Below are 144,179 nucleotides of genomic sequence, written 5' to 3'. Positions count from 1 at the left end.
GGTAACAAAATCGCGGCATGTCCTATTTCAGTGCGAGCCTGCCGCGTCATCGCTGACACACCGGCTCTGCACCAGCTGGCACATCGCAGAGCAGAGAGAATAGACGCCGGACGGGTAAGCGAGAGGCTGCAGAAGATGCTGCTGCATGGGGTAAAAAGATCATCTGTCTGGGCGGACCTAATGGGGAGCGATAGTCCCAGGCTATATTCAAGTGGTGCCCCTACAAGCTGGTGCTCGGTGCCCGGTGGGACTGCATGGGCTGCACATAACTACGGCTGCTTATAATATCTAGCTCTGCTTCACAACTTTCAGAAGGTTCTTCTCTTATCACTTTCTCTTATATTTTGGCTCTTCTTCATATCTCTGCCCCTGACCCGTCTTCGCCAGGATTTCCCAGCCTTGACGTGTTTTGTCGTTCCCCGCAGCTCTACGTGTTGCACATCTGTATTAGTTCTCTGTCACTGAATAGCGGCAGCAGTGATTGGCGCTCGGTGGCGTTATTGAGTGGCTTTGCCTGCCAACCACTGCGGCATTTAGTGGTGACAAAAAGTAGCTTTTGTTGGATTGTAAAAGGGTTTCGGCTTCCAAGTTTCAGGCAACCTTGGAAGGAGATCAGAGCGCGGGCTGTGTGTATATCATCCAGAAAGACTTCGGCGCTGTTGTCGCTTACTACACAGCGCTGCCAGACACAACAATGTCACTCATTCCTGGCGGGCCGGAGCATTAAAGGGGAAGGCCGGTCCGGGACGCCAGGTCTGTGGGACATGAGACCAGAGAAGAACATCAAATATCTGCTGCCTTCTTATCATGCAAGTGCATCAGTCCAGGCAGTACTTTGGTATTCCAATAGTTTGCTACAATGTATCAGTGAAATCTTAGCTGATAGTCACTGGCCCAGCTAGTGGTTAAATCCGAAGGCCGGTAATTACTTTTCACTGGCCATATTAAAGGGGTCGTACCAAGATTACAAGTTATCACTGCTGAGACCCCCGCCGATCTCCAGAATGGGACTTCCATGTCCCCGTCCTCCTCGCTGCGCAGTTACTGCATTCCCCGTAGTGAGGAGGAGACTGAGTGAAGGAATGGCAACGAGGCTGCAGAGAAATCTGAGCGGCACCGGCTTGGGTACTTCCGTCAGCCCCACTAGAGTCAATTGACCACTAACCGCACATCCCTTGGCAGCGCTCCCTTCATGCTGACGTCACTGCTGGGAGAGAAGAAACTCCCGCAGTGACGGGCAGAACAGGACACAGGAGTCCCGTTCTGGAGATCGGCAGGGGTCTCAGCGGTGAAACCTCCACCCAGGGGCGTAACTATAGGGGATGCAGGGGATGCGGTTGCACCCGGGCCCAGGAGCCTTGGGGGGCCCAGAAGGCCCCTCTTCTCCATATAGGGAGCCCAGTACTATGAATAAAACATTATAGTTGGGGGCCCCATTCCAGGTTTTGCATTGGGGCCCAGGAGCTTCAAGTTATGCCTCTGCCCCCACCGATAAGTAAGTTAGCACCTTTCCTATGGTTAGAGGATAACTTGCAGTCTTGGTACAACCCCTTTAATGGCTGCAAAAAAATAATTGTTAGCTGTGAGCACAGGCGGGCAGCAACCATATCAGGAGGTGCTTTAACTGACTCTCCAGCTACGGTCCGGCCACTGCTGATGTAATCGAAGACTCTGACCCCTAAGCCCTCCACCCAGCGTCTGTGTTCCTGCACTTACTCTATGAAACGCAGACATGGGGGGGAGGAGTCAGGGGCCACCGGAATGGAGCCTGAGAGTGAGTTAAAGTACTTCAAGGTGTGGTTGATGCATGGCTGGAGGTACAGGGGTGGGAAGGGCACTTAAAGGGGGAATATTACTATTGAGGCCACTAATAGGGTCACTATAACTTCTGGGGGCACTATAAATCCTGGGGCCACTAAAGGGGGGGGGCACAATTACTACAGAGGCCAATAAAAGGGGTGCTATTACTACAGCGGCCACTAAAAGGGAACTACTACCATTGGGGCCACTGAGTGGGGGCAATATTATTATGGGAATACCAATAGGGGCTACTATTACTACTGATGCCACTGCAATAAGGCAGTAAAATCATACGTTGTGTTAGGCCACCTTCCCTAACATGCCCAAAGCCATGCCCCCTTTTACTTTCTCCGGTACTTTTTGGTGGCAGCCATAGTAACAACGCATCCGGCATGTGTTTCGGAAAAGCTACTCCATATCTTAAAACTATTTTTTGGTGTTATAGTAAATGACAGAAGAACTGCCCCCATAATCTAACTGCAGGCTCACCAACTGGGTCAAGGAGAAGGTCTGCTAAGGTTGGCTAGAGTGGAATCGGTAAGAAACAGGATCAAACTTTATTGGCCTGAACAGAGACAGTCTCTTATGGAGATAGTTCTTCACTCACGAGTGTCTGGTCTCCCCTTTTCCCAGGTATGGAGTTAGGCCCATGTTGGAGGTAGGGTCCTGCGGCACAAGAGGTGGTGGCGGCTCTTGGTAAATCTGGATCACTTTCTCTGGTGGACTTGTAGGCACTTTGTACACTTACCATGTGTGTCAGTTGTGCCTAAAAGGCTCAGGCGCAACTCATATCAGACATGTGTTGTCCAGTTTACATGGGCAGAGCCAATAGAAATGCATTAGCACATCCTAATGAAAAAGAATAGGACATGTCATGATTTTTTTCACGCAGACCATCGATCCGCATAAAAAAATGATGGTCTGTATAGCACTATAGGCTATAATGGGATAGAGTGCTGTCCGTGACTTAATATGGACTGCATATGCCTTAAAATATGCTTGGGTGCCAAAGGCCACAGTCCATGACTCCACGGCTAGTTCGCAACAGGGAGCGAACACTCAGCTACAACACCGCCTTACTCTTACTGTGCCGCACATCATGGCGCCGCTGCCTTGCTGCTTCAGTTTCCTCAGTAACCCTACCTTCATTTTAATGTAATAGCATACTATTATTACTGGAGCCACAGAATGCAGCTCTATACCTGGCTCCACAGGATGGGGAACTATAACTGGACCCACTATAACTAAGTGGGACCACAGAGGGGACGTTACTTTGTGGGATCACATAAGGGGCTGTAATTCTCTAGGGGGTTACTAAGAGATTCATTGGGGGTAGCGGCAGGATGGAAAGTGTGCTAAGACAAGTTGTGGCTGGTCATGGTAGCGTGGGCCTGGATAGAGAAGAAAAGGCAGAGTGCAGCTGTGTGAGGGGACGAGTCCCAAGTGAGGGATAAGGGCAGAAGATGCAGTAGATGTTCTATTAATTGACTGGGGTTCAGGAGTAAGGAGGGAGGGTTTATTGGAGGAAGGATGGGAAGAATGTGCAGAGACAAGCCGTGGCTGGGAAAGGCCAGGTTCCAAGTGAGGGATGAGGATAGAAGATGCAGTAGATGTTCTAATAATAATAATAATAAACTTTATTTGTATAGCGCCAACATATTCCGCAGCGCTTACATAGACAGGGGATACAGAAAGACAAAATACAAACATTACAGAACCACAGTTACATAGTAATCAGGTGATGGAAACAATAGGGGTGCGGGTCCTGCTCCAACGAGCTTACATACTACAGATAATGGGGTGATACAGAAGGTAAAGGGCTGGAGATGTGCACGGTATGGCGGGGTGGAGAGTGAGGGATGCTATACACATAGACAATGGTCAGACATTTAGCCGTGTGACGGCAGAATCGGTATAACTGCAGGAGCGGTTTATGATGGCTAGCAGGGATTGCGGTCAGTAGGTCAGGGAGCATGTTATCAGGCGGAGTACAAAGGGGTTTGTTTAGGGTATGCGGTATACCTCCCTGAAGAGGTGCGTTTTTAGAGCACGCCTGAAGTTCTGCGAGTCCTGGATTGCTCGGGTAGCCTTTGGTAGTGCGTTCCAGAGGACCGGTGCTGCTCTGGAGAAGTCTTGGAGGCGGGAATGAGAAGTTCGAATTAAAGGGGCGCTCAATCTGGTTTCGTTAGCAGAGCGGAGAGCCCGGGCTGGTTGATGGATTGAGATGAGGGAGGCGATATAGGGAGGCGCTGCGCTGTGGAGGGCTTTGTGGATGAAGGTGGCGAGTTTAAATTGAATTCTGTATTTAACAGGCAGCCAGCGCAGTGACCGGCACAGGGCAGAGGCGTCCGAGTAGCGGCTGGACAGGAAGATGAGCCTGGCTGCCGCATTCAGGATGGATTGGAGAGGGTAGAGTCTGGTGCAAGGGAGGCTGATCAGCAACGAGTTGCAATAATCGAGCCGGGAGTGGATGAGGGCGACAATAAGCGTTTTTAACGTCTCCACAGTGAGAAAAGAGCGGATTCTTGCGATGTTCTTGAAGTGCAGCTGACAAGTTCGGGCCAGAGATTGGATGTAGGGGGTAAAAGAGAGATCAGAATCAAATATGACCCCAAGGCAGCGGGCGTGCTGGGAGTTATGGTGCCACACACTGAGATGGAGATGTCAGGAGGAGGTCGGTTAGTGGAGGGTGGAAATACCAGCAGGTCAGTTTTAGAGAGGTTTAGTTTTAGGTAGAGAGAGGACATGGTGTTAGAGACAGCGGACAGACAGTTAGTGATGTTTTGGAGGAAAGGTGCAGAGATGTCACGGGCAGAGGTGTATAGCTGGGTGTCGTCAGCATACAGGTGGTATTGGAGGCCAAATCTCCTGATGGTTTGTCCAATAGGGGCTGTGTAGATAGAGAAAAGAAGGGGGCCGAGGACAGAGCCCTGGGGGACCCCAACAGCAAGGGGAAGAGGAGGGGAGGTAGAGCCAGCAAAGGAGACACTGAAAGAGCGGTCAGATAGGTAGGAAGAGAACCAGGAGAGAGCAGTGTCCTTTAGGCCAATGGAGCGAAGCATACTGAGGAGGAGTTTGTGGTCAACAGTGTCAAATGCTGCGGAGAGGTCGAGGAGGATCAGTAGGGAGTAATCGCCCCTCGATTTGGCTGTCAGTAGGTCATTGGATACCCTTGTAAGGGCAGTTTCTGTCGAGTGTTGAGGTCGAAAGCCAGACTGTAGGGGGTCTAGGAGAGAGTGCTCTGATAGATGGCTTATAAGGCGGGAGTAAACCAGCCGTTCTAGTAGTTTGGAGATGAAGGGGAGGTTTGAGATGGGTCGGTAGTTGGCAGCATCAGTCGCGTCCAGAGTCGGCTTCTTTAGCAATGGGGATATGATGGCGTGTTTGAAAGAAGAGGGAAAGATGCCAGAGGTCAGAGAGAGGTTGAATATAGTGGTGAGATGGGAGATGACCACTGGGGAGAGGGAACCGAGGAGGTGTGAGGGGAGGGGGTCGCTAGCGCAGGTGGTGGGGTGATGTTCTATTAATTGACTGGGGTTCAGGAGTGGAGAGGGGGTTCATTAGGGGTAGCAGCAGGATAGAAAGAATGTGCAGAGACAAGACGTGGCTGGTCATGGCAGTCTGGGTCTGGATAGAGAAGAAAAAGCAGATGTCACCAATTAGAGAAGACATCACCTCTGACCACTGGAGGTAACCGCACTGTAATCACTATCGATGTATAGAGCTGATATACTTTATTTAGAGGTATACTAGTACTGTGAGAGAGTCACAAACAGCACTGTTACTGTGAAGAGATAGAAAGCGTGTGGCTTAACGTAAAAGGAGCATGGCCTATACTGGCTTACCTCTCTGCAGTCTTTAGTAATCTTACTCATCCGGCAGAACTTGTGTTTGCACAGGAAACAGCGATAACAGGGATAATTCCACGATGCTGGCTATGATTGCACTTAGACAGGTCCTCTCAGCAATGTCCTATTTATCAATCAGCAGCACGCTCCCAGGGGCACCAGCTCAGCTCCTCTGCATCTTTCGCATGTCCCATCCTCGTCACAACTCATGTCCTACATAGGACCCCCTACTTAAGGCTCCTCTTAGCATTACACGGCCATTCCCTGTGACCGTGACAGACAAGTCCTGCAGACAAGCCCAACAAGACGCGCCGTTCCAGGCAACATACAAAGGCCAAGCACCAATAGGAAGTCAATCTGCTGCGCAGACCCCAGCAGCGGTGACCTCTGTCTCGATTGTTCCACGGTCGTCTTGTACTATTACATCGCGGTCCTCCCTGGTGATGCAGACTGGAGATCCGCTCACGCATTTTAATACCTTTAAACTGCACAATGTAAATCAGGGGCTGAAATTCTGAAATAAATCACAAGTATTGGAGGTTTTCATAGAAGAACAAAAACCGCTGATTACGGACTAAGCTCCAGAGATCGCCTCAGCCGTAAATCTGCGCGGTACCAGAGCCAGCGGGTTAGTGCTCAGCTTTAAGGAGACCAGACTTTCCTTTCCTTACAATACATTGTCTCATCCGGAGATTGTGTGATTCGAGGCTCTTATAAAATACGGCAGGAAAACTGGTGCCCGGCATGAAGGTCTATAAATGTGCTGGTATTTTAAGGCAATCTATACTTTTTTTTAAGGTGGCATAAATGGTGGCACCGGGGACCAAAAAAAGCTCAATTCTGGTATTGTACATTTTTATTCTGATGACATTCGCTGCGCGCAATACTTGGATGGATTCGGTGATACCAATTCTTTTTTTTTTGCTTTGAATTTTTATTATCAATATGAGAAAAAAAAGCAAAGGAGCAAGGGTGACTCTTTAGTGTCCATTTTTATTTACAATATTAAAAAGTTTTTTTTCATTTATTTGTACTTTTTTTAGTCCTCTAAGGAGAGTTGAACTTGTGATTCTTTGATCACTTATCCCATATATTGCAATACTGCAGTATTGTACTATATGGTATTTCTGCCAGCTTCGTATTAAGACATGCCACAGGCATGTTTTACATAGGCAGAAATACTTGGCAGCTCTGAGGGCTTCCAGAAAGCCTCCTTGTGCCATGACACCCGGTAGGCATCTCGCAATCTCATCATGTGAGGGCGCGTTCGGGACCACCACTTGCAAATTGAGAGATTAAAACGCAGCTATCAGAATTGTCAGCAGTATTAACCCCTACCCTCCCCATGATGTAAGGGTACGTCATGGGAGCGGGCTACTTCCCACAAAATGAGGTACCCTTACATCATAGGGATAACGCGAGATCATGACAGATCTCGTGCTATCCCTCAGTGGGAGCCAGCTGTCAGTCATAGACAGCCTCCCGCTGCAACAGCGCGGGGCATCAGGGATGCACCCCCCGCTGTTAACCCCTTCCCTGCCGCGATCTAAGTAGATCACGGCATGGGAAGGGTTCACAGAGGGTGCGCGCTCTAACATAGGGGTGCAAAAGTCAGGTGAAATGCACACCTGTTTCATTTTTATAAATGTCAGGTGATCAACATTGTCTGGACAGGCGGTTGTGTCTGTCAGTTATCGCACCCCCAGCTGTGCTGAACACTCTTTCTGATAGCACGCTGACAGCAGGGCAGGCAAGCACCTATAAAGCATATTGTGCAAGCTATGGCCACTCGTCCAGCTTAGATACCCAGATGTCAAAGGGGCCAATATCATGTCTCAGTACATCCACACTGGAGCTGACATAGCCTTGGACCATCATGGATAAGTACTGCTTGTGACTATCAGTCCTACCCTGTGCATTTACTGCAGGCTGTGATGGGCTGAGAAAACAATTCCCCACTTCTGTTAGACTTAATACTTCTGTATTTTGAGTACCATCTCCACTGCCAGAATAAGATTTTAATTTTGACCTTGTAGCATGAATCAAGGAGGGTGGAAATTCAGTAATAATCTGTTGTTTTGAAGTGGGCTATGTGACTGACCTTCTGCAAGCCCTGCAGCATAAAAGCACTCATATGTCTTAAAGTGCCTAAGAGTGATGGTCCACATTCATTGGGGTCAGTCCTAAGAATGTCCTTAGACATATCTGGGGTTAGCAATGGATGGAAGGAACATTGCGTAGCTCACTCCCTTGCCTCTGGTCCTATATTATCTCTTTCTTCTTCTTCCTCCTTTATACTTCTTTCATGGGTGGAGAAATGTGTTGAAGAAGACTCCCCCGTTCTTGCCCAAGGTCATCCTCGCTACGGTGTTGAGTAATGGCAGACTGACCAGACAGTTGGGAGATTGGTAATACCTCTTCCCGTGGTGACAATACATCATTGCCCCTGAGGCTCTGTTGCATCTGATCCAGCAGGCAGACAACAGGGATGGTCATACTGATCATCATGAGTGATAATAATAATAATAAACTTTATTTGTATAGCGCCAACATATTCCGCAGCGCTTACATAGACAGGGGGATACAGAAAGACAAAAGTACAAACATTACAGAACCACGGTTACATAGTAATCAGCTGATGAAAACAATAGGGGTGAGGGTCCTTCTCGAACGAGCTTACATACTACAAGTAATGGGGGGATACAGAAGGTAAAGGGGCTGGAGATGTGCACGGTATGACGAGGGGGAGAGTGAGGGATGCTATACACAGACAATGGTCAGACATTTAGCCATGTGACGGCAGGAATGGTATGACTGCAGGAGCGGTTTATGATGGCTAGCAGGGATTGCAGTCAGTAGGTCAGGGAGCATGTTATCAGGCACAGAGGGGTTTGTTTAGGGAATGCGGTATGCCTTCCTGAAGAGGTGCGTTTTTAGAGCACGCCTGAAGTTCTGCGAGTCCTGGATTGCTCGGGTAGCCTTTGGTAGTGCGTTCCAGAGGACCAGTGCTGCTCTGGAGAAGTCTTGGAGGCGGGAATGAGAAGTTCGAATTAAAGGGGCGCTCAGTCTGGTTTTCGTTAGCAGAGCAGAGAGCCTGGGCTGGGTGATGGATTGAGATAAGGGAGGCAATATACGGGGGCGCTGTGCTGTGGAGGGCTTTGTGGATGAGGGATACAATATAGGGGGGCGCTGCGCTGTGGTGGGCTTTGTGGATGAAGCTAGTAAGTTTAAATTGAATTCTGTATTTAACGGGCAGCCAGTGCAGTGACCGGCACAGGGCAGAGGCGTCCGAGTAGCGGCTGGACATGAAGATGAGCCTGGCTGCTGCATTCAGGATGGATTGGAGAGGGTAGAGTCTGGTGCAGGGGAGGCCGATCAGCAACGAGTTGTAATAATCGAGCCGGGAGTGGATGAGGGCAACAGTAAGCGTTTTTTTTAACGTGTCCACAGTGAGAAAAGAGTGGAGTCTTGTGATGTTCTTGAGGTGCAGTTCACATGTTCGGGCCAGAGATTGGATGTAGGGGCAAAAATGAGAGATCGGAGTTGAATATGACCCCAAGGCAGCGGGCGTGCTGTCTGGGAGTTATGGTGGTGCCACACACTTCATATCAGATACACACAGATCATATGCAACTTCCTTAAAGTAGGCTAAAGCGGCACACACAGCAGTAGAGTTGCTCATTATGATCCGCCAAGCAATATAATCCAACCCAATTTTTAGCAAAAATCAGCTTTTTTGTGTGCGGAGACTTCCATGCATGCAGCTCTGTGGTTAGTACTGTTGCCTTGCAGAAATGAGGTCCTAAGCGCAAATACCATCTGCATGGACTTTGAAATGCTCCATACAGATGTTGCTCTTGGTTAAGTTTGAACTTAGGATCCCAATGATGCAAGGCAACAATGCTAACAACTCAGCCACCATGCTTGTTATTGAGCATTCAGAGTAGGAGAAGAAGGAGTAAAATAAACACAAAAATAACATTAACTCAATGCAGATGTTGTCCTTAGCCAGGTTAGAACCTAGAACTCCAGGGCTGCAACACAGCAATGCTAACAACTGAGCCACCATTCTTTCTTCTCCAGCAGAGTAGAAAAAGCAGAACAATAAACACAAAGAGAACGTAAAAACTCCATACAGATGTTGCTGTAACACCCCAATAAACTTACTGTATGTATGGCTGGAGGCCTAGTCCTTGTCATGGTGAAGCCACACTGTAATTAGACACTCCGGATGAGATGCCGCAGAAATAATGGAGACGAGTCCAGTTAAGTTTAGCAATCTGAGAGTGAGCAGATTTACTAACTTTGGTATATGTAACAACAGGTTAACTTCACAATTCTCTGTAGACATATTTATCAGGTATACAAGGGTGCAGTATTAAGCAGGCAAGATACAAGAGTATTGACTTGATGATACTCTGACTTCAACGCTCTCTCTCGTATTTTCCTGAAGATTGACTTACCAGACAATTTCCCCTTTAGTGAACTTTGATGAAACTATTTAGTTAGATTTGACTGTAGGATTCTATGCAGCACAGGGACAAGTGGCTGTGTGGCTAATCCTGGCTTTGATTTCACCGGGTAGCGATAACTTACTGTTAGATGAAGATGAACCTCTTAAGGGATCTTCTGTTTTCTCTGCTGCGGGATGCCAAGGGAGTGGGTTGATCATCACACTCTACCTTGGGAAACGATAAATCGCTGAACTACTCCTCCTCTCTGACCACAGAACTGCAACCTCTGCTTACTCATACCTGGCTGAGTCCGATTAACTGCTCTGCGTCACTTTCATTTATAACCTCTCTCCCCCACACTCTTACATAGGGACTTGTATATTTGCTTCCAACCCTTGGGGCTCTGCACCAGTAAGATTAAATCTGACTGTCAGCCAATGGGAGACCAGCTGACATCAGAGTTGAGCTCTAGCTTCAAGCAGAAGGGGAGACACAGGGTCTCTCCCACAGACGGCACCTTTTGTATCCATGGCCGGCATACAGACAGGTGAGTCAGGACAAGTGTACGTGATTGTTCTGTAGGACCTGCTGGGCCACTGCATTGCTCTTGGTCAGATTTGAGCATAGGACCCCAGCACTGCGAGACAACGGTGCTGGGGTCCATAGTAGCTAACCACTAAGCCATCGCACACATTTTTTTGTGTCCATAGGAGGAAGAGAAGAAGGAGAAGAATGAACACAAAGAGAGCATAAAAACTCTATATAGATGTTGCCCTTGGTCAAATTTGAACCTAGGAGTCCAATGTTGTAAGGCAACAGTGCTAACCTCTGAGCCGCATTTATTGAAGAGGCATCACTAGCCTTCTGAAGGCCAAATTAGTGAACCTGATCTTTACTCCCATTGAGTTTAATAGGAATCGGCGTTGGTTTGTCCCAATTATATTTCCAACCTGTTCATTCCAATAATCGTTCATCACTACTTGACGAGGTGCAAACTGTACGAGACCATCAATAAATGGACAGGATGGCATCTCTTACGGGATCAGCCAGTAACTAGGAGAACAGCGGTGTAAATACATATTTAGGCCGCTTCATTCTGTCTCTTCTATTCACTTTTTCCCCAGCTGTCAAGTTGCATCCAGCAATCTGCAGCAATATTTATCATCATACGTATGAAGAGAATTCGAGCCCTGCCAGGGAACACCGTGAAACAGGAAGTCTGCTGGACTCGAGCAGCTGCCATTTGGCTGCCATCTTGCACTCATAGCAAAAAATAATCTGCCTGAGAAACCCAAAATGTGAACTTCATAACGTGTCGGCTGGGGTGGGAATGTCAGTATCAGCACAGCTCCAGACATTCTGCAGTGCCACCTGACCATCAGCATTACATATACAGGGGGTGGACAAAAATATGGAAACACCGTACGAAATGCATGCCTTAAAATACATGGGATTATAAATCATATTTCAGTAAGACATGTAGACACCAGTTTTAAGTGGAGGTAATATGACACAGATGCTGAGGGGCAGAAGGGAACATCTGCCCAAGCGACAAGGTTCTATTAGTCAGAGGTTTGAGCCACTCAGCTGCTGTTACCAGCCACATCCCAAAGCCACCCAGCGCAGGGCAAGAGGTGAAGTAAACACAAATTTGGCAGGAAAGCTCTCAGCCAAGCAGGGGTCCAAAGGGCAGCTCAGTGCTAATGACTAATATCACATGCATTTTGTATGGTGTTTCCATATTTGTGTCCACCCTATGTAGTAATGACGGTTCTTATTGAACTCCACAGTGGAGAAATAAACCATAATAATACCACTAAAACTATTCTGTATGTTATAATAGTTTATTCTCTTTCCATACCTGTGAGGGGGCTGGTCCTTCTGGGTGTGATGTAAGAACTTAGCTATGTGCTCTCAACCAGTCAGATGCTACCCTAACTCTGCTCCTCCTTCCCTCTCACAGCATACACTGAAAGAGAGAAAAGCTGCAGAAGCATCCCCCTCCTCTCCCCTTCTCACTGGCTTCTAATAGCTCATGATGAACTTTTGGGGACTGGGAGGAATATGAAGCTTTGCAGAAAGCTTGAAGACAAGGAAATTGCTGTCTGCCAGATGATCCCTCCTCTTCCCCAACTTTGAAAGGAGTTGTACCACAATTGCAAGTTATTCCCTATCCAAATAATCTCAAGAAAGTTCTCCCATGTCCAACTCTCCTGTCACTGTGGGGGTTGCTTCTCCCCTTCAGTGATGTCACTGTAAATAGATTGTTGGCTGAGCATGTGCGGTCAGCGCTCCATTCATTTCAATGGGGATGATGGAAATAGCCAGGCATCTGCTTGGCTATGTTAGCAGTCCAACTGAAAGTAAATGGAGTGCTATTGCGATTGCATGACCAGCTGTCCATTGAGTCTCCTTACTGCACAGGGTGCAATAACCCTACAGTGGAGTCCTGATCTCAAGAGCGGCAGGGGACTTAGTAGTGAGGATCAGCGTGTTAGCCTCTATCCAGTAAAGATTCCTCCTTAGTACTCTCACACAAAAATAGTGCTTTTCTCTTTTCTCTCTCTCTCTCTCTCTCTCTCTTTCCTCCAGACTGTTAGCTTCTTATTTCTATCTTTTTCTCCACCCAACCACTCTCTTATTGTCTCTCTGTACTTCCAACATGGGCAAGATTTTGGTACTCACATTTTTCTTTTTCTCCTTCCTACCGCACTGGCTTTCACCTGATATTCCTTCATCTTTCTCTCCTCTCCTGAAGTCTTTTCCTTCTTCTCTCTCTTTCTTTTTAACTCTTAGTTCCACCCTCCCTCTACTTTTATATAACCACTATAGCTTAACCCGCGCGGAGGATGTAACCTCCAATCCCAGGTTCTCTTTCTTATCGCCTGCTTTCTCTACTCTGCTGCTAGATGATGGGAGACCCAATGGGGAGGGAGACCTGAAAGCGAACAAAATACAGTGGTGAATAAATGGACAACCATAAGTGCAAAAAACACATTTTAACATTTACAATGAATGAACACATATACACCCAGAAGTGACCATAAAAGGTGCTGTAGAGACCCTAATTCAGGTCACTACAAGGACATACTATAACTCTTGCCTCCTGGGATGGTGGAACAGCCCTCAAAATCTGGGACCACCCCACTGCATCAAGGACAGATAAGAAACATGAGATGGTGATTGACTACAGTGGTCACATGTCTGTGGTGTCCATGGCTTCATCAATGCAGCAAGTGGAGAACAGCTGGAGACTGAGCACCAGTGGAACGGGAGTGGGGGGGGATCGAGTGGGGTGAATATGGAGTTTTTCATTTTTTGTTGCAACTTTGAGCTGATTTCAAATAATTTTCTACCTGGATCCCCTTTTTACTGTAATTCAATGGTTTTTGTAGGATTGGGCGTCCACACAGCTGACAATCTGACAAAGCAGTGTAAAATATGGAGGAGAGATAAAACAGCAGACTGACCCTCTAATGGTGGACATCAAACCTATATCTAAAAAATACATATTTAAGACCATAACTGGACTTCGGTTTTCGTATTTTCATCCACTAATACTTCTTCCGTACTGAATACATTCTATCAAAGACCCCCTGGAAATGTACCCACTGTGTTCCCTAATGAAAAAAAGACAACATCACTTATCATCTATGTTCACACAGGATCCAGGATTCTTCCTTCTGACCTAGAATATTCCGCTACTATATTAAGCTGCTAATTACGCTGACTACATAATGCCGAACTAATTATAGACATAATGGCTTACCATTAATGACTTAACCCATTAAAAGTTGCTCGGCCCTGAGAGCGGAATCCCTTAACATGAAAGGACAAGAACCACATTTTTGTATGGAAAATTTTCACAGTTAACACCCATATATTGGAGGCGAATAACTAAAATAGAGTGCATGACGGTAGACATATTTATGATGTGCCTCTGATATTTTTGTCTACTTTTTTGGAAAGAAGCGAGACCAAGACGAGTTCAAATTCTGGTCCAAAAAATAGTAGGCAGTATTATAGTAGTTATATTCTTGTACATAGGGGGCAGTATTATAGTAGTTATATTCTTGTACATAGGGGGCAGTATTATAGTAGTTATATTATTGTACATAGGGGGCAGTATTACAGTAGTTATATTATTGTACATAGGGAGCAGTATTATAATAGTTATATTCTTGTACATAGGGGGCAGTATTACAGTAGTTATATTATTGTACATAGGGGGCAGTATTATAGTAGTTATATTCTTGTGGATGGGAGGCAGTATTATAGTAGTTATATTCTTGTACATAGGAGGCAGTATTATAGTAGTTATATTCTTGTACATAGGGGGCAGTATTATAGTAGTTATATTCTTGTACATAGGGACAGTATTATAGTAGTTATAGTCTTGTACATAGGGGGCAGTATTATAGTAGTTATATTCTTGTACATAGGAGGCAGTATTATAGTAGTTATATTCTTGTACATAGGGGGCAGTATTATAGTAGTTATATTCTTGTACATAGGGGGCAGTATTATAGTAGTTATAGTCTTGTACATAGGGGGCAGTATTATAGTAGTTATATTCTTGTACATAGGGGGCAGTATTATAGTAGTTATATTCTTGTACATAGGGGGCAGTATTATAGTAGTTATAGTCTTGTACATAGGGGGCAGTATTATAGTAGTTATATTCTTGTACATAGGAGGCAGTATTATAGTAGTTATATTCTTGTACATAGGGGGCAGTATTACAGTAGTTATATTCTTGTACATAGGAGGCAGTATTATAGTAGTTATATTCTTGTATATAGAAACAGTATTCTAGTAGTTATATTCTTGTACATAGGGGGCAGTATTATAGTAGTTATATTCTTGTACATAGGGGGCGGTATTATAGTAGTTATATTCTTGTACATAGGAGGCAGTATTATAGCAGTTATATTCTTGTACATTGGGGGCGGTATTATAGTAGTTATATTCTTGTACATAGTGGGCAGTATTATAGTAGTTATATTCTTGTACATAGGAGGCAGTATTATAGTAGTTATATTCTTGTTTATAGGAGCAGTATTATAGTAGTTATATTCTTGTACATAGGGGGCAGTATTATAGTAGTTATATTCTTGTACATAGGGAGCAGTATTATAGTAGTTATATTCTTGTATATAGAAACAGTATTCTAGTAGTTATATTCTTGTACATAGGGGGCAGTATTATAGTAGTTATATTCTTGTACATAGGGGGCGGTATTATAGTAGTTATATTCTTGTACATAGGAGGCAGTATTATAGCAGTTATATTCTTGTACATTGGGGGCGGTATTATAGTAGTTATATTCTTGTACATATGGGGCAGTATTATAGTAGTTATATTCTTGTACATAGGAGGCAGTATTATAGTAGTTATATTCTTGTACATAGGAGGCAGTATTATAGTAGTTATATTCTTGTACATAGGGGGCGGTATTATAGTAGTTATATTCTTGTACAGAGTGGGCAATATTATAGTAGTTATATTCTTGTACATATGGGGCAGTATTATAGTAGTTATATTCTTGTACATAGGAGGCAGTATTATAGTAGTTATATTCTTGTACATAGGAGGCAGTATTATAGTAGTTATATTCTTGTACATAGGGGGCGGTATTATAGTAGTTATATTCTTGTACATAGGGGGCAGTATTATAGTAGTTATATTCTTGTACATAGGAGGCAGTATTATAGTAGTTATATTCTTGTACATAGGAGGCAGTATTATAGTAGTTATATTCTTGTACATAGGGGGCAGTATTATAGTAGTTATATTATTGTACATAGGGGGCAGTATTATAGTAGTTATATTATTGTACATAGGGAGGCAGTATTATAGTAGTTATATTCTTGTACATAGGGGGCAGTATTATAGTAGTTATATTATTGAACATAGGGGGCAGTATTACAGTAGTTATATTATTGTACATAGGGAGCAGTATTATAGTAGTTATATTCTTGTACATAGGGGGCAGTATTACAGTAGTTATATTATTGTACATAGGGGGCAGTATTATAGTAGTTATATTCTTGTGGATGGGAGGCAGTATTATAGTAGTTATATTCTTGTACATAGGAGGCAGTATTATAGTAGTTATATTCTTGTACATAGGAGCAGTATTATAGTAGTTATAGTCTTGTACATAGGGGGCAGTATTATAGTAGTTATATTCTTGTACATAGGGGGCAGTATTATAGTAGTTATATTCTTGTACATAGGAGCAGTATTATAGTAGTTATAGTCTTGTACATAGGGGGCAGTATTATAGTAGTTATATTCTTGTACATAGGGGGCAGTATTATAGTAGTTATAGTCTTGTACATAGGGGGCAGTATTATAGTAGTTATATTCTTGTACATAGGAGGCAGTATTATAGTAGTTATATTCTTGTACATAGGGGGCAGTATTATAGTAGTTATATTCTTGTACATAGGAGGCAGTATTATAGTAGTTATATTCTTGTACATAGGGGGCAGTATTACAGTAGTTATATTCTTGTACATAGGAGGCAGTATTATAGTAGTTATATTCTTGTATATAGAAACAGTATTCTAGTAGTTATATTCTTGTACATAGGGGGCAGTATTATAGTAGTTATATTCTTGTACATAGGGGGCGGTATTATAGTAGTTATATTCTTGTACATAGGAGGCAGTATTATAGCAGTTATATTCTTGTACATTGGGGGCGGTATTATAGTAGTTATATTCTTGTACATTGTGGGCAGTATTATAGTAGTTATATTCTTGTACATAGGAGGCAGTATTATAGTAGTTATATTCTTGTTTATAGGAGCAGTATTATAGTAGTTATATTCTTGTACATAGGGGGCAGTATTATAGTAGTTATATTCTTGTACATAGGGAGCAGTATTATAGTAGTTATATTCTTGTATATAGAAACAGTATTCTAGTAGTTATATTCTTGTACATAGGGGGCAGTATTATAGTAGTTATATTCTTGTACATAGGGGGCGGTATTATTGTAGTTATATTCTTGTACATAGGAGGCAGTATTATAGCAGTTATATTCTTGTACATTGGGGGCGGTATTATAGTAGTTATATTCTTGTACATAGGGGGCAGTATTATAGTAGTTATATTCTTGTACATAGTGGGCAATATTATAGTAGTTATATTCTTGTACAAATGGGGCAGTATTATAGTAGTTATATTCTTGTACATAGGAGGCAGTATTATAGTAGTTATATTCTTGTACATAGGAGGCAGTATTATAGTAGTTATATTCTTGTACATAGGGGGCGGTATTATAGTAGTTATATTCTTGTACATAGGGGGCAGTATTATAGTAGTTATATTCTTGTACATAGGAGGAAGTATTATAGTAGTTATATTCTTGTACATAGGGGCAGTATTATAGTAGTTATATTCTTGTACATAGGAGGCAGTATTATAGTAGTTATATTCTTGTATATAGAAACAGTATTCTAGTAGTTATATTCTTGTACATAGTGGGCAGTATTATAGTAGTTATATTCTTGTGCATAGGGGGCAGTATTATAGTAGTTATATTCTTGTACATAGGGGGCGGTATTATAGTAGTTATATTCTTGTACATAGTGGCAGTATTATAGTAGTTATATTCTTGTACATAGGGGGGCAGTATTATAGTAGTTATATTCTTGTACATAGGGGGCGGTATTATAGTAGTTATATTCTTGTACATATTGGCAGTATTATAGTAGTTATATTCTTGTACATAGGGGCAGTATTATAGTAGCTATATTCTTGTACATAGGAGCAGTATTATAGCAGTTATATTCTTGTACATAGAGGACAGTATTATAGTAGTTATATTCTTGTACATAGGAGGCAGTATTATAGTAGTTATATTCTTGTATATGGAGAGCAGTATTATAGTAGTTATATTCTTGTACATAGGGGACAGTATTATAGTAGTTATATTCTTGTACATAGGAGCAGTATTATAGTAGTTATATTCTTATACATAGGGGGTAGTATTATAGTAGTTATATTCTTGTACATAGGAGCAGTATTATAGTAGTTATATTCTTGTACATAGGGGCAGTATTATAGTAGTTATATTCTTGTATATAGGGAGCGGTATTATAGTAGTAATATTCTTGTACATAGGAGGCAGTATTATAGTAGTTATATTCTTGTACATAGGAGCAGTATTATAGTAGTTATAGTCTTGTACATAGGGGGCAGTATTATAGTAGTTATATTCTTGTACATAGGGGGCAGTATTATAGTAGTTATAGTCTTGTACATAGGGGGCAGTATTATAGTAGTTATATTCTATTACATAGGAGGCAGTATTATAGTAGTTATATTCTTGTACATAGGGGGCAGTATTATAGTAGTTATATTCTTGTACATAGGGGGCAGTATTATAGTAGTTATATTCCTGTACATAGAGGGCAGTATTATATTAGTTATATTCTTGTACATAGTGGCAGTATTATAGTAGTTATATTCTTGTACATAGGGGCAGTATTATAGTAGTTATATTCTTGTACATAGGGGGCAGTATTATAGTAGTTATATTCCTGTACATAGAGGGCAGTATTATATTAGTTATATTCTTGTACATAGTGGCAGTATTATAGTAGTTATATTCTTGTACATAGGGGCAGTATTATAGTAGTTATATTCTTGTACATATGGAGCAGTATTATAGTACTTATATTCTTGTACATAGGGGGCAGTATTATAGTAGTTATATTCCTGTACATAGAGGGCAGTATTATATTAGTTATATTCTTGTACATAGTGGCAGTATTATAGTACTTATATTCTTGTACATAGGAGGCAGTATTATAGCAGTTATATTCTTGTACATAGGGGGCAGTATTATAGTAGTTATATTCTTGTACATAGGCAGCAGTATTATAGTAGTTATAGTCTTGTACATAGGAGCAGTATTATAGTAGTTATATTCTTGTACATAGTGGCAGTATTATAGTAGTTATATTCTTGTACATAGGAGGCAGTATTATAGTAGTTATATTCTTGTACATAGGGGGCAGTATTATAGTAGTTATATTCTTGTACATAGGCAGCAGTATTATAGTAGTTATATTCTTGTACATAGGAGCAGTATTATAGTAGTTATATTCTTGTACATAGGAGCAGTATTATAGTAGTTATATTCTTGTACAGAGGAGCCGTATTATAGTAGTTATATTCTTGTACATAGGAGCAGTATTATAGTAGTTATATTCTTGTACATAGGAGGCAGTATTATAGTAGTTATATTATTGTACATAGGAGGCAGTATTATACTAGTTATATTCTTGTACATAGGAGGCAGTATTATAGTAGTTATATTCTTGTACATAGGGGGCGGTATTATAGTAGTTATATTCTTGTACATAGGGGGCAGTATTATAGTAGTTATATTCTTGTACATAGGAGGCAGTATTATAGTAGTTATATTCTTGTACATATGGGGCAGTATTATAGTAGTTATATTCTTGTACATAGGAGGCAGTATTATAGTAGTTATATTCTTGTACATAGGAGCAGTATTATAGTAGTTATATTCTTGTACATAGGGGGCAGTATTATAGTAGTTATATTCTTGTACATAGGGAGCAGTATTATAGTAGTTATATTCTTGTATATAGAAACAGTATTCTAGTAGTTATATTCTTGTACATAGGGGGCAGTATTATAGTTGTTATATTCTTGTACATAGGAGGCAGTATTATAGCAGTTATATTCTTGTACATTGGGGGCGGTATTATAGTAGTTATATTCTTGTACATAGGGGGCAGTATTATAGTAGTTATATTCTTATACATAGCGGGCAGTATTATAGTAGTTATATTCTTGTACATATGGGGCAGTATTATAGTAGTTATATTCTTGTACATAGGGGTCAGTATTATAGTAGTTATATTCTTGTACATAGGGGGCAGTATTATAGTAGTTATATTCTTGTACATAGGGGGCAGTATTATAGTAGTTATATTCTTGTACATAGGGGGCAGTATTATAGTAGTTATATTCTTGTACATAGGAGGCAGTATTATAGTAGTTATATTCTTGTACATAGGGGGCGGTATTATAGTAGTTATATTCTTGTACATAGGGGGCAGTATTATAGTAGTTATATTCTTGTACATAGGAGGCAGTATTATAGTAGTTATATTCTTGTACATAGGGGGCAGTATTACAGTAGTTATATTCTTGTACATAGGAGGTAGTATTATAGTAGTTATATTCTTGTATATAGAAACAGTATTCTAGTAGTTATATTCTTGTACATAGGGGGCAGTATTATAGTAGTTATATTCTTGTACATAGGGGGCGGTATTATAGTAGTTATATTCTTGTACATAGGAGGCAGTATTATAGCAGTTATATTCTTGTACATTGGGGGCGGTATTATAGTAGTTATATTCTTGTACATAGTGGGCAGTATTATAGTAGTTATATTCTTGTACATAGGAGGCAGTATTATAGTAGTTATATTCTTGTTTATAGGAGCAGTATTATACTAGTTATAGTCTTGTACATAGGGGGCAGTATTATAGTAGTTATATTCTTGTACATAGGGAGCAGTATTATAGTAGTTATATTCTTGTATATAGAAACAGTATTCTAGTAGTTATATTCTTGTACATAGGGGGCAGTATTATAGTAGTTATATTCTTGTACATAGGGGGCGGTATTATAGTAGTTATATTCTTGTACATAGGGGGCAGTATTATAGTAGTTATATTCTTGTACATAGGGGGCAGTATTATAGTAGTTATATTCCTGTACATAGAGGGCAGTATTATATTAGTTATATTCTTGTACATAGTGGCAGTATTATAGTAGTTATATTCTTGTACATAGGGGCAGTATTATAGTAGTTATATTCTTGTACATAGGGGGCAGTATTATAGTAGTTATATTCCTGTACATAGAGGGCAGTATTATATAAGTTATATTCTTGTACATAGTGGCAGTATTATAGTAGTTATATTCTTGTACATAGGGGCAGTATTATAGTAGTTATATTCTTGTACATATGGAGCAGTATTATAGTAGTTATATTCTTGTACATAGGGGGCAGTATTATAGTAGTTATATTCCTGTACATAGAGGGCAGTATTATATTAGTTATATTCTTGTACATAGTGGCAGTATTATAGTACTTATATTCTTGTACATAGGAGGCAGTATTATAGCAGTTATATTCTTGTACATAGGGGGCAGTATTATAGTAGTTATATTCTTGTACATAGGCAGCAGTATTATAGTAGTTATAGTCTTGTACATAGGAGCAGTATTATAGTAGTTATATTCTTGTACATAGTGGCAGTATTATAGTAGTTATATTCTTGTACATAGGAGGCAGTATTATAGTAGTTATATTCTTGTACATAGGGGGCAGTATTATAGTAGTTATATTCTTGTACATAGGCAGCAGTATTATAGTAGTTATATTCTTGTACATAGGAGCAGTATTATAGTAGTTATATTCTTGTACATAGGAGCAGTATTATAGTAGTTATATTCTTGTACAGAGGAGCCGTATTATAGTAGTTATATTCTTGTACATAGGAGCAGTATTATAGTAGTTATATTCTTGTACATAGGAGGCAGTATTATAGTAGTTATATTATTGTACATAGGAGGCAGTATTATACTAGTTATATTCTTGTACATAGGAGGCAGTATTATAGTAGTTATATTCTTGTACATAGGGGGCGGTATTATAGTAGTTATATTCTTGTACATAGGGGGCAGTATTATAGTAGTTATATTCTTGTACATAGGAGGCAGTATTATAGTAGTTATATTCTTGTACATATGGGGCAGTATTATAGTAGTTATATTCTTGTACATAGGAGGCAGTATTATAGTAGTTATATTCTTGTACATAGGAGCAGTATTATAGTAGTTATATTCTTGTACATAGGGGGCAGTATTATAGTAGTTATATTCTTGTACATAGGGAGCAGTATTATAGTAGTTATATTCTTGTATATAGAAACAGTATTCTAGTAGTTATATTCTTGTACATAGGGGGCAGTATTATAGTTGTTATATTCTTGTACATAGGAGGCAGTATTATAGCAGTTATATTCTTGTACATTGGGGGCGGTATTATAGTAGTTATATTCTTGTACATAGGGGGCAGTATTATAGTAGTTATATTCTTATACATAGCGGGCAGTATTATAGTAGTTATATTCTTGTACATATGGGGCAGTATTATAGTAGTTATATTCTTGTACATAGGGGTCAGTATTATAGTAGTTATATTCTTGTACATAGGGGGCAGTATTATAGTAGTTATATTCTTGTACATAGGGGGCAGTATTATAGTAGTTATATTCTTGTACATAGGGGGCAGTATTATAGTAGTTATATTCTTGTACATAGGAGGCAGTATTATAGTAGTTATATTCTTGTACATAGGGGGCGGTATTATAGTAGTTATATTCTTGTACATAGGGGGCAGTATTATAGTAGTTATATTCTTGTACATAGGAGGCAGTATTATAGTAGTTATATTCTTGTACATAGGGGGCAGTATTACAGTAGTTATATTCTTGTACATAGGAGGTAGTATTATAGTAGTTATATTCTTGTATATAGAAACAGTATTCTAGTAGTTATATTCTTGTACATAGGGGGCAGTATTATAGTAGTTATATTCTTGTACATAGGGGGCGGTATTATAGTAGTTATATTCTTGTACATAGGAGGCAGTATTATAGCAGTTATATTCTTGTACATTGGGGGCGGTATTATAGTAGTTATATTCTTGTACATAGTGGGCAGTATTATAGTAGTTATATTCTTGTACATAGGAGGCAGTATTATAGTAGTTATATTCTTGTTTATAGGAGCAGTATTATAGTAGTTATAGTCTTGTACATAGGGGGCAGTATTATAGTAGTTATATTCTTGTACATAGGGAGCAGTATTATAGTAGTTATATTCTTGTATATAGAAACAGTATTCTAGTAGTTATATTCTTGTACATAGGGGGCAGTATTATAGTAGTTATATTCTTGTACATAGGGGGCGGTATTATAGTAGTTATATTCTTGTACATAGGAGGCAGTATTATAGCAGTTATATTCTTGTACATTGGGGGCGGTATTTTAGTAGTTATATTCTTGTACATAGGGGGCAGTATTATAGTAGTTATATTCTTGTACATAGTGGGCAATATTATAGTAGTTATATTCTTGTACATATGGGGCAGTATTATAGTAGTTATATTCTTGTACATAGGAGGCAGTATTATAGTAGTTATATTCTTGTACATAGGAGGCAGTATTATAGTAGTTATATTCTTGTACATAGGGGGCGGTATTATAGTAGTTATATTCTTGTACATAGGGGGCAGTATTATAGTAGTTATATTCTTGTACATAGGAGGCAGTATTATAGTAGTTATATTCTTGTACATAGGGGGCGGTATTATAGTAGTTATATTCTTGTACATAGGGGGCGGTATTATAGTAGTTATATTCTTGTACATAGGGGGCAGTATTATAGTAGTTATAGTCTTGTACATAGGGGGCAGTATTATAGTAGTTATATTCTTGTACATAGGGGGCAGTATTATAGTAGTTATATTCTTGTACATAGGAGGCAGTATTATAGTAGTTATATTCTTGTACATAGGGGGCGGTATTATAGTAGTTATATTCTTGTACATAGGGGGCAGTATTATAGTAGTTATATTCTTGTACATAGGGGCAGTATTATAGTAGTCATATTCTTGTACATAGGGGGCAGTATTATAGTAGTTATATTCTTGTACATAGGGGGCAGTATTATAGTAGTTGTATTATTGTACATAGGAGGCAGTATTATAGTAGTTTTATTCTTGTACATAGGGAGCAGTATTATAGTAGTTATATTCTTGTACACAGGAGGCAGTATTATAGTAATTATTGTCTTGTACATAGGGGAGCAATATTATACTAGTTGTATTCCTGGACAAGAGCCAGTTAAATCTTAGTTAACCGGTCACTGGGTTCCAATGGCCATTTGCCCAGGATCCACTGAACCACTCTTGGGGCCTGCTTCCCCCGAGGTTCCCATCCTCTTGATCTTCTTGCCTTACTCCAACTAACTTTTTTTAGTGCCTTTTTTTCCTCCTCCCATTCTGCTGTCTAATCTCTCCCCAACTTGACCCCTCAACCAATCCTAATTCAGCTAGGGAGTGACAGACCGAAACCCTGCATAGGTTAGTGTAGCGGACACACTACAAACACCAGACAATGATCGACACACACAGACAACCCACATGAAACAAGACACACAGAGACAGCCCACATGAAACAAGACACACAGAGACAGCCCACATGAAACAAGACACACAGACGCCATTACAGTGAGGTCCACTGATTGTTCACCAGCACTCAGGGAGAACGCAAGCTCCGCGTAACATTAATAAACTAGGTGAATCGGATGATGGGTGCGAGCTCCTTTCCAGTAGTGAGTCCAAGTCTAGAGGCGGAAAGGAGATCCGTTTGGTAACAGCAGGAGACACAACAGTCTATGAGAGGCCGATCTTGGCTGATGATGGAGATGCAAGATACCCCTGGAGCAGAGGCGTAACTTGAAGCTCCTGGGCCCCAATGCAAAACCTGTAACAGGGCCCCCAGCTATAATGCCTTATTCATAGTACTGGGCTCCTTATATGGAGAAGAGGGGCCTTATCGGCCCCCTAAGGCTCCTGGGCCTGGGTGCACCCGCATCCCCTGCACCCTGTATAGTTACGCCGCTGTCCTGGAGGACCTAGGCTGCAGGTAGGCCCCACAACTCCCATTAGCCAGTCCCCGTCCTTGACAGTCAGACACTCCACCGGCCATTGGTAAGCTGAGAAAGCTGTGCTATATAATGGTTTTACATGGTTGGCCAGTGGCGCTCAGTGCTAGAGGTTACAAGCACAGGAGCTGTGAGCAGTGTCTAGGGGGAGGGGCTTCACACATAGCCTCCACAGCTAATCTGCATAGCAGAATACATAGACACGCCCCTCAGATCCAGAGCATAAACTATAACAAAGGGCTCTCTGGGATCACAGCATCCAGGAACAATGATTTTTTTTCACTTCAATGGGCTCATCATTTGTGCTGCGGTGTGGGGCATGTTTGGGCTAGCTTTTTTTTTAACTCAGAAAACCCCTTTAATCATCATAATATGGAAAGTTCAGTAGCTTTGTAGTATACTTCGGTCTCACACGGCATATGTTGTGCATGTATGACGCACACATTTTTCACAAGCATAATATGTGGTGCTAAAAGCACATTGATTTCTATTGGGCCACTTCTTTTCTTTTTTGGAGCTTATCTGGGCTTCTTCAGATGACCACATTTGTGCACAAAATATTTGCGCCTCATTATTTGCGCTCAGCCATTGAATGACAGCTGAGCGCTGCCTGTGATTGCCTGAGCACTCAGCCAATGAGACCAGCGCTTTCTGGGGGTGGGGATTTTTCCATCCCCGGCCTCCAGAACACAGAGGACGACTGCTGTGCCGGGCTGATTTTCAGGGAAGGGCTTATATTTCAAGCCTTTCCTCGCAAGAAACAATATCACTAGTGGGTAGGCACCCTTAAGATGTTTTTTAGAGGGGCTTGAATTCAACGGGAGCTGCCATTGCAGTACCAACCCGGGCCACAGTGCTATGTTCAGCGCTTTCTGCTTCCTGCACTGTCCATAGTGATTGGCGGTGATCTTGAGCAGCAGATCCCTACCGATCCTCTATAGAGGATAGATCACCAATAGTATAAAGTGAGAAAACCCCTTTAATGACCACACGGTTCTGCAGGTAAAACTGCTGTTCACCTGCAAAACCAAACAGGAATTAACCCCTTAGTGATTTTAGACTTTACGACTCTTATATCCTGTGGTGGGAAAAGGTTAATGCTGGAGCCTCTAGAGTCATAGGCTGTGGAAGTGAGCATCCCAGATGGTCCCATACATGTTCTGTCGACCAGACAGCCACAGAAGTGTGAAAATGTTGTGGGGACATTCCTTTGACCCATGTAGTGGCCCAGAGGGTCCTCCAGAATAGCCACACATTGTCCTGTCACACCTGCCTATGTGCTTCAAGAAGGCATAGGAGGCACCTTACATCAGAGAAGCCCGGTTTCTCCCCTTCTTAAAGGGGTTGTCTCGCGCCGAAACGTTTTTTTTTTTTTCAATAGGCCCCCCATTCGGCGCGAGACAAACCCAAGGGATGGGTTAAAAAAATATATATATATTACTTACCCGAATCCCCGCTCTGCGACGACTTCTTTCTTCCTTCTCCAAGATGGCCACCGGGATCTTCACCCACAATGCACCGCGGGTCTTCTCCCATGGTGCACCGTGGGCTCTGTGCGGTCCATTGCCGATTCCAGCCTCCTGATTGGCTGGAATCGGCACACGTGACGAGGCGGAGCTACGATGACGACGCGGGACCAGCTCTCCGGCACGAGTGGCCCCATTCACCAGGCAGAAGACCGGACTGCGCAAGCGCGTCTAAAAACGCCAGAAGACAGCGAATTTAGATGGATCCATGGCGACGGGGACGCTAGCAACGGAGCAGGTAAGTGAATAACTTCTGTATGGCTCATATTTAATGCACGATGTATATTACAAAGTGCATTAATATGGCCATACAGAAGTGTATAACCCCATTTGCTGCCGCGAGACAACCCCTTTAAGCTAAAAGCTTGACAACAGCTGGCTGCTGTTTGGCTGTATGTCATGCCCCCACTGATTGGTCAGGGGGTGTGGTTAGAGTCTAGAGCGGGAAACTAGACAGTGAGCCTCTATGCTGAGGGGGAGGAGTGGAGAGAAAGTGCGGGAACAAAGCAGGAAGGAAAGGAGGAGTCGGAGCAGTCTTCAGTAGTCAGTCTGCAAAGGGAGTCATCGGAGGAGGTCGTGCAGGGAGGAGGTCTGCATTGCGAGCAGCTGAACCAAGTGTTTCTCTCCAGGGAAGCCAGGATTCACCAGCTCCCTAGTCTTACCAGCAGTGTGGAGGAGTGAGATTGAAGCCGTTCCACTAAAAAAGTGAGCTACACAAAACCCGGTGAATTCAAAGCCAAGGATAGTAAAGCGGCCATCTTAACTCTAATTTCAACACCTGCTTAATCTACAGTAGCCCAACAGATAACTAGGCCTGTGGGAATTCATACTGAGTAACCTCTCAAGTTCCAAATAGAGAGAGAGCGTTGAAGAGGAAATTGTGTTCACAAATGAATCAACTGTTCTGCATAACCGTCTGTTCTGCTATCATTTTACAAGACTGAAATTGTGAACTGTACCGTGTTTCAACTACTTTAAAATACTTAAGTAAACTGTGCACTTCGGGTTTGCTGACAAAAGAGTTACCAGGACTCGTGTCGAATTTTTTCCTGCCATTGACTACTGCAGTCACGGATAAAGTGCTGGTGTCACGTGACAAACCACCATTCATCTTAATAAGAAATGTATCTGTATTTTGTGCTACTGTGCTGCAACCGGGTGGGACACCTTTGCGGCCATTGTTGGGAGAGATTGCAGAGCCACCTGTGACATCCATTTTGTGATCCCTGCGCTCTCCTCCACAATGGCGCGTTTTGCTCGATGAGCATTATCCTGCTGGAAGCCGCCATGAGAGGAACACATGTGGCTACAGGATGTCCTGAACATATCACTGAGCTGTCATTGTCCCTTGTACCACTACTAGGGGGACTGACTGTCATATGTGATGGCCCCCCAGACCATCACACCACTCCTAGGTCTCCAGACACCACTGTAAATGGAGGCGATGGTGAGTGTCAAAGGCCGTACATGAAATGTGTCTCTGGATGGTGGACAACAAAATAGTTGGAGCTGCTGGTGCTTTTCGGGCAATCAGACGGTCCTCTCCACTAGTGGTCTGTTGAGGGTGTCCTGAGCCTGGTCCCCTTTTGTGCCCCCATCCACTGGCCCCAACACCTCCTAACAGTCCGGTCAGATGCTCCTCTCTACTGGTGGTCTGTAGGGGGTGTCCTGAGCCTGGTCCCCTTTTGTACCCCCATCCACTGGTCCCAGCGTCTCCTAACAGTCTGGTCAGACGCTCCTCTCTATTGGTGGTCTGTAGGGGGCGTCCTGAGCCCGGTCACCTTGTGTGCCCCCATCCACTGGTCCCAACACCTCCTAACAGTCCGGTCAGATGCTCCTCTCTACTGGTGGTCTGTAGGGTGTCCTGAGCCTGGTCCCCTTTTGTACCCCCATCCACTGGTCGCAACACCTCCTCACAGTCTGGTCAGACGCTCCTCTCTACTGGTGGTCTGTAGGGGGCGTCCTGAGCCCGGTCACCTTGTGTGCCCCCATCCACTGGTCCCAACACCTCCTAACAGTCTGGTCAGACGCTCCTCTCTACTGGTGGTCTGTAGGGGGCGTCCTGAGCCCGGTCACCTTGTGTGCCCTCACACATCCACTGGTCCCAACACCTCCTAACAGGCTGGTCAGACGCTCCTCTCTACTGGTGGTCTGTAGGGGGCGTCCTGAGCCCGGTCACCTTGTGTGCCCTCACACATCCTCTAGTCCCAACACCTCCTAACAGTCTGGTCAGAATGGCCGGTGGGGGATAATTCATCGATACGACCATCCAGCTTCTCACATCCCAATAATGCGCCCCTCTCAGACTCTGGTAACGGGGTGACAGCTCTTCTCTGTGTCGTAGAGACGTCTAGTGGTCAACAAGCTCTGCACAAGCGGAAGAAGAGGTCACTACACACAAGGAGCCTCCGAGAGCCTTTTATAGACCAAGGGGCGAACCACTGTTAGGGCCTCCAGCAACAAGACCGTTCATCTAATCACCACAACTCTCATCATTTACAGATCTGCCTGAGATGGAGCCTCCGGACGGGTCTGCAGCAAAATGACAACTTGATATTTTATGACAAGGAGTGTAAGAATGTTTCTGTTCACTGACAAGCAGAGATGGACATCTGACACACATGGGGCGTCTGATATTTAGCAGTGGGTGTATGATTTTGGAGGCTGGGGATGCTGAGGTTAGCCATTTCATACCAAACACGCAGAGGAATGATATCTGGTTATCCTGCAACCAGTTCACGAGAAACGATTAACCTTTGCTTCCCACATCCCCGACCAGAAATTGCGAACTCATCCTTGTTTTGCACCGCAGTCTAGTCTTCCTAAAGTGACCTCATTAGTTATTGTGTAGGGAAAAGTTTCACAGCTTTTTAATGTATTTTGTGTTTCAGTTCCTCTCCATTTTAAGTATTTCTGTTTGCTGTCAGTGAATGGAAACATTTACAAAATCCATGCAGACCTAATACTTCTCGTAGCTGGGAGTTTGCTACAATTACATCCAATCTGGTAACCCTCTGTAAGGGCTCACACCCACTTGCGTTTTCTTTTAACATGATTAGCAGTGGGACTTTCTAATGTTGAATTAAGCCTCGCACCAACTTGTGATGCACTATTAGTATTAGAAAGTCCCATTGAAAATCGCGTTAAAAAAAAACGCAAGTGGGTGGGAGCCCTAAGACCAACATCTAATACATAGGTCTGAATATTATGCCCATCGACACGCGATGAGCCTAGTATACGAAGAGGCGCACACATACCTTTTCAGAGTTTAGGCGCGTCTTGGCTCCTCCCCACACAGAAAACAGATTTCTGGTATAATTTCCTCAAGTTTCTGTTGTAAATTTTACATAAATGTGTTGGTTCACGCCCCTTCACAACAAGCCACACCCCTTTTCAAGAAAGTGTTGTAGAGTGGTGTACCTGTCCAAAGGTCACAAACATTTGGTATATGCAGTGTATGGTTATGTCAGAAAACCTTGGATAAATCCCCAAAATATATAAGACAGTCACTGACCTTTTGAATGTATCATAACGGTGAGTATATCTCTGCAACCGGTTTTATTGATAAAATGTATTTCAAAAGTCTGTTATTTGGGCAGTTTATTCCCGATCGCTCCTGATCCTCTGCCTGTGGAGGGGGCATAGCTATAGTGGGCGCAGAGGACGCAGTCACGCCGGGCCCATAAGCTTTCTCTTCCCTATGTAAAGACACCAGGGAGCTCTGGTGCAGATTTAGCATTGGGGCCATGCAGCTTTACGTTAGGCCTCTGCGCCCCTATGAGGTTTAGCCGATCACCCAACTACCTGGAAGATGTCCGTTTGTTGGCTGATGGCAACTATTAGGAGGCACCAAAAATCGTTGCTGTCAGCAGCACAATAATGAAACTGTATGGGGGATGAAGAATAGCATGACTGATGGTTGGTCTGCAATACAATCTATAACTCACAGTTATAACTCTCACTCTATAACTACTGGGGCCACTAAGAGGAGAACTAGAACCGCTGGAGGGCGCTAACAGGAGCACTATAACTACTGGGGCCGCTAACAGGGGCACTATAACTACTGGGGCGGCTAACAGGGGCACTATAACTACTGGGGCCGCTAACAGGGGCACTATAACTACTGGGGCCGCTAACAGGGGCACAATAACTACTGGGGCCGCTAACAAGAGCACTATTACTACTGGGGCCGCTAACAGGGGCACTATAACTACTGGGGCCGCTAACAGGGGCACTATAACTACTGGGGCCGCTAACAGGGGCACTATAACTACTGGGGCCGCTAACAGGGGCAATATAACTACTGGGGGCGCTAACAGGGGGACTATAACTACTGGGGCCGCTAACAGGGGCACTATAACTACTGGGGCCGCTAACAGGGGCAATATAACTACTGGGGGCGCTAACAGGAGCACTATAACTACTGGGGCCGCTAACAGGGGCACTATAACTACTGGGGCCGCTAACAGGAGCACTATAACTACTGGGGCCGCTAACAGGGGCACTATAACTATTGGGGCCGGTAACAAGAGCACTATAACTACTGGGGCCGCTAACAGGGGCACTATAACTACTGGGGGTGCTAACAGGGGCACTATAACTACTGGGGCCGCTAACAGGGGCACTATAACTACTGGGGCCGGTAACAGGAGCACTATAACTACTGGGGCCGGTAACACGGGCACTATAACTACTGGGGCCGCTAACAGGGGCACTATAACTACTGGGGCCGCTAACAGGGGCACTATAACTACTGGGGCCGCTAACAGGGGCACTATAACTACTGGGGGCGCTAACAGGGGCACTAAAACTACTGGGGCCAGTAACAGGGGCACTATAACTATTGGGGCCGCTAACAAGAGCACTATAACTACTGGGGGTGCTAACAGGGGCACTATAACTACTGGGGGTGCTAACAAGAGCACTATAACTACTGGGGGTGCTAACAGGGGCACTATAACTACTGGGGCCGCTAACAGGGACAATATAACTACTGGGGGCGCTAACAGGGGCACTATAACTACTGGGGCCGCTAACAGGGGCACTATAACTACTGGGGCTGCTAACAAGGGCATTTTAACTACTGGGGCCAGTCACAGGAGCACTGTAACCACTGGACCCACTAACTAAGGCACTATAACTACTGGGGCCCGTAACAGGAGCACTACAACTACTGGGGCTGGTAACTGGGGCCACTAACAGGAGCACTATAACTACTGGGCCCGCTAACATGAGCACTATAACTACTGGGGCCACTAACAGGAGCACTATAACTACTTGGCCCGCTAACAGGGGCAATATAACTACTGGTGCCGGTAACAGGGGCACTATAACTACTGTGGCCGTGAATAATGGGAACTATTACTGCTGTGGCTGGTAACAGGGGCACTATAACTACTGGGGCCGCTAACAGGGGCACTATAACTACTGGGGCCGCTAACAGGAGCACTATAACTACTGGTGCCGGTAACAGGGGCACTATAACTACTGGTGCCGGTAACAGGGGCACTATAACTACTGGTGCCGGTAACAGGGGCACTATAACTACTGGGGCCGTGAATAATGGGAACTATTACTGCTGTGGCTGGTAACAGGGGCACTATAACTACCGGGGCCGCTAACAGGGGCACTATAACTACTGGGGCCACTAACAGGACCACTATAACTACTGGGGCCACTAACAGGACCACTATAACTACTGGGGGTGCTAACAGGGGCACTATAACTACTGGGGCCGCTAACAGGAGCACTATAACTACTGGGGCTGGTAACAGGGGCACTATAACTACTGGGGCCACTAACAGGAGCACTATAACCACTGGGGCCGCTAACAGGGACACTATAACTACTGGGGCCACTAACAGGACCACTATAACTACTGGGCCCGCTAACAGGAGCACTATAACTACTGGTGCCGGTAACAGGGGCACTATAACTACTGGGGCCACTAACAGGACCACTATAACTACTGGGGCCGCTAACAGGAGCACTATAACTACTGGGGCTGGTAACAGGGGCACTATAACTACTGGGGCCACTAACAGGAGCACTATAACTACTGGGCCCGCTAACAGGGGCACTATAACTACTGGGGCTGGTAACAGGGGCACTATAACTACTGGGGCCACTAACAGGAGCACTATAACCACTGGGGCCGCTAACAGGAGCAGTATAACTACTGGTGCCGGTAACAGGGGCACTATAACTACTGGGGCCACTAACAGGGGCACTATAACTACTGGTGCCGGTAACAGGGGCACTATAACTACTGGGGGCGCTAACAGGGGCACTATAACTACTGGGGCCGTGAATAATGGGAACTATTACTGCTGGGGCTGGTAACAGGAGCACTATAACTACTGGGGCTGCTAACAGGGGCACTATAACTACTGGGGCCACTAACAGGAGCACTATAACTACTGGGGCCGCTAACAGGAGCACTATAACTACTGGGGCTGGTAACAGGGGCACTATAACTACTGGGGCCACTAACAGGACCACTATAACTACTGGGGCCGCTAACAGGAGCACTATAACCACTGGGGCCGCTAACAGGAGCATTATAACTACTGGTGCCGGTAACAGGGGCACTATAACTACTGGGGCCGCTAACAGGGGCACTATAACTACTGGGGCCGCTAACAGGGGCACTATAACTACTGGGGCCACTAACAGGACCACTATAACTACTGGGGCCGCTAACAGGGGCACTATAACTACTGGGCCCGCTAACAGGAGCACTATAACTACTGGGGCCACTAACAGGACCACTATAACTACAGGGGCTGCTAACAGGAGCACTATAACTACTGGGGGCGCTAACAGGGGCACTATAACTACTGGGGCCGCTAACAAGGGCATTATAACTACTGGGGCCAGAAACAGGAGCATTTTACCTACTGGGGCCTCTAACAGGAGCACTATAAATACTGGGGCTGGTAACAGGAGAACTATAACTACTGGGGCCACTAAGAGGGGCACTATAACTACTGGGGCCGCTAACAGGAGAACTATAACTACTGGGGCCACTAATAGGAGCACTATAACTACTGGGGCCGCTAACAGGAGAACTATAACTACTGGGGCCACTAAGAGGGGCACTATAACTACTGGGGCCGCTAACAGGAGCACTATAACCACTGGGCCCGCTAACAGGAGCACTATAACTACTGGAGGCGCTAACAGGGGCACTATAACTACTGAGACCGCTAACAGGGGCACTATAACTACTGGGGTCGCTAACAGGAGCACTATAACTACTAGGGGCGCTAACAGGGGCACTATAACTACTGGGGCCGCTAACAGAAGCACTATAACCACTGGGGCCGCTAACAGGAACACTATAACTACTAGGGGCGCTAAAAGGGGCACTATAACCACTGGGCTCGCTAACAGGAACACTATAACTACTAGGGGCACTAACAGGGCACTATAACTACTGGGGCCGCTAACAGAAGCACTATAACTACTGGGGCCACTAACAGGAGCACTATAACTACTGGGGCCGCTAACAGGAGCAGTATAACCACTGGGCTCGCTAACAGGAACACTATAACTACTAGGGGCGCTAACAGGGGCACTATAACTACTGGGGCCGCTAACAGAAGCACTATAACTACTGGGGCCATGAACAGGGGCACTATAACTACTGGGGCCACTAACAGGGGCACTATAACTACTGGGGCCGCTAACAGGGGCACTATAACTACTGGGGCCGCTAACAGGGGCACTATAACTACTGGGGCCGCTAACAGGAGCACTATAACCACTGGGGCCGGTAACAGGAGCACTATAACTACTGGGGCCGGTAACAGGAACACTATAACTACTGGGGCTGGTAACAGGAGCACTATAACTACTGGGGCTGGTAACAGGGGCACTATAACTACTGGGGCCACTAACAGGAGCACTATAACTACTGGGCCCGCTAACAGGAGCACTATAACCACTGGGGCCGGTAACAGGAGCACTATAACTACTGGGGCCGGTGACAGGGACACTATAACTACTGGGGCCGGTAACAGGAGCACTATAACTACTGGGGCTGGTAACAGGGGCACTATAACTACTGGGGCCACTAACAGGAGCACTATAACTACTGGGCCCGCTAACAGGGGCACTATAACTACTGGGGTTGGTAACAGGGGCACTATAACTACTGGGGCCACTAACAGGAGCACTATAACCACTGGGGCCGCTAACAGGAGCACTATAACTACTGGTGCCGGTAACAGGGGCCCTATAACTACTGGGGCCACTAACAGGGGCACTATAACTACTGGTGCCGGTAACAGGGGCACTATAACTACTGGGGGCGCTAACAGGAGCACTATAACTACTGGGGCCACTAACAGGGGCACTATAACTACTGGTGCCGGTAACAGGAGCACTATAACCACTGGGGCCGCTAACAGGGGCACTATAACTACTGGGGCCGCTAACAGGGGCACTATAACTACTGGGGCCACTAACAGGACCACTATAACTACTGGGGCCGCTAACAGGAGCACTATAACTACTGGGGCTGGTAACAGGGGCATTATAACTACTGGTGCCGGTAACAGGGGCACTATAACTACTGGGGCCGCTAACAGGAGCACTATAACTACTAGGGTCGCTAACAGGGGCACTATAACTACTGGGGCCACTAACAGGAGGACTATAACTACTGGGGCCGCTAACAGAAGCACTATAACCACTGGGGCCGCTAACAGGAGCATTATAACTACTGGTGCCGGTAACAGGGGCACTATAACTACTGGGGCCGCTAACAGGGGCACTATAACTACTTGGGCCGCTAACAGGGGCACTATAACTACTGGGGCCACTAACAGGACCACTATAACTACTGGGGCCGCTAACAGGGGCACTATAACTACTAGGCCCGCTAACAGGAGCACTATAACTACTGGGGCCACTAACAGGACCACTATAACTACAGGGGTTGCTAACACGAGCACTATAACTACTGGGGGCGCTAACAGGGGCACTATAACTACTGGGGCCGCTAACAAGGGCATTATAACTACTGGGGCCAGAAACAGGAGCATTATACCTACTGGGGCCTCTAACAGGAGCACTATAAATACTGGTGCCGGTAACAGGAGAACTATAACTACTGGGGCCACTAAGAGGGGCACTATAACTACTGGGGCCGCTAACAGGAGAACTATAACTACTGGGGCCACTAATAGGAGCACTATAACTACTGGGGCCGCTAACAGGAGAACTATAACTACTGGGGCCACTAAGAGGGGCACTATAACTACTGGGGCCGCTAACAGGAGCACTATAACCACTGGGCCCGCTAACAGGAGCACTATAACTACTGGGGGCGCTAACAGGGGCACTATAACTACTGGGGCCGCTAACAGGGGCACTATAACTACTGGGGCCGCTAACAGGAGCACTATAACCACTGGGGCCGGTAACAGGAGCACTATAACTACTGGGGCCGGTAACAGGAGCACTATAACTACTGGGGCCGGTAACAGGAGCACTATAACTACTGGGGCCGGTAACAGGAGCACTATAACTACTGGGGCCGGTAACAGGAGCACTATAACTACTGGGGTCGCTAATAGGGGCACTATAACTACTGGGGGCGCTAACAGGGGCACTATAACTACTGGGGCCGCTAACAGGGGCACTATAACTACTGGGGCCACTAACAGGGGCACTATAACTACTGGTGCCGGTAACAGGGGCACTATAACTACTGGGGGCGCTAACAGGGGCACTATAACTACTGGGGCCGTGAATAATGGGAACTATTACTGCTGGGGCTGGTAACAGGAGCACTATAACTACTGGGGCCACTAACAGGACCACTATAACTACTGGGGCCGCTAACAGGAGCACTATAACTACTGGGGCTGGTAACAGGGGCACTATAACTACTGGGGCCACTAACAGGACCACTATAACTACTGGGGCCGCTAACAGGAGCACTATAACCACTGGGGCCGCTAACAGGAGCATTATAACTACTGGTGCCGGTAACAGGGGCACTATAACTACTGGGGCCGCTAACAGGGGCACTATAACTGCTGGGGCCGCTAACAGGGGCACTATAACTACTGGGGCCACTAACAGGACCACTATAACTACTGGGGCCGCTAACAGGGGCACTATAACTACTGGGCCCGCTAACAGGAGCATTATAACTACTGGGGCCAGAAACAGGAGCATTATACCTACTGGGGCCTCTAACAGGAGCACTATAAATACTGGGGCTTGTAACAGGAGAACTATAACTACTGGGGCCACTAAGAGGGGCACTATAACTACTGGGGCCGCTAACAGGAGAACTATAACTACTGGGGCCACTAATAGGAGCACTATAACTACTGGGGCCGCTAACAGGAGAACTATAACTACTGGGGCCACTAAGAGGGTCACTATAACTACTGGGGCCGCTAACAGGAGCACTATAACCACTGGGCCCGCTAACAGGAGCACTATAACTACTGGGGGCGCTAACAGGGGCACTATAACTACTGAGACCGCTAACAGGGGCACTATAACTACTGGGGTCGCTAACAGGAGCACTATAACTACTAGGGGCGCTAACAGGAACACTATAACTACTGGGGCCGCTAACAGAAGCACTATAACCACTGGGGCCGCTAACAGGAACACTATAACTACTAGGGGCGCTAACAGGGGCACTATAACCACTGGGCTCGCTAACAGGAACACTATAACTACTAGGGGCACTAACAGGGGCACTATAACTACTGGGGCCGCTAACAGAAGCACTATAACTACTGGGGCCACTAACAGGAGCACTATGACTACTGGGGCCGCTAACAGGAGCAGTATAACCACTGGGCTCGCTAACAGGAGCACTATAACTACTAGGGGCGCTAACAGGGGCACTATAACTACTGGGGCCGCTAACAGAAGCACTATAACTACTGGGGCCATTAACAGGGGCACTATAACTACTGGGGCCACTAACAGGGGCACTATAACTACTGGGGCCACTAACAGGGGCACTATAACTACTGGGGCCGCTAACAGGGGCACTATAACTACTGGGGCCGCTAACAGGAGCACTATAACCACTGGGGCCGGTAACAGGAGCACTATAACTACTGGGGCCGGTAACAGGAACACTATAACTACTGGGGCCGGTAACAGGAGCACTATAACTACTGGGGCTGGTAACAGGGGCACTATAACTACTGGGGCCACTAACAGGAGCACTATAACTACTGGGCCCGCTAACAGGAGCACTATAACCACTGGGGCCGGTAACAGGAGCACTATAACTACTGGGGCCGGTAACAGGGACACTATAACTACTGGGGCCGCTAACAGGAGCACTATAACCACTGGGCCCGCAAACAGGAACACTATAACCACTGGGGCCGGTAACAGGAGCACTATAACTACTGGGGCTGGTAACAGGGGCACTATAACTACTGGGACCACTAACAGGAGCACTATAACTACTGGGCCCGCTAACAGGGGCACTATAACTACTGGGGCTGGTAACAGGGGCACTATAACTACTGGGGCCACTAACAGGAGCACTATAACCACTGGGGCCGCTAACAGGAGCACTATAACTACTGGTGCCGGTAACAGGGGCACTATAACTACTGGGGCCACTAACAGGGGCACTATAACTACTGGTGCCGGTAACAGGGGCACTATAACTACTGGGGGCGCTAACAGGAGCACTATAACTACTGGGGCCACTAACAGGGGCACTATAACTACTGGTGCCGGTAACAGGAGCACTATAACCACTGGGGCCGCTAACAGGGGCACTATAACTACTGGGGCCGCTAACAGGGGCACTATAACTACTGGGGCCACTAACAGGACCACTATAACTACTGGGGCCGCTAACAGGAGCACTATAACTACTGGGGCTGGTAACAGGGGCATTATAACTACTGGTGCCGGTAACAGGGGCACTATAACTACTGGGGCCGCTAACAGGAGCACTATAACTACTGGGGTCGCTAACAGGGGCACTATAACTACTGGGGCCACTAACAGGACCACTATAACTACTGGGGCCGCTAACAGGAGCACTATAACCACTGGGGCCGCTAACAGGAGCATTATAACTACTGGTGCCGGTAACAGGGGCACTATAACTACTGGGGCCGCTAACAGGGGCACTATAACTACTGGGGCCGCTAACAGGGGCACTATAACTACTGGGCCCACTAACAGGAGCACTATAACTACTGGGGCCACTAACAGGACCACTATAACTACAGGGGCCGCTAACAGGAGCACTATAACTACTGGGGGCGCTAACAGGGGCACTATAACTACTGGGGCCGCTAACAAGGGCATTATAACTACTGGGGCCAGAAACAGGAGCATTATACCTACTGGGGCCTCTAACAGGAGCACTATAACTACTGGGGCCGCTAACAGGGGCACTATAACTACTGGGGCCGCTAACAGGGGCACTATAACTACTGGGCCCACTAACAGGAGAACTATAACTACTGGGGCCACTAAGAGGGGCACTATAACTACTGGGGCCGCTAACAGGAGAACTATAACTACTGGGGCCACTAATAGGAGCACTATAACTACTGGGGCCGCTAACAGGAGAACTATAACTACTGGGGCCACTAAGAGGGGCACTATAACTACTGGGGCCGCTAACAGGAGCACTATAACCACTGGGCCCGCTAACAGGAGCACTATAACTACTGGGGGCGCTAACAGGGGCACTATAACTACTGAGACCGCTAACAGGGGCACTATAACTACTGGGGTCGCTAACAGGAGCACTATAACTACTAGGGGCGCTAACAGGGGCACTATAACTACTGGGGCCGGTAACAGGGGCACTATAACTACTGGGGCCGCTAACAGGGGCACTATAACTACTGGGGCCGCTAACAGGAGCACTATAACCACTGGGCCCGCTAACAGGAGCACTATAACTACTGGGGGCGCTAACAGGGGCACTATAACTACTGAGACCGCTAACAGGGGCACTATAACTACTGGGGTCGCTAACAGGAGCACTATAACTACTAGGGGCGCTAACAGGGGCACTATAACTACTGGGGCCGCTAACAGAAGCACTATAACCACTGGGGCCGCTAACAGGAACACTATAACTACTAGGGGCGCTAACAGGGGCACTATAGCTACTGAGACCGCTAACAGGGGCACTATAACCACTGGGCTCGCTAACAGGAACACTATAACTACTAGGGGCACTAACAGGGGCACTATAACTACTGGGGCCGCTAACAGAAGCACTATAACTACTGGGGCCACTAACAGGAGCACTATAACTACTGGGGCCGCTATCAGGAGCAGTATAACCACTGGGCTCGCTAACAGGAACACTATAACTACTAGGGGCGCTAACAGGGGCACTATAACTACTGGGGCCGCTAACAGAAGCACTATAACTACTGGGGCCATTAACAGGGGCACTATAACTATATGGGGCCGCTAACAGGGGCACTATAACTACTGGGGCCGCTAACAGGGGCACTATAACTACTGGGGCCGCTAACAGGGGCACTATAACTACTGGGGCCGCTAACAGGAGCACTATAACCACTGGGGCCGGTAACAGGAGCACTATAACTACTGGGGCCGGTAACAGGAACACTATAACTACTGGGGCCGGTAACAGGAGCACTATAACTACTGGGGCCGGTAACAGGAGCACTATAACTACTGGGGCCGGTAACAGGAGCACTATAACTACTGGGGCCGCTAACAGGGGCACTATAACTACTGGGGCCGGTAACAGGAGCACTATAACTACTGGGGCCGGTAACAGGAGCACTATAACTACTGGGGCCGGTAACAGGAGCACTATAACTACTGGGGTCGCTAATAGGGGCACTATAACTACTGGGGCCGCTAACAGGGGCACTATAACTACTGGGGCCGCTAACAGAAGCACTATAACTACTTGGGCCGCTAACAGAAGCACTATAACTACTGGGGCCACTAACAGGAGCACTATAACTACTGGGGCCATGAACAATGGGAACTATTACTGCTGGGGCCGCTAACAGGGGCACTATAACTACTGGGGCCACTAACAGGACCACTATAACTACTGGGGCCGGTAACAGGAGCACTATAACTACTGGGGCTGCTAACAGGAGCACTATAACTACTGGGGCTGCTAACAGGAGCACTATAACTACTGGGGCCGGTAACAGGAGCACTATAACTACTGGGGCCGGTAACAGGAGCACTATAACTACTGGGGTCGCTAATAGGGGCACTATAACTACTGGGGCCGCTAAGAGGGGCACTATTACTACTGGGGCCACTAACAGAAGCACTATAACTACTGGGGCCGCTAACAGGAGCACTATAACCACTGGGGCCACTAACAGGAGCACTATAACTACTGGGGCCACTAACAGGAGCACTATAACTACTGTGGCCATGAACAATGGGAACTGTAACTGCTGGGGCTGGTAACAGGAGCAGTATAACTACTGGGGCTGCTAATAGGAGCACTCTTTCCTAACTGTCGCGTATCCCTTCTCCCCTGCAGTGGAACTTCTCCATCCCCGCTTCGGGTGGAATCCTTTTTTCTCCTTTCCAGGGGAACCCCTTTATCTCCACTGCAAGGGAATCCCTTCTTCTCCTCTGCAGGGGAATTCCTCCATACTCGCTGCGGGAGAATCCTTTCTTCTCCTCTGCATGGGAATCGCCAGGGAGATGAAGGGAAGCCCTGGCAGGGATGAAGGGAGTCCCCATCACAGGTTCCCTTCATCACTATCAGGGACTTTCTTCATTCCCATCAGGACTAACAGGGGCTTACAGCGGGACATTTAAAAAATGCAAACTTGCAGTTCAGAGGGAGTTTGGAGCTGCTGCCCTGATCTCTCTCTCATATCCGAACTCCCAATTAGTAGTGCATTTGTTCCGTTGCTCATCGGCGTTGTTTCAATGCTGATACAGCTCGGGACATCAGAGCGGAAAAATCGTCTATTCATGTGATTTATGCGCAATTTTTCTACGATTTTTTGCATTGTGATTTTTTGTGTGATTTTGACGCCCGTGTGACTGAGCCCTCAGGGTGGCTGCACACCCCAGAGCCACCATCAAAAATTGGGACCATCTGGAGCATTGAATTCTAATGCATGTATTTAGATGACCGTTGTGGCGGAAAAGATAGAACATCGGCGACAGAATACGATGGCGGATTTTATCTACGGACGGAAAAGATACGGCCCTATCATTCAGCCAATATAGGTGGAGAAAACATGAATGTCTGAATGAAGCCACTGAAATTGAAGGCGTTGCTCGGTTGCGTTCTACTTGTGACTTTTTACTGCGCGGAAATATCACCGCAAATACCATCATGTGAAATTAGCCTAAGGGCGACCGCAGACGTCCGTAGACGCAACGACGCTCGCCAATATGGAGCCTAGTTGTGCCTCAGCGAGGGAAATTTCATCCCCTTCACCGGTCGTTTAAACTCCATGCCATAGCGCCGGAGGGTGAAAGAAAACGCGGGAAGATAGGTCTTGTTTAAACACACAGGCGCACGAGCCAGTGAAACGTCTTTTTTTGGTAACCATTCAAACTTGCAAGAAGAAAAAAAGCCGAAGGATAGCGCAAGTCCTATCTTTTCTCGCACATAGTAACACCCCACGAGAATCACGCTAATGAAAACCTTTGAATTCAATGAAGTCTGCAACAGCGAAGCCCGGGATTGCAGCGCGGATTTCCTTCATCCAGCCAGAGTCTCAGTTTGCTGCCCTGGCCCAACATCTAATTACCATGGCCAAGGCAAAGTGGCATGTTGGCTACCCACCCTTGGCACATATCCGCCAGGCCCCACCCTTAGGTTCACCACTGAATACATATCCTCAAAGTCGTCCTTTTCTGTCAAATGTCCCTCCCTGGGTTTTTGGAAAGCTGGTTGCCAACCCATATGGTCGCTATTACACTCCGCTAGATTCTTTCCATCGGTGTTGTGTTGCTAAGCAGATTTGCCGCTCAGGAGCCTGGAAAAGCTGAGTGAGTGCCGGTGACTCCTATGATGCATGTGGTGTATTTGCAGTCAGTGCTTGCTGCTGTCCCGCTGCAGCCCCTGTGTGCTGCCTGCAGACTGCTGGTCCTGTAATATCACAGAATGGGAGGAGATGAGCGACTGACTGGGGTGGAGGGAGGGGAGGAACTCACAGCAAGCAAGGATGGCAGCAAAGCAAAAAGGGATCAAGCCTTAGACAGCTCCACACCAGGGCCGGGGATTGTCCTGTCTGGAGGCGCTGACACGTGGGGCTCTATGTGACTGTCACCCCCCAGCCTCCTTATATCCCCCCTTATCATTGCCTGTGTCTGACAGATCCCTGAGATCTCCTGCATCCAGACTGGGATCCTCTGCAAATGCAAGAAGCAGCAGCACTGTCAATCAGGTGAGTCCCTTATTACCTGGGGATGCAGAATAACTTGTCATTGCCATATGGACACCCACCTCCTCAATTACCACCTGGGCATCGGTTTCTTTCTTGCAGCACGTAAGCGGTTAACTGCTTGCATTTGATCTTCCCATGTACCCCCTCCCCAAAAAGGCTGGGAGTCTTCCATCTATAAACAAGGTTTTCCTGTGTCCCCTCCGCTTGCACAAGCGAATGCTATTGACGTTTACAAGGATGATGCTAAAAATGTGTCTGAGCCAATGCCCTTAATACGACGGCATGTGACAGGCGGGCATCACGCGGGCACCACAAGTGTCAGCAGTGCTACATGCAGATTATTGCGGGTGACACATTGTATCGCTCAGAGGCTCGGATCGCACTGATACAACCTCGTCTGATGTAGGAGGAGGGAAATCTCAGAGACGTCTGGAGGGATCCCCTGATTACTAATGCAAAAAGGAAACCAAAGCAGTAAAGGGAAATGTATTCTGAACTGATACATTGTAACGAAGGACTGGAAATTGGTTATTTATTGTATTATCCTGGTTTGACCTCTTCTCACAGGAACTAGCTGAAGTTGTCGATCCAATCTTGCCTTAAAAGTATCAATGCAACTGCTTTTACTGAGATAGATAGATAGATAGATAGATAGATAGATAGATAGATAGATAGATAGATATGAGATAGATAGACATGAGATAGATAGATAGATAGATAGGAGATAGATAGATAGGAGATAGATAGATAGATAGATAGATAGATAGATAGGAGATAGGAGATAGATAGATAGGAGATAGATAGATAGGAGATAGATAGATATAGATAGATAGATAGGAAATAGATAGGAGATAGATAGGAGATAGATAGGAGATAGATAGATAGATATGAGATAGATAGATAGATAGATAGATAGATAGGAGATAGATAGATAGATAGATAGATAGATATAGATAGATAGATGATAGATAGATAGATAGATATAGATAGATAGATAGATAGATAGATAGATAGATAGATAGATAGATAGATGATAGATAGATAGATATGAGATAGATAGATATGTGATAGATAGATAGATAGATAGATAGATAGATAGATAGATAGATAGATAGATAGATAGATAGATAGGAGATAGATAGATAGATAGATAGATATGAGATAGATAGATATGGGATAGATAGATAGATAGGAGATAGATAGATAGATAGGAGATAGATAGATAGGAGATAGATAGATAGGAGAGAGATAGATAGATGATAGATATGAGATAGATAGATAGATAGATAGATAGATAGATAGATAGATAGATAGATAGGAGATAGATAGATAGGAGATAGATAGATAGATGATAGATATGAGATAGATAGATATGTGATAGATAGATAGATAGATAGATAGATAGATAGATAGATAGATAGATATGAGATAGATAGATAGATATGTGATAGATAGATAGATAGATAGATAGATATGAGATAGATAGATAGATAGATAGATATGAGATAGATAGATATGAGATAGATAGATAGATATGTGATAGATAGATAGATAGATAGATAGATAGGAGATAGATAGATATGTGATAGATAGGAGATAGATAGATAGATATGAGATAGATAGATAGATAGATAGATAGATAGATAGATAGATAGATAGGAGATAGATAGGAGATAGATAGATAGGAGATAGATAGATAGATATGTGATAGATAGATAGATAGATATGTGATAGATAGATAGATAGATAGATAGATAGATAGATAGATAGATATGTGATAGATAGATAGATATGTGATAGATAGATAGATAGATAGATAGATAGGAGATAGATAGATAGATAGATAGATAGATAGATAGGAGATAGATAGGAGATAGATAGATAGGAGATAGATAGATAGATATGTGATAGATAGATAGATATGTGATAGATAGATAGATAGATAGATATGTGATAGATAGATAGATATGTGATAGATAGATAGATAGATAGATAGATAGATAGATAGATATGAGATAGATAGATAGATAGATAGGAGATAGATAGATATGAGATAGATAGATATGAGATAGATAGATAGATAGATATGTGATAGATAGATAGATAGATAGATAGATAGATAGATAGATAGATAGATAGATAGGTAGATATGAGGTAGATAGATAGTTATAAGATGGATACATAGATATTAGATAGATATGAGATGAATAGATAGATATGAGATAGATAGGAGATAGATAGATAGATATGAGATAGATATGAGATAGATAGATAGATAGATAGATAGAGAGATAGATAGATATGAGATAGATATGAGAGAGATAGATAGATAGATAGATAGATAGATATGAGATAGATAGATAGAGAGATAGATAGATAGATAGATAGATAGATAGATATGAGATAGATAGATAGATAGATAGATAGATAGATAGATAGATAGATAGATAGATAGATAGCTGGGGCAATCGGCCGTAAGTCTAGTGTACTGGACATGCGTGAGAACAGCTAGTCTCGGGAGGATCGCGCGTCATAGAATGACGTGTGTAGGCCGATTGCCCCAGCTATTGCTGTGGGATCCGCCGTTTGTGGACATGCGCCGAACGCCCTCTTAATGTGAATAGGCCCCCCAATTTGACTTCAGACATGCGCATTTCCATCCCCTTGGCTCCACTGTTGGCGGTCTCTCCTTGATGGGAGGTAAAGGCCCATGACAGGTCACACACCTGTATGTATTTGTTAATTACTATCTTCACAGTGATTGGAGGGGGATTATATATATCGCACCATGTTTAATGTTGTAGGCTTCACAAAGACCCGGTTACTTTTGGGTCGAAACGTCCCAAAAGTATGAGGTGTGCATAAGATATGCTTATGCATTAAAGTCTTTCAGCAGCTAATTTGCTGCCTGATGCTGTTTTTCTTTGGATTACACTCATTGGGATTTTTGGATTCAGTCCCTATTTCAGGCGTGCAGCTAATGTTTCTTGAAGGGATCCCGCTATATGGTTGGTGGTGAGTAGAGATGAGCGAATATACTCGTTTCGAGTAATTACTCAATCGAGCACCGCGATTTACGAGTACTTCCGTACTCGAGTGAAAAGATTCAGGGGGCACCGGGGGGCGGGGGGAGGCGTGGCGGAGCGGGGGATAGCAGCGGGGAACAGGGGGGAGCCCTCTCTCTCTCCCTCTCCTCCCCGCTGCAACCCCCCACTCACCCACGGCGCCTCCTGAATCTTTTCGCCCGAGTACGGAAGTACTCGAAAATCGCGGCGCTCGGGCGAAAAAGGGGCGTGGCTGAGTAGGTTTGCTCATCTCTAGTGGTGAGAGCTGCTGTGGTCCTTTTTTTCTACGTTCATCATGGAGCTGACCATGTAATAGTGGTATATAGTGCGGAGCCATCATCATGGAGGTGACCATGTAGTAGTGGTATATAGTGCAGAGCCATCATCATGGAGGTGACCATGTAGTAGTGGTATACAGTGCAGAGCCGTCATAATAGAGGTGACCATGTAGTAGTAGTAGTATATAGTGCAGAGCCTTCATCATGGAGCTGACCATGTAGTAGTGGTATATAGTGCAGAGCCGTCATCATGGAGGTGACCATGTAGTAGTGGTATATAGTGCGGAGCCGTCATCATTGAGGTGACCATGTAGTAGTGGTATATAGTGCAGAGCCATCATCATTGAGGTGACCATGAGGTAGTATTATATAGTGCGGAGCCGTCATCATTGAGGCGACCATGTGGTAGTAGTATATAGTGCAGAGCCTTCATCATTGAGGCGACCATGTGGTAGTAGTATATAGTGCAGAGCCGTCATCATTGAGGCGACCATGTGGTAGTAGTATATAGTGCAGAGCCTTCATCATTGAGGCGACCATGTAGTAGGGGTATATAGTGCGGAGCCGTCATCATTAAGGCGACCATGTAGTAGTAGTATATAGTGCAGAGCCGTCATCATTGAGGTGACCATGTAGTAGTAGTATATAGTGCGGAGCCGTCTTCATGGACGGGACCATGTAGTAGTGGTATATAGTGCAGAGCCTTAATCATTGAGGTGACCATGTAGTAGTAGTATATAGTGCAGAGCCGTCATAATTGAGGTGACCATGTAGTAGTGGTATATAGTGCAGAGCCGTCATAATTGAGGTGACCATGTAGTAGTGGTATATAGTGCGGAGCCGTCATCATTAAGGCGACCATGTAGTAGTAGTATATAGTGCAGAGCCGTCATCATTGAGGCGACCATGTAGTAGGGGTATATAGTGCGGAGCCGTCATCATTAAGGCGACCATGTAGTAGTAGTATATAGTGCAGAGCCGTCATCATTGAGGCGACCATGTAGTAGTGGTATATAGTGCAGAGCCGTCATCATTGAGGCGACCATGTAGTAGTAGTATATAGTGCAGAGCCGTCATCATTGAGGTGACCATGTAGTAGTGGTATATAGTGCGGAGCCGTCATCATTGAGGTGACCATGTAGTAGGGGTATATAGTGCGGAGCCGTCATCATTAAGGCGACCATGTAGTAGTAGTATATAGTGCAGAGCCGTCATCATTGAGGTGACCATGTGGTAGTAGTATATAGTGCGGAGCCGTCATCATTGAAGCGATCATGTAGTAGTGGTATATAGTGCAGAGCCGTCATCATTGAGGCGACCATGTAGTAGGGGTATATAGTGCGGAGCCGTCATCATTAAGGCGACCATGTAGTAGTAGTATATAGTGCAGAGCCGTCATCATTGAGGCGACCATGTAGTAGTGGTATATAGTGCAGAGCCGTTATCATTGAGGCGACCATGTAGTAGTAGTATATAGTGCAGAGCCATCATCATTGAGGTGACCATGTAGTAGTGGTATATAGTGCAGAGCCGTCATCATTGAGGTCACCATGTGGTAGTAGTATATAGTGCGGAGCCGTCTTCATGGAGGTAACCATGTAGTAGTGGTATATAGTGCGGAGCCGTCATCATTGAGGCGACCATGTAGTAGTAGTATATAGTGCAGAGCCATAATCATTGAGGAGACCATGTAGTAGTGGTATATAGTGCAGAGCCGTCATCATTGAGGCGACCATGTAGTAGTAGTATATAGTGCAGAGCCGTTATCATTGAGGAGATGATGTAGTAGTGGTATATAGTGCAGAGCCATCATCATTGAGGAGACCATGTAGTAGTGGTATATAGTGCGGAGCCGTCATCATTGAGGAGACCATGTAGTAGTAGTATATAGTGCAGAGCCGTCATCATTGAGGTGACCATGTAGCAGTGGTATATAGTGCAGAGCCTTCATCATTGAGGAGACCATGTAGTAGTAGTATATAGTGCGGAGCCGTTATCATTGAGGAGACCATGTAGTAGTGGTATATAGTGCGGAGCCTTCATCATTGAGGAGACCATGTAGCAGTGGTATATAGTGCGGAGCCGTCATTATTAAGGCGACGATGTAGTAGTAGTATATAGTACAGAGCCGTCATCATTGAGGCGACCATGTAGTAGGGGTGTATAGTGCGGAGCCGTCATCATTAAGGCGACCATGTAGTAGTAGTATATAGTGCAGAGCCGTCATCATTGAGGCGACCATGTAGTAGTGGTATATAGTGCAGAGCCGTCATCATTGAGGCGACCATGTAGTAGTGGTATATAGTGCGGAGCCGTCATCATTGAGGTGACCATGTAGTAGGGGTATATAGTGCGGAGCCGTCATCAATAAGGCTACCATGTAGTAGTAGTATATAGTGCAGAGCCGTCATCAGTGAGGTGACCATGTAGTAGTAGTATATAGTGCAGAGCCGTCATCATTGAGGTGACCATGTAGTAGTGGTATATAGTGCGGAGCCGTCATCATTGAGGTGACCATGTAGTAGGGGTATATAGTGCGGAGCCGTCATCATTAAGGCGACCATGTAGTAGTAGTATATAGTGCAGAGCCGTCATCATTGAGGCGACCATGTAGTAGTAGTATATAGTGCAGAGCCGTCATCATTGAGGCGACCATGTAGTAGGGGTATATAGTGCGGAGCCGTCATCATTAAGGCGACCATGTAGTAGTAGTATATAGTGCAGAGCCGTCATCATTGAGGCGACCATGTAGTAGTGGTATATAGTGCAGAGCCGTTATCATTGAGGCGACCATGTAGTAGTAGTATATAGTGCAGAGCCGTCATCATTGAGGTGACCATGTAGTAGTAGTATATAGTGCGGAGCCTTCATCATTGAGGTCACCATGTGGTAGTAGTATATAGTGCGGAGCCGTCTTCATGGACGGGACCATGTAGTAGTGGTATATAGTGCGGAGCCGTCATTATTGAGGCGACCATGTAGTAGTAGTATATAGTGCAGAGCCGTCATCATTGAGGCGACCATGTAGTAGTGGTATATAGTGCAGAGCCATAATCATTGAGGAGACCATGTAGTAGTGGTATATAGTGCGGAGCCTTAATCATTGAGGAGACCATGTGGTAGTAGTATATAGTGCAGAGCCGTCATCATTGAGGCGACCATGTAGTAGTGGTATATAGTGCAGAGCCATAATCATTGAGGAGACCATGTAGTAGTAGTATATAGTGCAGAGCCGTCATCATTGAGGCGACCATGTAGTAGTAGTATATAGTGCAGAGCCGTTATCATTGAGGAGACCATGTAGTAGTAGTATATAGTGCAGAGCCGTCATCATTGAGGCGACCATGTAGTAGTCGTATATAGTGCAGAGCCGTAATCATTTAGGAGACGATGTAGTAGTGGTATATAGTGCAGAGCCATCATCATTGAGGTGACCATGTAGTAGTGGTATATAGTGCGGAGCCGTCATCATTGAGGAGACCATGTAGTAGTAGTATATAGTGCAGAGCCGTCATCATTGAGGAGACCATGTAGTAGTGGTATATAGTGCGGAGCCTTAATCATTGAGGTGACCATGTAGTAGTAGTATATAGTGCAGAGCCGTCATCATTGAGGAGACCATGTAGTAGTGGTATATAGTGCAGAGCCGTTATCATTGAGGTGACCATGTAGTAGTAGTATATAGTGCAGAGCCGTCATCATTGGGGAGACCATGTAGTAGTAGTATATAGTGCAGAGCCGTTATCATTGAGGTGACCATGTAGTAGTGGTATATAGTGCAGAGCCGTCATCATTGAGGTGACCATGTAGTAGTAGTATATAGTGCAGAGCTGTCATCATTGAGGAGACCATGTAGTAGTGGTATATAGTGCGGAGCCTTCATCGTTGAGGTGACCATGTAGTAGTGGTATATAGTGCGGAGCCGTCATCATTGAGGAGACCATGTAGTAGTGGTATATAATGCAGAGCCTTCATCAGTGAGGAGACCATGTAGTAGTAGTATATAGTGCAGAGCCTTCATCATTGAGGCGACCATGTAGTAGTGGTATATAGTGCGGAGCCGTCATCATTGAGAAGACCATGTAGTAGTAGTATATAGTGCGGAGCCTTCATCATTGAGGAGACCATGTAGCAGTGGTATATAGTGCGGAGCCTTAATCATTGAGGTGACCATGTAGTAGTAGTATATAGTGCAGAGCCGTCATCATTGGGGAGACCATGTAGTAGTGGTATATAGTGCAGAGCCGTCATCATTGAGGTGACCATGTAGTAGTAGTATATAGTGCAGAGCTGTCATCATTGAGGAGACCATGTAGTAGTGGTATATAGTGCGGAGCCTTCATCGTTGAGGTGACCATGTAGTAGTGGTATATAGTGCGGAGCCGTCATCATTGAGGAGACCATGTAGTAGTGGTATATAGTGCAGAGCCTTCATCAGTGAGGAGACCATGTAGTAGTAGTATATAGTGCAGAGCCTTCATCATTGAGGCGACCATGTAGTAGTGGTATATAGTGCGGAGCCGTCATCATTGAGAAGACCATGTAGTAGTAGTATATAGTGCAGAGCCATAATCATTGAGGAGACCATGTAGTAGTGGTATATAGTGCGGAGCCTTAATCATTGAGGCGACCATGTAGTAGGGGTTTATAGTGCGGAGCCGTCATCATTGAGGAGACCATGTAGTAGTAGTATGTAGTGCAGAGCCGTCATCATGGTGGTGACCATGTAGTAGTAGTATATAGTGCAGAGCCGTCATCATTGAGCAGACCATGTAGTAGTAGTATATAGTGCAGAGCCGTCATCATTGAGGTGACCATGTAGTAGTGGTATATATTGCGGAGCCGTCATCATGGAGGTGACCATGTAGTAGTAGTATATAGTGCAGAGCCGTCATCATGGAGGTGACCATGTAGTAGTGGTATATAGTGCAGAGCCTTCATCATTGAGGTGACCATGTAGTAGTAGTATATAGTGCGGAGCCGTCATCATTGAGGTGACCATGTAGTAGTAGTATATAGTGCAGAGCCGTCATCATTGAGGCGACCATGTAGTAGTGGTATATAGTGCAGAGCCGTCATCATTGAGGCGACCATGTAGTAGTAGTATATAGTGCAGGGCCTTCATCATTGAGGTGACCATGTAGTAGTAGTATATAGTGCGGAGCCGTCATCATTGAGGTCACCATGTAGTAGTGGTATATAGTGCAGAGCCGTCATCATTGAGGTGACCATGTAGCAGTGGTATATAGTGCGGAGCCGTCATCATGGAGCTGACCATGTAGTAGTGGTATATAGTGCGGAGCCGTCATCATGGAGCTGACCATGTAGTAGTGGTATATAGTGCAGAGCCTTCATCATGGAGGTGACCATGTGGTAGTGGTATATAGTGCAGAGCCGTCATCATTGAGGTGACCATGTAGTAGTGGTATATAGTGCAGAGCCTTCATCATTGAGGTGACCATGTGGTAGTGGTATATAGTGCAGAGCCGTCATCATTGAGGTGACCATGTAGTAGTGGTATATAGTGCGGAGCCTTCATCATTGAGGTGACCATGTAGTAGTGGTATATAGTGCGGAGCCGTCATCATTGAGGTGACCATGTAGTAGTGGTATATAGTGCAGAGCCGTTATCATTGAGGCGACCATGTAGTAGTGGTATATAGTGCAGAGCCGTCATCATGGAGCTGACCATGTAGTAGTGGTATATAGTGCGGAGCTGTGATCATGGAGGTGACCATGTAGTAGTAGTATATAGTGCAGAGCCGTCATAATAGAGGTGACCATGTAGTAGTGGTATATAGTGCGGAGCCGTCATCATGGAGCTGACCATGTAGTAGTAGTATATAGTGCGGAGCCATCATCATGGAGGTGACCATGTAGTAGTGGTATATAGTGCGGAGCTGTGATCATGGAGGTGACCATGTAGTAGTAGTATATAGTGCAGAGCCGTCATCATTGAGGTGACCATGTAGTAGTAGTATATAGTGCAGAGCCTTCATCATTGAGGCGACCATGTAGTAGTAGTATATAGTGCAGAGCCGTCATCATTGAGGAGACCATGTAGTAGTGGTATATAGTGCAGAGACGTCATCATTGAGGAGACCATGTAGTAGTGGTATATAGTGCGGAGCCGTCATCATGGAGCTGACCATGTAGTAGTAGTATATAGTGCGGAGCCATCATCATGGAGGTGACCATGTAGTAGTGGTATATAGTGCGGAGCCGTCATCATGGAGGTGACCATGTAGTAGTGGTATATAGTGCGGAGCCGTCATCATGGAGCTGACCATGTAGTAGTAGTATATAGTGCAGAGCCGTCATCATGGAGCTGACCATGTAGTAGTGGTATATAGTGCAGAGCCGTCATCATGGAGCTGACCATGTAGTAGTGGTATATAGTGCAGAGCCGTCATCATTGAGGTGACCATGTAGTAGTGGTATATAGTGCAGAGCCGTCATCATTGAGGCGACCATGTAGTAGTAGTATATAGTGCAGAGCCGTCATCATGGAGCTGACCATGTAGTAGTAGTATATAGTGCGGAGCCATCATCATGGAGGTGACCATGTAGTAGTGGTATATAGTGCGGAGCCGTCATCATGGAGGTGACCATGTAGTAGTGGTATATAGTGCGGAGCCGTCATCATGGAGCTGACCATGTAGTAGTAGTATATAGTGCAGAGCCGTCATCATGGAGCTGACCATGTAGTAGTGGTATATAGTGCAGAGCCGTCATCATGGAGCTGACCATGTAGTAGTGGTATATAGTGCAGAGCCGTCATCATTGAGGTGACCATGTAGTAGTGGTATATAGTGCAGAGCCGTCATCATTGAGGTGACCATGTAGTAGTGGTATATAGTGCAGAGCCTTCATCATTGAGGTGACCATGTAGTAGTGGTATATAGTGCGGAGCCGTCATCATTGAGGAGACCATGTAGTAGTAGTATATAGTGCAGAGCCGTCATCATGGAGGTGACCATGTAGTGGTGGTATATAGTGCGGAGCCGTCATCATGGAGGTGACCATGTAGTGGTGGTATATAGTGCGGAGCCGTCATCATTGAGGAGACCATGTAGTAGTGATATATAGTGCAGAGCCGTCATCATTGAGGAGACCATGTAGTAGTGATATATAGTGCGGAGCCGTCATCATGGAGCTGACCATGTAGTAGTGGTATATAGTGCAGAGCCGTCATCATTGAGGTGACCATGTTGTAGTGATATATAGTGCAGAGCTGTCATCATGGAGGGGACCATGTAGTTGTAGTATATAGTGCAGAGCCGTCATCATGGAGGGGACCATGTAGTTGTAGTATATAGTGCAGAGCTGTCATCATGGAGGTGACCATGTAGTAGTAGTATATAGTGCAGAGCCGTCATCATGGAGGTGACCATGTAGTAGTGGTATATAGTGCAGAGCCGTCATCATGGAGGTGACCATGTAGTAGTGATATATAGTGCAGAGCCGTCATCATTGAGGTGACCATGTAGTAGTAGTATATAGTGCAGAGCTGTCATCATGGAGGGGACCATGCAGTAGTGGTATATAGTGCAGAGCCGTCATCATGGAGGTGACCATGTAGTGGTGGTATATAGTGCGGAGCTGTCATCATTGAGGAGACCATGTAGTAGTGATATATAGTGCAGAGCCGTCATCATGGAGGTGACCATGTAGTAGTAGTATATAGTGCGGAGCTGTCATCATTGAGGAGACCATGTAGTAGTGATATATAGTGCAGAGCCGTCATCATTGAGGTGACCATGTAGTAGTGATATATAGTGCAGAGCCGTCATCATGGAGCTGACCATGTAGCAGTGGTAAGCCTTCAATCTGTCACTGACCTCCCGCTCTCCGGGGTATTGCAGATATTACTGGATTTATGACATCCGATGGACAGCTGGTGGCGCTCCACCTATTGTTGAGGCGCTTCCTGCCAGTGTGGCCCTATGGGAAGGAGCCTATTGATTTATGTGGCTTACGGTTAACATGCAGAAGAGAATGTGCATTATTTCTCCAGACTGCAAAGGAGGAGGATGGGATGAAAATTAAATTGGGACAATGTGTTCCCAGGGGTGAGCACGGCCGGAATCACACTCACAAGGAGCTACTGGAATTGATTTTCATGAACTACATCACTGAGGTCCTTAACGAGGCCCAAGAATAATCCGGTCTGTTTATATAGGATCAAATTCTGGACTTACCGTTGGCAGATGTGTTAGGAAATTACATGAACAAGAGGTAAGTGATAAAAGCTAGCTGCATTCAGACACCACTAGAAGGCGCTCAGGAGCTAATTGCATATTGAGTTAAGAGCTCCCCCTAGTGGTGGCTGCAGGCAGTCAGTATTTTCTCATTTAAGGGGCCACTCCAGTGATTTTTTTTAATGTATTCCTGATGTTGCTATCCCCCATTATATCCAAGGGCTCGTTCACATCAAGGTTCAGGAGTTCCATTTTCCTGCTCCGTTTAGGGAACAGATAAATGGCCGCCCCTAGCCGAGCCCTAATCTGACTTATGTTACCTCGGTCAGTTATTCCTTTCTCTCTCAAACTTCTGGCCTTTTTCTCCTCAGATGGTCATGTGATCTCAATTCTGCCCAGCTTATATTTACCTGAATTTGTGTATTCAGTTTTTAGTCAATTTCTTAGCCTGTGTGATGCTATTACATGGATCTACCACTCCAACTGCCTACAGGAGGACACAGAGACTCCTATCACAATTACTGATGATGATCACAGAGCTCCTGCCACACAGGCATAATAGAGGAGATCACAGCTCATCCTCCTGTCTGTATACTTGTGGTTTGTAGCTCCTATAGGTGAATATAGAAGGTAATGATAAATGAACTGTATGTACTCCCAGCAGGCAGAAATGGTATATAGCTGACTAGCTAATTGTCACGTTGTGCTCCTAGGACCTGTAGTTCTATGGGTTTCCAGGAGCACACTTCCACAGGTGTGGGATGATTGAGCTGGCTGGATGTGTATTGCTCCAGTCAGCTAATCACCACCGATCTGCTGCACACAAATGCCAGCCCCTCTTGACAGAGAGTGATGGTCATTTATATTACTCTCCAGAACCTCGGTGTTCGGAGTCTTGTATGTTTGGTGTTCCTGCATGCATGAGGTTGTGGGTAGGATTTCCTTATCTGCTGGTGTGAACGGTGTCCTGTTCTGCTTGCATGCTGTTTACCATCTAGGGAGAGCCAGGCACCTAGGTTCCAGCCTGGGGTCGTCCCTATTGGGATGATCGCCCTGCTGGCAGGCAGGATAAGCCTTACCCTGGGGCAAGTTGTCTTGTTAGAGTATGGACCCACGAGACAACGAGGAGCCTTGTCGTGGCCTCATGAGCTTAAGTGTCTTGGCTAAAATATGAACCAATACCTCGTACGTACTTTAGCTATTCCATCTGCTTAGGCGTGTTCGTGATCTAGGTAAGTGTTTTGCTGTTTGTCAGTCGTTGCTGGATGTCTGCTCATAAGTCCCATTTGCAGTTCACTTTGTTATGGTGTTCAGAGTGTATGCACGTTCCCCTGTCCCAATCCTTTCCCTCCAGCCTCTTTTGCGTTCGTCCTGGGCATGGTGTGCATTACGCTCAGGGCGAACGTGACACTAATGCTATGCTGATGCATCATAGGATTGATGTGAAAGTAAAATTTTCACCATTAAGAAGGTGCCTAATAAGTAACAGACGGGGGGCCGCACTGCATGGAAGTGACTGCAATATACAGTGGAGGCCTTTAGAGTGTGACAGGCTTTCAGGTAAGGGAGACAGGGGTGGATGGGGTATTCTTCTGGCAGTATTACTTATTTGGAGCACTCTGTTGGGAATATTATTTATTAGAGGGTAGTCTGCTGGCAGTATTATTTATGTGTAGCACTCTGTTGGCAGTATCATTTAGGAGGAGATACTCTTTTGGCAGTATTATGAGGGAGCATTCCATTGGCTGTATTATTTATGAGGGGGAACTCGGCTGGCAGTATTGTATATTGGGAGCACTCGGTTTGCAGTATTATTTATGAGGGGGCACACTGTTGGCAGTATTATTCATGAGGTGACCCTCTGTTCAGAGTATTATTTATGAGGGGACACTCTGTTGGCAGTATTATTTATGAGGGGAGCACACTGTTGGCAGTATTATTTATGAGGGGAGCACACTGTTGGCAGTATTATTTATCAGGGGAGCACACTGTTGGCAGTATTATTTATCAGGGGAGCACACTGTTGGCAGTATTATTTATCAGGGGAGCACACTGTTGGCAGTATTATTTATCAGGGGAGCACACTGTTGGCAGTATTATTCATGAGATGACCCTGTGTTCAGAGTATTATTTATGAGGGGGGCACACTGTTGGCAGTGTTATTTATGAGGGGAGCACTCTATTGACAGTGTTATTGATAAAGGGGTACACTATTCTCATGAGACCAGAATGGGAAAGGGGGTCAATATGCAGCCCTGGAGTTTTGGGCAGTTTCTAGATGGCAGATGGTTTTCAGTTTCGGAGGGTTGTATATAGACAGCTGGCTGGCACCTGTGGTTGCAGCGCTAGTTACATGTAGAATATGGCATTTTCTTCATCCACCATTATAGTTATCCTTGATCTCCTCGGTTTCCTGTCCGTTGTGTTCAGCACATTATACACTGTTGCTGCGGCACGTTTTGCAGTTTGGTGCAGTCGTCCATCACCTGTGGGGGCTGCCGGTGATTGACAGCTCTGCATCTTACGTCCCGCTGAAGCTTCGGGCACAGCACTAATATAAAGGGATCCTTTAAGGCATTGTTGCTGCGTCTGAATAGCAGGATAGTAAATGATTTACTTCACCAGACTCGCGGCTTCTGTGTCCTCAATAACCAGTGCAGCTGCAAGGCGGGCGCAGAATACTTGGCTGTACATGCAGGCGGTATCAGGGCGCGCGGGCATTCATGGACCTTCAATGGATCTCATGTTTGACTTTGACTTAATAGATTCCTTTTTATATGACTAATAGGGGGACATTAACCAATAGCAAAGGGTCTCTGATCCAGAGCCCCCCATAGCTGCATCCATAAAAGTCTTATAGTGGGGTGCCCAGCAATTGTTAGAATGGGGGTACCCTAATCCCCGTTCCTCAAGGAGAGGTGCTGAGATGTGTAAGTCAGGGTTCACTAACGCTACTATAAAGCGTTTGCATTGCTATTGCTGGGGTGAACGTGGACTGTCATGTGGGCGTCCCTAGTCCACGGTAGGAGTGCCTTTTCCTTGTGGGAGGAGACAATAGCAGAGCAGTATCTGAGAACGTTTCTCCTTGTGGAGAGCACCAGGAAGTCTTATTGGCCTTGCAATGCTCCCTGGGAAAGAGCAATGCAAATGAGTGATGGAATAATCCTCCACAGCGCCACCTATTGGTACTTTATGAGCCTAAGCATTTAACAGGCCTTGTTAACTGTAACTGGAGACATAAGCCAAGCCAGAACATTCAGGTACCGGCAGCCGTTTCATTGCTTCTTGCTCCTCATCAATACCCAGCAGAGTTCTGATTGGCTAGGTGTAAGGCCATCAATGCGAGTCTTGGGGGTAATGTTTCTCCTTGTGGAGAGTGCTACAGAAGAGAGTACTATGTGAGTGTAGGAACTCTTATAGGTCATGCAAGGCTACCTGGGAAAAAAACTATGCAAATGAGCAGTGGAATATTAGGAAGAGCAGCTCTGGAACACAAAATGCTTCTCTAACAAGTGAGATTCTGTGCAGGATAACAGAGCAGGAATATTCTGAGCCCATGTATATAGGGGGCAGGGGTGCAAGTACAGGGACTGTAAACTACTGGACTACTGATACTGGTCTGTCCGCAGGACGGGTGATCAATAGATCAGTGGTGATCTGCCACTTGTTCACTAGGCTTGTTAACTGAGCTGTTTTCTGCAGACAGCTCCATTGATCTTGTATATCTGGACTTCTCTAAAGCATTTGACACCGTGCCGCATAATAGGCTGATATATAAAATGAGAAGCTCGGATTGGGTGAAAACATGTGTATTTGGGTAAAGAACCGGCTCAGAGATAGAAGGCAGAGGGTGGTAATAAATGGTTCATACTCAGATTGGGCCACCGTCACTAGTGGGGGCCACAGGGTTCAGTATTGGGCCCCATTCTGTTCAATATATTTATTAACGACCTGATAGAGGGGCTGCACAGCAAAATATCAATATTTGCAGATGATACAAAATTATACAATATAATTAATGCAACGGAGGACAATGTGCGGCTACAAAGGACCGAGATAAGCCGGGGGATCGGGGGGGGGGGGGGGGGGGAAATGGAGGTCAATGTGGAAAATGTAAGGTTCTGCACATGGGCAGGAGAAACGGATGTCACCAATATACACTAAATGGGGTACAGCTAGGGAAAAGACCTGGGGGTACTAGTGGGCTGTAGACTAAACTGGAGTAACCAATGCCAGTCAGCTGCTGCAAAGGCTAATAGAGTCTTGGGGTGCAGTAAAAGAGGTATAGGGGCGAGGGGCGAGAACATTATCCTCCCACTATATAGGGCACTTGTCAGGCCCCACATGGAATACTGCGTACAGTTCTGGACCCCGGTGCTCAGGAAAGATGTCACAGTGCTTGAGGGGATTCAAAGAAGGGCAACTAAACTAATACATGGAATGACGGGACTGGAATACCCCGAGAGGCACCAAAACTGGGATTATTCACCCCGGAAAACAGACGGCTAAGGGGCGACCAAATAACTGTGTATGAATCCATGAGGGGACGATACAAGGATCTCTCCCATGATCTGTTTATACCCAGGACTGCGACGGGAACAAGAGGGCATCCGCTACGTCTAGAGGAAAGCAGGTTTCATCACCAACACAGAAGGGGGTTCTTTACTGTAAGAGCAGTGAGACTGTGGAACTCTGTGCCTGAAGACGTGGTGATGGCAGGATCCATTGAGGAGTTTAAGAGGGACTGGATGTCCTTCTAGAGCGGAAGGATATTACAGGATATAGATATTAGGTGACCAGCAGGGTTGTAGTTCCGGGTCTTATATTTAGGTAGGTACTATCAGAGGTTGTTCCAGAGATTATTCTGACTGCCATTATGGAGTCGGGAAGGATTTTTTTTATCCCTGAATGGGCTAATTGGCTTCTGCCTTTTGGGGGTTTTTTTTTGCCTTCCTCTGGTTCACCTAGGGGGATATTGAAACAGACTGAACTGATGGGCATTGTCTTCATTCAGCCCACCATGCTGTCACTGCAATGGCCAGTCTTGGTATTGTAGGCAGTGGAGTGAATGGGAAATTAGCCTGAAATACCGAGCCTGGCCACTGCAGTGAGAATGGACAAACCCTTTAAATACAGTCTGCTGTTCCCTTTTATCAGCTAGTTTGGGCGAGGTAGAGATGGGCAGGAAGTGTGAGACCCTTAATATTATGGTGACTATGATCTTGGAGAACATCTGGTCTGATGGGAGGTATGAGGTCTCCGCCATGTGTACATACGATCGCTCCATTCTCATCATCCCAGCGATTGTAAACGAGGACGTTATTAGCTTTTAAAGAAATATGGCAGAGATGTTGACCTTCCGCCCGGCTGCCCGCCGCTCACCGGGTGTTTTTCCTGGATTCTTGACCTACAGGAGGACAGAGCTAAAATGTCAGGGAGCGGCGCTTCCATCAGAGCTCCAGCCGTTACCTCATAAAGTCACAATTAACTTTGTGCCCGGCCAAACAGCGCTGTAAGGAGGTGAACCGGCGGGCCTTCACTTCACTCATCAGGAGATTCACACTCATTTTGGCCCATAAACTTTTTTACAAAACATTTTTGATAAATTTGTTTTAAAAAACTACAAAAAAAGTAACATTTTTTTTAAATATATATTTTCAATAACATTTTTACACAAAAAATTATACTTTTTTCAAAAAGCGTTTTTACAAAAAATTTTCCGAATCATTTTTCTAAAAAATCTAATATTTTTTGTAAGGCAAACACTTTAATTATGTAATTACCCTTTAAGGGCCCTTTTACACGGCCCGATGCTTGTCTGTTGTTAACAAACACGGAGCAAAAAGTACGTGCCGATCCACATGCTACTTTTTGGTAGTAGCATGTGGATCGGCACGTACTTTTTGCTCGGACAGATGATTGCAGCTCTGGGGTTGGCATGATCTTTCGTTAGTTACTGAGTAGCACATCTTCATTGGAGGGGGGAGGGGGCTGATGAGCGGCCATGTTTATGCCAGCATGAAAAATTCAATCAGTCTCGGAATGATCATCAGCCTATAAAAGGGTCTTACATAGAATGTAAATGGAAAGGGAGTCGATTGGCCATAAAGTATAGGTAAGGGCTCATGCTCGGGGCCCATGCTGCTCCTTTGCGGGCCTCCAATTTTTGGAGTTTATATAGAAAAGAGGTGATCACATGACTAATGATGCAATGTCCGGGATTTCAATGACAGGAGAGAGTTTCTGAGGCTGATTATACCTGGCAGGTCTACTCCACACATAACATGGGGTTCAGTATTGGCCTAGCGGGGCATCTGTCAAGGTAGTGATTGCTACATCTGTAAATAGAACTGCTATGGGGTAAAATATATATAATAAGCAAAAATTAACAAGATCATTTTAGAAGATACATATAAAACATGGGGAAAAGGCTAATAAGTAAAAGGAAAATGACCTAATTAACCAAAATGACTAGTATCACATGGCCCGCTTTGGGTTAGAGGAGTCTCCTCATGAGAAGTTGATTATAAAGGGCCCGACTGCTGGGAACCCCAGTGATTAGCTGTAATCTGTGGAGGAATTAGCAACCAACGCTCAATTTCTCTGCAGCTCCCCCACAGGAGAAGCGAAGCATTACACAGTTCTCATTTAAATCAATGCGTTGCTTGTGATAATGAACATGCTGAGTTCTCCAATACAAGAGATGTTCTTTGTAGCTGCTCATAGGTGAGGGTCCTAAATCCATACGCCCGATAATGGGGCTTCTAAATCTCTGTTCACACTTGCATTGTGGTTTTCATTTCCAATCACACAGTGGATAATAGCAGCCCCCATAGACCCCAGAAGGGTCCAGCATTGTTCTGTCTATTCTGTTCTCTATGCATGACTATAAGGCCGCCATCTAAGATGCAGCCAAAGCGACCCTCCAGTTCAACCAGAGGTGATATTACCTTTATTCCCATACAGCTGTCAGTCTGCAGTGCTTGCGGCCCGATCGGCTGATCCATGATGGTCACTATATCCCAGGTGCCCCCCGACCTGCACCCCTATTATTCTGTCAGGTCTGTTGGTTAATATTCAGTCCACAATGGCCGCCCCCTGGTCGGGTCCTATACAAGTTGGGTGAGGTAATTATCTTTAGTAATCGACAGGAAGTTGTTACCTTTATGAGATCCGCAGGTTTCTTCTCAGTTTATACCCGGATAGATAAAGTCCCCCATAATAATGACCTCATTGGGATTCGCTGCTTCATCTATATGCTTCAGTAAGGCTGGGTTCTCACAGGGCGGATTCTCGGCGGAAATGCTGCAGTTTGGCCGCAGCGGAAAAACGCGAGATTTCCAACGGGAGAACCGCTGCAGCAAAACCGCGGCGGCTTTGAAGCGGCCCGGCCGCTCGCTCTTCCGCTGCGGCCAGCGCTCCCATAGAGGAGAGTGCAGCCGCAGCAGAAAAAAAACATGAACATGCTGCGGCCGGCAAATCCGCGCCACTGCGGCGGCTTCTGCTGGCTCAGCCGCAGCAGATTTGCCATCCCGTGTAGACGAGATTTCTGAGAAATCTCGTCCACATGGCTGGCTAATCCCGGGATTAGCGGCTGCATGCGGATTTGCCGCGGCAAAAATCCGCATGGAATTTCCACGGCAAATCCGCCCCATGTGAACCCAGCCTGATAGATTTTCAGGAGCTTCTATTATATTTGGTATCTATCATAAACCCCCTATGAGGATTTTATTGTTGCTTTACCCTTCATGTATTTCTACTCATAGAGACTCCACATGTTCATCTCCCTCACATATATCTTTTCATAGACAGCCCCTCCCCATTTCCGGTTTTTACAATTCCTTCTGAACAGACTATAACCCTGTAAGTTAACTCCCAGTCACTGCTTTCATCCAGCCAGGTCTCAGTTATTCCCACTATGTCGCAGTTTTCCTCAGACATTATTATTACTTCTTGTTTGCCTACTTTATTGGTCCGACTTCCAGCATTAGTCACCATACAGTTTAGAAGGTTTTGGTTATTTTTTATATTACGTGTTTTCCTACTAACTGTTCTGCCAGTTCTAACTGTATTAACCCCTCCTCCTGCTCCACCCCATTCCCATTACTTGGTCCCTATTGAATGACATCTGAGAGCTGCCTCTGATTGGTCACAGTGCTTAACCAATCAGAGGCAGCATTCACCCATTCATGAATTCATTTTAAATCCCCGCTTGCTGAATACTACTCAAAGCAGTTCAGGAGAAGAGCCGGTTGGACACGACTGAGCCCCGGAAGCTGCAGAGAGGTGAGTATAGATTTTTTTTTTTACACTTTTTTAGGATGGTTTTCAGGTAAGGGCTTATATTTGAAGCCTTTCCCCGAAAATTCATACAGCGCTTGCCGGCAGCCCATTGCTTTCAATGGAGCTGGCTGTTTTGCCGGCTCCATTGAATTCAATGGGAGAACGATCTTTAGTATATGTTCTCAATGGGGTCGGCGCTGCTGCTGCCGGCCCCATTGAGCGCCCATACACAGAACACAATGATTTGTCGCAGAATGCAGTTACATGCGTTCTGCTAATCGTTGTGTCCTATAATTTTCGACGCATGCATTTGTGCGCATGAAAAAGTCGCACATGTGACCGCTCCCATTGCAAAGCATTGGGTCTATATAGATGCGGAGCGCAAACGCAGCTGTAAATCGTGCGAAAAAACGCCCGTGTGACTGAGCCCTAACACCAGAAGCCGGAATTATACAGTAGGTCATTTTTCTGAAGACACGTCCCCTTTCAAGGGCCATTCCACTGAAAACATATTTTTCCATTGCTGCACCTCTCAACTAATTGCCTGTCACACTCTAAAGGTCTCCTCAGTGTATTGCTGCCACTTCCCTGCAGTGCAGCCCCCTGTCTGATGCTTATCAGCCACCATCTTGAGAGTGAGATTTTTTTACTTTTACTTTCAATCAATCCCATGATGCATCAGCACAGCATTAGCTAGAGGGGTGGGGGGTGGGCTATACCATTTCTGCCTGTTGGGTGAACAGTTTAATGATCATTACATTCTATAGTCACCTAAATAAGCTACAACCCATAGCTGTACAGAAGGATGAGCTGTGATCTCCTCTATTATAACTGTGTGATCATCATCAATAACTGTGACAGGAGTCTCTGTGTCCCCCTGTAAACCGTTTTGTGGTAGAATTCATGCAGCATCACATAGACTGAGCCCCTGACTAGAAGGTTCACACATAGCCCCAAGTAGATCTGAGGTGGTCAGATCTGAGATCACATGACCATCTGAGGAGGAAGAGGCCGGTGGATACAGACAGGAGTAACTCCCCAAGGTCCCACCAGCCCACTTATATATACCGGGGGATAGTGGATGAATATAATAGGCAGCGGAGGGGCCCTTTAATGTAGTCTCTGATGTATTTGCTTAGCTCAGACCACCATTTAGCCGCCTCTTTACACCCGAGCCCTGGGAATGATGACCGGCGGTGACCGAATTAAATGAAGACTGCGGTGAGAGGCTGAGCCGCTGTCATGCTGTAAGCCTCAGACCTCATTACGGCCGCTGGCTTCCTTCCCGTAGGGTTCTCGGTTTTTGAAGAGGGCTTGGATTAGAAAGGACGCAGCTAGCATGAACCTGCTGCAAGTATCAGTATCATGAAGTGACTGTGAGCCAGCTTGTAGGGGGCCGGGGGGAGCCGGGGGGCCGCGTAGATCATGTTTAGCTGCGTGCCATCTTTCTTTTAACTCTCTCTTTATAGATTTACAGTTTGCTTGGAGTCGGCTCTCCTACTAGTAGCAAATACCCGAGCGTCCCATGAAATAGGCATCCTTTATTAGTACACTCTATTGTGCCATTCCTCTGTTATTCCTCCTGGAACTGTATAAATAAATCGGCAATTAGGTGTTATTGTTCCAATTAGGTGTTATTGTTCCGCTGGACATTGCATTTAAAATTAGGCTTGGACTACACAGCACATTTGGCCACCACACATGCTGGCCTTCTGTTATTCCTCCTGGAACTGTATGAGTAAATTGGCAAGTGGGCGTTGCTATTCTGCTTGACATAGTTTAACACTTTCCTGTTGGTATTTACAATTAAACTAGGGCTACTCAGCAAATTTGGCTACAACTCATGTTGTTCCTCAGTTATTCCTCTGGGAATTGTATGAATGTATTGGCAACTAGGCGTTTCCATTTTGCATGACATCGTCTGACACTGTCCAGTCAGCATTTACAATGAGGCTAGGGCTGCACAGCATATTTGGCCATAACAAGTGCTGTTCCTCTATTATTCTTCCTGGAACTGTATGAATAAATTGGCAAGTGGGCATTGCTATTCTGTTTGGCATAGTCTGGCACTTCCCATTCAATATATACAATTAGGCTAAAGCTACACAGCAAATTTGGCAGCGACAGTAGTCATGTGGTCAAAGACCACAGTATAGCCCTGCAATCTAATTGAAGTCAATGTGATTATGTTACAACTGGTAAGTAGCTGTGCCTCTCAGGTTGCAAAAAATCCATTGTTTTTGCATTTCTCGTGATCAGTGGGCCGTGGTTGTAACAACATGCTAGTTAGGTGAGTGAGGAGACCATACATGCTCCTCTGGGTAATATGCAAATAAGGGAGATGGAAGATTACCTCCCCAGCGCCACCTATTTGAAGGCAGCATTCCTGCAAGTCAGTGTTAGACTCTTTATACAAGCCTTGTAACGATAGTTGATTTCTATAAGATTGTGAGGTCACAGGGCTGCACAACCTGTTTCCTGGCCCTAGTCTTACACTGTATGTGGACTAACCCCATTGGCAAAGGATTAAAGAATGCCTAGTTGTCAATTTATTCATTCATTTCCAATAGGAATAATAGAGGGACAGCACAAGAACAGAAGCTCCAGTATGTCATGTGGAATGCTAGTGTTTAGGGCAGGGGTCCATCGCTTGGCATCCTCGCCGATCAGTTGATACCCAACCAGGGCATCAGTTGATACTCATTAGGCCAACCAGGGCGCCAGCACCTAGCGGTACCGCTGGAGGGATTTTTTGGGGGGGGGGATTTCTTGCAGGGTGCGGCAAAGTAAAAAAAATCATATCCTCCGGCGCCGCCTTTAGCCACATCAGAGGATCGGCAAGTGTAAAACATTGAAAACAAGGAACACGCAAAGATGGGCGACCTGATGTGGTGCGGGAAGAGAACTGTCTGGAGTGTGACTGCACTTAGATGGACGGGGTTCGTATTCGTGCGAGATTTGTGTCTCCTGCGACACCCAGATCTGGCGCGGTTTTCTAGGCTGTGTGAAAGCGGCCATAGGCAGTGCCCTTCTCTATACCCCACTAGGGCCCACGGCACGTGGCACAGAGGGGCGCTACTACCACAGAAATGTCACCAGTTTAGACTTTTTAAAAATATTTATTCTCATTTTTTATAATTGTGAACACGCATGAGAAATATTCTCTAATCCTAAAAATGAAATCAAGGAAATCTTTTAAAATCTACATTTCAAAAAAGTCAAAACAATTGAGAAAGTTAATAAAATAAATATTTTTTAAAACCCTTTTTAAAAACTAAAAAAAAATTCTAAAATTAAAAACCTTGGGTTCATTCGCATTTCCGTATTTTGCGCGTGCATTCCGATCGTGTAAAAGGGAAAATAGAACGTGCTCTATTTTTCTGCAAATTTGCGCAACAAAGCTTCCCATAGAAGTCAATGGGGCGGTTGCACAAATGCGCGTGGAGATGCGCGATACGCTGCGGAATTCTGCTGGAAAAAGAACACGTCCGGAACTAATTAGCTATTTCAAGTGATGCGTTTGTTTGCAGTGCGCAAATGAAGATTATGCTGCGGGGGAGAGACGTACCAGAACCAATGATACGCGTGTAAGTCTCATTCAGCGTGGCGTTGTGGCGTGCACAATTGCGCCTCTGCTCATGTGATGCCGGCCGAAGGCTCCAGTCACATCTGCGCCCGCGGCTCTGTTCACAAAATAAAGGGCAAACAAAAAACTTTTTCCAAACTTTTTTCTGTCTTGTTACATCGTTTCACTTTTGTCCCATCTGATTTGAACCTTTTGCTTTTGCTGCGGTTTTACACGTTTCTGTTTTTAGGATTTCCCCCCTTTTTAGCGGCGCGGTGACACATCTGCTCCGCCGCTTGTAGATGAAGCAGCTCTCTGGTCTCAAAGTGGAAATGTTTTTTCTTTAACTCTTGGTGTGAAGGTTCAGCGGGTTTTTGATGGACTGGTTTAATGTTTGGCGAGGATGGGATGAGCGGCGGCCGCCCACGTGCTGGAAACAGGCAGCGCAGAGGAAGCTCAATGTCACGGTGAAACACGCGCCGTCACCTTGTAAACCGCTATTTATGTGATATTTATGGCCGCGCTCCTTTTATATTATTGCAGGTATGGAGTGGAACGTTCTGACCGCTCACCACATCCCGCGGCGCGGAGAAGACACTCTACACGGCTGCTGCTATTAGTGTGACTCAAACCCTGTGGGCTCGGTGAATGGGGGTCAGAGTCAGCTGTACAACTCAGGCCAGAACCCATTGGATGACCTCACGGCGGCGGGCGCTGCGCCAGCAGGACTTATTTTTACACTGCTTTACACTGAGGCCGGATTTTAAAAAATACTCTTAAAAAGTCCTTTAATCTGGCATCTGATAACCCAGAAAGCCTGATGATTCAGACTCTGCGTACTCCTTCATTTCTCAGGCTGCTGAGTTAAGATGAAAGCTGCGCTGTGATTGGTTGTGATGGATAACAAGGACCGCCTTACAACGCAGTCAGAAGGGAGCGGCGACTACAGGACTGAAGCGCTGACCCTACAAGTGGTGACGATAGTCGAGGGCAGAGTAAAAACTGCCTTACATTGCTGCAGGACATAGTGCGACTCTGTGCATAGCCTGACCTCGCCCCCCGTCTCCTGCTCTTTGGCACTGGTACTGGGAGCAGGAGACTGGAAGGAGCCGGGCTATGCTGTACACAGAGCTTGAAGTATCCTGCAGTAGTGTAAGAAACTTTAGCTTCTGTCAGCCTAATTTTTGGGGCATGGGGGGAAGTTGTGGACTGCAGGGAGCACAGATTTGCACTACTATTTTAGGGGGCTCAGAGTGGCACTGTTACTTTGAGGGGGCACAGAGGGGCATTATTACTTTAAGAAGCCATAGAGTGGCACTACTACTTTGAAGGGGTACAGAGAGGCATTATTATTTTAAGAAAGTCACAGAGTGGCACTATTACTCTGAGGGGGCACATAGAGGCATTATAACTTTGAGAGGTCACAGAGTGGCACTATTACTCTGAGGGGGCACAGAGAGGCATTGTTAGTTTGGCAGGCCACAGGGAGACACTATTACTTTGTAGGGGCACAGAGGGGGCACTATTACAATAATTTGAGGGAGTGCATAAGGAAATTATTACTTTGAGGGGGCACAGACCTGCAGTATCACACAGAATGGCACATTTTGAGAGGTCACAGAGTGGCACTAGTACTTTAGAAACGCTGTTTTCTCCTTAGGGAGAGCAACTATATACTATAAACTGGCTTTGCTTTTGATTCCCAGTCATTGTAAGAAGACTTGTATAAAAAGTCCCACTTTGACTCGAAGGAATGCTGCCTTTCAATAGGTGGCACTGTGGAGGATTTATTCCATCTCCCTTATTCACTAGTACTTTAAGGACAGCAAAAAGGGGCATCATTATTTTGATAGACTCAGAGTGGCACTATTACTTGGAGGGGCATCGGGGGGGGGGGGGGGGACTATTACTTTGTAGGGGCACTATTACAGTACCTTGAGGGGGCACCTAGGGGCATTATTACTTTGAGGAGGCATAGAATGGTACTATAGCACAGAAGGCCACTATTACTTTGAGGGGCATTGAGGGGGCACTATTACAATAATTTGAGGGAGTGCATAGGGAAATTATTACTTTGAGGGGGCACAGACCTGCAGTATCACACAGAGTGGCACATTTTGATAGGCTCAGAGTGGCACTATTACTTTGAGGGGCAGTATTACAGTACCTTGAGGGGGCACCTAGGGGCATTATTACGTTGAGGAGGCATATACTGGTACTATAGCACAGAGGGCAACTATTACTTTGAGGGTCATTGAGGGCCACTATTACTTTGAGAGGTACATAGAAACACTATTACTTTGTAGAGGTTCAGAGGGGGCACTATTACAGTAACTTGAGGGGGCACATATGGGCATTATTACTTTGGAGGAGCATAAAATTAGACTGTAGCACAGAGGGCCACTATTATTTTGAGGGGACATGGAGGCACGGGTTCAAAGGTGTGACTTCATGTAAATTTGCCTCATACACAGGGATTGGTCCCTCTGTTCATCCTTTCAATGTTGGGAGGTCTGAGCCTGAGGAAGTTTGTATGTATCTTATTTGGGACATTCTGAAAGTTTTGTTTCAGATACTTTTTTATCACCGTTGAATAATCCGGAGCATTTGATAATTTGGCGCTGGATATTTTTAGAGCTTTCGCTTATTATTGAGACGATCCCCAGAAAACCAAGATAATGTTTGTATCAGGCACGCTGATGGGCGCCCAGCGCTGACGTGATCAGAGGTTCCCAGAGACGTTTGTCTTTTTGCGTTTCTTTCATAATTCATACGGTTTCGCAGAGTAGATGAAACACTGACGGCCCGGCGGAGAGTCGGCCGGCAGCAAACATCACGTAATGAACGACTCGCGTCTCTTACCTTCCTGATGGATGAACAAAGTGCGGGCTGCACCCGCGAGCAGCGGGACGGGAAGTGCTCATCTAACACCAGGGAAGGCTTAGAGATGTCCTCAGAAGTCTACAAAACGGGTACTTTAACGACTGTCGGATCGGCTTAATGGCCGAAGCGAAATGTATTATGTTTATTGAAACCATGAGAGAAGAAACAATGACAGCTCATGCCGGGCCGTCCCAGCGGCTGAACAGTGGCATGTCCGAATTAAAGTATTATTCCCAAAATTAATCTATATCACCTCTCCATAGGATATGTGATAAAAGTCCGATCGGTGGGAGTCTCACTTCTGAGTATCCCGAGGGTCCCGGGTCCAATGCCCCGCCTTCTACCTCAGTGCTTGCAATGAGGAGCAGTTGAATGGTGCGGCGGTACATGTGCGGTGCTGCTGCATTCATTTCATTGGGACTGACTAGTTCAAGTGCTCAGCTATCTCTAGTGGTTCTATTGAAGATGAATGAAGCAGCACCACATCTGCTTAACCGCCGCTTCATTCAGTCTCCTCCTCTCTGTGGGTGAGTGCAGTGAAGCCAAAGTGAGGAAAGGGAGACATAGGACCCCCGTTCTCGTTGAAACCCAAATTGATCAAACTTTTATTATCTACCCTACATATAGACTATAAAGTTCAATTTTGGGACTACCCCTTTAAAGCAATTATCGGTTTTAGGCTATTTTGGATTTACCACAGTTTTAGAACTTTTAGGCGGCACGCGCAGAAAGCGAGGCAATATTTTTTTCATATATGCCCCACCCATTTACATAGAGCACGCTCCAAACCAAGGCATTTAAATCACAAGTAGTGCATATGGCCTCCCAAATAAACACAGACCCCAGACCATTTGTCAAAAAACAGATCCCAAATTAATAAAAGTAGGCTAAATAAATACAGACCCCAGACCAGATCCTCTAAACAAACCGAGACCCCAGACCAGATCCTCTAAACAAACCGAGATCCCAGACCAGATCCTCTAAACAAACCGAGATCCCTGACCAGATCCTCTAAACAAACCGAGATCCCAGACCAGATCCTCTAAACAAACCGAGATCCCTGACCAGATCCTCTAAACAAACTGCCCTTCACAGATATAGACAAAATTAAAATAGATAACTTTTATTAATAACTTGTTTAAAATTAGGGCCACATAAATCATATAACAAACACTGACACACGTGGACTGACAACATGGATCGTGCTGAGTGACTCAGTGACCGGATGGAGTAAGGGTCTCAATTCCCCTTAGGTATCCAGTCAGGTTAACCCCTATTGACAGAATTAGGGGACTGGGTCACTGGTTTATAGCGGTACGTCACAATAAGAAGGTTTCCGATTTAGCGTGGCTGGTTCACAGCTGGAAACCCCTTGACCATTATTATCGCTATTTTCAATAAGGATCATATGGTTGATCAAAAGATCTATGTTACACCATACTGGATACGTCGTCACTCATGGTTCGTATATTTATACGTTAATCATGGGGGAAATTAAACCCCTCAGTGGATGAACACTCAGATATTAATGTGGATGTTCCAACGTCAGTAACTGAGTAGTCGCTCAGTGCTCACTCAAGCATTCTTTTCATGTCTTGAGGATGAGATAATTACTCAGCAGGTAGGTGACTACTAGGGTGTCTTTCAGTGTTTCAGCACTTGTTAACGTATTAATTCAGAGTTGTGTATTGATTTCACACAGTGAGTGACTGTTCCAGTATTTAGTGTACGTATTTCGAATAGTCACTGTAGTGGTCACTCAAACGTTCATCAGTTTGGAGCAACGGAATAATTGCTCCAGAAGTACGTGATCACTTCCGTGGCTATTCGTTCAGACATTAGCTCTATTTCAAAATTAATTTCCTTTAGGGATAGGACATTAGCTCGACGCGTTTCTCCGTCCCTGTCTGGGGCGGTTCTTCAGGAGCAGGGCCGAAAATTGCCCTAAATTCTATGTGATAATCCCTATGAATCCTATTTTAGTGAATAAGACCCTTGTTGGTAGTCCTTGTTTTTATAGAAGGAAATAAAACAAAGGTTCTCCTCCTATTAATTCCCTAGGCTCAGAGACTAAGTGTGAAGGGTCGCTTTGCTAGATGATGATAGCAAACGGACCGATGAAAGCCTACAGGTATATTGCTAGCGACTTTACTAATTGCAGTGAGACCGGTTGTATTATATGAGTCTCCCGGCAAGTAGGAAAAAGTTGCATATCTCGACTCCCCGTTCACGGAAGGAATCTCCAGGGACGATTCCCTCAGAGACACCATCAGAGCCGCAGGCACTATATCTCTCCTTTCTTTCTCCTGTAGCTTAACTCCCCTTACTAGTAGGGCTACGCAGTCCTGTCCGGCATTTGGGGCAGCACTACTTATCTATTTTTGGCGCATTGGATGATCGATCCAACCCTATTAGACTACTTCTTACAGGCCACAGGCTGTAATTGGGCACCGATCCAGTACCTATAGACTTGGATATACAGGTCTATGTGACTAGCCCTTTATTACTTTTTGAGGCACGACTCTGGTCTATATCTGTGAAGGGCAATTCTAAGGCTATATAGATTTGGAATACCACTGTGATTTTTTTTTTTTTTTTTTTTTTCTCTAAACAAACTGAGATCCCAGACCAGATCCTCTAAACAAACCGAGATCCCTGACCAGATCCCCTAAACAAACCGAGATCCCTGACCAGATCCTCTAAACAAACACAGACCCCAGATCAGATCCTCTAATCAAATACAGAACCCAGACCAGATGCTCTAAACAAACCTAGATCCCAGACTAGATCCTCTAAACAAACCGGGATCCCAGACCAGATCCTCTAAACAAACACAGACCCCAGATCAGATCCTCTAAACAAATACAGACCCCAGACTAGATCCTCTAAACAAATACAGAACCCAGACCAGATGCGCTAAACAAACAGATCCCAGACCAGATCCTCTAAACAAACAGAGATCCCAGACCAGATCCTCGAAACAAACACAGACCCCAGACCAGATCTCCTAAACAAACATAGATCCAGACCAGATCCTCTAAAGAAACAGAGATCCCATACCAGATCCTCTGAACAAACAGAGATCCCAGACCAGATCCCCTAAACAAACAGAGATCCCAGACCAGATCCTCTAAACAAACAGAGATCCCAGACCAGATCCTCTAAACAAACCAAGATCCCAGACCAGATCATCTTAACAAATACAGACCCCACACCAGACCCTTTGAAAAACACAGACTTCAGACAAGGACTTTAAATAAGTGCTATTCCCCCTAAACTAATAGAGACTCCAGGAAAGACTCCTAAATAAATACACACCCTGGATTGAACCTTCTATACAAATAAAGACCCCAGACCAGATCACTGGACAAATGCAGCCCCTTAAACTAACACAGACCCCAGACCAAACCCTTTGAACAAATAGAGACCCCCTAAATAAATCCATACTCCAGACCAGACCCTGCAGGTACACCCCTCAGTCTGCTCATACGCCGGGCTCCCTGCTCCCCTGGCAAGGGCATCGTTTATTCTGCTCCTTGGATTAGACCGCGGCGCCGTATATAACGACTCTTGTACTAATATCTCTTATCTTTACTGGCTGTAATAACAACACTCCTTTCTAACAGCCACTTGACATTATCTGATCTCTGTGGAGGAGACGCTCTCCACATTTACTTCTCTCTTGCAAGAGTCACAAGATATAAGATTATCACCCAGAGACCCCTGGCCTCCATGTAACAGCAGCCCACAGCCCTTCACCTGGCCATGTTGGCGCCTTCGCCCCTGCTAGGGGAGTGTCCATATAGCGAGCGCATCGCTGTACGTCAACAGGGACACAACTAAATCCTTCTCAGGCGCCTTCTAGTTTACAGGGGATGTTGCAATAAGGAAAGGCCAGGTATGCCTTAGTATATAGTTGGATCTTGGGCCAGAGGGGGCGGGGCTTAGCGGGGGCATCAGCGGCATATCCCAGTGGCTGCATGCCGCGGCGCTGTGTAAGGGGGAGCGTGGCAGCGCTTGCCCTTTATATTAGCATGGATGAGATGCAACAGCAGACGCCCAGTTCTTGCAACATTGTATCTAAGAGAAACAGAAAGGTGAGCGCAAAACTTGTATCACTGAGCAGCGGAAAAAACATTGCCTGCCCATGGATTAAGATTGATGGGGGGAGGTCAGAATTTGGCGCAAGCAGCATGAATTGATGAATTCATTGTTATGTTATTTCGTATCTCTACTCTAGTTGCATCCAAAGCTGCATTCAGGATTCTGCTTTTGGGACATATGGCGTTTTTTTCAGCATTATTTTTTTTTCAGAGATACACTTTACCGTTATTGTAATTTATTGGAGATCATGTGACCTGTTGGGCATCAATGTGAACATCACAAAGTCTGAGCTGAAAAGGTTAGGATGGGTGTAGCTGTAGTTTTCTATAGTAACACCCAGAATGAGCTGTAGTACTGGGGGGCGGTGGGTGGTCACAGATGTGCCGGTGGGGTCCTGATATACAACATATGACAATGAAAGGGCAGATGGGAGGATGCTGCAGAGGGGATCCAGAAGAAAAAGGGTTAATTGTGCATCATAAAGGACTTTTGCAGCATAGGGGTGATCAAGCTGCATTTAGAAATCTGTTGGGGAATCCTTCAGCAAGACTTTGATTTCCCTGCAACGCCCCCACAGGGCAAGTGAAGCATTACACAGTTCTCATTGAAACCAATGGGCTGTTCATGTAATGCATGGACATGTTCGGTCCTCCAGAGAGAGACACTCTTTGTAGCTATTCTTTGCTCTGGCAGTTGGATTGGGGTCTTGGATGAGGGACTCCCCTCTATTGGTAGGAGTGGGTTTTCTGAACCAGACAAACTCTTTAAAAGAAAAGGACTAAGTTTAAAGGGGTTGCCTAAAAGTTATAAAATGTCTGCCACTAAGAGATACTCATTCTAAAGTGGATGGATTACATGCAGCTCTATTAGCAGTAGGGGAATGGCATGGCACCAGAGATGGGGCGGAGCCTGCCAACACATTTACATCAATACCAATGAACAGTGTGCTGTCGGGCTCCACCCATTACTCCACCCCATCCAGTTTCCAATGGCCACACCCCTCCAGTCTAGAGCTGCATCCACATTCAGCCCATTCTACCAGCAGTTACCCTCTAGGAAGGGTTTCTCATAGGCCAAAACGAAGAGAGGTACCAGCTCACCGCTCAGTCAGAATAGTAACGCCCAAGCGTTGATGCCAGCCAGGTGATCAGGAAACATACAGGAAATAGTTTGTCCGTCACACAAAGACTTCCCTGCAGATAATCCTTTATTCAAGGCAAATCTTACATTTTTTTTACACTTTTAATATCCTTTATTCTTCTCAATAATGATTTTTTTTTCTTAGTCCCCATAGGAGACTCGAACTTGCAGTTTCTTGATCTTTTTTACCATATATAGTGCCACAGGCTTAGTAGGCAGAAATATATGGCAGCCCTGGGGCACCTCATGATCACATCACGGGGGTTTGGGTGGGGTAGATTTGGGATCCCCAAATGCCGATTGGGGCATTTAAATGTCTTTGTCAGAATTGACTGCAACATTTAAAGGGATGACAGGTAATCAACATGAGTGCTAATCGCACCTGTTGTGGGCAGGTGACAGCTGTCTTGGGCACCCTCCTTGCAAACCCCATTACTGGAGGGTATACATATTGTGGCAAGTCAGGGTTACTGTCCTGCGGATCGCTGACCTCTTGGACTGGATTGGACACTACACGTGTATATAGATGCTCCATATACAGGATTACTTTAAAATCGGCCGCCTGACAGTTTTATTCCACAACACACAACACAGCATAACAGCATATCACACAATACTTATGGTTCATTACCCAGAGGGTTGTCTAGAGGATGTCCTCCTCTTTTAGACTAGCGACAGGCCCAGAACTGGTCCGCATGGACCTCAGGCTCCCAGCAGACAGCTTTCTTACCCTGAGTGTGTCCGGAACTGACACTTTTATCTTCAGTTTCTGCCACACCCACAGATGTTAATCCTCTCTCAGGTTCCAGAATGCCTGTCCGTAGTCCTCTGCAGGCCATCCTGTGTATTACTCTCCTACAATATATGCCCTTTAGGGTCAAGGGATTGAAGACATTTCTGTTGTCTGAAAATCATAAGAGTTTTGTAAGAAGTACCAGAAATTGTAATATTTGCCTGTAATAAAGGATTACTTGTGAGTAAGCCTTTATGTGCCAGAAAAACTATTTCCTCTATGTTTCACGCAGGCTGCATGGATTGTGCCATTTTGTTCAGCTGTTAGACAACACCTTTAAGGGGCTACTTCTTTCCAAAAACAGTGCCACCCCTGTTTATAGGTTGTGTGTGGTATTGCAGTCCATTAACTTCAATGAAGCTGAGCTGCAATACTGAGTACAACTCATGAGCAGCGCTGTTTCTTGAAGACAGTGACAATGTTTTTCACGTCCTGTTCGACCCCTTTAAGTGCTGCTTTTTAGCGCGGTATATACCGTATATCTACAATAGTGGCTGAATACTCTGCACTCAGCATAACATTTCTTGAGGTCATCTGTGCTCGGGCTCGGATGCGTTTCATCAGTCTCCTCCTGTGACTTTCTCCGGGTCTTGATTTGAGAACATAAACAATAAGCAGCTGATAGACTCCACGATCTTGTTCTCGCAGCTCGCTGGCCCCTTACTGGTATTGACTGTAAACTGATTTTATTGTATAGTAAACATGAACATAAGGAGACGTTTAAAGAGGGAAAAGTGAGTCGACTGCTTAATTATATTGTTTTACAGATGTGGAAAACAGCCAAAAGGAAAATCACAAAGTGGGCGGTTGTCATCCTGCAAGTGCCTTAAAGGGAATGTGTCATTAGAAATGACCTCTTGTATAAATCACATTTTTATATTCAACACACTAGCTGATACACCGGCCTCGCCCCAGGTCAGTTGCTACAGGTGTTTATGTGTTGTTTGCATGGAAACATTTAGGAAGTCAAGGGTACTTAGAGGAACCTAGGAATAAAGTATGTATACACAGTGTTAAATTCTCCTCGGGCTGCATGTACCGATGTCCCTCTGCAGAATGTGCCACCCCTCTCCTCATTTAGGACATAAAGAATGATCCTGCCAAATTTCATGTTCGTGCGACACCGGAAAGTTAGAGAATTAGTGGCGAGTCAGTCAGTGAGGGCTTTCACACATAGATAGATAGATAGATAGGAGATAGATAGATAGATAGATAGGAGATAGATAGATAGATAGGAGATAGATAGATGGGAGATAGATATGGGATAGATAGATAGGAGATAGATAGATAGATAGATAGATAGATAGATAGATAGATAGATAGATAGATAGATAGATATGATGAGATAGATAGATAGATGAAGAGAGATTTTTAAAGAATTGTTGATTTTTTATCTAATTTTGGATGGCATGATCTACAGTATATTAAAAAAATCTTGAAATCTTGCAGTTCTCACTCTGACCATTAAGTCTAACAACAGTCTGTCACTTCCTGTATCCTCAGGATAGGTCATCAATAGTTAATCCCCGGGGATTCACCACTCGAGATCCCCAGCGCTACGCTGACCGCCTGCCCACTGTCAGTGCAAACTATAGTGCAACCACCAGGACTGTCTCATTACTGACAGTTCTTCTTAATGGCGCTATGTATGTGCAGGTCGCTCTACCTGCAGAGCCCCCGTGCCAGTTAATGGACTTCTAAGTAATCCATCCATTGCTGTCACTTCTTCTGCATGCCTGCGGTGTTCTCGTTGTCGCTCTGTTACATACACGCGGGATTAAGGTGCAGCTATTTAAAATGTCAAGAAAGGCATGAAAGTTTCCGGAGCGTGACCAAAGCATTATTAATACTTGTCCATGAACGTGACTCGGTATACTAACACCTCCTCTAATAAGAGAGTACCTAAAGGAGCACAGCTTGGATACAGGAGGGCATGGAGGCTCCAATACCCTGTTGCACCGCCACTAGCCTAGATACAAGATGTGATACAGGTGCCATGGAGGCTCCAATACCCTGTTGTACCACCTCTAGCTTGGATACAAGATGTGATACGGCCGGCAGGGAGGCATACAGGTTCCATATGGTCTCTGGGGCCTATCAGTCTATATTGTGTTATCTGTAACTGGGCCTGTAGGTCGTGCAGACTCGTAAGCTGTGACAGTTGGCGTCCCAGATTTTCCCATACATGAAATACTGCTGATAAACCGGGCAGCCACAGCGTTTCAGAATAAAGCACACTTGGTTGACGTATCCATACGTGTCCCCGCGTCATGCTATCCGTGGTTGGAGCAGCGCCGGACGACAGGTACCCTGATCTGCTATTTTGGTTTCTACACCAGACCGCCCCTTTAATCATTGTAGAAACTAAATGCAGGACCTCTCACAGCGCCCCCTACTGGCCATGTGTTCCTAATACTGCATTGCTATTATTATCTCCTCCACCTTAGTAGGGGCTTTTTTTGGGGACTTTTGCTTAATAGACAAGTATTAATTAATATCTCTTTGTTGGTAAGCTTGTGTGTACGACTAACGGGTCATTAATGGCATGACTACTGAGGATGGGACTAACCCCACACTGTCACATCTTTTAATTTCCCTCCTAATTGTGGTTTCAAACTTCCTCTCCAAGTTTAATCTTTGCGGATCGCCGTCTGGCAGGACTAGACGTCGGGGCGGTCGGCGGCGCTGCAGCTGTTCCTCGTCGGGGCGGTCAGTGGCGCTGCAGCTGTTCCTCGTCGGGGCGGTCGGCGGCGCTGCAGCTGTTCCTCGTCGGGGCGGTCGGCGGCGCTGCAGCTGTTCCTCGTCGGGGCGGTCGGCGGCGCTGCAGCTGTTCCTCGTCGGGGCTGTCGGCCGCGCTGCAGCTGTTCCTCGTCGGGGCGGTCGGCCGCGCTGCAGCTGTTCCTCGTCGGGGCGGTCGGCGGCGCTGCAGCTGTTCCTCGGCGGGGCGGTCGGCCGCGCTGCAGCTGTTCCTCGTCGGGGCGGTCGGCGGCGCTGCAGCTGTTCCTCGTCGGGGCGGTCGGCGGCGCGGCAGCTGTTCCTCGTCGGGGCTGTCGGCCGCGCTGCAGCTGTTCCTCGTCGGGGCTGTCGGCCGCGCTGCAGCTGTTCCTCGTCGGGGCTGTCGGCCGCGCTGCAGCTGTTCCTCGTCGGGGCGGTCGGCGGCGCTGCAGCTGTTCCTCGGGCTTCTTGCTGTACTATTATTAGTCTTTCGCATTTACAAACCCGACTCGCATCCTTCCGGCTAATTCTGTTATATCTCACATCTAAACCCTTCAAGACGTTTGAGTCATTTTTGCTTTTCAGGTGGAGCGCTATCAATATTGACATCAGGGTTGGGGAAAAATGTTAATTATTATAGCGGGAGAAAGGAAATTAGTCAGTAGAAGCTTAGTCATTGTTTATAAAAAACATCCATCTTATTAATGGAAAATTCCACCTTAACTTTTAAGGTGGAATTTTCTTTTAATTTAGCTACAAAGGTTTTGTCTTCTATAGAGCCGATGAAGTCTGCAGTACGGATGAAGAATAGATTAACCACATCAGTCCTTCTCATATGTCATAGAAAATGATTAATTGGCAATCCTTTGACTTTTTAGAAGTATGCAAATGAGCAATGGAGTAATTTCCTCACAGCGCAACCTAAAGGCAGCTACTTTATGAGTCAAATTTGACCTCCTAATCTAATGGGCCTTGCAACATTACTAGGAATGAAAGCCAAATTGGAATACTCTTGTGCAGACAGCTGTTTGGGGCTCTTGCCCCTTGTCAATTTACAGTAGAGAGGCCATCAGTGTGAAGGGGTTAATGTTTCTCCTTGTGGAGAATACCACTGGGGTGTTGAAAGTCTTATAGGCCTCACAATGCATCTTGGGAAAAAGCTATGCAAATGATGATGAAATAATCATACACAGCGCCACCTAGTGGAAGGTATGGTCAGCTGTTTTAGGGTGTTTGCCCCTCATCAATCTAATTAGGGTTCTTGTTGGCTAGGTGAGAGGCATCAATATGAGTTGAAGGGAATTCTGTTTTCTTCGTCTGGAGACCACCGCATGGGTGTAGGGAGTCCTATGGGCCACGCAATGCTCCCTGGGAAAAAGCTATGCAAATGAGTGATGGAATAATCCTCCATGGTGCCACCTGTTGGAAGGTGGTCAATATCCAACCTTGTAGCATAACTAGGGATGTAAGTCACACCGCAGTACCCATGTATAGACAACTGATTCTGGCTTCTTGCCCATCATCAGCGCTCAGTTGAGGTGAGAAGCCATCATGGTGAGCCTAGAGGGCAATGTTTCTCCTTGGGCACAGCAGCACAGTGGGCGCTCACCTAACCAACTAGGACCCTACTGGCCCTGATAAAGGGCAAGAACCCCAAAATAGCTGTTTGTACCTAGTTACTATGGCTTGGCGTATATCCCTAGTCATGTTTCAATGTTGGAATCTTTCACTGCTATACCCTGCAGTGCCCACAAGGAGAAACATTACCTTGGCCTGAACTCATATTGATGGCCTCTCACCTAGCCAACTACAACCCGACTGTGCACAGTAGACAAACCCCTTTCTGTAGATGGGTACTGTGCTTTGATTTGCATCCCTATTCATGTTAAAAGGTTAGACATTGATTCTTTGGGTAGCTACCTTCCAATAGGTGGCGCTGTGGAGCATTATTTCACCACTCATTTGCATAGCTTTCTCCCAGGGAGCATTGCATGGCCTATAATGCTCCCTACGCCCTTGTGGGGCTCGCCACAAGGTGAAACATCACTTCCCCAAACTTTTTTCCATAAAGCCATACTCTTTGGCCCCCCCTGTTGTTGTAATGAGTGAATGGCGTACAGTTGGCATTAGATCAGTGCGTTGGGCTTTCTCTCGGCCTCTTGGATTTATTACGTTTAATCATTAGCCTGTTGTTTTGCATCCTGTTGGGACTTTCAGCGATTATTTATTGTCCCTGGGACGCTGCGGGTTCACGATCCGTGAATGTGAAGGATTGATTCCGGAGCGCTACAAGATAGAAGATTATTACCGTTATTGATCATAAATGAGAGTGAAGGCGCGTTTAACGAGTGATTAGTAATCGCCTTGTATTTATCCTTCTTGTCCGACCTCTGACAGAACTAGTCGCAGCGGCCGTAGATTTATGGGATGTGGATAGCGCTAATGAAAACACCTTATTACTCATCGCTCCGCGGTACATTAGTCTATTTACTATAAGAGACCCGCGGGCAGGAAATAACACCTCGGCCACCCTGGGTCCACTAAACGGAAACCAGAGGGCACAGATGGCAGAGCGGTCACACCTCGGTCTTGGCCACCCTGCCACCACTGATCCCAAGGGCAGACCAGCAATTTTTTAGTCCTGGTAAACCCCAAGACCTAAAAACCAAACAATATGGTGCACGGCACAAGTGATTCTTCTCCCTCCAGGCAGCAGTGTCTTGAATCATCCTACGTGAATCATCCTCCTCCTGGCTCTGGCTCCTTACCTCTGATGTTCCAAGACATCGCTGTTGGCCCATTGGCGCCTCCTCCACACAGTTGCTGAGCTTGGTTCCATGGCTACATTTACATTAGCAGCTTGGTTCTGATGCTGTATTTATGCTATGACTTTGGTTCCGTGGCTGTATCTACAAATAGATAAAGAATTAGTGGGATCGCGCCTTGTGTAAATGATGAAACGGGGAAAATAGAATATATAGGGCGCAGCAATAAAAGAGGAGGACTCACCTGACATGGATGGCCAACCCAAGGAACGGCTGCCGCCACACCTTGAGTGGGTATATACAATTCTTATGCACTCAGGCATCCAATGGAGATGAGCGTCAGGTTGGTGTCCGAAATGGCAAGTTTCGGAAAGCAAACAAAATATATGTAAATAGAAAAAGATACCCGCGCTCAGAAGACAAGTGTATGTATTTACATTATGAGCTTGGTTCTGGCGCTGTATTTATGGTTCTGATACTGTATTTATGCAATAAGCTTGGTTCTGTGGCTGTATGTTTGTTATGAGTTTGGTTATGGTGCTGCATTTAGGTTAGGCGCTTGATTCTGGTGCTGTATTTATGTATCGAGCTTGGTTCTAAAACAGTATTAATGTTATGAGCTTGGTTATGGTACTGTATTTATGTTATGTGCTTGATTCTGGTGCTGTATTTATGTACCAAGCTTGGTTCTAGACCTGTATTTATGTGATAAGCCAGGCTCTGGTGCTGTATTTATGTACTGAGGTTGGTTCTGATACTGTTTTTATGTAATTAACTTGCTTCTGGTACAGTATTTATGCACTGAGCTGTTCTGTTGTGGGTACAATACTCTCTTGCTTTCTGCACAAGCAGAATTCTGGCAGAATGCCTATCAGGGCAATATAGATCATGTTTTTCTTATGGGGGCGGGGCACCAAAAAGAATCCACACAGGGTGCCACCTGACCTTATGCCGCCATTTACTAAAAATAAATTCTAGTCTTGAGCAAGAGATCTACAGATGTAGAGTTGTGCAGTACTGACACCGTACAGATGGTGGAGCTGTTGGCATTCATTTATTAGATGCACGCGCTTTTGGAAAGTTTTTGCTAGTTCTGTACTAGTTAGAACCTTGACAAAAACAATAAGTTCTGCACTTCTGACCACAGGACATTATTCTGTAGTGACTATCAATAGGTTCTGGGTATTGCTGAAATGTTTTGATCAATCGGACATGTATGACGTCTTCAACATGCAGAAAAACATTCTCAGAACTGCAGACAGCTGTGGATCTACGCCCCTTTAAGGAGCAGCACCCCAATATGAAGGCATTGGGATTACATGAAGGACGATCTATAGACTCTATGCTTTATCTTCACATTACGTGTCAGCTATAGGTGCCCTCTTAATGTGTCAGCTACAGGTGCCCCCATAATAATGTGTCAGCTACAGGTGCCCCCATAATAATGTGTCAGCTACAGGTGCCCCCATAATAATGTGTCAGCTACAGGTGCCCCCTTAATGTGTTAGCTATAGGTGCCCCCATAATAATGTGTCAGCTACAGGTGCCCCCTTAATGTGTCAGCTACAGGTGCCCCCTTAATGTGTCAGCTACAGGTGCCCCCATAATGTGTCAGCTATAGGTGCCCCCTTAATGTGTCAGCTACAGGTGCCCCCTTAATGTGTCAGCTACAGGTGCCCCCTTAATGTGTCAGCTATAGGTGCCCCCATAATAATGTGTCAGCTACAGGTGCCCCCATAATAATGTGTCAGCTACAGGTGCCCCCTTAATGTGTCTGCTACAGGTGCCCCCATAATGTGTCAGCTATAGGTGCCCCCATAATAATGTGTCAGCTACAGGTGCCCCCTTAATGTGTCAGCTACAGGTGCCCCCTTAATGTGTTAGCTATAGGTGCCCCCATAATAATGTGTCAGCTACAGGTGCCCCCTTAATGTGTCAGCTACAGGTGTCCCCTTAATGTGTCAGCTACAGGTGCCCCTTAATGTGTCAGCTATAGGTGCCCCCATAATGTGTCAGCTATAGGTGCCCCCTTAATGTGTCAGCTACAGGTGCCCCCTTAATGTGTCAGCTACAGGTGCCCCCTTAATGTGTCAGCTATAGGTGCCCCCATAATAATGTGTCAGCTACAGGTGCCCCCATAATAATGTGTCAGCTACAGGTGCCCCCTTAATGTGTCTGCTACAGGTGCCCCCATAATGTGTCAGCTATAGGTGCCCCCATAATAATGTGTCAGCTACAGGTGCCCCCTTAATGTGTCAGCTATAGGTGCCCCCTTAATGTGTCAGCTACAGGTGCCCCCATAATGTGTCAGCTATAGGTGCCCCCTTAATGTGTCAGCTATAGGTGCCCCCTTAATGTGTCAGCTATAGGTGCCCCCTTAATGTGTCAGCTATAGGTGCCCCCTTAATGTGTCAGCTACAGGTGCCCCCATAATAATGTGTCAGCTACAGGTGCCCCCTTAATGTGTCAGCTACAGGTGCCCCCATAATGTGTCAGCTATAGGTGCCCCCTTAATGTGTCAGCTATAGGTGCCCCCTTAATGTGTCAGCTATAGGTGCCCCCTTAATGTGTCAGCTACAGGTGCCCCCATAATGTGTCAGCTATAGGTGCCCCCTTAATGTGTCAGCTACAGGTGCCCCCATAATAATGTGTCAGCTACAGGTGCCCCCTTAATGTGTCAGCTATAGGTGCCCCCTTAATGTGTCAGCTACAGGTGCCCCCATAATGTGTCAGCTATAGGTGCCCCCTTAATGTGTCAGCTATAGGTGCCCCCTTAATGTGTCAGCTATAGTGCCCCCATAATGTGTCAGCGCCAGGTGCCCCTATAATAATGTGTCAGCTATAGGTGCCCCCTTAGTGTGTCAGCTATAGGTGCCCCCTTAGTGTGTCAGCTATAGGTGCCCCCATAATAATGTGTCAGCTACAGGTGCCCCCTTAATGTGTCTGCTATAGGTGCCCCTATAATGTGTCAGCTATAGGTGCCCCCTTAATGTGTCAGCTATAGGTGCCCCCTTAATGTGTCAGCTACAGGTGCCCCCTTAATGTGTCAGCTACAGGTGCCCCCATAATGTGTCAGCTATAGGTGCCCCCATAATAATGTGTCAGCTACAGGTGCCCCCTTAATGTGTCAGCTACAGGTGCCCCATAATGTGTCAGCTATAGGTGCCCCCATAATAATGTGTCAGCTACAGGTGCCCCCATAGTGTGTCAGCTATAGGTGCCCCCTTAATGTGTCAGCTATAGGTGCCCCCTTAGTGTGTTAGCTACAGGTGCCCCCATAATGTGTCAGCTACAGGTGCCCCCTTAATGTGTCAGCTACAGGTGCCCCTTAATGTGTCAGCCATAGGTGCCCCCATAATGTGTCAGCTATAGGTGCCCCCTTAGTGTGTTAGCTACAGGTGCCCCCTTAGTGTGTCAGCTACAGGTGCCCCCATAATGTGTCAGCTATAGGTGCCCCCTTAATGTGTCAGCTACAGGTGCCCCCTTAATGTGTCAGCTCCAGGTGCCCCCATAATAATGTGTCAGCTACAGGTGCTGCCTTAATGTCTCAGCTATAGGTGCCGCCTTAATGTGTCAGCTATAGGTGCCGCCTTAATGTGTCAGCTACAGGTGCCCCCTTAATGTGTCAGATATAGGTGCCGCCTTAATGTGTCAGCTATAGGTGCCGCCTTAATGTGTCAGCTACAGGTGCCCCCTTAATGTGTCAGATATAGGTGCCCCCTTAATGTGTCAGCTATAGGTGCCCCCTTAATGTGTCAGCTACAGGTGCCCCCATAATGTGTCAGCTACAAGTACCCCCATAATGTGTCAGCTACAGGTGCCCCCATAATGTGTCAGCTACAAGTACCCCCATAATGTGTCAGCTACAGGTGCCCCCATAATGTGTCAGCTACAAGTACCCCCACAATGTGTCAGCTATAGGTGCCCCCTCAATGTGTCAGCTACAGGTGCCCCCTTAATGTGTCAGCTACAGGTGTCCCCATAATGTGTCAGCTATAGGTGCCCCCTTAATGTGTCAGCTACAGGTGTCCCCATAATGTGTCAGCTATAGGTGCCCCTTTAATGTGTCAGCTATAGGTGCCCCCATAATGTGTCAGCTATAGGTGCCCCCATAATGTGTCAGCTGGAGGTGCCCCCTTAATGTGTCAGCTACAGGTGCCCCCTTAATAATGTGTTGTACACAATGCTCCAATAGCAGACGTGTCGGTCTGTTCTGTGGATATGACAAAAGTCTACAGTCAGAATACCTATTTGCACGCCTTCCTTAAAGGGGCGGTCTAGGGAGAAAAAAAACTGAATTGGAATATGCTAAGCATTGTATAACACCATGAAGCCCCCCGCAGCTCCTGTTCCGATGGTGTCCGGTCCCCACTGCACTCTTCTACCAGCTCCAGCAATGACAGCCGTCACATGTGACCTCTGCTGCCCCCCATCCGATAAGTGCCCGCACATGACCCTGTGATGGGACACGTTGCTGCCCCTGGAGGCCGGGCACTGTCAGAACAGCAGTCTGGGGTGAAGTCAGGAGGACTTTTTTCCATTTTTATGCAACACTGAGCAAATTTCAATTATTTTTTTCTCCCATACCACCCCTTTAAGATGCCCTCTTTAATTGCCTACTAACGATGGCTCCTACCCATTTCTTGCCACATGTACCCCCTTATATTTATATCTATTGTCCTCCACAGGTGCCCCCTCATAGTACCAGCCCGAACAGCAGCCATACTTTGGCCTCATTATGGTTGGTGGTATTCCCTCTGGGCGCAACCAAAAAATTGGGACTCTGGGAACTCTCTTAAAGGGCTTCGGTGCTCATTAAAGGGGTTGACCAGTTATAAACTATTCATGGGCTTTGCTCTAAATCAGTAATTCATAATAGAGTTGTGTAGATCCGTGGCCAGGGACTCATCAGCTGTTTGTTGGGCCACTGTACTTGTGCATTGAGCGGATTTCTGCAGGAAGCAGACAGCTCCATTCTTACTGCAGTGGTGAGGATCGGTATTGCAGACGAAGTTCAAATAAATGTCAATGGTAACTTTGCCTGTAATACCAAGCTAGGCCACTGTAGTAGGAATGGAGCTGTCTGCTTCCCACAGAAACCATCTCAATTTACGAGCACAGCAGAGTGCCAAACAGCTGAATGGCACGGGTTCCATGTTACAGATCCCTGTCAATCTCTTTCTGACAACCTATCCTAGGGATAGGACATCGATAGTTTGCAACTGGACAACCCTGTCAAGTAAATCTACAATAGGCTACATTTCCAAAAAACGCTACATATGAGGGGGACAGTCCCTGATGTTTATTGGCGTTTGCTTATCTATCTTCATATGTCTTCACAGATCGGGTGTAATCTGCGGTTCCTGGTTGCCTTCACACCTTCAGATCCACAAGCCTAAGTGACCTGATTTGCCTTCCTGGTGATATCAGAAGGTCAGTATGCTATAAACTGAGCCCACAAATATACCATCTATATACACCTTTCACTACTGTCTCAGGAGGGATAATGACAAGGGAAGGTTTATTGTAGAGACTCGTCTGTATTTTATATCCCCTTATGGTTGTGTGAGTTCAATGTGCGAACATGGAAAAGTAGGCAATACTATTACTGCCTATATCAATTATAAGGAGGTAGTAGTACTATCTGTGCCTACATCATTTATAGGAAGGGACAGGGAGGCAGTACTAACTGTGCCTACATCATTTATAGGAAGAGACAGGGAGGAAGTACTAACTGTGCCTACATCATTTATAGGAAGAGACAGGGAGAAAGTACTAACTGTACTTACATCATTTATAGGGAGAGACAGGGAGAAAGTACTAACTGTACTTACATCATATATAGGGAGAGACAGGGAGAAAGTACTAACTGTGCCTACATCATTTATAGAGAGAAACAGGGAGAAAGTACTAATTGTGCCTACATCATTTATAGAGAGAAACAGGGAGAAAGTACTAACTGTACTTACATCATTTATAGGGAGAGACAGGGAGAAAGTACTAACTGTACTTACATCATTTATAGAGGGAAACAGAGAGAAAGTACTAACTGTGCCTACAGCATTTATAGACAGAAACAGGGAGGCAGTACTAATTGTGCCTACATCATTTTTAGAGAGAAACAGGGAGAAAGTACTAACTGTGCCTACATCATTTATAGACAGAAACAGGGAGAAAGTACTAACTGTGCCTACAGCATTTATAGACAGAAACAGGGAGGCAGTACTAACTGTACTTACATCATTTATAGGAAGAGACAGGGGGGCAGTACTAACTGTGCATACATCATTTATAGAGAGAAACAGGGAGAAAGTACTAACTGTGCCTATGTCATTTATAGGGAGAGTCAGGGAGGCAGTAGCATCTGACCAGAGTGTTAGGGGGTGTTGGGACCAGTGGATGGGGGCACACAAGGTGACCGGGCTCAGGACGCCCCCTACAGACCACCAGTAGAGAGGAGCGTCTGACCAGAGTGTTAGGGGGCGTTGGGACCAGTGGATGGCAGCACACAAGGTGACCGGGCTCAGGACGCCCCCTACAGACCACCAGAAGAGATGATCGTCTGATAGTCCGACAAGGACAAGCAGGTCTAGCTGTCAGATTGATTTTTAGGCGCTTGGCTGAAGGCTATTTGGTATCACGGCCCCCATTACATGTTCGGGTTCTGACCCCCACGTCACCTCCGGAGTGGAAACGGGTTCTCTTCAGTGATGAATCCAGGTTTAGTTTGGGCGCTGATGACGGCCGCGTTCGTGTCCGGAGACCTTGTTGTGAGCAACTCCATCCTGCCTTTGCTGTGGAGCGGCACACTGCCCCCTACTGATGTGATGGTCTGGGGGCCATCGCATATGACAGTCGGTTCCCCCTAGTGGTGGTACGAGGGACAATGACAGCTCAGCGATATGTTCAGGACATCCTGCAGCCACATGTGTTCTTCCAGCAGGATAATGCTCGGCCGCACACACAAGGGGGTCCCAGGAGCCCCCACAACATTGTCACACTTCTGTGGCTGCCCGGTCACCAGATTTATCACCAGTAGAACATGTATGGGACCATCTGAGACAACAAGTTTAACAGCCAATGAGTTTACATGATCTGGAGGCCCAGTTACGGCAAATGTAGAGCGATACCGTAGGATACCATACAGAACCTGTATGCCTCCATGCCCGCCCATATCACATCTAGTATCCAAGCTAGAGGTGGTACAACAGGGTACTAGAGCCTCCATGCCCGTCTGTATCACATCTTACATCCAAACTAGATGTTGTTCAACAAGGTCCTCCAGCAGCTGTATATTACGAAGTTCTGCAGCAGCTGAGGTCTATATTATTAGGTTCTGCAGCTGCAGGTGTGTATTCAGGTGTTCTGCAGAGGCTGACATGAATATTACACTGTTCTGCAGCATCTGAGGGGTGTATTATGATGTTCTACAGCAGCTCAGGAGAGTAATTTGCGGTTCTGCAGCAGCTGAGGTGTGTATTATGAGGTTCTGCAGCATCTGAGGGGTGTATTATGAGGTTCTGCAGAAGCTGATATGTGTAGTCTGAGGTTCTGCAGCAGCTGAGGCGTGTACAATGATGTTCTGCAGCAGCTGAGGGGTGTACAATGATGTTCTGCAGCATCTGAGGGGTGTATTATGAGGTTCTGCAGCATCTGAGGGGTGTATTATGATGTTCTACAGCAGCTCAGGAGAGTAATTTGCGGTTCTGCAGCAGCTGAGGTGTGTATTATGAGGTTCTGCAGAAGCTGATATGTGTAGTCTGAGGTTCTGCAGCAGCTGAGGCGTGTACAATGATGTTCTGCAGCAGCTGAGGGGTGTACAATGATGTTCTGCAGCATCTGAGGGGTGTATTATGATGTTCTATAGCAGCTCAGGAGAGTAATTTGTGGTTCTGCAGCAGCTGAGGGGTGTATTGTGAGGTTCTGCAGCAGCTGAGGTATATATTATAGTGTATTGCAGCAGCTGAGGGGTGTATTGTGAGGTTCTGCAGCAGCTGAGGTATATATTATAGTGTATTGCAGCAGCTGAGGGGTGTATTGCGAGGTTCTGCAGCAGCTGAGGTATATATTTTAGTGTATTGCAGCAGCTGAGGGGTGTATTATGAGGTTCTGCAGCAGCTGAGGTATATATTTTAGTGTATTGCAGCAGCTGAGGGGTGTATTATGATGTTCTACAGCAGCTCAGGAGAGTAATTTGCGGTTCTGCAGCAGCTGAGGTATATATTATAGTGTATTGCAGCAGCTGAGGGGTGTATTGCAAGGTTCTGCAGCAGCTGAGGTATATATTTTAGTGTATTGCAGCAGCTGAGGGGTGTATTATGAGGTTCTGCAGCAGCTGGGACACTGAACTGTATAATCCGCACTGCAGTTTCTTACAGAGACAGGCAGCGTCTCTGTGAGGTCAGTCGGTGATTGGAGGGACTTGGTTACCTGTGACGGACCCCTGCAGGGCGGGATAAGCAGTGCCTACATGGCGCCGCTCATCTCTGTAGTCTGCAGCCTCTGATATTGCGATAGCGGTATAATCCCGTACGGACGCGGTCTAGGAACGCACTGATGGCGCGCGGCTAGGTGTGTCCGCACGGACCGCACCTCGGGGCCCACCTATTAATGCCCTCTCATCTTCGGATTCTACGCCTCTCGTCCGCCTTCAGCCTCCTGCAGGACTATTGGAGGAAGACTCCCGGGTCACTGAGAAAGTCCTTCTTTAACCCCTTAGTCACACGGACTATTCTGGCCGTAAAATCGCAACAATTTTTGGGGATTTTCATCGGCACCTATAGGAGCCAGCGCTACCTGGAGGCGGGATTATTGAGCCCTGGCTGAAGACTACAAACAAGTGTCGGAGAACTGCCGGAAGAGAAGAGCGCCGGAGCGGACAGCGCCCGATAGTGCGGGCCGCTTTCACACGGGCTACAGAATCGCACGATTTTCTGGCGATGCGACGGCGCTGCGAATCTCATGTATGTGCAGCCCGTGCGTTCCAGTGGGTTCCTTCACATCAGGCATGTTTTCCCTAATGCTATGTTGCTAGAAAACAAATGGCGCTGCGCTCCGTACTGCCGCGGTTGTGATGTTTTGTAGCCCATGTTTCCCCAAGAAGCCTCCTTATTTATCGCATCGCACAAACTTGCGATTTTCGTCGTAGAAAGTCCTATCATTTTCTCGTGATAAAATCGTGCAAGAAAATCGCGGGTAGCGGCGGCGCCAGATTTCTTCACAAAAAAAAGCATCACCGACGCTACAAAATCGCGTTTAAAAAGCTGTGATATTGCAGCGATTCTGTAGTGCCGCCATCGCCGTCGCCCGTGTGAAAAAGGCCCAACACACTCACCGCTGCGGAGCGTATTAGCGCAGGAAACGGTTATTTTTTTTTACTTTTCAAACCCTGTGCGAGTTTGAAAAAGAAGCGGGAAGATACATCTGGCGCCGTCTTACTTGCACGTAGTTTTATTGCGCGAGAATCCCGATAGTCAAAGCAAAACCGCTGAAAGGACTGCAAGGGTGTGTACTTTCCTGCTTGCGCAAATGTGCACGATTTGCACGCACACGAGGTACAGTAAAGCGTGCAGACGCAAATACCATTGCACAAATGCGTGCGTGAATGAGTTGATGCCCAGGTAACACAAACCTCAGACCGGCTTCACACGGGCAAGATTCTCGTGAGGCGCAGATATCTCGCACGTATAGGACCGCTATTCTTTTGAATGGGCTCATACCCCACTGCACCTCCACAATCACAAGTAGAACGTTTCAGCCGATGTGACGGATACATAATGCTGGAGATCCACCATAACAGTTTCAGATATCATAACCCATAAAGGTGCCATTCAAGTAGCCGTCATAAATAATGCCAGCCAAGGTACCTCCATCTTTGTACCAGAGACTACCATAAAAAGTGGCGACTGGAGTGCCCCCATAACAGTGCCGGCCATGATACGTGATAATGTGACCCATAAGTAATACCAGAATTCCCCAATGACAATATCAACCATAGTCCCCCAAAGCTCCTACATAAATAATGCCAGCCAAAGTACCCCCATAATGCTGGCAGAACCCCCATACATAATAGCAGCCATAGCTCTAGTGCTTGACATATACCTCCAGCCAATACCTAATGTACAGTTCCCCCATAAGAATGCCAGCCATAGTCCCCCCATAAATAATAAAGGTCCCCCTATAACAGTTCCATAATCCCCCATAAATAGTGGCAGTTGGAATTCCCCCATAACGGTGCCTGCCTGAGTGCTTGACACCTAGTGCCAGCGGTGAGCAAAACTAAGCTGCACAGATGGCCGTACCGCTCGTCATATCGCTTCGTATCAGAAAACCGGACGCCGACCCCTAAAAAGGTCAATTAGGAAATTAATCAGCACAGAATTTTGAACCTATTTAGATTAAAGGAACAAAAGGCTTCGGACTTCCCCTTTAAGAGAAGACGATGCAAAACGATCTATTTGCTGGTGAGTTTTGCTCTCCTCGGATAGAAGAGGTTACATGACTCTCCTTCCTTGCAGGGTTTCCCTATTCACCAGGGCTGCGGTACTCCATACGGACCACTTCCTCCCCCCCATTGCAGCTTCCCGCCTTCTTCTCCCTCTTCTCGGTGTATTGTCCTGACCTCCTGTTCCTTCTTATCTGATGGCCGCAGAGAGAACAGGTTCTGCCGAGTTCTCAGCCCCCTGAAGGCGTCCCACATCTGCGCTCCTTCCCTTCTAGTCGGGGAAACTTTTTTTTTTCTTCTTCTTCTCTCACTTCCGTCACTTTAAAAAAAAAAAAAAAAAAAAAGTTGCAAAGAGTCAGGAACTCGTCGCCTGTGAGCGAAGAAGAAGCAGTTCCGACCTGGGCGCTACTATAGGGGGCGCAGAGGTCGCAGAGCCTCGGTGACACTAAGGGTGCCACTTGTTTTTTGGTCCAAGGAGTCCCCAATGCTGGAGAGGAGTCCTTGGGATGTATGATGATGCGTGACTGCGCTCCGCTCCTGCCCTGGTTGGCTGGGCTGCTTTAAGACGTCTTGCCTCCTTTTTTTCCCTCCTTGATGTAAAGCGTGAGGCTCTTGGATAATCTGTCGGTAGCTAATGCTTAGACTTACGTTGACCATGAGGACTCTCCGCAGGTCGAAATTCATGAGTTCGCCCAGCCTCAGTGACCTGGGCAAGAGAGAGCAGGCAGCCTTGGATGAGCGAGGGACGCAGCAGAAGCGAGCCGGGTCCAACGCCACCTGGAACAGGTAACGTCTATCCATACCTTACTTCTTCATACGTGTTGCCTAAATAGCGATTCCCCAATATGAATGGCGCAAGTCCTTCCTGCAGCTGCCAAAGTGATGCACGTCTATACGTGAGGGCGGCGCGGGGTCCGCAGCTAACGGAAGAGTGGGCAGATCAGCCATACTGCGGTGTTACCTCTGCGCTTGCCGGAAGCGAATGGATGATACATTGCGGAATTGTTACAATTGTCTTACGGATTCTATGATGTCACTCAGAGAAATGCGCCGTGACGGCGTTATATTATGGCTGTAATGTTATACAGTTTGGGCCACAGGAAAAAACATCTGTCTGAGGCGACAACATTGGCGCTTTCACAAACATTAAAGACGTGTAAAAGCGCGTGCACTTTAATCCTACGCTTACGATTTTATAAGCGTATGCGCGGTAGACGTTTATATAGGATGAATATACGCGCTTCTAATAAAGTTCTGCTGTTCAAAATTTCCCTCCCCCAAAGACAAAAAACGTATGCGTTAAGCATGCGGGAACACGCGGCCGTACGGTTTTCATTGACTGCAATGTTTTTTCATATTTTTGTGGGGCAGAAAAATCTAGTAAGTTACGTTTTTCAGTTACACAGAAAAAAACCCACACGCACAGAAAGGCGCGCCGGGCTAAGCGTAGTAAAACGTATGCATGGCTTGGCTACATTTAGGCCATTATAGTGTATGGATCAGGGAAATGCTGCGTATGTGTTTCATGGATGAACATGTGACAGTGTGAACAGTCCCTGAAGGAAAATCTGTCCTTGTTGCCCCTAGCAACCAATCACAGCACAGCTTTCTGATATTGCTGATGTAAAATGAAAGCTGCCCTGTGATTGGTTGCTATGTGGAAGACACAAATTCTCTTTTAGACAGCCTTCATGAGAGCGCAGAGCCGGCCTACTTGTCCGCGGCCCGCCCTGTATGGTATCTGGATTTATCGTGTATGCTGGGTGTAGATATCTATTCTCAGTAAGAGAAACCAAATAATCTTGTAGATATGAGACCTTTTATCGGCTAACAAAAACACATGATGTTACAGCGAGCTTTCTGACCTCTCAGGGTCCTTCATCAGGCATAATGAAATAGATTTGAAGAGGCATGCATACATATACACACATACTTCTGACAAGGCACAGGCATGGATGGGATTCATTTGCACTTAAAAGAATATTACAACAGAAATACAAACATAGATGTGAAGGTTTTATGATCTCTGAATTAGTGTTGGGGGGTCACCAGGCCAGCAGTGTTATCTGTGCTATAGATTTCTCATACTTCCCAATCACGCATGAATCCTCATGAAGAATTTAGCCCTCTGTTAAAAGTGTCAAAAGTTTTCATAAACTTGTACTCCCAAATTCTTCTATCACTTTGTGACTTTCAATGCCTTTCAATATAATAACTTTCATGTTTTCCAAGTTGTGTCCGTGACTAGAGAAGTGCTCGGCCGCAGGGGATTCTGTCTTTCTCTGTTTAATCATGTGGCGGTGTGATCTCATCCGCGCTCTCAGTTTTTGTCCTGTTTCCCCGATATTAAAGCCCCCAACAGGACATTTACTGCCCCGGATCAGGTACACAACATCAGACGTGGAACAGATGACCGTACCCCGGGATCTTATAGTCCTGCTGTGTGTTGGGGATCCGTATCTATTCATATATGCCAGATTTCTTTCGCAGGTTTAGGCTGAGCCCAGCTAAATTTGGAAATGTAGGCCTAATTAAATGCCCCTTCTTATATTCAGATATGAGATAGATAGATAGATAGATAGATAGATAGATAGATAGGAGATAGATAGATAGATAGATAGATAGATAGATAGGAGATAGATAGATAGATAGATAGATAGATAGATAGATAGATAGATAGATAGGAGATAGATAGATAGATAGATAGATAGATAGATAGATAGATAGATAGATAGATAGGAGATAGATAGATAGATAGATAGGAGATAGATAGGAGATAGATAGATAGATAGATAGGAGATAGATAGATAGATAGATAGATATGAGATAGATAGATAGGAGATAGATAGATATGAGATAGATAGATAGATAGATAGATAGATATGAGATAGATAGATATGAGATAGATAGAGAGATAGATAGATAGATATGAGATAGATAGAGAGATAGATAGATAGATAGGAGATAGAGAGATAGATAGGAGATAGATAGATAGATAGATAGGAGATAGATAGGAGATAGATAGGAGATAGATAGATAGATAGATAGATAGATAGATAGATAGATAGGAGATAGATAGATAGATAGATATGAGATAGATAGATAGGAGATAGATAGATATGAGATAGATAGATAGATATGAGATAGATAGATATGAGATAGATAGAGAGATAGATAGATAGATATGAGATAGATAGAGAGATAGATAGATAGATAGGAGATAGAGAGATAGATAGGAGATAGATAGATAGATAGATAGATAGATAGATAGATAGATAGATAGATAGATAGGAGATAGATAGGAGATAGATAGGAGATAGATAGGAGATAGATAGATAGATAGATAGATAGATAGATAGATAGATAGATAGATAGATAGATAGATAGATAGATAGATAGATAGATAGATAGGAGATAGATAGGAGATAGATAGGAGATAGATAGATAGATAGATAGATAGATAGATAGATAGGAGATAGATAGATAGATAGATATGAGATAGATAGATAGGAGATAGATAGATATGAGATAGATAGATAGATAGATAGATATGAGATAGATAGATATGAGATAGATAGAGAGATAGATAGATAGATATGAGATAGATAGAGAGATAGATAGATAGATAGGAGATAGAGAGATAGATAGGAGATAGATAGATAGATAGATAGATAGATAGATAGATAGATAGATAGATAGATAGGAGATAGATAGGAGATAGATAGGAGATAGATAGATAGATAGATAGATAGATAGATAGGAGATAGATAGATAGATATGAGATAGGAGATAGATAGGAGATAGATAGATAGATATGGGATAGATAGATAGATAGATAGATAGATAGATAGATAGATAGATAGATAGGAGATAGATAGATAGATAGATAGATAGATAGATAGATAGATATGAGATAGATAGATAGATAGATAGAGATAGGAGATAGATATGAGATAGATAGATAGGAGATAGATAGGAGATAGATAGATAGATAGATAGATAGATAGATAGATAGATAGATAGATAGATAGATAGATATGAGATAGATAGATATGAGATAGATAGATAGGAGATAGATAGATAGGAGATAGATAGATAGGAGATAGATAGATAGATAGGAGATAGATAGGAGATAGATAGATAGGAGATAGATGGATAGATAGATAGATAGATAGATAGATAGATAGATAGATAGGAGATAGATAGGAGATAGATAGGAGATAGATAGGAGATAGATAGATAGATAGATAGATAGATAGATAGATAGATAGATAGATAGATAGATAGATAGATAGATAGATAGATAGATAGGAGATAGATAGGAGATAGATAGATAGATAGGAGATAGATAGGAGATAGATAGGAGATAGATAGGAGATAGATAGATAGATAGATAGATAGATAGATAGATAGATAGATAGATAGGAGATAGATAGATAGATAGATAGGAGATAGATAGATAGATAGATAGATAGATAGATAGATAGATAGATAGATAGGAGATAGATAGATAGATAGATAGATAGATAGATAGGAGATAGATAGATAGATAGATAGATAGATAGGAGATAGATAGATAGATAGATATGAGATAGATAGATATGAGATAGATAGGAGATAGATAGATAGATAGATAGATAGATAGATAGGAGATAGATAGATAGATAGATAGATAGATATGAGATAGATAGGAGATAGATAGATAGATAGATATGGGATAGATAGATAGGAGATACGAAATACGGAAGGAGATGCCTAACATGCTGCAGAATTCCGCTGGGAAAAGAACCCCTTTGGAACGTGTCAGCTGTTTCAGCGATGCGTCTTTGTTTTCTGCTCGTAAATGAACAAGCTCTGCGGGAAGAAGTACAGTAAAATTCGTAGCGCTGCCGTGTGCGTTTCGCTTCCGCTCAAGTGAAGCCGCCGTAATACGCAAACAACATGCGCCAATGTGAGTGAACCATAAATGGGCTCTCCATTATAGTAGTGCAGCCTCACCCCTTAAAACTAACAGTGTCAGGACCGGAAAGATCAAAGAGTCATATTTGTGTCTCATGCGCCAAAATTGTGACTTTTGTACCAACAATACTGGATACGCCCCACAGTGCCTCGGGTTCACATATTTACTTGAGCCTTCCCAGGATCAGAGTTCAGCTCCACTTAATCTTAAAGCACAAAGTAGTGCTGATAAGTAAGAGTCGTAAACGCGATTCTCACGGTGACCAATATGGAGCAAAGTGCAACTTAAGCTTCTATTTGCTCTTCCTTATCGATGGAACCTTCCCTTTCACATCCAAGCAGACTAAGAAAACGAGCCTCATACTAGAGACCAATGGATGCAGCAGAGCTGAATTTGTCGTATTACTCATTAGATGCCGCGTCAGGTTGGGCACATGACACACTCGTCTCTGCTACTCATTAGATGCCGCGTCAGGTTCGGCACATGACACACTCGTCTCTGCTACTCATTAGATGCCGCTCAGGTTGGGCACATGACACACTCGTCTCTGCTACTCATTAGATGCCGCTCAGGTTGGGCACATGACACACTCGTCTCTGCTACTCATTAGATGCCGCTCAGGTTGGGCACATGACACACTCGTCTCTGCTACTCATTAGATGCCGCTCAGGTTGGGCACATGACACACTCGTCTCTGCTACTCATTAGATGCCGCTCAGGTTGGGCACATGACACACTCGTCTCTGCTACTCATTAGATGCCGCGTCAGGTTGGGCACATGACACACTCGTCTCTGCTACTCATTAGATGCCGCTCAGGTTGGGCACATGACACACTCGTCTCTGCTACTCATTAGATGCCGCTCAGGTTGGGCACATGACACACTCGTCTCTGCTACTCATTAGATGCCGCGTCAGGTTGGGCACATGACACACTCGTTTCTGCTACTCATTAGATGCCGCGTCAGGTTGGGCACATGACACACTCGTCTCTGGTACTCATTAGATGCCGCTCAGGTTGGGCACATGACACACTCGTCTCTGCTACTCATTAGATGCCGCTCAGGTTGGGCACATGACACACTCGTCTCTGCTACTCATTAGATGCCGCTCAGGTTGGGCACATGACACACTCGTCTCTGCTACTCAGTAGATGCCGCTCAGGTTGGGCACATGACACACTCGTCTCTGCGCGGCCGGCGCTCGCCTCTCCATCTGGTTTTGTGTATACACTGCAGTATTTTATTTACCAGTAACCTCATGCAGGGAATAAATGACTCCCGTAATAGGATGCCAGTTAGACTTGGCAGCGACCCGCAGCTACCGCCGCCCCTTGGCACTGTCAGCGCCGCAGACACATCTGAATCATGTCCATGCCGCGCCGTCTGGGAGGCTGGAGGGCTGCTCTGCATTCAGATGTTTGCTCTATAGTAATATCGCTTTGCGTCGGCTGAATTCGCACTGCGTTTGCCGCGTCCGTTCGCTGGGAAGGCGGCTGGCACATACATCAGCCCCCGTACGCCCGATGGAAGCCAGGAGTCTCCTCGCCGCCTCCACACTCATCTGGATGAAATATGTTTAATACAAAAGTTTTGCAACTTTCTAATAAACTTTTTTAAGATCTCTGCTTGTGATCAGGCAATGGAAACCGTTTTCATCCCGCAGCGGAAACATACCAAATGCTTCTCACAGCTGAGGGTTTGCCACAATTGTATCCAGTCTGGACAACTCTCCATGTACTCCTGGCCAGAGGCGTAACTTGAAGCTTCTGGGCCCCAATGCATAACCTCTAACGGGGCCCCCAACTATAATGCTTTATTTGTAGTACTGGGCCCCCTATATGGAGAAGAGAGGCCTTATGGGCCCCCTAAGGCTCCTGGCCCGGGAGCAGCCGCATCCCTGCCCATATGAGAGGCTCCGCATACAGATGACCGGACAGGGCCGCGGTGGGTGAGCAGCTGCCGGACTCACTATACAGCCCCTCGTTATATGAGCCGGCCACATTTGTTGCAGCTGATACAACTGTTGCATCTTATTGTATGGAGCTCATAAACCGAGACGACTTATGTCCCTCCTGTAGGATAATAGCTGATGGTCCTTCTACGCAGGGCAGTTATTACACAGAAGGCTCATTGGCCCCACGATCGGGTCGTGTGAAGGGACCGGCGATCGGCCGATGAATGAGCGAGCGCTTGTTTGTCACCTGATTGGTTCATTTATGTGAGTAAACATGCTGGCTGTTCAGCTGGCCCGCCGGGATGAACAGTTGTTTTCCTTCGTCCCCATAAGTTCATTAGGCCTGCCACCTGGCTTGTTGCTCACCGGCCCGACCGATAATTAAATCCAAGGGCCAGTGCCAGGATTATTACCAGCCATATTAATGGCAGCATAATTGTCAGCTGAGATCCGGATCGGGCAGCAACACCCCAGCATCCAGTATGTCAGCCACCCTCTCTTTAGCCCCGTTTGGCCGCTGTAATCAGAGCTGTGACCCCTGACTTCTCCTCCCGACGTTTGCGTCCTGCACATCCTGTACACATCGCAGACACCGGGAGGAGAGGTCAAGGGTCATAGCTCTGACTACAGCGGCCAAACAGGAGCTAAAGAGAGAGAGATGCTGTGCGGTTGTTACCCGGCTGCAGGTTCAGGGTATGGCAGGTCTTATTACTAATGAGACCACTAACAGAGTTACTATTACTACTGGGATCACAAATGAGGGTATTATTACTACTGAGGGTATTGTTAGGGCCACTACAGGGGGCATTATTACTATTTGGGCCACTACAGGGGGCATTATTGCTATTGGGGCCACTACTGGGGGCATTATTACTATTGGGGCCACTACTGGGGGCATTATTACTATTGGGGCCACTAATGGTGGCATTATTACTATTGGGACCACTACAGGGGGCATTATTACTATTGGGGCCACTACTGGGGACATTATTACTGTTGGGGCCACTACAGGGGGCATTATTACTATTGGAGCCACTACTGGGGGCATTATTACTGTTGGGGCCACTATAGGGGGCATTATTACTATTGGGGCCACTATGGAGGGCATTATTGCTATTGGGGCCACTACTGGGGGCATTATTACTATTGGGGCCACTATGGAGGGCATCATTACTATTGGGGCCACTACTGGGGGCATGATTACTACCGTGATTCCCCGAAAATTAGACAGTGTCTTATATTAATTTTTGTTCAAAGCGGTTTAACTTTTGTACATGTACAGCTGCCTGGACACTATTTAAATTGACTTTTTATTTAACTGTTAGCAGGGCTTAATTTTTAGAGTAGGGCTTATATTTCAAGCATCCTCAAAAAGCCTGAAAAATCATTTTGCATCCCCCAAAATTCTGGAAAATCATGCTATGTCTTATTTTCAGGGAAACAGGGTATTGGTGCCACTACTGGGGGCATTATTACTATTGGGACCACTACTGGGGGCATTATTACTATTGGGGCCACTACTGGGGGCATTATTACTATTGGGACCACTACTGGGGGCATTATTATTATTGGGACCACTACAGGGGGCATTATTACTATTGGGGCCACTATGGAGGGCATTATTACTATTGGGGCCCCTATGGAGGGCATTATTACTATTAGGGCCACTACTGGGGGCATTATTACTATTGGGGCCACTATGGAGGGCATTATTACTATTGGGGCCACTATGGAGGGCATTATTACTATTGGTGCCACTACTGGGGGCATTATTACTATTAGGGCCACTACTGGGGGCATTATTACTATTGGGACCACTACTGGGGGCATTATTACTATTGGGGCCACTATGGAGGGCATTATTACTATTGGTGCCACTACTGGGGGCATTATTACTATTGGGACCACTACTGGGGGCATTATTATTATTGGGACCACTACAGGGGGCATTATTACTATTGGGGCCACTATGGAGGGCATTATTACTATTGGGGCCCCTATGGAGGGCATTATTACTATTAGGGCCACTACTGGGGGCATTATTACTATTGGGGCCACTATGGAGGGCATTATTACTATTGGGGCCACTATGGAGGGCATTATTACTATTGGTGCCACTACTGGGGGCATTATTACTATTAGGGCCACTACTGGGGGCATTATTACTATTGGGACCACTACTGGGGGCATTATTACTATTGGTGCCACTATGGAGGGCATTATTACTATTGGTGCCACTACTGGGGGCATTATTACTATTAGGGCCACTACTGGGGGCATTATTACTATTGGGACCACTACTGGGGGCATTATTACTATTGGGGCCACTATGGAGGGCATTATTACTATTGGGACCACTACTGGGGGCATTATTACTATTGGGGCCACTATGGAGGGCATTATTACTATTGGTGCCACTACTGGGGGCATTATTACTATTGGGACCACTACTGGAGGCATTATTATTATTGGGACCACTACAGGGGGCATTATTACTATTGGGGCCACTATGGAGGGCATTATTACTATTGGGGCCCCTATGGAGGGCATTATTACTATTAGGGCCACTACTGGGGGCATTATTACTATTGGGGCCACTATGGAGGGCATTATTACTATTGGGGCCACTATGGAGGGCATTATTACTATTGGTGCCACTACTGGGGGCATTATTACTATTAGGGCCACTACTGGGGGCATTATTACTATTGGGACCACTACTGGGGGCATTATTACTATTGGGGCCACTATGGAGGGCATTATTACTATTGGTGCCACTACTGGGGGCATTATTACTATTAGGGCCACTACTGGGGGCATTATTACTATTGGGACCACTACTGGGGGCATTATTACTATTGGGGCCACTATGGAGGGCATTATTACTATTGGGACCACTACTGGGGGCATTATTACTATTGGGGCCACTATGGAGGGCATTATTACTATTGGGGCCACTATGGAGGGCATTATTACTATTAGGGCCACTACTGGGGGCATTATTACTATTAGGGCCACTACTGGGGGCATTATTACTATAGGGGCCACTATGGAGGGCATTATTACTATTGGGGCCACTATGGAGGGCATTATTACTATTAGGGCCACTACTGGGGGCATTATTACTATTGGGGCCACTATGGAGGGCATTATTACTATTGGGGCCACTATGGAGGGCATTATTACTATTGGTGCCACTACTGGGGGCATTATTACTATTAGGGCCACTACTGGGGGCATTATTACTATTAGGGCCACTACTGGGGGCATTATTACTATAGGGGCCACTATGGAGGGCATTATTACTATTGGGGCCACTATGGAGGGCATTATTAGTATTGGGGCCACTATGGAGGGCATTATTAGTATTGGGGCCACTATGGAGGGCATTATTACTATTAGGGCCACTACTGGGGGCATTATTACTATTGGGGACACTACTGGGGGCATTATTACTATTAGGGCCACTACTGGGGGCATTATTACTATTGGGGCCACTATGGAGGGCATTATTACTATTGGGGCCACTATGGAGGGCATTATTACTATTGGGGCCACTATGGAGGGCATTATTACTATTGGGACCACTACTGGGGGCATTATTACTGTTGGGGCCACTACTGGGGGCATTATTACTATTGGGGCCACTATGAAGGGCATTATTACTATTGGGACCACTACTGGGGGCATTATTACTATTGGGGCCACTATGGAGGGCATTATTACTATTGGGGCCACTACAGGGGGCATTATTACTATTGGGGCCACTACTGGGGGCATTATTACTGTTGGGGCCACTACTGGGGGCATTATTACTATTGGGGCCACTACTGGGGGCATTATTACTGTTGGGGCCACTACTGGGGGCATTATTACTATTTTCTGGCATGCCGTTGAGTCCCCGACCCTCACTAGAATGAGAAACCCCTTTTGGCTCCTAGATCTCCATACATGCCAGATATATCGCCGGTGTCTCCATTGAGGTTAGTGGAGCTCTTCCACCTACATCAGGGGTCTTTAACCTATGGCGGTCCGGCTTTGAAAAACTACAGTTCCTAGCATGCCCTGATGCTAATGCTGGGAGTAGTAGTTGTGCAGCAGCTGGAGAACCAAAGGCTGCAGATCACTGCCTTACATGATATTGGAAGTGATCCGGTGCCCTTATGTAGGGCTGGCGGTCACCGGGGGGTCTTCAAACTGGACTTCAAGGGGCTGGGATTCCGATGAATTTGCATTAAATGGCTTCTTCTTACTACTTCTGAATGTCCAAGGACTTGAGATGTGGCTCTCAGACAGACAGCCATGGACAATGCTTCTACGGATCTCCTGCTACAAGGAGGCAGTCTGGGATACACCAGGAGACGTCTACAGAATAAACTGCCCCTTTAATAAGAGGGGCTTGTAGCAGGGCTCACGCCGTCCGTTTCGTTCTCCATGGTAGCGGTCCTTCTCACGGTTGAGGTGATCTCCTGGTATGCAAAACGCTGTAATCCTGCAAAATGTAATTAGTTTTCGGTTGATGGAGGGACTCTGAGGTGGAGGGGAGCATTCTGCAGGATTCCTGACTTTCATCATTAGTCTGGAGGATTTCAGGGCAGTCAGCTGCCTTATCGCTGGGAGACAGTTGTTAAAAGTCATTTACCCCCCTTGTTACGGAGACAAGTGGCTTCGGCGCCCGCTGGAACAATGCTCATCTCATGCCGTACCTTAATGTCACATTCTGCAAACTCAGAGGGGAAGACGTCTCAACCCCTGGTCCTAGAAAATCCCCCCTGATGCAAATAAGACCCCTAAAGGGGCTGTTCCGCCAATAGATGTTATCCCTCATACCTTATACACAGGATAGGGTATAACTTGCTGATCTTTGGGGATCGGACTGCCGGGACCCCCACTAATCTGAGAGTTGGGGTCTGGAGCGTCTGCAGCGGTGATTGCACAATGCATGCTGCCGCTCCATTCATTCCAATGGGACTTGACTTCCAGCGCTTGGCTTTATCGCGCAGCCCCATTGAAATGAATGGAGCACGCAGATGTGATTACCGCTGCATTCTTTCCTGGATGCTCCGAACCCCCATTCCCGGAATCAGTGGGAATACCAGCAGTCAGACCACAAATCAGCTGCCTGCTGTGGGTAGGGGATACCTTGTAATTGGGGTGCAACCCCTTTAAACATAGGATATTTCCAATGGTTGGTGTCATGATTTAGGCTTCCATGGCCCCTGTCACCTCCCTGCAGCACCATGAAGTAAGCTAAGCTAATAAGTTGGATACTGGGACTTCGTTTGTTGGGACAGCGACCCCAAGGCTGATGGTCCACAGCAGCCAACCCCTCTCCACCATGTGCCGTACGGGTGTCTGTGTATGGAGTGGGTCTGGGAGCCACGAGCTCCATAGACGGTTGATGTCGTCCTTGCTTGACAGCTGATGGGGTATGTATGAAGAGAGATAAGCTGCGCAGCTCAAATCTGAAAGCGGCATTTAAATCCCCCGAACAGTGTTCAGGCGTCCTGTACAGCCTTCCCCCCACCGTGCGATGAGATCACAGAGAGCCATGCGGGGTGTCATGGCAGCCGGGGGCCTTCTGTCATGGCAGAATGCCTAAAAGTAAAAAAAAAAAACTTTTGCCATATTTATAATAAAAGAATCTAAATACAAAACTATGTATTTAGTATCTGTAACAGTCTGATCTACCCAAATATCGCGTTATTTACCCCACACGGTGAACGTCAGCAGGAAAAAAAAAACGCCAGAAATGCGCTTTTTTTGTCACCCGGTCTCCAAGAAAAAAAGCAATCAAAAAGTTGTATCTATTCCAAAATGGTACCAGAGCAAACTGTGTCGACGGAAAAATGAAAAAGTTATGGCGCTCAGAAGATGGAGGCAAAAAAAAAAAAAGTTGTCACTGCGTCCATAAGAGTTCAGATTATTAAAATCTCACATTATTCATCCCACGGGGGGGGGGGGGGGGGGGGACGCTGTCAGAAAAATATATATGCAACGCTGAACTGGTGTTTTTTGGTCACCCTGTATCCAAGAAAAAAAAGAGAACCGTGAATGCATAAACTGGGCCTGTCCCTTTAAATGACCGGAATAGAAGATGTCTTTGATGTGGCTGTTACAGCAGAAGTATCAATCCCAGTGTGAGATCGCAGCGCTGAGTATTCATGCACCCCTGACCTTTTAATGGCTCCTCTGCTTATTCCGTACATCAGTCCGCTCCGTTTGTCACTTACCAATTTTACCACTTTTGCCCAATTTACAAATGTCTGAAGAAACCTGTTGGTACGATTGCAGAAGGAGCAGCCCCCCCCCCCCCCCACCCCCCTTCATCCCTCCTGCAAACAGAGCAACAGCTAATTCATTTATAGCCCGGCTTATATCCGCCGCGCTCCTCGCTGGCTGGGAGGAAAGTCAGATTCAGCTCTGCAGACTTGATTAAAGAGCTGAACTGATTGGCTCTATGGGTTCGTTCTTACGTGCAGAGGAGACGTTTTCTTAAGATTGTGAACCAGCTTGATACGGCAAGAACTTCTTCGCTTCCAAGATTGTAACCCAGTCATAGCTGAGACATGGGGGAGAGAAGAAGCTCAACAGGTGAAGAGCTAAGAGGGAGAACAACCATTATGTCCAAGGTCTAAAATATACATCTTACATCCCAAGGATCCTTCTGGTTATTCTTATAGGTAGACGTTGCTTCTTACAATATTTAAGGAGCAGCCAAGGATGGAAGGAGCCCAGGCAATGAAATTCAGGGGCAACGCCAGTGATGGTCTTATGTTAGATGGCTAACGGTGTGGAATTGTTTTGCCCCTCCTCCTGCTGAAAAACACATATATTACAAAGCTAGTCAGTCTGCCTGTAACCTGCATGTGCGAAAAACAGCAAGATAGCAGCATAAACAAACCAAAACTGTTCAGGGAATAAGTACTGCACCAGAACCAAGCTCATAACATTAATACAGCACCAGAACAAAGCCCATAACATAAATACAGCACCAGAACAAAGCCCATAACATAAATACAGCACCAGAACAAAGCCCATAACATAAATACAGCACCAGAACAAAGCCCATAACATAAATACAGCACCAGAACAAAGCCCATAACATTAATACAGCACCAGAACCAAGCTCATAACATTAATACAGCACCAGAACCAAGCTCATAACATTAATACAGCACCAGAACCAAGTTCCTAGCATAAATACAGCACCAGAACAAAGCCCATAACATAAATACAGCACCAGCACCAAGCTAGGTAGATAAATACAGCATTTCTCCTGTCGTGACACTGCTTTCAGATTCCCCCACTGATAACACATCAATTTATTGTCAGGAGACTCTTAACAGAAAAATGGATATTTCCCTTTAATATGGTTCCTAGTTTTGGATATGTCAGAAGCTGTCATCAGTGGGGGTCCTAGACTGGGACCCCTCACACGATTGAAGCTCTTCATTTGTTGTATCCTTGACCTCTCCCGGTTCCACAGGGGTGTAACTCTGCACCAAAGACCCTCTGACCCTCCTAATGTTGTTGCCCCAGGTCTCTGAGGAGTGGCAAGGGTTAAAGGCAGGCGACTGCTGATGATTCAGTACTCCGTGTATCACAGAGGTTGCCAGGAATGTCATCCGCTCTCCGATGCACTAACATCGCCGCCGATCATTGCGCCATTAGAACGGCTGGTACTAATTATGTGATTGCGTAGCAGGAAAATGATTCATTTGGAAGATGCAAACACGGGCGTCAGCGGTCAGAACCGAAGGAAACACCCAGCGCTGCGAGCCGCGAGGGGATCCAGGGGACGGTCATACACAATATATGTCCAAAGAACTCCATTCCGATATGAAACCTCTAATTCTTGTTCTGATCCCTGCTCTTGTCCACAGGGGGCAGTATTTTAGTGTCCGGTGCCGGATTAGTAAGCCTATCAAATCACAATATTGCAGACCCGGATCTAGAAGTGTCAACCATTTCTTGTAGTCACTTTCCTTACTCAGCAGGGGGCGACAATGAGCTCAGGAAAAATAATTTCTAATCTGAGCTCCATCCAGGTGGGAAGGAAGTATGAAGCCTCCATGGATGCAGTCATTCTGGTTGTTTTTGCAGCGCGCCCTGCTCATGTCTGGGTAGTACAATGTGTGAGCCCTGGTCCATCCTCAGCATTGGCACTTCTGAGGCCAGTGATTGGCCCCAGCAATAATATGCTAGGCGGCTAGACACCACATGAGTCTTTGGAAAGTTCGGAGGTATGGTAACTTACGTCTTAAAGGGGCGGTCTGTGATCTTTTCCACTGATGGCCTATTCTCTGCCTAGGCTATCAGTAGTTGATGGACGGGGGATCCCCCATTTAGGAACCCTGTGCATCGGCGTATTGTTCAGTGCAGGGGTCGGAGGTTGTCAACAGCAGATGGGGAGGAAGTGGGGGCCCCGGCTTTACTCCCATTAAAATCAAGGGGAGCGCCGGGCTGCTATTTCACTTCCTGTCCAAACAGGATGTCAGTAACAGGAAGTAGAATAGCAGTGTGGCGCTCCCATTGATTTAATTGAGAGTGAATGCGGTGCTCCCACTTCCTCCCCTTTCTGCTGATGTCAATGTCCAGACGAGTCTCGGGACAGCAAGTCCGATGATCAGCTGATGGTCCTAGGTGGAGGACTCCTGTCCATCAACTACTGATGGTCTGTCTAGAGGAGGCCATTAGTTGAGAAGAGCCCGGCCAACCCCTTTAAGGACACAGATACAGTTGAGAGTGGCATTCTCCCAGAGATCCTGGACACCAGGCCCAGAGTTCGGTGCCTGCTACCCTAGTAGTTATGCCAATGATGGGGCCCACAGTCCATCCTTTGGTCCCTACAGACGCCAAGGCTTCCACAAGTGAACCCTTACCTGAAGCTCTCAGTGGAGCCAATAGCTTTTCAACCTGCTGCACCTCTATAGTAACCCCACTAATTCTGTCCCCGAAGCCCAGCGGCGCACCACCGGCCACCGGCCTCTTCAGCGCAATCGGTTTCTCACTCCCATTGGTTTGCAGGAAGCTACAATGTTACCTTCTCAGATCCTAATCCAATTGTCCCAAGGAAACAAACTCTGAACACAAAGCCGAGTTTTCATTCTTCCAGCCTCTCGCCGGGGATTATGGGATTCCATCAGTATAAACTAATCATTTCTTGGATGGAGGAAGAGATGGTGTAAGATTTCAAAGGTTAAACTCTGCATTATTCACTTCGGATGTCGCATTCCGTGAATTAACCTTTTCTACTAGATACCTTCCTAGGTAAACGGTATGTAAAAAGATAGCACTGTATATACAATCTGGGGTCAGTCTTGTTTAAAGGAATGGCTTTCATCTTCTTGGTTTCTTAAAGGGGTTGTATCAAAAATGACTTTTACCCTGTTTCCCTGAAAGTAAGACTTACCCTGAAAATAAGCCCTAGCATGATTTTTTAAAGATTTTTGAAGATGGAGTATGATTTTTCAGGATTTTTGAGGACGCTTGAACTATAAGCCCTACTCCAAAAATAAGCCCTAGTTATAGGTAATACAAAAAGTCAATTTAAATAGTGTCCAGGCAGCTATATATGAAAAAAGTAAAAACTTTTGGAGCCTAAATTAATATAAGACACTGTCTTATTTTCGGGGAAACAGGATATCATCTATCCATAGGTTAGATGATAAAAGTCTCATCAGTGGGGGTCACACTGCTCAGACCCCCACTCACTGAAGGAGGAGATTGAATGGAGTTTCGGTTGTGCATGCGCTTAGCAGTCCCATTGAAAATGAATGGAGCGGCGCTGCGCATGCGCGACCACCACTGCATTCTGTCTCCTTCTCGCTACAGTGAGCCCACAGTGAAGAGGAGATTGACAGGAGAGGCGGCCGCACATGTGCGGTGCACTCCATTCATTTTCATTGGGATTGTTGGAGATAGCTAAGCGCCTGCACTTCCATCAGTCCCACTGAAATGAATGAGCGGCACCGCGCATGTGCGACCGCTGCGCCACTCAATTTGCCGTCATTGTGGGTGGGTACAACGAACCCAGAGTGAGGAGACCAGGGGGACATGGAACCCCATTCTTGGGATCAGTGGTTGTCCAAGCAGTGAGACCTTTCTGACGTTTATCAATAAAGTCCATTGTGGTGCCGCCCCCCTAAGTGTAACGAAGTATCAGAGGAGGTTTATTCTACATACACCAAACAATCGTTTATTCTTTCGATCAACTCTAGTTACAAAGTTACTTTTCGTTTAATTTCGGATGCCTTTGAACAATGAATAGAAACTGTGGACTTTCCCTTTAAATGCCGTATGATGAAAAGTTCTGCAACTTTCTAATATACTTTGGGGGTGGAGAATCCACTTAGAGCGGCATCGAAGTCTAAAATGCACTGGAGATCAAAGTGCCAAAAAGTCAGATCTATGAGCTGGTGTAGATTTGTGCCATGATTGACACCAGTCTCTTGGATGGCCCACCCCTCCCTCTAAGCCCCACCCACTTGTTCCTTTGTTGCACTTTTTGTGCTAGTACACTGGGTGCAAAAATGTGCAACTTTTCTGCGCCTGAATTCTGGTGAATTTCCCTTATTAATCCCCCTTTGTGTTTTGATGCTTCAGCAGTTTCAGGATCTTTGTTTGCTGTCAGTGAATGGGAATATAGTTTTTACATGATTCTTGCGTCATCCAGAGCGCTTTCATTAAGGGGTTAAACACCATTCCAGGTAATTGCTCGCATTCCCTTTTCCAGATTATTATGTCAAATATGCCTGAACTTGACAAAATCCCTTTTTTTAAACTTTTTTTTACATACTAAAATCCAAGTAATAAAAAAAAAAATGGAGCTTTACTGCGTAGGCGTCCGTACTGGGTGATCGCCTGTGGGCGGAGCTGCCTGGGCATCGTGTTGTACCAATGATTGCCTGGGTTCACCAAAACTGAATTGTATAATGCCAAATAATTGTACCATTAAAGCTTGTGCATTAGGCCGCCTTCACACGGGCGACACGCTGTCACCGCCAGAAAATAGCACTGATATCGCATTGGTGGTCCTTGTGATATCGCTGTGGTTTCTCATGGCGATACCATGATTTTGTGGTGCTACAAAGTCACGTGACTTTGTAGCACCACTTGCAGGAATTTTCGGAGGGGGCTTGGAATATAAAACCTACCCTGAAAATAAGTCCTAGCTGCACAAAAAAAAGAATACATCACTTAAGAAGTGCTGTCCGGCTCCGGCTCATCTTCTTCATGGTCCTGAGCAGTTGTCTTCAGCATCTCTTCTGGTCGAGAATTGGAAAATCCCCGCCTCCAGGAAACGCTGCCTCTGATTTGCAAAGTACTGTGATGCTCAGCCAATTAGAGCCAGCTCTCGATGAACCAATCACAGCCATTCATTGTCTGTGATTCATTTATCGTGCGCTGGCTCTGATTGGCTGAGTCGCGGCCCTCAGCCAATAAGAGGCAGCACTTCCTGGAGGCGGAGATTTTCCAATGCCTGGCCAGAAAAGATGCTAAAGACCAGTGCCGGGGAGCGGGGAGAAGATGGGCCGGAGCCAGACAGCGCGGGAAAAGTGATGTATGTTTAGTTTTTTTTTTTCTTCCTGCAGTTAGGGCTTTGACAATTGGATTTCCTACTGTCAAAGTTGCATTGCGCCGCACAAAAACCACGTTTTCACGTGATGCAACAGAGAGGAGGACTCCATAGGGAAACATGGGCTACAAAACATGGCAGGTCATGTGCATACTGGGCTTTGACTCCCAATGCCGCATGCTGCAAAACATCACAAATGTGAAGGAACCCATAGAAGAGCATGGGCTTCACATACATGCGATTTGTAGCACCGTCACATCGCGAGAAAATGTGTGAATGTCACCCGTGTGATTGAGGCTTTACTAGCCATATAGCGCCATACTGTGAATACAGAAGTATCCAAATAACAGTACTATGTAGGGCTTAGATAATAATGCTGAAGTTCTCAAATAATACCACAACTGGGATGGCGAGTAAAGCTGACAGATTAGATTAATGTCACTCAAACCCCCGTTTCCGGCACAATCAGCCCACTATCTAATGTGTGTGGGAGCCTCGGCCTCCCAACTTTTCCTCCATGACAGATGTCAGGGGTTAGAATGATTGGGGCGGTTGGATTTCAACATGCCCAATTCTGTTGTTCTCAAGGGAGATAAGCCACCGCCATTTAATGCCAAATAACATACGATTGAAAGCCTATGCTTTACCACCATATAGTGTCATATAGTGAACACAGAACTATATAGCAATACTGTGTGGTAATGATACACAGTTACTAAGTAATTCCTCAATTGGGATCATGGTGTGTAAAGCTGGCCATACACATTAAATGACTGTTGGACAAAACCAAAAGTTTCTGCTTTGCCCAATCCTTTTGTTCCCAAGGGAGATAAGCCATAGGAGACTGGCAGCAACCCATTTCCTTCCTCCTCATTAAGAACCAGATCAGGCATTCATGTGCAAGGGGATTTGGATAGCTATTGTTCAGCCTAAATCTAGACTAGAGGGCCTTTTACATGACCCAATCATCTGGCAAGAATGTTAATTTTTTTGCAAGATTATTGGGCCATCTAAATGGAATGCCAATCACCTGACCAATGAGCAAACGCTAGTTAGGCGTGTGATTAGGCAGTGTAATTAGGGGTATGATTTCTACAATGATAGACCATTGCCGATCTCGTTGATTCATGCTGCGTTACTGGAACATTTGCCCTCTATAAGAGCCTGAACAGCCTGTGTAAAGGCCTGGTGGACCAGCATCGATCTCATTGACTGTTGCTCAGCTACCGGATCATTTGATCCCTAATGAAGCCTGAATTGGCCCGTGTAAAGGCCTGGTAGGCCAGTATCGATCCCGTTGGTCAACGTGCAGCAACCACATCGCTTGTCTCTTAATAGAGACTGAATTGGCCTGTGTAAAGGCCTGGTGGACCAGTGTCGATCTCATTGATTGATGCTCATCTACTGGAGCAAATTAATGCCTGTAAAAGGATACCACGGTGGGATAAGGTGGTGGATGCCTTCACTTGGTGGAGCCCTGCCCTCAGCTGTGAGAAGTATAAGGTCCATACAGCCTTTCTGTAGGTTGGCCCCCATTCACCAACAGTAAGTTGAGGTCTTGAGAGAAAAGTATAATAGAAATGTGTAGCCTGCTTCATTGTACAATAGAACATTATTAATGATAGGAACATACAAGATACGATCATTAAGGAAAGCACCAGCTACATGGGCCAGGCTATAATAATCCACGGCCATCCTATTCTGTCCATCATCATCATCGTCATCACCGTCTTCCACTGGAACTTTTCAAGAAATGCCATTTTAAGGAGATTACCAAAGTGAATCTGTTTTTCCTTAGGCTAATGCTTATTAAATAGTCCCAAACTAAGATGTGGTTATAAGTTTGAGAAGATGGATAATGAAAGAAAGCAGAAGTATAAGGCCCGAGCTGCCCAACGACTCCTGCCACGCGTCTGTGACTGGTAGGAGCCTTCATGCAATCATCACAGCTCATTGCAACGTATTCACCGGCATGGGGGCCCTAACTTCATGGTTCCAAAATTTAGGCCATGATGCTTTGCAGCCGGGTTTCTCATTCGAACAATCATGTCATAGTCTGCTAGTTGTGTGGGGAACTGGAGGTGGACACAACCAAAACCCTTAGGTCCTTAAAGCCGTTGTCTCCTTTGTAGCCCCTCCAGTTTCTTCTCTAATGGTCCTTTATTGGGAAGATGCTGAAATATGGGGAGATGTTTTTGAGGGTCCTTACAGCGGAGACCTGGCAACTATCAGTAATTTGCTGCTCTGTAGCATCTTATTACTTCTCTTTTAGGCTCAGTATCCATAGCGGGGATGATGATGGGACTCAGTAAATGAAGTGTCATGTTCCATATGTCTATCACGCCTTTAACGTCTTCAGTTCCCAGTCTCGCTCTGTTGTGTTGCATTATTATCATCCGGCTTCGCATTGCGTTGTTTTATTGAAGAAGACATCTCTGCTCACTCTGGAAGCCTCAGTTTATATGCAGTACAAGTTCTACCAGAGATGTCGCCTCCTCTCAGTCATGTGGGAAAATGTTTAGCTTTGGCCACCAGAAATACAACCTTGTCTCCATTCAGTGGTCCACAATCAGGCCAGTATGATGCCTCCAAAAATATAACCATGGTTAGTAGTAGTCTTCAACCTGTGGCTTTCCACCTGTTGTGAACCTACAGCCACCAGCGTGGCCTGACAACCTTTACTTACACTGGGAGTTGTAGGTTTGCAACAGGTGAAGAGCCACCAGTTGAGGATAACTGCTATAGTCACTAGAAATGGTCAACTACATATGTCCCTTTCTGAAAAGTTGTAAAAATAGCAACATTTGGTGACAACCAAAATGCCTACCATTGCAGATACCTACCATTCTACATGAGTTATCACCTGACTTTCAAGACTAGTGAATTTCAAGTCTGACCAGTTCTTTCTTATTGGTAATTAAAGGGGTATTTCCATCGTAGACTTTTTTGGCATATCCTGTGCATGCAGTCACCATTTAATAGTCAGACACTAGTTATACACAGTGATAGTGATTACAGGGCAGTTACCTCCAGTGATCACAAGATCATAATTGACATCTTCTCTGATTGGGGTTGCCTAATCTTTTTTCTTCTCCATCCAGCCCAGATTGCCATAAAGGTTTCTTAAAGCTTTGACTCATTCTTGCACACTCTCTCCTACTGCTATCCTCAATGCCCCTCACAGTGTCTTCCACAGTAAAAGTGCCCCCTCTTCTGCCCCACAAACAGTAACATTTCCCCGTAGTGACCACCACAAGAAATAGTCCTACGTTTGTACCTCATACTCTAATAACTCCCCTTTATGGCCCACAAAGTAATAACACCACTCTATGCTTACTCTCCATGTATACTGTGACCTTGCTGCTTGACCAGATGGGGGGACAATGTTAGTGGTGATGGGGACCTCTGGGCTCCTCTATCTTAGGGGCCCATTTGTAATTGTGATCCCTGTGACTACTATTGCTACACCACTGACTATGTCAAGAATAGGGTCCAACCAACTCCAGGATGGCTATGTGTGGTGGTCGGGAGTTACTACAGAAAGCACAGCACAACACACTTTTCAGTTTCTACTAGCCACCCTAGCTGTGGCATATAGAGCCATGATGGACCAAGATGGGAATACCCCTTTAAAAACAGACTTAAATAGTTGATAACATGGCTGCTATATCCAAAAACATCTCCACACTCAATGAAGCTGAGCTGCAATACCAGAGACAACCCATGGACAGGTGTGGAGCAGTTTCTTGAAAAAGGCAGCTATGCTTTCCTTTAATCTTGAAATACATGTTGGCAACTCCTTTTGGAACTGAAATGACAGCCGTAGTAGATTTCACCTCCTTCTCGAACCACTTGACCAAAAAGAGGTTTTCCATTTTTTTCCATTAGATTTACTTTCAATCCATCTGTTTTCTTCCCCAGCATTCATTGTGTTTAATTGTTCAGAGCTCTAAAATCCCCATCAGGTCTAAGGTTCTTCTCTACATTGCAGCATCCAGAATGGAGTAATATCAGTCTTCCAGAAGAAGGGGCTGCAGGATCATGAACTCTACAATCTGAATGAAGGAGTCCGGTAAGTAGGTGTAGACTCTGTTGTTAAGAATGGTTAGATACTAGGAGCCGATGACCAAATTCTTGAGGAACCATAAGGTTGTGTTGGAAAGGTACCTAAAGATGTTAGATGAGTCTTGCCAAAACAAGATTAGCCCTCAATCATCACATGCTTGACACCAAGCCAACTGACCTGAGGGGAAATATCAATCTTTTACCTGAAAGACCTTGGTCATAAATATGGATATTTATTCAAGAATTTGGAAGAAGGTGGAATTTATGGTAACGAGAATGCTCAACCGCCATCTAGCATCCATAGAGACCTTAAAGGAGAACTCTCACATTACTCCAACATATACCCATTAAGACAGTTAGACTTTTTGGATCCGTCCCCCATTTGCAGTTTATAGACCACGTCTACGTTTTTTGACAAGACCATGCTCCATTTCAATAGAATTGTATCTTGCTCGAGTTTTTGATACAAGGACCACAGTCCAGTCTTCGGCCAAGTTTACGGAGGCCAATAGTCCACTCTTATGGTCTTCTAAAGGCCACTGATCGATGGTCTGAAGTCATATGGACTCACATAGGGGGTGCCTTTAACAATGGATTGTAGATGGTGTAAAAACATTTCTTCATATTTTTTCCTATTTTGAAGCACTAATTGTCCTTTTAGCTCAGGTCAGACACCCGCTGTTCTATTATCTGCAGTCAGAACATTGGAGCGAGGCTTATTCCATGAGTCATAACATAGTCAAACAATGATTTACAGAGATGTCTGCTCAAGAATATTTCACTTCCTTGCATCAGCAAATGAAGATGACTCTAAGGAAATGAAGCTGTCAGTGGGTGGGGGCAGATATGAAACAATCTATGTATCTCATGCTATTATGGAAGAAGAATTTTTCAGTTTTTTTTTTTGCAGTTTTTTTTCTCATTTTTCTCTTTTTTTATCTAAACGGAACTGCATGGCACAATTTTTGAAGCTTCTTTCCAAGCTGCAGTAATGTTTTTGAAGCATTGGTAATGTGCCTATACTCATTATTATTGGGGGGTTATCCCAGATGTGAATGTTGTATGACGATGCAGCATGCAGTATCGCCCATTCAGCCTTCCTAATAAGATACAGAAATGCTAAATTAGCAAGATATATTAAGTATTTGCTTGTAATGCAGCAGGCACGGACCTACTGAGTCACTGATTGATTTGACTTTAGGCTACCTCTGAGGGCAACTTCAAGAGCTGGTATGGTCTTCAACCTTTCAAGATCTTTTTTAGAGGAATCTGGTCTTCACTGCCAGGAGCGTCTTGGTTGTTACCTGGTATTCAGCTTGACGAAGACCCTGAGTGGGTCGAAACGTCGTGTTTATGGAGGAATAAACCTATATCTGAATTTGCACGGCCGATATGCTGTCACTCTCTTCGAATACAGTGGACTTTATATAGGTGTCTGTGGCTCAGACTCCCATCTGTGAGGTGCATTAAAAGACCTGAAAGGTCAGACGTTTGGTTGACAAGCCTTGAAGAGTGCTGCAGATTAATTGCGTTATACCCTTGGTTGTTAGTTCAATGACAGCTGACTCAGAGGGAAGTTCAGAAGGCATCGGAGCATGGTACCAATGGGTCAGTCTAGGATGAAGTCAGATAACAAGCCAAGGTATGGACAGGTGGAGTTCATGCAGTAGGGTTAACAGGTAGGCGGACAAAGCAAGTGGCAAGACATATTCAGCAAACAGGCCGAGGTCAGGACAAGTAGAGTCTGGGAAAGCTGAATAGTTAAGCCAAGGATCAAAACTGGGAAGTAAGCAGAATACAGATACCTTCACAAAAACACTAGGAACCTCACTGCTTTGGAATCTTCTGACTTCAATAACTCAGAAAGGACTGGAATAGAACAAAGTCTTAAAGCGGCTTCCTGGAATTAGAAAGTAGGATTGAATGGCGGTATTTCTGATAAAAAGCTATGCTATCACTTGATAGTTATAACTATTATAAGCGAGAGAATCCGACCTCTAAGACCCCCATGATTGTGAGATTAAAGAGCCGCAGTGCTGATTTAGCGCTGCGCTCCCTACACTTTTCCCCAGCATGGCGGCACTGGAGGCCCGCCTCATACAAACAAATCCATGTCTTCCTTTGTAAATATTTACTTATGGATCTGTAGCTCTAAATTCCCACAAGGTTTCTGCACCATCTGATAAAACGAGATGTTACACCTATTGACGGAAGTCATAAATCTCCGGCCCTTGTTAAATGTCAGCGGGAAGGAATCTTTATATGAGACGTTGTTTGCTTTTCTGAACATACAGGAAGAAATTGAATTAGGAGGTTATGTTAGGATGTGAGCGGGATTTCCTGCACGGGTTATTTGGAGACGGCTATGAGATGGGTCCTTATGGTAAGTCTTGAATCGTAAGCAGGTCCACAGCTCCAGAGCTTATATACATTCATGTTCATGTCACCTAACATGTGGAGCTTCTAAGCAAATATTCAAAGAACCTGGCAGACGGGTGAGCCGGGAGGGTACCTTGCTATGTAGGATCTTGGGCTGAGGACCATGTAAGCATGCACAGAACTAACGACCATAGGTGTAAAAATATTCTCACCATATGATTGTCTTTACGTGTTTGGTCAGTTTCCTGACCAATGCCATCTGGTGATCTTACGACTCTGACTGGAGAAGTGGATCCTAAAACTGAGGTGCAGAGTCCTTCTGTTCTTTATGCTGGAACTTCCACAAGGAGCTTTGGTCTTTCTCAGTTGGATTCCCAGAGAAGTTGAGGCAGGTGATTAAATGGGTCAACAGGGTGATCTTTGGATACAGGGTCTGGAACAGTAGGGCCTGCATTCAGTAGAAAGACGGCTTGAGGAGACCTCCAATGGAACTCCTGTGAGCATGGGTGCCATGGCAGAAGGCGATGTAGTGGCCAAGAGCCAGAGCTGGGCAAAATTTTATCTTACTTGCAACTTTATCATCAACAGACCAATGGAACATGACAGCAGTTGACAATAGTCAGTAGCAATAGCAATTCATGATTCCTGCAGACAGAGCATGATCTCACAGGAACAGTCCGTGACAATTTGTCTCACCATCTATATGTTGAGTGTTGTATCTGCACTCTTTTGGCCTATCCTGTCTCACAGGTCGTATAACTGCTCCCTTTCGGTTCTCACACTTTTCTGCTGCGTCACCAGCACACACCTAACTGGTGTCTTATATACCTCAATAATTTTTGGCCACCTATTTTTGGAAAGACGGATGAATATTCTTCTGTACCGGCCACTGGACAAGATGTTGCCGATTGCTTTGGAAACTCAACTTAGAGCAGGTGGCCAATCGGCATAAGTGAAAGCGTGGCACTACATCTGACGGAGGTAAAAGTCCTGCCAGCAACAACACAGAACACGATTGAGTTCTCATGGATGTCATGTTCTAACCGCTGGCGTCCTGGTCTAGACCATTAACAGTTGTACAAGATCCATCTAAAATCATCTCCCAAGGTTTTTCAAGAACATCAAGCATTGGTAAATTTGTGAGAAAAAGTCAATGAAGAATGCTTCCACCATGACGGCCATCGTTGGACACATTTAATGTTTTAACTTGGAACTATTGTTAGACTGAAGCCTTGTGGCCCCGGAATCGTTTTGAGGTGATAGATTATAAATAGTCTTTAATCAGAGCTCCAATGACCTTAGAATGACCCAATTTAATTTTTGCAGAGTAGGAAAAAGTTCTTTTTATAACATCTCTTATGCAACAGTTCCAATTGGCTAATGATAAAAGTGCAGGAAATTGATTTGGTCTGAATCCAACAACTATTGTAGGTGGGCAATCTGCCGAACGTTATCTATATCTCTACTTCACATTGCCTTTTCCCTCCTTCTAAAGTGGCCAAGGCAGCAAATTCATCCTTTTAAGTGTACAATCCAGAGGGACATCAATTCTGTACAAACCCATAAAATTTTAGCTTAGTTTGTGATACTGTTCTAGAAATCTGCAGAAAAGTCGATTTGCTCCACAAACCATTTATGTAGTCATAAAAAGGACATTGCTTGTTTAAAGACTGATAGTGTATGAATATCTATTGCGATAGATAGATAGATAGATAGATAGATAGATAGATAGATAGATAGATAGATAGATAGATAGATAGATAGATAGATAGATAGATGATAGATAGATAGATATGAGATAGATAGATAGGAGATAGATAGGAGATAGATAGGAGATAGATAGATAGATATGAGATAGATAGATAGATAGATAGATAGATAGATAGATAGATATGAGATAGATAGATAGATAGATAGATAGATAGATAGATAGATAGATGCCCAAAAAGTTCTTCTCATTCTAATGTGGATACACACTGAAGTTGGTCAGCCATGTTGGATTTCAGTATGTCTGATCCAATGTTCCTGCAGGAGAAGCAGAACTGGAAAATGCAATAACACCTACTTGATGGCTTCCCAAAGTGTAAGAGGGCCAGAAGGCAACATCAACGGGGCTTCAAAAGCTAGGACCCCGTTGAAAATCCCCTAAATGAAGTTCTTAAGCCTTCAGAAACTTCTGTCACTGAGAAACTCCAAACTAACTCAGGAGTACTATTCTCAAAGTAGCACCAAAGTTGTTTGAGCACTTTATAGAACATCATGGTTTTTCAAAAACAAGTACAACTGGAGTGTGGACCAATTGTGTCTCTGACTGATTTGGCTATAAGCTACTCCTAAGAGCTGCTCTACAGGTCCCCTGGTTTGCAACCTTTAACACACTTTGGAGCGATCTGGTCTTCTCTGCAGGAGACCCCCAGGTTGTTTCCCAGAAGGAGTCTCAGTGCAATGACTGCTGACCCTGGTAGGGCAAAAGACACTAGTAAAGGAACAGGTAATGAAGTAGTCAGTGTAGCAGGCTGAGGTTGGGTCAGGTGGAGTTCACGCAATAAGGTAAATCATGCTTGAGGTCAGAGCAAGTGTCAGCCAGGCAAGATGTACTTAGAAAACAGTTGGAGGTCAGGACAGGCTGCGTTTGTAAAGCTGGGTGTACATGCAAGGTTCAAAATCAGGTAGCAAGCAGAATGCTGGACCAACTTCACTTGGAACACTAGAAACCTATTGTTCAGGAACTCTCCAATGGGGAGGGCAACTTAAATGTACAGAGGTGATAGGCAGAAGGATAGTGTGGCATGTCTTCTGCCCAAAGAATGCCAGGGAGGAGGGGGAAAGTGAGAGAAGGAGTTGCCGGCCATGACCGATGGGCATAACACAATGGTTAACCCATTGAAATATACATGCTAGAAATAGCAGCTAAAACAGACCCGGTAAATTGGTTGGATTGCATCATTCATCCCTTAACAGTAATTGTCAACTGAAACGTACTCTTGCCAAAAATTAAGTGGTTGATTTCACTAATACCGTGTGTTTTTGTCTCGAGTGCATATAGGGAGGGGTCTGTGCTTTACCTCAAGGGGCGCTTAGAAACGAAGAGCAATACAAGTGGACCAGAAAAAGCAACTTGCATAATTTATCTCCCTCCCTTCCCTTTAGAGTAGAGATAGAGGAACACTGTCTGATGCAGGAGGCAGCCATCGAGTCTGATGACCCATTATTTTTTACTAGGCTTGTTTGTTACGTCGGGATGTAAATATTTTTGTCATTGTTTTTATTTTTTTCCCGTACTTTCATATCTTTTGGAGGAATTAGCTGACCCTCGTTAGCTCGGCGGTGACACAAAAATCTGCGTAATTACCGTTCCCTGGTGTAATGATTCCTTAATTGAAACAGTTTAATTTAATGGAGCAAATGTTCATTCCCTTTTCTTCCTAGTTTTATTAAGCAGACGGGATCGGCTATAAATCTATAACCATCCTCATCACAAGGGCCATTGGTTATACGACCGTTCCGCAGGTTAATAGTATGTGCCGACAAACATTTAAAGCTTTATAGGCCCATTTCATAAATATGGTCACGGATGGGCTCACGTTGTTCCCTGCGATGGCCAATAAATCCAGTGTAAACAGGAAGCTCCACATAAGGGTCACATATTCCACCAGACGAGAATGTTTTTGAAATCCATTAAGAACAAATGAACTGGATCGTATCAATAGCAAAGAAAAAGGTAAAGTCGTTTAGCTACAAACCTTTTTTTATGCTGGATGCCCATGGTGCCTTCCTGTGGGGCTCTTTGGTGCCACCTGCTGAGTAATGTAACTTATATAACCAGTCATGGCATGCCGGTGTCACTGTCAGCCCCTGCTCACAGAATCCTATCGGTGCATGCCAACTATTAGCACCGACAGTTATACTTCTTCTCCTGTGTGTAGATTGGTGGGCTCAGAGGTGGGATAACCCAGCCAACCAATCAGCATTTGTTTGTGTACATTTTTTTGGCTCCTCCTCCTCACACGGGCGCCGGTTATTCACTTGGTCGTGTCTGACTCCCTGTCTGATCACTCGATTGAAGTTCTGATCTGGCCTGCAACTGTCAGATTGACTCCTGACTCAGCTGTAGACTCAGTCTGAAGGTGTTCTGGTCCAGTTGGCGGTTCCTGGTCTTGACCCGTGACTTTGTTTATGTTAAGTCTGTTGGTTGTTCACATTTTTATCTGGGGCGTTTAACCCCTTAGAGAGTTGGAGCTTTTTTTCCCATTCTCAGTTTTTCTTCTTGACTTTCAAAAAAACCATCAGCGCAGATGTCTGAGGTCTTGTTTGCGGGATGAGTTTGGTTTTTCCAATGGTGCCATTTAATATACTAAAAAACGTTATAACATTTCTAAGTGGAGTGAAATGGAAAGAAAAAAGTGCTCTCTTAGTGGGGGTTTTGACGGTGGACCCAATGCGGCTGAAATGACATAATGAATCTATTCTATGGGTCAGTACAATCAGGGGGAAGCAACATTTCCATAGTTTTTTTCCTGTATTATTTTCCATTGTTACACAGATATTTTATCTTCTGACCGCCATAACGTTTTTACTCTTCTGTCAGCACAGTTGTGCGGGGGCTCTTTTTTGTAGGACGTCCTGTGGTTTCTATTGGTACCATTTTGAAGTACATAAAACTTTTTCACCACTTTTTATTAACATTTTTCTTGGTGATGGGGGTGACCAATAAAGCGTTGCGTATTTTGTTCCAGACGCCGTTCACTTTGCAGGATAAGTAATGCGTTATTTTGCTAGGTCAGACTTTTACGGATGCAGCGACACCAAATATGTGTCTGTTTTTTGTTTCTTTTGATGTTATTGTTATAAATATTGAAAAAGGGTCTTTTTAAACATTTAAAGGGGTTTTGTCATTAAAAAAAATTATCTAAACTTACCTATTCCTTCCCTGTCTGTCTCCTTATCACATCTTCTCCTGCTTGAGCTTCTCCAGTGCCCCAGGTCAGCTCACTGCAGGCTGGGCCCAGCTTGTTATGAAGGCTGCTTATCACAAACTCCTTCCTGCTGGGTCAGTGAAGGTCACATCTCTGTGCTGTAGCTTCACTGCCTAGGAAGGAATTGTAATCTATTTCAGAGACAGCTGGCATGAGCAATCTCTGAAGAAGATAGGCAGTCCTCCTGATGGCCTGTGAGCTGTGACATAACGTACATTGGCAGACTGCCAGCCTAATGTACGTAACCTCACAAGAAGGAGAAGAATCAGGTAGCTGGAGGTGAAGTGAGCCCCTGGACTGCAGGAGACAGGAGAAGATAAGGGAGGTGAAGATCTGGTAAGTAGACTGATGGGGGAGGAATAGGTAAGCATTTTTCTTTTTTAGTGACAGAACCCCTTTAATGCCTTTTATTTTTTCTAATAATTAATAAAGCTTTTTTTTACTCATTTTTATATTGGTGGCCAACTCAATTTAAAGACTCCCCAATCCCCTCAGTGGTAATGTTAGACTGCTAGGGCGCTATACCTGTCTTTGATTGGCCAAAGTTGCTCATGTTATCAGCATGGCCAATCAGTGTGAGGCCCAAAATTGGCGGATCAGAGAAGAACGACTGCAGGTATTATGTATACCCCCTCCAGTCTGAAGACAGAATGTTGTCCCAAAACTAGAGGGTTCCTTTAAACTGACCCTGGCGACAAGCGATCTGCTCCAATGCCAACATCGGCAAGCATTATCTACGGGCGCCACAAATTCGTAAATCCAAAACATTACGCTCCTCGTGCCCACTACTTACTTTTACCTTTTATTTCCTCATAGGCAACTGTTGAAAACTGAACTTGGCTCGTTCTTCACAGAATATCTCCAGGTACGCACGCTTCCACTCCTCTCCGGTGTAAATAATAGATGTGACAGGTAAGAGAATGTCACATATCTGAAATAAAAGTTTTGGTACCAAAACTTCACAGCCGTTTTCTACTGCGCTGTTATTTTTTACTCCATCTAGAAAATCTGCTCGCTGCATTATTAATGCTGTAGGCCAGCAGACGGGGGTTGAGCTGCACGGTGCTATATTGTTAAATTATTCCTCTGTTTAATATATTATTCACTCCTCAGAACCAGCTTCTCACTAAGGGGATGGTGATCCTACGAGACAAGATACGCTTTTATGAAGGTAAAACAACTGAACTCTTCATCTAGAGATAAAGAGAAGAAGTTTTACCGCGTTAAACCGCAAAACGCGTTCGGAATTGTACTTCAAAGTAATCATTGGCCATCGGTTTGTAGCGGTTTCCTAATATACTCCGTATTAACCGTATCACTGCCTTCAGGGGCTTGGCTAAGGAGGTAGATTGGGCATGTACAGTATCTTTGGTGCAGGAGGGGGTACCAACAAGCCACGTTACCCGGTATATAGATACAGGCCTAGAGTAACATATTGAAACTTTGCCCCAGAGCCATAACTTGAAGCTGCTTGGCCCCAATGCAAAATTTGTAACACCTCCCTCCACCCCCATGTATAGTCCGGATCTTATATAGGCGCCCCAATGCCCAAGGCCTAAGTGTGTCTGCGCCAGCTATAGTTACACCCCAGCTTTGCCCCAGGTAAACCAAAGCCTGACTCCCAGGGAATTTTAAGGGCAACCCGTCATGTCCTTTGAGCCTCATAAGCTATGTTATGGGGCTCATAGGTCAGGGAACAGGGAGTCCGGAGAGTTGTGTTTGATGCTCACTGGGACCGGGTGCCACAGTTCTAGTGCCACACACACATAGAGAGACTCTTCTCAGCCCACTCTGTGCATGCACTCTCCCATAGTGATGAATAAAGGAGCGTGCGCATAGGGTGGACTGAAAAAAGTCACTCTTGGTGCACACGGAAACCTTACGGGGCCACCGCACTGAAACAAGGCGCCCGATGGGTATGAATCACCACCCCCCTGACTCCTCACTTCCTGAATGTAGTTTACAGGGCTCTGAGGTCATGACGGGTTCCCTTTAAGGTTTTTTACTTTTAGTAATGCCCTGAGTTTGAAACCTACCAGTGCCGACATCTACATCGAGTTTATATGCTGTATAGATTTACTTCCAAAGCAGTAATCCTCATCCAAGGGCACAGAGACCTGCTAATGTTACTCAGTCCTCTCCATGGCCGTGTATAGGCATTTAATGTTTAGTAGTACTATTACTATAATATTTCACTTCCAATCAGGACACACTGGATCCAAAAACCCGAAAGACTTACGGGCTGCGAACAAACAGTCCACGAGTGCACACAAAAGAGTGGTGAACCATAAAGAAAGCAGACACCAGGGAAATACTGTCTCTATAAACCCTTTACCCAGGAACGGGACCTGCCTATATGCAGATCACCCGCCCTAACAAAGGCGAACCTGCCCACGTATGTAGGCCACTAACAGACTTTACATGGGAGAGGAGAAAACCACAGAAAACAAGATGTCAACATAGTAACTTCAGTACTTTGCTTAGTGAAGAATCAGGAAACAGGAGATCCAGCAGCAACCTGTAACTTCCACCACAGTCAGAGGGAGACTGGATTACACAGCAGTGAGCTAACTGCAAGGCCAGGGTAGATAGTCCTCCCAAATTACCCACAAGTAAGTCTCACCTAAAACCAGTCCCACCAGAGCCAGAAGATGAAGAGAACCAAATACAAGACCTGAACCAGATTACTAGAAGGGAACAGATCCCAGAATGCCTCGACATAATGCTTCACTTTTATCTATTTTAGGACAAAAACTCCTTGATTCGTTAGCAGAAACCTGGGATTTCTTCTTCAGTGATGTTCTGCCAATGTTACAGGCCATTTTCTACCCTGTCCAGGTAAAGTGACTTAACTCGTCTTATTGTTATAGGTGACTCTTCAGGATAAATGAGGAATAACACTATTTCTGGTCATTATATGACTTCTATCCTGCATTTATCACCAGTTGCCCCCCCTTTGCAGGCTATATCTGTACTCCTCAGTCTTCCCTGAGCTGGTGGGTGTAGACTAGCTGCTATGTTGTGTCCACACACTACACACATAGGAGAGCAGGATCTCTTCTTCTCTAACTGTCTGAGCTGGTAGGTGTAGACTAGTTGCCATGATGTCTCCGTACACTGTCACATATCTTCTCTATCTCCAAGGGCTGAGATTATAAAATGGGGGTATTCTCTACGTCTAGAAGGTTTCTACACCAACATAGAAGGGGCTTCTCTACTGTAAGAGCAGTGAGACTGTGGAACTCTCTGCTTGAGAATGCGGTGATGGTGAAGTCGATAAAAGAGTTTAAGAGGGGACTGGATGTCTTTCTGGAGTGATACAATATTATTTGTTATATCACTGATTACTTCAGAAGGGTCGGTGATCCGGGGATTTATATAATTGCCAGATTTGGAGTTGGAGAGGAATTTTTCCCCTAAAATGAGGAAAATTAGCATCTACTTCATGTTTTTTTTTTTCTTTTTCTGGATCAACAATGCAGGATAATAGGCTGAACTGGATAGACCTAGGTCTTTAATCAGCCTTACATATATACTATGTGGCACGGAGGACATTATACAGCAATACTGAGCAGTGTATCTCTGATTTCAGTTGCTGTGAGACAGAAAAACACTTACTGTTAGCTGCAAAAAGCATCTGCTTAAGTTTCTCTGCTTCTGCTCCTTCCTCCTCTCCTCACCTCTCTATAGACTTCTATGAACAGCATAAGACAGCAGCAGACACAGACCCCCTTCACTTCCTGTTATCCATCTTGTTATCTTGTTACCAGAGACGGACTTCACATGACAACAGGCATTGGACAGCAGGTTAGAAGGAAGTGACACCCCTAGTGGCCAGAATTTTTTAATGATTTTTCAGCACAAAAACACAATTTTAGTGGAATAATTTACACTATTGCTAGTTATAACATTGGTCATCACATAACCACAAGTTAGCGACCATTTAACATTCTTCTCCAGAGGGCATATTATGAAAAGGATTTTGTTATTCTCTCTTTCTTTTAGAAGGACATTTTTAGCCTCCTCTTCTTCAGGCCGCCTGCACACGGCCGGCTTCCATTGCGGATTCCGAAGCAGGCGTCCGCCTCCGGATTCCGCAGCAAATACCACCCTTAGCATTCTATGGAAAAGCATTTTTTCCTGTCCACAAGCGAAAATCAATTGCAATTTTCCACTTGTGGACAAGAAAAAATCGCAGCATGCTGTATTTCAGTGCGAATTCCGTACAGACAGCTCTCGCTGAAGCCAATGGAAGCCATCTGACCGGCCGCCCTTCCGCAATGACATTGTGGAAAGGTCGCGGGTACCGATGTCATAGCCTAGCGGCGATATGGGAAAAACAGGGATTTGGAAAAAAACTGTACTGCGCATATCTGACGGCTCGCCGTGCGGATCATCTGCAGTGAAGGAAAAAGAAGAAAATGCCAGGTACACGCAGATGCCGGCTGGGCACAGGGTCGGATTCAGTTGCGGGCCCCAGCATGCGGAATCTGACCCGGCCGTGTGCAGCCGGCCTAAAATGTAATTTCCTTCTAGCAGACAGTGTTGAGTACTTATTCAATGTGCAGTTGGAGTAAACACTCTATGGAGTTTCCACTGATGCGCAAGCATAGACGCTTAACTGATTGGTGTTTCAGATAATGCTGGGATTTTTTTGCTGTAAGAGAGGCAGAGAGAGCTGCTTCATTCAGTGTTTGGACACAGAGCTGTTCTCAACCCTGCAATGAAATAGCAAGAGTTTGTACGTTATCTGTTGGACTTTTTTTCTCTTTGGGCAGCTAGAACCCCTTTAATATTATTACTACTTGACATTTGATGTTGTGTTTCTCTTTATACGTTCAATGAATGTGAGATTTACTTAGTAACCTATTTAATGTGACCTCTTGTTTTGTGCATAGGGGAAAGAGCCTTCCATTCGACAGCTGGCTTTACTGCACTTCAGAAATATAATAACCCTAAATCTTAAACTGGACGATGCCTTATCCCGCCCCCGAGCCCGAGTACCTCCCTCCATCATTCAGATGCTGCTAATACTTCAGGTACGTAACTATCCGTAGTATGCCAGACACCGACCTTATCTAGGATCTTCAATTAAATATCCACCATGTGAAACCAAATTATTTGCTTATTAATTGGAATCAACTAATCTGAATATATAGAAATATCTGAGTGGTGCAGCAGATGGCGGACATTCTGCTGGCCATTTCTTACAGGATGGTAGCCACCAGTTCCTAACTCAGGAATATGGATTAACTCAGTAAATATGGTCTTACCTAAAGTGAGAGATATGCTGAAGTTTTGCCAAACTTATCACCGTTTCTTGATCATCATCTGTTCAGATGGAGCCCAATTTCTATTGGACCATACAGATGGGAGGGTCGGAATTTGGCGCACAAAGCATTAATGGATTAACCCATATGCCAGCAATTTTGGCTTGTGAAGGGGAGTAATGGTGTGGGGAATGCTTTCTTGACATATCTGGGTCCTCTCATACCTGAGGATGTGCGCAAAATTGAATTGCAGCAGCTCTGAAGGCCAAAGGAAGTCGAACACTCTGCTAGATGGGGGTCTCTAATAAAGTGGCCATTCAGTATATTATTTCAGTGCTTTTACTGAAGTTAGTCCCCTTTAAATGTGACCTTTCACTTACCGCTCTGCTAATGTCATGCCTGAAGTCCTAATTACGTGCGTTATGTACTGGTAATTACACTGAGTTACTGGAGGGCATGAGTCAATGTATCCTTCTGGTGACTCAGTTTAGTTAATTGTGACGAGATAAAGGCATCAGCAAAGTCAGATGAGTGAAGATTGTTTATGGTCATCGCTAATTAGTATGTAAATGAGCATAGTTATGTAATGCCAAGGTGTAAAAGAACCCCCCCCCCCCCTTGTTAGTCCTGGTATCAGATGGGTTCTTCCTTATGTAAGACATGTGCTGTGTTCCTTTTGTGGGGGAGCGGCGTCAGGGAGTCCAGAGGTCAATAACTTACTAACAGTGCGGTGGACTGCTATGGGGTCTGCGCTTACCCCTGCTTCTCATGACACTCCCAGGAACTCACTGCATACAGATTAGTAGAGCCCCCATTGCACTTAGGCCTCTCTGTATAAATCCACATGTAATCAGCTCCTCCTTGTCAGAAAAACAGATCATAAGAAAATAAATCAGCACAGAATGTTTGACCTAAAATCAGTGATGGCTATTGCCAGCCTTAGGTTAGATGGCACCCCGTGTGGAATTTTTTGGGCACCCCTGTCATAAGAAAAAAAAAATTATATATATATATATATACTGCTCTGATAAGCAGTCCGCCTTTATTATGTTTGTGCAGTTGGCGGTATACCCACTCCAGAACAGCTTAGTGAATAAATATGTACCAGAACCAAGCTCATACTCATGATATAATACAGTACTAGGACCAAGCTCATAACTAATACAAATAGAGTAGCAGACATAGGCGATTGTGTTGTGGGTGTGCTGATGGACTGCTACACAGGGGTGCAGAAAGAGCCAGGAGGAGGATGATTCATGTAACTTCACAATACACAGCTCCATGGAGTTAAAGCATTATCTGCCTCGGCCGTCCTAAGAGGGGAGATTGTCCGCAGCCCACATAAGCCTAGTGCCCTCCCTGCACGCTGGTAGTTGCTGCATGGGTCACACATAGCTGAGGCCGACCATGGTGATCAGCAATCACTTTAACATTGCTGTATTGGATTAGGCAGAGCTCCTCGTGGGCGGGGTGGGGGGGATTGTGGTCCATTCGGAGTCTTACTATGGGGTCCCCTGATGGAACCATCTAGCAAATGATCTTAGATGCATTAAATAGCATTAAAGAGACTCTTTCAGCTCCTATTAGCCCCATAGGCTAAAGTTATGGGCTGGTAAGAAGTGGTGTGCGGAGTCGGGGGAGATCGCCCTCAGACTCATCTGCCTCCGCGTTACTTTGTTGTCCTCTGCAAAGCCAGCTCTACATATAAACTACAAACTAGTTGTGGCAGGGCACCCATCCTGGCATTACCAGTGCACAGAAGTAGTCCGCTGAGCTAGTAGGCAAGGAGTGGCAACTCTGCAGGCAGACAGTAAGTGACTACAAGGCAGCAGGTGAGTACCAGAGTAACCCCCCCCCCCTCCCCCGACTCGGTGCCCCGGCCCCATGAGCCCCTGACTTAAGCTAATCAGACTAATATCAGCTGACAGTCACTTTAACACCCTAACACCTTTTTACGGCTGCGTCAGAACACCAGCGCAGGTAGGAATGTGGACTCGGCTGTTTGGTGACAACCGGCACCTGCCCTAATAATGGAGAGCAGAGAAACGCCGATCCCCCTTAGATGTTGTGGGTGATGGGATCGCAGGGCCGGATAGGTTGCTATGGCATCTGGAAGCTATAGGTGGCCTCTGGGTCTGCCATGTGTGGTGGCCCATAACAGTCAGCCGCTAGGCCTATTCACACGAGTGTATACTGGCCGATATACGCTACCATATGATGCCTGGATGCCAACGCATCAGCTCACACGGGCGGATCCCATGGCGGGAAAGACAGTCCTGGAACTACGGACTACGGCCGCTGCCACAGACTCCTATGGAAACCAATGACAGCGGCCGGAGAAGGGAGGTGGGAGGGAGTTCAGCAGCGTGACTGCTATCTCCCTCCCACTTCTCTTCTCCTTCTTCTCCTCTCCTTCTTCTCTTCTCCTTCTTCTCCTCTCCTTCTTCTCCTCTCTCCTCCCCTCCAGGTGTTTGCAATGGGGGGCCGAGCTAAGTAGCTAAGTTGCTGGCTGCGGACAAGGGGGTGGGGGACTTAGCTCCGCCCCCCCCCCACACTCAAACAGCCGGAGGTGAGGAGAGGGGAGGCCAAAACTCCACCCTTATCCCTGAGTATATAAAAGAAAATGCGCAAAACAATCACCACAAATTCAGTGTCGCCACACTTGTAATGGCCCACGTAAAAAGGCTGGTACATTATCTGACCCACATGGTGCCAGCTGGGAAAAAACATAAAGTAACACGGCAAAAACTGCTCATTTAGCATTTCTCGCCTTAAAAAAAACAGAACAGATAGTGATTAAAAGTCATCAAATGGCACCACTGAAAAGTCCGGCTCGCCCCACGAGAATACACAGAGCGCCGCTGGGCGGAGGGGAACGCTGGAGGTCTGTGAGTGATGGAAAAGAATACTAAAAAAAAAAATAATGGTAAAAAAGATGAAAAAAAAGCGTTATGTCTTCCATCCTCAGGATCTGTATGGAGTGGGGCGAGCAGATGATGGGGTGTCGGGGCTGCTGATGGGGTGTCGGGGCTGCTGATGGGGTGTCGGGGCTGCTGATGGGGTGTCGGGGGCAGCTGATGGGGTGTCGGGGCTGCTGATGGGGTGTCGGGGGCAGCTGATGGGGTGTCGGGGCTGCTGATGGGGTGTCGGGGCTGCTGATGGGGTGTCGGGGGCAGCTGATCGGGTGTCGGGGCTGCTGATGGGGTGTCGGGGCTGCTGATGGGGTGTCGGGGGCTGCTGATGGGGTGTCGGGGGCTGCTGATGCGGTGTCAGGGCTGCCGATGGGGTGTCGGGGGCAGCTGATGGGGTGTCGGGGCTGCTGATGGGGTGTCGGGGCTGCTGATGGGGTGTCGGGGCTGCTGATGGGGTGTCGGGGGCAGCTGATGGGGTGTCGGGGCTGCTGATGGGGTGTCGGGGGCAGCTGATGGGGTGTCGGGGCTGCTGATGGGGTGTCGGGGGCTGCTGATGGGGTGTCGGGGGCTGCTGATGCGGTGTCAGGGGCTGCTGATGGGGTGTCGGGGCTGCTGATGGGGTGTCAGGGCTGCTGATGGGGTGTCGGGGCTGCTGATGGGGTGTCAGAGCTGCTGATAGCGGACGCCCACGGGCATGCCTAAAATCTAATAAAAAGCAGACAGGAATTCCTAAATACTCCAAAATGGTACAATAGTAACTCCAGAACGCTGCGAAGTACGAGCCGCCACAACCTGATCAGGGGAGAAGAAAGGGTTAATGTCGGTCAGAAGATGCGGCAGAAAACAAATGAGTCCAGCAATAAAAAGCTGAATAGATGTTGTATGACGGCGATCCGTAGTGACCCACAGAGGGAGGCCGCACCGCGTCACCATAACTACAAGGGCGCCAGAAAAAGGGCGAAATTCTATGTTTTTTACCATTTTACTCCACTTAGAAATGTTAAAAAGTTTTTCCGTCCATTATTTGGTACATTAAATAGATCCATTGAAAATCCACCTCGCTGCGCAGGAAACACCGCAGACCGCTACAGAACGGAAGTGTTAGGGTTATTGGAAAGTGGGAGGGAAAACCAGAAAAAGGGGGGGCGGGCTGCGACTCTAAGGGGTTAAACGAGGATACAAAAGGGGCATGGATGCAGATGTTTCTAGACACGGTTACTGTTCCTACAAGAAGTCCCTATTTTCCAGGAGAGCCGTATACAGAGGAGTATACACAGGAGTATATAGAGGAGTATATATAGAGGAGTATATAGAGGAGTATATAGAGGAGTATACAGAGGAGTATATATAGAGGAGTATACAGAGGAGTATATAGAGGAGTATACAGAGGAGTATATATAGAGGAGTATACAGAGGAGTATACACAGGAGTATATAGAGGAGTATATATAGAGGAGTATACAGAGGAGTATACAGAGGAGTATACAGAGGAGTATACAGAGGAGTATATAGTGTATATATATAGAGGAGTATATAGAGGAGTATATATAGAGGAGTATATAGAGGAGTATACAGAGGAGTATACAGAGGAGTATATAGAGGAGTATATAGAGAAGTATATAGAGGAGTATATAGAGGAGTATATAGAGGAGTATATAGAGGAGTATATATAGAGGAGTATACAGAGGAGTATATATAGAGGAGTATATATAGAGGAGTATACAGAGGAGTATATAGAGGAGTATACATAGAGGAGTATATATAGAGGAGTATATAGAGGAGTATACATAGGGGAGTATATATAGAGGAGTATATAGATACGCCCCGCAGTTACTAGTGATGTGTTCATGAACTGGAAGGTAATGGATGCCATATGGTGGGACGCATCCAAACACAGGGAGGTCCGTAAAAGGGGGCTGACAATATACAGAGTCCCAGGACTGCATATTCAAAAACATCCATCCATCGGGCCCCGCTCTATGGCTTTTCATCCTGTGTCCTGCTGCTGGTAACCCTTTATGTGCTGCACTCACTAATATAGCTTTTAAAGAGCCGTTCCTGTGACTGTCTCTTACTTATCCACTATGTAGCTATCCCCCCGGTATATATAAGTGGGCTGGTGTTACCTTGGGGAGTTATTTATCTCTGTCTGAATCCTCCGGCCTCGTTCTCCTCAGATGGTCATGTGATCCAATTTTTAACCAGCTCAGATCTACTTGGGGTTATGTGTTCATTTTCTAGTCAGTGTCTCAGTTTGTGTGATGCCGTTACATAGATCTGCCATAGAAACTGCATAGAGGGGGACACAGAGACCCCTATCACAGCTACTGATGAAGATCACACAGGTATAATAGAGGAGATCACAGCTCAGCCTCCTGACTGTATACATATGGGCTGTAGCATATATAGGTAAATGTAGAAGGTAGTGATAATTGTACTGTAGTATAGCCCCAGCTAATGCTGTGCTGATGCATCATGGGATTAATGTGAAACTGAAAGTAAAAACTCTCACTCTCAAGACGGTGGCTGATAAGTATCAGACAGGGGGCTGCACTGCAGGGAAGAGGTTGAGATACACAAAGAAGACCTCCAGAGTGTGACAGGCCATCAGGTGAAAGGGGCTGAGATGGAAAAATATGCGGCTGGCCCTTAAATAATGCAGAGCCTTGTGCACAGATCCTGTGAGGCGGCACATATAATCCCTACCGCATTACTGAACCATAGGCGCTCCATGTGGTGCTTTAATCTGGCACCATGTTACAGAGATTTCTCCCTTAGGGTATGTTCACACGCGGACAATCCACAGCATTTCCACCATGTGTGAACGTACCCTTAGAAGGAATGCTCCTGGGGGGAGGGGGGTTACATACGTGGCATCTATTGACACAGTTTGATTTTTAATTCCTTAAGGTTTGGTTTCTCCTTCCACATTCAAAAACTCATAACTTTCATTTTCCCACCGACACGGTTGTTTTTGTGGGACAAGTCATATTATCCAATGGAACCATTTAATGTGCCGTATAATATACTGAAATACCGGACTCACTGCTGTATATCCTGTGAGCCTATGACTTCAGTTCATGGGGCTCGTTGGAGAGGACAGAGTCCCTCTAAGGAATAAAGACCTTCCTTCTCTTTTTACCTCCTACTGACAGTCAGGTCTTTACGAGAAGTGACTAATGTGTTTGGGTGCTTTAGATGTACTTTGGGAACCGCCATGGGTCCAACACATCCCCCTCCCATTAACTTTACCTTCTGACCGAGCTCTGCAGCATATTAAGAAGTAACGCTAGAACGTTCTTTCCCTATTGGTTTGTAAAGGCCCAGAATTCCCTCACTAGTCTATAAGTCTTTAGTGATGGGGTAAGATCTTAAAGTGTTGTTCACATATTTAGGACTGGGCCTTCTATGGGATCCAGCAGATGGAGTATCTCCTATGCAGACTCTTAGACGGCTGGACTGGAAAAGTACTCTCAAAGGTTTTCTCCCCCAGTCTATTAATTGCAGAGCGATCACAAGGACGGATTACCATAGAAATAGCTTCTGAATGAGCCGGGAATATTACTGCAGCATTTGGAGGGAAGGAGGAGCAGATGTTCCTCTACACGTTATTCTGCACCAGGAGGCACCGGTGCTGCTCAGAACCTACCGGGGCGAATTTGGTTCAAGTTTGGCGTTATCATAGGCTCATCGCTCGTTGTATCTTTAATAACCAAGCCTCTGAGGATGTGAACCATCATAGATCCTTGCTTGTAGATCTCCCTTAAAAAACCACTCCACCCCCCCCCAACATCCCCTCCCCTCCCCCGCCCCACACACCCGCTATTACCTGGGGCTGCTGCAGGTGAAATGTAGTATTACAGCCAACTATGTATACATGGACGGGTCGGCTCTGCAGTGTAAGAGATACTTTTTGTAAGTGGTTCTCAACTATGGCTCATAGATGGAAATCCCAAGCTGGTTGCCCCCGTCTGTGGCGCCTTGTACCCTCGTATGGTATGTGCATATAAACTATCCCATGAAGAAACCTGCCAACATGTCCAATTAAAGCGGAACAAACAGTCTAGATTAGAGATGAGCGAGTATACCTGCTAAGGGCAATTGCCCTTAGAGAGTACCTGCCCGCTCGAGACGAAAGGTTCGGGTGCCGGCGCGGGGGAGCGGTGAGTAGCGGCAGTTAGCAGGGGGGAGCGGGGAGGGGGGGGGGAAGGGAAATCTCCCCTCCATTCCTCCCCCGCAGCTCACTGCCCGCCGCCGGCAGCCGAACCTTTTGTCTTGAGCGGACAGGTACTCTCTAAGGGCAATGCTCACTCGGGCAAGTATACTCGCTCATCACTAGTCTAGATGCGATGGAATGAAATCTCATCTTCATACAACGGAGGAAATCTGCAGCCTAAACTGATCTACTACAAATCCGCCACATGTCGCTGTATGCTGCAGACCCACCAGGGTGAGAACGGCGAGGAATCTGCGCCAAAATCACTATATGCTGCAGACCCACCAGGGTGAGAACGGCGAGGAATCTGCGCCAAAATCACTATATGCTGCAGACCCACCAGGGTGAGAACGGCGAGGAATCTGCGCCAAAATCCACATGAAGATTCAGACTATTTGTTGTGATTTGCGGCTGCTGCAGAATGGGATCAGACCCTAAAGTTTTTGAGTTTGACTCTTCACCGACGCGGTAACCAAGTGTCCTTTTCCTTCTTTCCCTTTTCCAGGGTGTCCACGAGTCTAAGGGCGTGTCGGAGGAGTACCTGAACCTGGAGTCGCTCATTCAGAAGGTGGTCTCGCCATACCTTGGCACATACGGGTTGTACTCTAGTGACGCTCCGTTCTCACACGCCTCCTGTATCTTAGGTATGAGCCAGTTGGAGATTTCTTACATTGACACATACAATTCAGCAGATTTCCATAGAGTGTATTAACCCCTTAATGACCACCCAGACGCCTTTTGATGGCGGTCGTTAAGAGGTCTTATTCTGATGCATACGCCTTTTTACAGCGCTGCATGGGAATACTGGCACAGGTCCCTTGTGCTGGTAGGTACGGAGACCCTGCTGTCTAGTGACAGCCTGCCAACTGTGCTAACAGCAGGGAGCAGAGAAACCGCCGATCCCCACTGTTAACCCTGGACATGCTGCGGTCAATGTGAGAGAGAGAGGGGGCTCCCTCCGTCACCCATTGGATCCTTTTCATGTGATCTTGATGAGTTGCTATCGCAGTCCTGCCATGCCTTATCACAGCGATCATCAGTGCTGTGCCTTAAGTCCCCCAGAAGGACCCAAATAGTGTAAAAAAAATGTACAAAGAAGAAAAATGTAAAAAAAAAATGTTAAAAAACATTGTGCTTTTTGTCATATTGGCATAAAAAAAGGTTAAAAAAAATTAAAACCCCACATATTTGGTATTGTCGCGTCTGTAACGACGCGTACAATGAGCTGCACATGCTTTTGACTGCGCAGGGAAAAACCGTTTAAAAAAAACACTAAAAAACTGAGGCAAAATGCTTGTTTTTAGCATTTTGCCTCCCTAATAACGCAATAAAAGTGATCAAAAAAGCCGTATGTACCCCAAAATGGTACCAATAAAAACTACAGCTCGTCGCACAAAAATAAGCCTCACAGAGCTCCGCCCATGGAAAAATAAAAACGTTACAGGACTTTGAATGCAGCGATTTAGAAAAAAAAAGATTTCCAAAAAAAAGGGGTTTTTATTGCAGAAAAGTGGAAAAACCTAAAAAAAGGTAAGATTTTTGGTATTGTTGTAACCGTACCGACCCGCAGAAAAAATGGATTGTGTCATTTATGCTGCATGATTAAGGGTGCATTCAGACGCCCGTAAATCGGCTGGGTTTTCATGCCTGGCCGATATACGGCGTCCCTCTCTGCAGGGGGAGGAGGCTGGAATAGCCGGGAGCAGTGCTCTGAGCTCCCGCCCCCTCTCTGCCTCCTCTCCACCCCTCCCGGCTCTTTCAGCCTCCTCACCCTGCAGAGAGAGACGCCGTATATCGGTCGGCGTGAAAACCCAGCGATATACGGTCGTCTGAATCCGCCCTAACGCTGTAAAAAAAAATAAAAAATCTATGGCAGAATTGATGCGTTTTCTCTCCCTGCTATCATAAAAAAATAAAAGTTTTACAATATAGTCTATCTACCCCAAAATGGCACCATCAAAAACTACAGTTTGCCACGCAAAAAACAAGCCCTCATACGGCCGCGGCGATGAAAAAATAAAAAAATTATGGCTTTTGAAAAATTGAGATGAAAATCTACCAAAAATTGTTGCGTTCTTAAGCCCAAAATAGGCCGCGCCCTTAAGGGGTTAATAAGAACAGCTCAACTCACAGAAAAAAGACCCCCTCAGACAGCGGACTAAAAAAATGTGGGAAAAAGTTCCAAAAAAATATATATTAGGGCCTATTCAGACGTCTGTATATTGGTCGGGTTTTTACGCCCGGCCGATATACTCTGCCCCTCTCTGCAGGGGGAGGAGGTGCACTGAGCCCCCGCCCCCTCTCCACTGTTTGCAATGTGAGGGTAGGGGCAGAGCTAAGTTCTGCCTTGCGTACCGACCGCAGAATTTAACATTTTTATACCGCACGGTGAAGACTGTAAAAAAAGGCAAAAAGTGCAGATTTTGTTAATCTTAGAATAACAAGTGATGAGGATGTTATTTGGGATCAGTAAACGCGCCGGCTAACGCCGCTCGGCGCTCCCACCATGGAAAACCAAAAGCGGAGCGGCTCTGGGAGCGCCGCGACACAAAGGCAGATCTTTAGGGGAAAAGGGTTAATGCACAAAATTAGAGAAACATAAAAAAAATCCTATAAAGGCGCGGCGCCGGAATCGCGCCGAAACTGAGAATCGGGTTATCTATTCTGAAATCCAAAATAATGATGCGAGAATTTTTTAGAAGGTTTTTTAAAACTAATTCAGTAAAAAAATGTAACCCAGTTGATACAACGCAGTTTATGAGGTCATTAAAGTAGAACTTGGGCCACAAACATTGTAACCGTTACGACTCGGAACGCTACGATGGATACAAACCTAGTTGGTACTAAAGGGTTAAAGGGGCGGATCTACAAACAGTTACACCATGGATACAAAGTATCGCTCCATTCGCTGGAGATAGGCGAGCGCTGAACCGAATTGTCGCCCCGGAATACGAAGCCGATGGCGGCCACAAGTGAGTGGAGAAGCTGCGGAGCTTCACATGTAACAGCAAACTGATTGACTGCAGTAAATAAGTCCCAGCTGAGATCCATCCGCCAGGAGCCACAACAGACCGCTAAGAACACGCGTGAGAACGCCAATGAGTGGCGCTGAGTATGTTCATTAACTTGGTATTTGCTGCCACCAGGTGGCCATTAGAAGTAATTACACAATTGACCAATTTAAAGGAAACCTGTCCTCAGCAATTGTAGCCCTGAATGGGGTTGGATGAAGGAACCATCAGAACATCCCAGGGACCATCGGTTCTATTAGCCACAATGTAGGTCCTCAATATATTGGCAGAATGCTGCCTAATTACCCTGCGGAGCCTTAAATACCCCCAGGAAAAGTAAAATGTAAGGGAGGTGAGAAGAGCTGCAGTGCTTTGAGATGAGTCCTGGGGGACGGAGCGCCCCCTGCTGGCAGCCTACCCCGAGGTGATTGACAGCTGGTTTGCATACAAACCTTCAGCTGCGGGATACACCGTATTCTGATCGCCTTCATGCGCCGTCTGCACCCCGCCACACCAATGACGGCAGACAGCGCACGGAATGTTGTCCCGCCGTCGCCGGACTCTTCCTGTCGGGGTCCTATTTGCACATAAGGCTGGTTTCACGCGGAAGTATATTTGTGCGTGAAGGACGCAGTGACTAGCGCCCGTTAATTGCATCACATGCGCCTATTTTGCATGCTCTGTCGGCGGATTTGTGCACGAAAGTTCCCCACAGAAGTCAATGTGGCGGTTGTACAAATGTGCGCGATACGCAAGGAGATGCGTGAAACACGGCGGAATTCTGCTGGAAAAAGAACCCACCTGAAGCTCATCGCCGCGTGTAAATGAATACGCCTGCAGGCAGAAAAAGTACGGTGCGCCGATACACGCGCCAAAACCCCTCACCCAGAGCCCAAAATTACAATAGCGCTTCCGCTCGTGTAGTCGGCCTAAAAAATAAGCTATCATTTGCAGCGCGGCGTACACGCTCATGACAAGGGGCTGATGGAAGTATATTTGCGTGTGTCTGCGCATATTACTGTAGTTTTTGCGCACGGAGGCCCGGTTCACACGTCAGCCACGCCCCCTTTCCATGGATTAAATGGCTATTTGCGCCTAATGAGGTCCAGATATCTTCTTCTCCCCACTTTTTGCGCAGTGTGTCGCGCTTCCACTACGTATTCGCACACCTCCCATGGACGTCTATCCTCGCAATCCTCTTATGTTCATTCAATGCTGCTGAAATAAAAATGGCGGAACTTTAGAAAAACACTTGTAAAAAAAATCTCCAGTTTTGTGTCTTCGGACCCAAACGGCCGTTTCACACGATCAGAAGATTCCTGCAGAACGCAGACAATTACGCACCAGAACCGGCCGCTATACCTGCGAGTTGTGGAGCGCAAACCGACAACCGCAGATTAAACTGCATCTATACGTGCGGATTGTGGAAATATTCCCCAATATGGATGGCCCCAATGGGGGCGGCGGCACAAGCGTATTTTTGTGTTGCGGAAAAACCGCGCACGCACAACACGGAGATTAGGACTCATTGACTTCAATGGGTTCCTTCTAATTTTTTTTTTTGCCCGCGCCGTTCTCACAGGGGCGGAAAAATAGGAGCTGCTCTATTTTGTGCAGATTTGCACACCCAAGAGGCCCATAGAGGTCTATGGGAGGTAGGTACGGGCACACATGGCGCTGCCCAGGAGCTGGGAGGGGGTCAGTGATTCATGCTGCTTGTGCCACATTCTGACCTCCTATCAGCACAGGGCAACAGAAGTCTGGTTTCATCTGACCAGCTCATGTTTTTCCACTGATGCCCCTTCTGCCCGCTGGAGTCTCGCCTTCTGCTTCTGTTAGCGGTGGCACTGGCCGTCTGCCGTTATAGCCCCTCAGTGCTAAAGGACAATGAGTTGTGCGTTCGGACACGTTAGTTGGAGCTCCAGCGTTGTATTCAGCTGACTGTGCAGCCTGTCCATCTGAACGATTCCTGACATCCTCCTCCGACCCCTTTTAGTAGTTTCCTACCACCGGATCCCCGCTCGCTGGATGGTTTTCCTCGATCCTACCATTCTCAGTAAACTCTGCACACCGATGTACAAGACCACCCCACGCGGTTGGCAGTGACATCCCGGCCTTGGCTAGTCTAGCCCCGATGACCTCGTTGGAAGTCACTCAGATCAATAGCTTTTCCCACCTGATGTCGATTCACACTGAAACTGATCCATGCAAAACTTGTCACATGACTTTATGCCGCACTCCGGGGTCACGGAGAGAATTACCATACAGGGAAGAGCCCATCATGAGAAGGCCGGGGGTCTAATAAAGGGGTCACTCAGTGTATACTACTACTATGGCTGCTTGTGTGGTCGTATTACTAACGACTATTATTTTGTGTCCCCTACAGAGAAACGCATGTTCAGACGATGTCCTAAGTCCGGTGAGATGATCACGAAGAATCCAGTGGTGAGATCCAAGAGCTACAACAATCCGCTGCTGACCCCGGTGGCGGAGTATGAAATGGAGAACATTGCGGCCAACGGGACTGGAATCAGAAGACACTCGGTGTCGGAGATGACGTCGCTGCTGGAGATCCAGGGCTACTCCAATCTAACCACCATCCTGGATTCCAGCTCCAAACTCTCAATGTCCTCCACCAAACCACAAGCCACGGGGGAGCTGGAGCTCCCTGCCATGGGCAATGGACAGTACCCATCAATGCATAACAACAGCGAACCTCAACAAGGACTGTTCCGCACCTCCAGCTCCGGGGACGACATGTCCAGAGACTCCACTCTGAATCCGGCCCCATCTTCCAGCCCAGAGACAATTGTTGACCAGATCTTAGAATCCATAGACTCCGACTCAGAAGGAATTTTCATTGATTTCGGAAGAGGTTGTGCCAAGTCTTCGGGGTACGCCGTAGACGTGGGGCGACAAAGTCTTGTATAATAACCTTTCTTTTTTTCTTTCTACCTGGGGGTTACTGTGGGGTTGAGGTTTCCTTCGACCCCCTGGTCATTGATTTCTAAATTTTTTGGCTTCCCATTAAATGTATGATGAATTTCCGGTTCAGTTTTGGTCCGTGAATGTCACTTGGGATAAAAATATGGATGATTACAGATGCCAAAGGGTCTCCAAGAGCCAAAACAGGAAGTGGAGACTTCTAGATCCAGAAAACAGGAAGTGGAGACTTCTAGATCCACAAAACAGGAAGTGGAGACTTCTAGATCCACAAAACAGGAAGTGGAAACTCCTCCTAGAGTTCTAGTGATGGGCATTCATTTCAGTGGGAACTTAGCCTGCAATACCAAGCCTGGCCACTGCAGTAACAACGGAGGTGTGTGCTTCCTGCCAAAATCAGCTCAGTGCACCAGCCCAGCAAACAGCTGTGCAGCAGGGGTCCTGGGCAACAAACCCCCACTTATCTTCTCTTTACAACCTGTCCTAAGGATAGGGCCTAAATAGTTTAGAACTAGACAACTCCTTTAAGCCTGATTCACAACATAGGTGATAGGTGTCTGATTGGTCGGAGACTGATCGCTGGGAGCCCTGTTGATCATATGAATGATGATCCCTTGTTCTACCCCATTTAAATGGAGTGTTAGTCCTCGCTCCATTCAACTCTACGGGACTGCGGGACCTATAGATCCCCTTGTGGATTCGGAATCAGTATTGTCCATAGGAAAGCCCCTTACACACACTGTAGTACCTGCACACACATAGGGGCTCATTCACATCAGCGCTTTTGTTTTCCGTTCCGCTGTTCCATTAGAGGAGGAGCAAAATGATCGGCAGCCATGGGAACCCCGCCAATCAGCTGTTTGCCAGGATATTTTGCTCGTGCCCTGAGCTGATTTATGCAGGAAGCAGACAGCTCCATCCCAACTACAGTGGTCAGGTTTTGTATAACAGTCAAAGTTCCCATTGAAGTGAATAGCCTGCAATACCAAGCCTGGCCACTGCAGTGGGAACAGTGCTGTCTATTTCGTGCATAAATCAGCCGATGTAGGAGCACACCAGCCTGGTGAAAAGCCAATCATCTGGGATCCTGAGAAGCAAACAACTGCCAATCTACTATTGATGATATAGCCTAAGGATTGGCCATCAGTTGTTTCTAACTGGACAATCCCTTTAAGATCCAGTCTGGGTGACCACCGCTTGAATGTGTGTAGCTACACAAGTTATATCTGTCATACAGGAGACTATCTCTCTGTGCAGCACAGACTTGTTTTAGATCACTGGTGAGGAACACTGTGGGCTAAACTGATGCACTTTGTGAAGGGTATGAGGGGACGTACCATGACACAGAGATCCAAGGAAAACCAAGAATAGATTCCTGGTGTCATGCTCCACCCCACAAGCGCTGCCAAAGTCTTAACACAGTTTGCGGAGTGTTCTTTTAAAGGGGTTGTTCTATTTCTAGCTGTTTTGCTGCAGGAAGCAGACAGCTCCGTACATTGTGTAGTGGTCAGGGCTGGTACTACCAGTTGACCAGTTGAGTCCTATTCACTTCAGCAGGGCATAGCCTGCAATATCAGCCTGGGCCACTCTGCGATGTATGGAGCTGCCTGCCTCCTGCATCAAAACAGCTAGAATTCGGACAACCCCTTTGAGTATAGATGAAGGGGGCAAACTCTGAGACCGGAAGAACTCCCACATTTTTTGTATCAGTAGTCGACTATTCCTAGATTAAAGCATTGCTGTGTCTGATGAATCAGACAAGAACTTTCATCAGTCCTAGTCCGAAGAGCCCTGAAATCTACCTCCTATAACAGGAGGCTTAGGCAGCTATGTGATCCCTTTACTTTACACTGCAGCTCTGCTTGTTCAGATTCATTGCTGCTTATTATGACTTGCCTATTGTTCCAAAGCCAAGAAGTTAGGGCTTACAGAGTGGATTTCTAGTGCTGTACTCAGTAGTCTCCCGCAGTACCATAGAGAAGAATGGAGTGGCAGCGCACAATGCTCAACCTCCACTCCATTTATTTGAGGAGACACGGGACCCTTTTTTTTATGATCGGTTGTGGTCTCAACGGTCGGACCCCCACTGACCAAACAGTTAACTGGGTTCTCTTAGAATTGTACTATTTATCGTCTATCCTCAGGATTGGTCAACAATAGCTGATCAGCGACGGTCTGCCTCTGCAGATCACCACCAATTAGCTGATCCCTAATTAGGTCCCCTGTCAGCGCAGGAAGCAGATAGTCCTGTCATTATTGCAGTGGCCCAGTTTGGTACTGCAGGCACAGCTCTCATTGAATTCAGTACCTGCCATACTAGCCCAGTCTGCTGCAATGTTGACAGCACTATCCGCTTCTAGCACTAAGCACAATGACAGCGAACCTGAGGAACAACTGGTGGGGATCCTGAATGGCAGACCGCCACCGATCAACTATTGGTGACCTTCTCTGAGGATAGTAAAAGTCTTGGAGACTGTTGATTGGGAAGATGTTGAAAATATGGTACTGTCCCTTTAAGAATCAGCTAGTTGAGAAAGTCTTGATGAAATGGAGCACTGAAGTATCTCCGTATAAGCAGACAGTTCAGCAGCTGTCAGTAGTTGGTCAGTTGGCTATCTCCCATTAAGTGATGTCATCATTCCTTCATAGTGACATCACTAATACATAACTAGGGTGCTGGACGTAGATAATTCAATTGATACAGCCAATAAATATCTACAGGCTTCCAATTGCCCAGTTTATGGCCCATTTCTGGAAGCATTAACCATTTTTGGAGAAGTTATTTTTTAAATGTGCCTGCACCTTTAAGAGCCTTATTCCCGGTTTCAAGAATCTTTTAGGATATACTTGTCGGTGTGGAAGGATCTCACCGGCGCTCCGCTTCCTCCGTCTCTGAATCACTCAGTATTTACTGCAGATGTTATACGGAATAAATCATTCTCGGCTTCAGTGTGGCGGAAGAGGAAAACTCTGGTGGTTGAGTTCTGTTTAACCCCTTCCTAACCCCGGGTGTATGTTTATACGAATGGGAATAAACTTACATCCTATGGATGGCTGAGCCGGCTGTGACTGACAACTGCAGGCAACAGCGGGTCGCAGTGAGAAGATTAATCTCCACTGTTAGGCTGCATTCACACGAACGTATATTGGCTGGGTTTTCACGCCGAGCCGATATACGGTGTCCTTATCTGCAGGGGTGGGGGGGGAGGATGGAAGAGCCAGGAGCAGGAACTGAGCTCCTGCCCCCTCTCTGCCTCCTCTCCGCCCCCTCTGCACTATTTGCAATGAAAGGAGGCGGGGTGGGGCTAAGTTTCAAGAATTAGCCCCGCCCCTGTCCTGCCTCTCCCCATTGCAAATAGTGCAGAGGGGCGGAGAGGAGGCAGAGAGGGGCGGGAGCACAGAGCACTGCTCCTGGCTCTTCCAGGCTCCCCCCCTGCAGAGAGAGACGACGTATATCGGCTCGGCGTGAAAACCCAGCCGATATACGTTCGTGTGAATCCAGGGTTTCTTCACACGGGCGTTTTTCTGCACGTTTTTGCACGCACAATACAGAGAGAACAGAGCCCATTGATTTCAAAGGGTTTATTCACATTTCTATATTTTGTGTGTGCGATATAAAACGCGGTGAGCTCTACTTTTGTGCGCGTTTGCAGACCAATGTTCCCCATAGAAGTCTATGGGGATGCGCAAATGCGTGCAAAATACACAAGGAGATGCGTAACATGATGCACGCAAATGGACATGCGCTGTGGGCGCAAAAACTGCAGTAATATATATCGATTCACACGCAATAAAGCCTAGTTCATAGCGCAAAAACATATACACCCATGAGAAGGAGTCCTTAACCCCTAGCATGCCATGGTCAATGCTCATCACGGCATGTAAAAGGGTTACAGAACGAAGGTTCTCCCTCTGTGACGTCATCGGCCTTGTGCCATGTAATCATGGACGGCCGATGGATTGCTATTAGAGATGAGCGAATATACTCGTTTCGAGTATTTACTCGATCGAGCACCGCGATTTTCAAGTACTTCCGTACTCGGGTGAAAAGATTCGGGGGGGCACCGGGGGGCGGGGGGAGCCATGGCGGAGCGGGGGGTAGCAGCGGGGAACAGGGGGGAGCCCTCTCTCTCTCCCTCTCCGCCCCACTCCCCGCTGCAACCCCCCACTCACCCACGGCGCCCCCCGAATCTTTTCACCCAAGTACGGAAGTACTCGAAAATCACTGCGCTCGGGCGAAAAAGGGGCGTGGCCGAGTAGGTTCGCTCATCTCTAACTGCTATGATAAGCGATAATACACTGCAGTACAGAAGTTCTGCAGTGTATTATATAAGCAATCATAGCATTGTAGATTCAAATCCCCTGCAGGGAAATACAAAACAGAGCTCCGCCCACAGAAAGATAAAGGAGTTCTGGAACTTCTAATGTAGAGATGGAAAAAGATAGATTATATATATATTGTACTTTTTTCCAAAAAAAAAGGGCTTTATTGGTCGCGAGTGCGAAAACGCAAAACAAATCTATAATTATGGCATTTGTCATAAATATACCAGAAAAAGACTACCATGCAATTTATGTTGCATGATTAATAGCTTACTCACACGAGCGGATATCGCCCCCCCCCCCCCACACCCCAAAAAACCTGTTGCGTTCTTATGGCCAAATAAGCCGCGTTACTCAGGTCATCCTTGGCGGTATAACGCACACTCGGCTCGTCTCATCCTTGGCGGTATAACGCACACTCGGCTCGTCTCATCCTTGGCGGTATAACGCACACTCGGCTCGTCTCACCCTTGGCGGTATAACGCACACTCGGCTCGTCTCATCCTTGGCGATATAACGCACACTCGGCTCGT

The 144,179-nt window shown here is 45.7% G+C and overlaps 1 protein-coding gene across 3 annotated transcripts; it reads left to right on the top strand.

The window, feature by feature from the left end:
* Positions 1-42,621: 42,621 nt before the first annotated feature.
* Positions 42,622-139,434, top strand: PRR5 (proline rich 5). 3 transcript variants are annotated; one of them, XM_066590189.1, is made up of 10 exons: positions 42,622-42,820; positions 85,955-86,045; positions 91,729-91,842; positions 113,544-113,624; positions 121,789-121,837; positions 122,086-122,143; positions 123,719-123,810; positions 125,871-126,011; positions 133,875-134,013; positions 138,767-139,434. In XM_066590189.1, the coding sequence occupies exons 3-10, from the start codon at positions 91,739-91,741 to the stop codon at positions 139,309-139,311; spliced, it is 1,209 nt and encodes a 402-aa protein (XP_066446286.1). In that variant the 5' UTR covers positions 42,622-42,820; positions 85,955-86,045; positions 91,729-91,738; the 3' UTR covers positions 139,312-139,434. The 3 variants fall into 3 exon arrangements, with proteins under 3 accessions (XP_066446286.1, XP_066446287.1, XP_066446285.1); XM_066590188.1 differs by lacking the exons at positions 42,622-42,820; positions 85,955-86,045 and having other exon boundaries at positions 91,245-91,842; XM_066590190.1 differs by lacking the exons at positions 42,622-42,820; positions 85,955-86,045; positions 113,544-113,624 and having other exon boundaries at positions 91,244-91,842.
* The last annotated feature ends 4,745 nt before the right edge of the window (positions 139,435-144,179 follow it).

This window comes from Eleutherodactylus coqui, chromosome 2, assembly GCF_035609145.1.
Source record: "Eleutherodactylus coqui strain aEleCoq1 chromosome 2, aEleCoq1.hap1, whole genome shotgun sequence".
In the NCBI taxonomy this organism is placed as follows: Eukaryota; Metazoa; Chordata; class Amphibia; order Anura; family Eleutherodactylidae; genus Eleutherodactylus; species Eleutherodactylus coqui.
The sequence above is the reverse complement of the archived record's forward strand: the minus strand, read 5'-3'. Positions and strand labels throughout refer to the sequence as shown.

Bases quoted from the DNA above. Each gene is read 5' to 3' on its own strand.
- PRR5 (XM_066590188.1), top strand. From the start codon at position 91,691: ATGCTTAGACTTACGTTGACCATGAGGACTCTCCGCAGGTCGAAATTC. The intron at 113,625-121,788 runs GTAAGTAGGTGT...ATTTCCTCATAG, and splicing joins AATCTGAATGAAGGAGTCCG to GCAACTGTTGAAAACTGAAC. The intron at 126,012-133,874 runs GTACGTAACTAT...TCCCTTTTCCAG, and splicing joins AGATGCTGCTAATACTTCAG to GGTGTCCACGAGTCTAAGGG.